Source organism: Dipodomys merriami, unplaced genomic scaffold (assembly GCF_024711535.1).
Source record: "Dipodomys merriami isolate MVZ:Mamm:240054 unplaced genomic scaffold, mDipMer1.0.p SCAF_1, whole genome shotgun sequence".
Lineage (NCBI taxonomy): Eukaryota > Metazoa > Chordata > Mammalia > Rodentia > Heteromyidae > Dipodomys > Dipodomys merriami.
The window spans coordinates 132,102,676-132,244,715 of NW_027202270.1; the positions used below are offsets into that span (position 1 = coordinate 132,102,676).

The 142,040-nt window shown below is 48.6% G+C and overlaps 1 protein-coding gene across 3 annotated transcripts; it reads left to right on the plus strand.

The window, feature by feature from the left end:
• The first annotated feature begins 431 nt into the window (after window positions 1-431).
• On the plus strand, window positions 432-103,645 carry Actn1 (actinin alpha 1). Of its 3 annotated transcripts, XM_070031419.1 has the most exons (22): window positions 432-838; window positions 54,920-55,034; window positions 61,317-61,436; window positions 68,850-68,936; window positions 70,706-70,793; window positions 71,333-71,411; window positions 74,697-74,778; window positions 77,505-77,590; window positions 84,727-84,819; window positions 86,281-86,511; window positions 88,519-88,666; window positions 92,698-92,848; window positions 93,417-93,525; window positions 94,013-94,153; window positions 95,092-95,274; window positions 95,559-95,693; window positions 97,104-97,283; window positions 98,161-98,307; window positions 99,157-99,237; window positions 99,611-99,676; window positions 100,856-101,014; window positions 102,936-103,645. In XM_070031419.1, exons 1-22 carry the CDS (start codon window positions 734-736, stop codon window positions 103,092-103,094), a joined length of 2,745 nt encoding a protein of 914 aa, XP_069887520.1. In that variant the 5' UTR covers window positions 432-733; the 3' UTR covers window positions 103,095-103,645. The 3 variants fall into 3 exon arrangements, with proteins under 3 accessions (XP_069887520.1, XP_069887539.1, XP_069887528.1); XM_070031438.1 differs by lacking the exon at window positions 99,157-99,237; XM_070031427.1 differs by lacking the exon at window positions 99,611-99,676 and having other exon boundaries at window positions 433-838.
• Window positions 103,646-142,040: the final 38,395 nt, after the last annotated feature.

Genomic DNA, 142,040 nt, shown 5'->3' on the forward strand with positions numbered 1-142,040 from the left:
CAGCCGGGCCCTGGGTGTGGGGCGCACGTCGGAACGCAGCCACGCCGGTGGCACCCGAGTTCGGGGCCTTCCCGCCGGTCAGGAGTAGGTCCAATCCCCGGCGAGCGCGCTGCGGCTCGGTCCCCAAGCTCTGGGAGGCGTCCCCCGTCTTTGGTCCCCGTTCAGCTTAAGCCGGTGTCACATGAGCGGCGGGGGAGTGGGAACCCGGGGAGCGGGCGGGGGCGTGCGCACCGGGGAGGGGTCCCGCCCCCCGTCCACCTCGGTGCACCGCGGCCCGCCTGACGGATGCCAGGAATTCCCAATGAGAGGCGAAGGGGGGGAAGTTTGGGCAACTCGGCCTGGCCAATGGAGAACCTCGGGAGGGCTCTGCCCCTTCCCCCGCCCCGCCCGCCCGCCTGCCCGCCCGCCTCGGCTCCCGCAGCGCCGCGCGCGAGTGGGTCCTCCTCAGTCGCTCCGTGTGCGTGGAGATTAGGTCGGAGCGCCCGCCCCGAGACCGGCAGCCGTCCCCGAGCTCCCGCCGTCCCCGTCGCCGCCTGCAGCGGCCTCGGCGAGCAGCAGCAGCAGCAGCAGCGGCAACAGCACCGCGGCGGAACCGGGCGCGGGGGAGCCAGCCCGGCGCCGCCAGCCCAGCCCTGCCCGGCCGACTCCCTGCGCACGCCTGGGCAGCCGCCGCCTCTATCGCCCGGAAAGAAGGTGGAGGAGGAAATCCAGTCCCCGGCACGCCAGCACCATCATGGACCATTATGATTCTCAGCAAACCAACGACTACATGCAGCCCGAAGAGGACTGGGACCGGGATCTGCTCCTGGACCCGGCCTGGGAGAAGCAGCAGAGAAAGGTTAGCCGGCGGCTCCCCCTCGGCGCCCGAGCCCCCAGCCGGCTCCCGCGTCGCCCGCTTCACCCTGGGGCTCTGGGCTCTGAACGGGTTCGGGGCGCGCACGGGCGGAGGCGGGGACGGCGAGGCCACCGAGAGGTGGGGTGTTGGGTTACCGGCGCGGGGAGGAAGGGGAGGGGGCGCCCCAGCCCGCGAACTGCGAGCCCGCGGGGAGGTGGCGCTGCCGGCGGGCAGGTTGCCTGGGTGTGTGTGGGGGGAGCGGGGGGCGCCCCACAGGCCGCCCCGGGGTTGCCGCCACCATCCCGGCGCGGGCCGGGATCGGAGGTGGTGCTCTGGAGACCCCCCCCCCCTCCGGCCTGGTGGCTGCTAGGGATCTATTTCCCCTCCCTTCCCCGCCCCCCTGGCCGCCTCCAGATGGCACACGGCACGGCTGTGCGCTTCCGGGGCCGCCCCGGGCTCTACCTGAGGGGCAGCCACCGGGGATTCTGCCCAGCAGCCCGGATCCCCGGGTGTCCAGAGATCGGGTGTTGGAGGGATTGGCTCCTGCCCGTGGGTCTGCCTGAGTGTGGCCGGGGCCCAGAAAGCTAAGGGGGAGGGGGGCCATGGGGGCGGGGTCAGGACAGTGAACCGTTTCTTATTGCTTAATTCAGTGGGTTGCTCGCCGGGAGCTTTGAGTCTGCGTCCCGCTCCACCGACCCCCCTCGCTCTTTTCCTGGAGAATAGCGAGTTTGGGCAGCTTGATTGGAGTTGAGGGGCTCTGGAGTGAGGGACGGACTCTGGAGCTCTTCGGGGTCCGTCGCTGGGGATATCTGCTTAGCCACAGAGCTGTGCCCCGGCTCTGTGCGCAGGGTTGGCGCTTCACTACCGGGGCTGGGCTGGGGACCTTGGCGTAGTGGACTGGGCATAGTGGCTAGTGGCAGGAAGAGGCCAGAAACCATCTGATTGGGGAGGGAGGTTGCCCCAATCTTGCCGCGGCTTCCTGCCTGCCTGCTCAGCGAGCCCTTGCCCCAGGCAGCCACGTACCCCGAACCCACCCCCCTCGCTCCCATCCGGTTCCTCCCCGTTTCATTACCCCCCCCTTCATTTGGAAATGGGGGGGACAGGATGGCGCGTCCCTCTGGATAGTGCGGTTAGGGCTGGGCTTGAGGGAGAATGCTCATGTCCAAAAATGGTAACATTCATTCCCCTTTTTAAACTTAAAAGGGGGGGAGTTTGAGAGCCGACTGAAGTTGTTTTTTTTTTTTTCCCCATCCTGTATTAGCTCACTCAGGAATCCTAAGCCCTGAAACGGTGCCCTTTTTACTCACTTCATCAGACTAGCCTAGGTAATTTAAAACATACGGACAATGGGCTTCCTTAAAGTGGCGACCCAGACCCCTCGACTTCTGCTGTGCCCAGAGGAACACAGCCACATCTACATCTTCAAAGAACTGAATAATTCGTAATGTGGCACTTGTTTAAGCTCACCTCTTTCTTTTGACCCAGTCTGGTAGAACTAGGGGGACCCTATTGCCACCAGCCCCTCACTGGCTGAATTTATTTCCTAGACCCATTGGACTGTTGGAGAAACTAAAAACTGAGCAATTGGGAGATTCCCAGGGAAGACAAGCAGGAGCTCTTTTATTATGATGATTATGATTATTATTCATTTTTAATTTTAAGGTGAAAATAGCTTTTAAATTAGGTAGGAGGAGTTGGATTAGAATCTGGAAGTCTCCAGATCTTTCACTGGGAGTAGAAGAGACATGCGGGCGGAGAGCCTGACTGTGCCCAGGAAGGCAGGACTGATGAAGTTGCCCAAGAAGCAAACCCCAGGAAAGGCAGTGAGATTCAGTTCCTGGGAGATAGACCTGAGTCCCAGCCTACAAGTAGTTCCCAGCATTACAGAATGAATGAATACACACATGCACTAAATGTATTTGGGAGAACTCTGACTTGGTGGAAACAGGTCATATGGGAAACTTGGCCATCTAGGGGGCAAAATCTAACCGTGAAAAGAGCTGACCATGTCTGAAGTGTGTCAGGCTCTGTTCTGATCATGTCTCCTTGATTGTCGCAGTTGTTACTCCCACGGCTCTGTGAGCCAGGCACAGCAAGAAGATGAGGAAACCAGGGCCAGAGAGGGGAAAGTAGCCACCCCTGAGTCCCTGGCTGTGTGTAGTTAGGCTGGTATGAAGCTAGGGGTAGGTGACTTCCACTCACTTGGCCCTCCTTGGTAAAGGAGGCAGCGAGGCTTGGGCCTGCTATCCTAAGCCAGAGCTTCTTGGGATTGGAGCAGCCTACAACTGGTTTTGATAGCAAAGATTGATGTCAACCCCTACAGCAGGCTTGACAGCAGAGGGACTGGCAGGCGGCCCTGTGGTTCTGAATTGGAAAATATGATCCAGTTTTTCCCCCTGTTATTCTCTGTTACTTTTTGTGGGCCTCAATTTCTTCATCTCCAGAATTTCTGCCTTTCCTTATTATGTAAGACTTAAAGCAACTTGTAATTTTGGGCATTCTCCCTACTGACCAGAAGAGGTGAGTGGACTGAATGGGACCAGGGCAGGAAAGTGGGCAGAGCTGGTCATTTCCAAGGGCAGGGGGAACAGGGGAGAAATGAGGGAGATGGGGAGAAGGACACAGTGTAGCCTATTTCATGGGGGGGGGGTGGGGAGGAGAAGACCTCACTTTTAACTCTGGAATAACCATGGCTATTTATGGGACTTGGAGCAAGTCATTTACTTCTCTGAGCTTTTAAAAATTACATGATTTCACAAATGCTTTGTGAGCCAGGACTGAGCCAGGTCCACGTTGGAGGTGTTGGAAGAAGGGCACTGAGCAAGATAGACCCTATTCTTAGGTCACTTCCCTTAATTTTCCTTATCTATAAGTGGAATGCATTTCTGCCTTGCCAGTCCCCTAGGGCACTTCCAGGTTCCAATCAAATGATGCAGTAGGAAATGCTTCTTTGGTGGAGATAGAGCCTGATGCAGATACAGGTAGAAGTCTGAGCAGGCAGGAGGCATGACTCAAGATGCTGTGTGGGGGTGGCCATGGCTTGTCCCTCCTCAGAGAATGCTTCAGTGCAGAGTTCTTGGAGCTGGTTCCCATGCCTCTAAAGGCAGATGCAGTTATCAGGTGGGTGGGGCATGTGGAGTAAAGGAGACACCTGTTCTTTGCCAGTGTTCACAGGTCAGCTGCTCTTTCCAGGATGATCATAGCTGCCGTTTCATTCCCTCACATAGATCTCACCCACACCTTTACCTATATGTGTATGGATATGAAGGCATCAGGCAGGCTGGAAAGAACATTGACTTGGAGTAGGATCCTGCCTCTATACTTTTTTTTCCCCAGACATGTGATCTCTTTGAGCCACAAATCCTTAGCTATGAAAATGAGCTGATGCAAGTTGACCTGAGATGTGTAAAATGGTGCTTCTGATGTCGAGTTGTATTTTCTGTCTTTTCCTGGACATTCTGATTGAATGTGTATTCCCACAGGTGTCAGTCCTTAGACTTTTTTTTTTTTTAAACATGGAGAAGCTTAATCAATATTTGTTCAGTGAATGGCTGCGGACACAGAGAGCAGCCTTGGCGGGTGAATGAAGGTGGCTGTGGATAAGTTCCAGATCCTAATTCTGTACCTTTGTCAGACTATGTCCCATGAAGATACCCTGCCTTGTTTATACTCCATTGAGGACGGTGAAACAATTGCTGGAGTTAACCAAGGACCCTGGGCAAGGCGGAGGACTGTAATGTGAGGAGGGCCCACCATGGAAAGCTTATCTGGAAAGGATGCTTTTAAAGCCAGAATGATGAAACTGGAAGGAGGAAAGAATTGGCTCTCCTTTTCTCAGACCCCTCTCTATTCTAGACTCCTGCCTGCCTTATCTCAGGCCAAGTGTCAACAGAACTAGGGACCCATTATATCCTGTTTTCTCTCCTGAATTCTTGGTGCCTAGCACACAGCAGGACTGTTGTAGGTGGCCTGGCTAAGAAGTGTCACTGAAAATGGGGTGAATGGCATCATGCATAGTTTGATCCCAACTCCAGGCTGTGGGAAGGAATAGAGGTGATATGCTTAATGCTCCAGATAAGGCACCTGGTCTAGGGGCTGGCTATATCCTGGCTCCAGCTTCTGTAGCTAAACATGCCCAGGCACACAAGGGATCAAATCTTGGCTTCCCTGTTGACTAGCTGTGGTGTTTTGGGCAAATCACATTCCCTCTCTGTGCCTGATGATAGCATCAGGAAAATGGGGAGAGTGTTTCTTGCTTGGTATAGGTATGTGCTGTAAATGAAGTACTGTATGAAAAGATACTAGCACATGTTTAATGTTCAATAAATGTCAACTGTTTTGGAAGAGTTGGAGTTTCTGTGGCATTTACCCAGTAGGCTTTCAGACAAGACATAATGAGTATGTCAACCCATCTTGGAACAAGCCAGGGTTGTCTAGGGGGTTAGGGGAATTGTGTTGTCCTTGGCCTGTGATTCTGAGTTCATTTCTGGTTCAATCTGTCATTAACCTCGGATTGTTCAGTCTCTGCCTATGCAATGATGTGGACTCCATCATCTACCCTTTCTCTACTTCCTCACTCTCTGGGACCAAAGGAGAGATGTTAAAAGTGCTTAAAAAATGGGTCAGCTTGAGCCAGGCACCGGAGGCTGACACCTGTAATCCTAGCTACTCAGGAGGCTGAGATCTGAGGATTATGGTTTCAAATCAGGGCTGGAAAGTCCGTGAGACTCTTTATCTTCAGGAAACTGGAAGTTGTGCTGTGGCTTAAAGTGGTAGAGTGCTAGCCTTGAACAAAAAAGCCCAGGCACAGTGCCCAGGCCCTGAGTTCAAGCCCTAGAACAAGCACCACCCCCCAAAAAAAGAAAAAGAAAAAGAAAAAAAAGGGTCTGCTTGTTATGGTCCAGGGAAAGTATTTATGCATTGTGAATGCTCCAAGAGCCAGTTACTTCAGGAGTGTCTTCAGCCCCTGATGTTTAGCTGCCCACACTTCCATCAGCTTCCCTCGCCCCACTATCCTTGAAACAGCTCCTTCCTCTTAAAACCCTGCGCCATGTGGGGGTGTTAAGAACAGGTGCCCACCGCTTGATAAGTGATTGGCCAAGCCTGAGTGAGAAATTGACAGGGAGGGGGAATGCTGAGGCCTTCAGACTGCATGCAGAGACCAGCTGACTCCCGACTAGGCAGGTCTGAGAAGCCTGCCTTGAGATGTGAAACAGATTTTCCAGTTTTGAGGAATGTATAGGATCGCCAGGGGCTGCCACTGTCCTCAACTGGAGGTGGGTTTGTGGGAGGAAGGGGCTGGCAGGCTCCTGCCTGCTGTGAAGTCACCTTCCTCCTCAAGGTTTGCTGCAGGCTGTTTTCAGGGAGCTGCTGCAAGGCTGCTTCTCCTCCATCTTTTCAAGGAAGGCCTGGGGCTGGGTCCCGGGCCATTGGGCCACAAACCATCCATGTGGCTTGAGGACTTGTCACATAAGCCTTGGTGCTTCCTGTGGGTTTGGACCTAGGCTGGGGCAGCTGGAGCCTGAGGCACGAGCTGGCCTGGGAAAGCTGCTGGGCAGTTCTAGGAGAGAAGGCTGCTTTTGAGAGTGTAGGAATGTTGAGATGCCCACTGTGAAGCCAGTTGGGCTGTTAAATGAATCCCCTCTTCACCACCACATGCTCTGTTCTCAGTGGGGTCTTGATTACAGGAAGAGTAGATGGATTGAAGACCAGAGTCATACCAGGCTGGATGAGCAATGATCAGGACAATGAGCAAACAGCCAAGGCGGATGCATGCTATAGCTTGTGTAAGGGCAGCAGCAAGCATATGGCCTTGGTAGAGAAGGTGATGCTCCTTCAGTTTGAGCAGAATCTGAAAGGACATTGGGAGGCAGCTCTGCCCAGTGAGGGCAAGACACAGGAGGGAGAGGGGAGAAGCGGGCGGGGAGGTGGGGGGCAGAGGGGGGACAGGACAAGGCCACTGTGAGTCATCGGCTGGGGATGTCCATTGTTCTCAGTCATCATGCTTTTTTCTCCTTCATTTGGCTTCTACTCCTTCTGCATTATTTATTTATTTTGTCAGTCGTGGGGCCTGAACTTTGGGCTTGGGCGCTGTCCCTCTTCTCTTCAGCTCAAGGCTAGGGCTCTACCACATGAGCCACAGCACCACTTCTGGCTTTTTCTGCTTATGTGGTGTTGAGGAATTGAACCCAGTGCCTCATGTATGAGAGGCAAGCACTCTACCATGAGCCACCTTCCCAGCCCCTATTATTATTATTATTATTATTATTACCATTATACTCATAATGGGGCTTGAACTCAGGGCCTGGGCACTGTCCCATAACTTTTTTGCTCAAGGATGGCTCTTTACCACTACTTCCAGCTCTTTGGTGGTTAGAGATAAGAGTCTTATGGACTCTTTTCTCCAGTCTGGCTTCAAATTGTGATCCTCAGATCTCAGCCTCCTAAGTAGCTAGGATGAACAAATTAACCACCAGTGCCCAGCTTGGCTTCTTCACCCCTTTCTGAGAGGGATGGTCCATTTATGAGGCAGGTCAGATTCTCAAGGCCCACACCTCTACAGGTATTGTTGGTGTCATCCTAGCTAGTTAGCCCCTCTGAGCTGCCCCCTGGACCCATCAGCCCTGCTTTTGTCACCTTTTGAGAATGGCCAGTGGCCAGACTTCTCTGCAGGAGAGTTATTCATCAGGGGTCCTGCAGCCCACCAGCTGGTGGTGCTTTGGAGAATTCTAACATATAGTTAGTTTCCCACAGAAGTCACAGGCAAAGGCAGCAGGCAGAGGAAAACCCCTTTAACCTGATTCCCTGGTACTGTTTAGATGGGTCAACTCTAATCTGACTCACTGTTCAGCCCAGGTTTCTGTGTCTACTACCTAAGAGCCAGCACCTATTGCTCTAAGTGCTTCACCACACCTGGCCCTGGGAGCTGGGCAAGAGCATGAGCGTTGGAGGAGGGACCCAGTGTACCATCGAGACTTCCCACCTCTTCCTAGCATAGATATCAAGTCCAAGCTCCCCTAATCCTTCTTTCCCACCAGGTGAGATTGAGCAGTTAGAGGGCTGCTCAGGCCCACTCTCCTCTGCCTTCTATCACGTCCTGCCCTGCCTGGGGCTTATATGGTAAGCTGACTATGAGTTCAGCCTAGTAATGTGTAGGCCCTCTGGGCCATGTGTGGCAACTTTATGACCCTAACCTGCCCTCACATGTGCTCTATTCATTTAACCCCAGGTGGCTGTAGAGGGGATGGACCAGTGTGTGTACTCAATACTCTCCCAGAAAACTGGCTGTCTTGGTTGTGTGTGTATGTATGTGTGTATGTGTATGTGTGTATGTATGTGTGTATGTGTGTGTGTGTGTGCGCACACGTGTCCTGGGACTTGAACTCAGTGCTTGGGTGCTGTCCCTGAGCTTCTTGGCTCAAGACTAGTATTCTATTACTTGAACTCTATTCCTTTTTCTTTTTTTTTTGTCATGATGGGGCCTGAACTCTGGGCCTGGAAGCTGCCCCTCAGCTCTTCAGCTCAAGGCTAGTGCCCTACCACTCGAGCCACAGAGCTACTTCTGGCTTTTTCTGCTTATGTGGTGCTGAGGGATCGAATCCAGGGCCTCATGTAAGCGAGGTAAGCGCTCTACCACGGAGCTACCTTCCTAGCCCCTCCATTCCTTTTTTTTGGGGGGGGGGGAGAGTAATTAACTGGGTATAAGAGACTCATGGACTTTCCTGCTGGCTTTGAACTGGTTTTGAAATTCTCAGATCTCAGCTTCCTGAGTAGCTAGGATTATAGCTATGAGCCCCTGGTATCCGGCCTATTTTTAAGTTTATAAGAAAAAAAATTCCTCTTCTAATTAAGACGACTCACCCTTTGTGAGCATGTTCTGAGTGCCAGGGGCTGTCCTGAGCGTGGGGATTGGGTGCATGAGCATAGCTGACACACTGAGGTGGACACCAGCGCAGGTCCAGTGCCTGGCAGGACAGGAGGTTTCTAGGATCACACAGCCAACATGTTGTGGTGCTGGGATCTGAAGCCAGGCCGTCTGGCTCTGACATTTGCACTTCTCACAACTTTTGCTCTGCTGCTTATAAAAACAAATGCCTGTGTGGGTAGGAACATTGAACCAAAGACACATGTATACAAACAAAACTCCAGCGATGGAGACGTTCTGGAATGAGATAGTGGAGATGATTGCACAACCTTGCAAATATAGTCACAAACCACTGGATTGTGTACTTTAAAATGGTGACACTGATGGTATAAGAACTGGAGCACAATTTTGAAAAATCTAAGGTAAGCGTACATCATATAAAGAAGGTGACAATTGCCTGTCATCCCACCTGCCACGCATGAATACTGCTCAGGTGATTTGATGGCACCTGCCATTCCTGCCCTTATTAAGTGTTTTCCCCCTTGTTCCTCTTGCTCACTGTTTAAAGCTAGGGGCCTGGGGTCACTGTGACAGAGGAAAGCTGAGAAGGAAAGTCATTAGGAAGGCAGCTTTCATGAAAATCATGGTGTCTGATGTGGCCCTTTTCTTGGAAGCTGACTAAGAATAGATGACAGATAAGCACAGGGAACAGAAGGCTGGGGAGGGCGGGGGAGGCGCGCATGGCTTTCTTCATCTCCCCAAGTCTCAGTTCCTAGGGGAAAGTCCTGGTGACCAAACAGCTAAACTCTGTGGTCTGGGATTGCTTCCCTTCCTGTTCTCCTCAAGGATGGCATTCTTTAGGGTCCAAGGCAGGCGTCCAGTGGGGAGGCAGTGGCACCTCTCCCAGGAGGTTGCCTAGCAATAGCAAGAAGGTAACTTAGCCTACTACAGAGGCGGGAGGAGAATAAAAGGCAGCGAGGATGGCAACTGGGTGTAGATACGGAGGATGCTGTTCCCCTGGAAACTGCTGAAACAACCCGCTTGGTCCTTGGCTACCACGGACCACTTCTGGAGCTGGGATCTGCTCTGCACTGAGAGGGAGTCGGGTCAGGGTGGTGGATGCACAGTGTGTCAGCCATGTTCTGGTAGTGACCTCAGTTGACATCACAGCACTCTGGTGAGGGATGTGGGATGATGAACCTTCTTCATAGATCAGAGATACGGATAACCTCTTCACAGCAGCACTGAGAAAGAGCTGGAAATGAAGGTAGCTGGTGTACTCCTTTTTTTTTTTTTTGCCAGTCCTGGGGCTTGAACTTAGGGCCTAGGCACGTCCCTGAGCTGCTTTTGCTCAAGGCTAGTACTCGAGCACTTGAGCCACAGTGCTACTTCTGGCTTTTTCTGTTTATGTGGTTCTGAGGAATGGAACCCAGGGCTTCATGTATGCTAGGCAAGCACTACTACTAAGCCACATTCCCAGCCCAGGTGTATTCCTTCCTTAAAAGGAAATGTTGGTTTTAGTTGAGAGCATTTCTAAACTAAGTTACCAAGAGGTAAAGGTAAATGTTTATCTCTGGGAAGGGAAGAGATAAGTCAAGGCAGGCTGGCCAGGAGAGAGATCTATTTTCTATCAACCAATCAGTATTTATTAACAATATCTTGGTTTTTCAAATAAGTAAAAATACTAATCATTTCCACACTGATTGGAGGTTAATTGGTTTGGATTACTTTTGTCTGTCCAGTGACTTTATGTGGAAGGTACCTTTTAGTTTTTTGTTATTAGATAGGGAAATTAATACCCAGAGATGTTAAGCAACTTACCTGGGAGTGACCAGCTAGTACACCTGAATTATGAATGAAATTAGTCAGATTGACTTCAGAATCCTATTTTTAACCAGAAGTACAAACACAATCATTAAGGAGTTATGATTTTTTTTCTTGACAGTTTAAAATTCTTATTTGCCAACTTTGTGTTTTTCACCAACTCAGAGAGCAGAAACTGCCAAAGGTTTTACAGTCTTTTGCTCTGGTGCTGTCATAGCAGCCAATGTTGGCTCTGTGTGTGTGTGTGTGCGTGTGTGTATGTGTGTATGCACGCGTGTGCGTACATGTGTGTGTGCACACACATACATGTATGCATGTCTGTCGGTACTAGGGGCTTGAACTCAGGGCCTCATGTTCTTGTTTGGCCTTTGTTTTTATTTTTTGTTTGTTTGTTTTTTTTGGGGGCGGGAGTCTGGTCATGGGGCATGAACTCTGGGCCTGGGCACTGTCCCTCAGCTCTTCAGCTCAAAGCTAGTGCTCTACCACTTGAGCCACAGCGCCATTTCCGGCTTTTTTCTTTTTGCTTATGTGGTGCTGAGGAATTGAACCCAGGGCCTCAGGCATGCAAGGCAAGCGCTCTACCACTGAGCCAACTTCCCAGCCTGTTTTTGTTTTTTGTTTGCTGGTCTTAAGCAAACTCTGAGCCTGGGAACTGTCCCTAAGCTCCTTTTGCTCAAGGCTAGCTAGCACTTTCTCACTTGAGCCCTAGCTCCACTTTTGGCTTTTTCTGTGATTTAGTCTGGCTTCGAACTGCTATCCTTAGATCTTAGCCTCCTGAGTAGTTAGAATTATAGGCATGAGCCAGCAGCACCCAACTCCTTGTTTGGCTTTTTTACTCAAAGTTGGTGATCTACTACTTGAACCATATCTCCACTTCTGGCATTTTGTTGGTTAAGTAGAAATAAGAGTCTCTTGGATTTGTCTCCCTAGCCTGGCTTAGAACTGCAATCCTCAGTGTAGCTAGGATAACAGGTATGAGCCCCAGAAGATGCCTCTGTGTGTGTGTGTGTGTGTGTGTGTGTGTGTGTGTGTGTGTGTGTGTGTGTGTGTGTGTGTATGTGTGTGTGTGTGTGTGTGTGTGTGTGTGTGGTGTATGTGTACAGGGACTGGGGCTTAAACTTAGGGCTTCATGTTCATGCTCAGCTTTTCACTCAAGGCTGTCGCTCTACCACTTGAGCCATACCTCTGGTTCCCCCTTTTTGTCTTGTTAGATACTCACTCAGTCCTCTGTGCTTTCCTAGCAGTCCTGATAGCTTACTGTCACTGAAGCTTTCCAACTTCTGGTTTTTGAATACTCTTGCTCTTATATTGGCTGGACACACAACATGAGATCTTGTTTCATGTTGACTTTTAAATTTCTTATGTCTGCCAGGTGCCAGTAGCTTGTGCCTGTAATCCTAGCTACTCAGGAGGCTGAGATCTGAGGATCACCGTGTGAAGTCAGTCTGGGCAGAAAAGTCCATGAGACTCTTTTCTCCAATAAACTACTTAGAAAAAGCCAGAAGTGGTGCTGTGGCTCAAGTGATAGAGTGCTAGCCTTGAGTACAAAGAGGCTTAGGGACAGCGCTCAGGCCCTGAGTTCAAGCCCCAGAACAGGAAAAACAAAAACAACAAACACAATTTTTTTCTGTCACTTTAATTTTTTTTTTTTTTTGTCGGTCGTGGGGCTTGAACTCTGGGCCTGAGTGCTGTCCCTGCGCTCTTCAGCTCAAGGCTAGCGCTCTACCACTTGAGCTACAGTGCCACTTTCTTTCTGTCACTTAAAAAAAAAATTGGGATAAAACTTGTACCTGCTAAAACTGCCTGCCCAGCTCTACCATCATGGCAGTGGCTGGCTTCTGGGGGAGAGGAAAAATGGAGAGAGTTTAACTGAACGACAAGTCTTAAATATAAGTGAAGCAATAAGAACAACTCAAGATGGTGTATAATCAAGTACTCATTTTGTGATTCATGGTTTTTAGCATTTATGATTTCACATTGATCATTATGTGATTTCTCTCCATTACTCATAATGAGCAAACCTGAGAAGTGGTATGTAAGGTTCAGAAAGGAGACTTGTCAGGGTCTTGGCCACAGTAGAATGGCTTGGAGTTGGTTTGGGCCCATGCCTTTGACTGGGACTGGAGGAGTGGGGGGGTCTGGAGGCTAAGCCTTTCCAAAGCCACCTTTCTTGCTTGAAAAATGTGGGGAATGGCAATTAGGTTTCTCAGCATTTTTCAATTTGAGGCATAACTGTCAGGAATAGACTTGGATCCCCTGTACCTGGAAGAGTCCCTTTGCCCCTAGTGGCTTCTTCCTGGAGGACTCTGCTGCTTCCTTATTCTCACGTTACTTGCTTCATCCACTGCCTGGAGAGCCTTCCTTTGTGGTCATCAGGGGAACCAAATAGGCTTTGAACCCGGCAGCTGGGCTCAGGTTTATTTGGATTTTAAAATCCTGTGCACATGAAAACCACCAAGCTCGTGATTAAGCCTCGAGACTCTTAAGAATGAAAGTAGTGGGGGACAATGGGGCTTTGCTTGGCTTTTTGACACTGTGGGGCTAGTCATTTGGGGGCGTACCTGGAGAATAGCCCAGGATGGTCTTGTGAGAGGACGTTCTTGTGTCTTGTCCCCCAACGTTGTGCCAAATGCCAAAGGAAGCAAGCGGCAGGGTGTGAAACCCAAAGACCTCAAAGGTCAGCTGTGGGTAGGAAAGCAGTCAGGTGGGGGAAGGGAGCCTTCTTGTCTCTGCTACCTTGTTGTTCCTGTTTCTTGATGATTGGAAGTTATGGGGCTGTTTGGAGCTTGGCCACAGGTCACAGGATTGTCGTTGGAATCCAGGCTAGGACTTGGGAGAGGAACATTTTTATGGGTCTAAAGATTTATTTTTTAAAAGCCATCTGCGAAGCTGGTTATAGTGGATGGGAGTAAGATGGACTGGTGCTTGAGCTCTATTTTCAAGTCGTCTGTAGATGAAATGACAGGAGAGGAGGGAACTTCGAGGTGGGTGGCCTCCCTCAGGCGGGTCTCTTGCTGGAACCTGGCTTTCTGTGTTAGACAAGGCACCTCAGGGAGCCTGGCTTGTGGGTGGGAGGGGGTGTGGAAGTCAGGCTCTGCCTCTTCTTCTTCAATCCCACGTGGAGATGTCCACGCATAACAGCTTGTGGTTAGGGGGTAGATAGAGAACTAGACCTTTTAGTTCTTCTCAGTCCAGGCCCAGCCTGGATAAACAGGATCCCTGCCTCCCCTGTCAGCATGACTGCAGCCCTGCCTGTGTGCCTGCTGCTCCCAGAAGCCCCTCTATTGTTTTTGGCTATGGCCTTAACTTTGGCAGAGGAGCAGTTCCCTTTAAACACTGCAGACGTCCTCCAGATAATACATAATGGCACTTTCCAGTCAAGTTCCCGATATTTCGGAAGGGCCTTTCTTTCCAGGAACCCAAAGTGCTTTTCCAGACTCCTCACTGGGAGTTGGGACGTGGGGGAGGCGGCTTATGAATATGTTTTCCGGGAGGCCGGGAACTGGGGCCAGACCCTGGTTTCCTGCCCTTCATCTGGGTTGCTACTAGCCAGGACTGTTTGGAGGTATCTTTATGCATATAAGGCCCTGAGGCCTCTTTGAGAAATTTAGATTGTTTTTTTCCAGACATAGGTCCAAACCAAAGACCTATCTTCTCTTTTCTCCTTATCTTTTCCTTTCTTCACCCCCCCACCCCGCTACCTCTCTCTCTTTCTTTCTTTTATATTATGATGCTGAAGATACAATCTAGGACCCTATATGTACTAGACAAGGGAATGACCACTGAACTCTACTTTAGCCGTCTTCTTGCTTTTTTTTTTTTTAAGTTAAGCAAACATAAATTTAGAGATTAATCATACATAGTACCCCCAGCCTCCCCCCACAAATAAAGAATTCTGTTGGGGACTGAGTTTGAGTCTGTCACCTATCCTGACAAACTGTTTGTCATAGACAGGGAGACCATGTTGGCATCTGAGGATGCCCAGCTGGGGATCTACCCCTGAGCCTCTTTCCATGGAAGCTACAATTGGGAAGAAGGCTTAGCTTAGGCCTATCTTGCTAGACCAGGAGCCCTGGCCAGGAATGTGCCAGGGAATTTGCACTGAGCATCCTTTCTTCCCCTGTGCAGCTCCGGTACTGTGCTAGGTCAGGCATACTTTACAGATAGTCCTTCATTCAGTGATCACATCTGTCTGAGACAGCTGGCAAGAGCTGAAGGGCATTTAAGGATGTTTGGAAAGACCTCGAAGGCTCAGGTGGTTACAGCAGGTATCTCTAGACTTTCTGATTTATTTATTTATTTAGTCAGAATCCAGTTACAGCCCAGGCTGGCCTTGAACTCATGTTCCTTCCTGAGGCTGCCATAACAGGTATGCATCACCACCACCACCACCCACTCTTTTCTTCTCTCTTAGCCTTTTTTTGTTTGTTTGTTTGGTTTTTTTTTTTGGTCAGTTGTGGGGCCTGGGCACTGTCCCTGAGTTTTTTGCTCAAGGCTGGTACTCTACCACTTGAGCCATACCTCTGCTTCCAGCTATTTGGTGGCTAATTGGAGATAGGAGTCTCATGGACTTTTCTGCCTGGGCTAGCTTTGAAGTGTGATCTTCAGATTTCATCCTCCTGAATAGCTTGGATTAGAGGTGTGAGTCTCTAGTGCCCAATTTTATGACTTCTTGAAGAAGCAACTATGTAATGACAGCACTACTGTGAGTTTGGGAATGCTTTTGAGTGAATTTATAGTTTATATTTCACAGTGGGTTCTTGGAACATTTTGGGAGCTACTGGTAGTCTGCAGGACAGAAGCTGTGCTCTGGCTGTAGGTAGAGTTTAGATGACGTCAGAGGTGAGAGCCATGGTAAGCCCTCTTGGCCAGTCCCATTCCCAGCAAGGGAGCCAGTGGGGTCACAGCCTTGTCACCCTTGGCCCAGCCTGCTTTCCTTACTCCTGCCTCTTCTTCTCCTGGCTCTCTGCCACTCAGCCATTGCTATTGCCAAATTAGTGCCTGAGCCAGAGGATTGCTGGCGAGAGAGCTGCAAAGGACAGCTGTGTTGGCAAGGCTGCTGGCAGGCCTGGTACAGCCTCTGGGGCACCTCCATGAAGCGCTGAGCACATTTGGAGGAGTCTCAGGGGGCTGTCACTGACCAGTGACCTGAGGCCGCTTGGATGATGTAAGGTGGGCTTTGCGTCCACTGGGCTCCTGACCTATTCAGTCCAGCTTCCTGGAGACCAGGCCTACTCAGTGGGTATATCCAGCCACAAGTATAGGCAGTTACAGGTCAGCAGGAGGGGCTTGGCAGGAGCAGTGGAGCTAGGTATCAGTGGTCTGAGTCCTCAAGGGCCTCTCTGGAGTGTTCCCAGGCAGAAGTACGGCTGGCTTCATAGATTCAGGAAGGAGGCCAGAGGCAGGGATGAGGTAGACCTCCTCTGATGACCTCAGGCCCTACCACACTGTGTGGCACCCTTTCCTTGGATATGTGATGTGCAGTGGAGGGAGCCAGCTCTCTTGTAGACAGTCCTGTTTTCTCCTGGCCAGCCCCCTCCTTCAGAGCCCTCTGTTGGGGGGCTGGACATACTGGCCTGTCCCTTATACCCTGAACCTTCTCTCCCTGCACAGTGAGATCTTTGCATTTGGTTGGGATCCCTGCTTCAAAGAACCTTGTAGATTTGGGGATTTCAAAGGAAGTGAAGCCTAGATCTCAGTTTTCCTTCCTCCTCTAGTCTCCCGGCAAGAAATGAGGTTCTCTCCTGAGGGTGGACATTTTTAAATTTTTATTATTGTTATAAAGGTGATGTACAGAGGGATTACAGTTACATACATCAGGTAAAGAGTATATTTAATTTTGGATTGTGTCACCCCTTCCCTTCCTCTCTCCCAGTTTTTCCCTCCCACTCCCATGCACAAGTTGTGTAGTTCATTTTCATTGTATAGAGTCCAGTGATTACCATTGAAGAAATGTCTCTTTAATTCACAAATTGAGCCAGCATAGTGCATTGTGCATATTGCTGTAAAAACAGCCTAAGCGAAACAAGGGATTCCAGTGAACAGCTCTCCTTTTAGGATGCTCTTCCATGACAGGGATATTTCAAAACCTATTTACTACTGGGTACCGGTGGCTCACTGCTGTAATTCTAGCTACTCAGGAGGCTGATATCTGAGGACCACAGCTCAAAGCCAACCTGGGCAGGTAAGTCCAGATTCTTTATCTCTAATAAACTACTGAGAAAGCTAGAAGTGGAGCTGGGTTCATGATAGCTCATGCCTGTAATCCTACCTACTCAAGAGGCTGAGATCTGAGGATCATTGTTCAAAGCCAGATGAGGCAGGAAAGTAAATGAGACTCTTATCTCCAATTAATCACACACACAAAAACCAGAAGTGGTACTGTAACTCAAGTGGTAGAGTGCTAATTTTGAGCAAAAGGAACTTAGGAACAATGCTCAGGCCCAGAGTTCTAGGCCCAGGACCTGAAAAAAAAAATACAAAACTGGAAGTGGAGACGTGGCTTAAGTGATAGAGCACTAGCCTTAAGCAAAAGAAGCTTAGGAACAGTGCCTAGTCCTTGAGTTCAAACCCCAGGACTGGACCCTCTGCCAAAAAAAATAAAACAACAACAAAAAAAACCACATCAACTTTCCTATCACCCTAGAGATGAACAAAACCTTCAGCATTTCAAATGATAAAAACCCATAAATACCTTCAAAATGCACTTAGTATATATCTTTAGCTCCCTGCCATGTTAAATATTCTAGAGATGGCATTTCCACGCTTCTCATGAGAGTGGCTCTCCTTTAGCCATCTCATCCTGGGTCGTGTACATCTAGTCAATCATGGTGTCTCTAGCAGGGCCTTAGTTTATCTGCCTCCTCCTCTCTTTCTCTTGGTACACTGGGGTTGGCATTTGGGAGAAGAGTGGCAAGGCTACCCCTTTTAAATGATTAGGGCAGATAGCTGCTTGGCAGGAAATGGTTCTGCTCTCTGGAAACAGTAACTGGTCCTAGATGATGTACTAGGGCCTCAGGAGACCCCCAGCTCTAGTGTGAGTGCTGTCTATGGTTGCTGTGTTGGTGGATAATTCATATCTTAAGCTTCATTGGTATACCAAAGGGCTGGATCATAGGATGGTAGCAGGATGGTGAAGGGTGACAGGATGATTCTGTCAAGGAGATCGTCTCCAAGGTCGAGTGGGGCCAGTGCTCTAAAGACCAGCAGAAAAAAAAAAAAAAAACAGAAAAAAAAAAAAAAAAAGACCAGCAGACCCAGACACATTTCCAGGTGACCTTGAGGTTGACCTCTGGGCTTCCCAGCCTGCTTCTGAAGCTAAGTCTTATGTAGGGAGTCTGCAGTATCCTCAGCTTTCAGGAATTTGCTCCCACTCTCTAGGGTGGGCGTGGGTAGGGCCAGGTGAGTGTACTTCCCTTCTAGTGTCTTTGGCCTTGCCTTTTCTGACTCTGGAAATGCCAGCCTCGGGTGTGGCTCTGAGTGGGAAGGCAGGTGTCCCAGGAGGGCAGCACTAGGGAGGCCTTATTTGGAGTTTGAGAGGCTGCCTAGCTCCACCCCTAAGCCTGGGTGCTCCAGGTGTGGTCTGGGGTGGCTCAGGAAGAGTGGGAGAATATCCTTTTCCCCTGCAAAGTGGATTGCTCATAATTGGCCCTTTGTGTTGGTTTGGCTGACACCCTAACACTCCCCCTAACCCCTCCCACACTGGCTAGGGAATGAAGGTGGCCACCTGCCCTGTGGGCTCAGTAGGTCTGGGGAACTGTGGCCAGAGTCCTGGAGCAACTTTAATCCTGGAATTTGCCTAAGGGTCTGGTGTCAATAAGCGGCCTGTTTACTTTCAGGGGCCAGCTCTTGTACTTCTCTCCTTTGCACCTATTTGAAACCATCAGATCATAGTATTCCAAGCCACAAGGAACGTCCACCATCATCTAACCCCTACTCCTCCAATGGAGGGACTGAGGTGTATAGTGACACTTGGAGTTGGCTGAGGACACTGCTCCAAGTTCCTTCTTTGTGAGGCTGACTTTGTAAGGGTCTTTACTCTGCATACACAAAATCCCATTTTTTGAAGTCATTCTGCAGGTGAGTTCTGAAACACCTTTGTGTAGACACATACCTGGCCACTGTGCTGTGAGGGCAGATAAAACCACATGGCTTCTGGCCAGTGTGTGGGTAGTCCATTTCAGGTGACTTTCCCAGGTGGAAAGTAATGATGGGCAGGTAGACCTCAACACTCTCACCTGCCCTGGGCTGGTTCCCGAGCTTTCTATTGGGGAGGGCAGCAGGGATAGGTAGAAGCAGTGTAGTGCTGAGGCTGTTTGTACACTCTGTTCGTGAATCATAGGAACAACCCTTTGAAGAAAACACTACTTTTGATAATTTTACCTTCACTATACAAAAGCAGTTGAAGCGTAGCGTGATGAAGTAACTCGCCCCCAAGTCACACAGCTCTTGGTAGGAGCTGGGTGTGGTTCCCAGGGCTGCCCTGCCCAAGTCCGCATAGCTGCCCGCTACCCTGACTGCCTCCCTCTACCAGCTTCTTCCAGCTGGCACTGATCACCAGCTGTCAGCCCTAGCTGGAGCAGGCTCCATTACCCATAGAAGCAAGTTTCCACCCTCCCTGGGCGCCACATACTTCTCTCCTGACTTGCACATTCCAGCACATTCCTGAGGAACCAGGAAGTGGCCTTCTCTGGTTATGGAGACTTAAGTCCCAGCACTGTGTCAGTGGTGGAAGGGTGACTCAGGAGCAGCTTAGGGCTTTTTAATTTATCTTTCTGGACTAGAGTCCAGTCTGTTGTTCCAGTGGCAGCCCAACACCCCATCCCCAAGTGTGGTCTGGGAAGTGAGGCTCTGCTGAGCCCTCCCTCTAAGCAAGAACAGCTTTCTTTTTTTCTTCCTGGGAGCTCGGGACTGGCACTGTATTCATTGGCTGTCCTGAGCTGGGCACTTTCCTGGCTGATCCTGGGTCTGTAGGAGTCCCAGGCCTCCACCTTCTGAAACAGCTGTGGTCTTGTTGCAGGCTGTGCTAGTTGCTACTCTACCTTACTCATTTCATCCCACCGTGAGCCAGGGGATTCACCCTGTTCACAGGTGCAGGAATCAAAACCTTGAGAAGTTAAATAGATCACGGAAGTCATGGGGGACACCAAGGTCAAGTGCCATACTCCATGACATCCAGAGTGATTGGAAAGCAGCAGCTGGCTCAAAAACCAAAACCCAACTTGCCAGACACCACCATCAATATCCAACATACTTCTCAGCCTCGCCATAGCGTCCTGGAGCTGGGAGGGCTGGCTGGTGTCTCTTTGATGAAGGTGCCTCACTGGCTTTTTTGAGAAGAGGTCAGATGGAAAATGTTCACCAGGCTTTCGGGACCTCTTACATGTGACAGCATGGCTGGGGTTGGAGCTGGGTCAGAAAAGCTCAGGCAGGTGGACACCGTGATGTAAAAAGGAGAGACAGAAGCCAGCCAGCCCTCTGGGGTATCCAGCCTTACTTCTGTGATTCCTTCAAGTGAGGTTCCAATCCCTGTCATCACTGGACTTGACAGGGACTGGATCTGCTATAGATTACTAACTGGTACTACGCAGTCATGTGCTGCTGCATGTTTATGTTAATGGTCCAATTGGATTATAATGGAACCAAGAAAATTCCTATTGCCTAGTATGTGTGTGTGTGTGTGTGTGTGTGTGTGTGTGTGTGTGTGTGTGTGTGTATGTGTGTGTGATTTGTATGTGTGCACATGTACGCCAGTCCTGGAGCTTGAACTTGGCTTACACTTGCTGTCCCTCAACATTGGAGCTAAAGCTCCAGTTTGGGCTGTTTGGTGGTTAATTGGACATAAGAGTCTCATGGACATTCTTGCCCAGGCTGACACTGAACCAGATCCTCAGATCTCAGCTTCCTGAGTAGCTAGGATTACAGGCGTGAGCCACTGGTGCCTGGCTTTGCCTAGTATTTATACTGTACCTTTTCTGTACACGAATACTTACTGATGTATTCCAGTTGCCTACAGTATTCAGTACAGTAATGTGTGATACAGGTTTGTTACCTGGGAGCAATAATCTTGTACCATCTAGATTTGTGTATGTACACTCTATGAGCCATCTGACAATGCAGGGATCAGAATATATCTCCACTGAGATATAGTATAGCTATAGTATGTACATATAGATATAGTATGTATGTATAGTAGGTATGTATATACATATGGTATATGTTATATAAAGTATGTATATGTAGCTGTGTATGTTATAGATATAGTACATATATGAGATATAGTATATATATAGGAGATATAGATAATGGATATTTTGATATCTATATATTTGTATATCTGTTTATAGATACATTTATATATGCATCTTTCTATGTTTATATATCTATAAATGTAGATATACATCAGTCTCCACTGCCTGACTATTACTACTACTACTACTACTACTACTACTACTACTACTACTACTACTACTAATGATTCTACTAGCATTCTGGTGCTGTGTGCCTGGTATTGTTCTTAGCCTTTTACAGATAAGCACAGGGGCACGTGCTTTTCACTTAGGAACCCATATAACCCTCACAGCAACTCTAGGAAGTGGAAACTTGTCTTTGTGGAACATTGTGGGGAATTAAAAGCGCAGAGAGGTTTAGTTAGTATCTTGCCTAAGATCTTGCAGGTAGTAAGTGACAGGGCTAGGATTTGAATCCATGGTCAATAGGACCATGATTCTCATGAAGACAAGGATCTCAGCCCTAGTCTTCTATTTCTGTCCCCAATGCTGGCATGGTACTGGGTACCTAGTGGACTCTTAGAACAGGGTCTTGGATCCTGCTTCTTGAAGGGAAGTGGTCTGTAAGTTGGAGGGATCCCATCATGGTTCCTGGTGGAGTATGAGGTCCCTTGGGGTAAAGTTCCTTCCTTGTCTTCCTGTAGTTACTTCCTATTTGAAGGGGGAACAGCATGGCTAGTTTGGGGGCTGGGTCATTGCTCAGAAAAGCTCAAGCAGGTGGCTGTCCCAGGAGTGCGGCCTTATCTTGGGATGTCTTCAAGTGAAGTTTCAGTCCCGTCATCACCTGGACTGTGAGGGAAGATATCAAGGGGGAGTGGAGTAGGCAGGGCTGGGGAGACTCCCTACTTTCTGCAGCCAGGAAGGGCTGTGTTGGAAGCCCCTCATTGGGAGATCAGCATGGCCTTTATGATACACATATCATTAGATGTTTTAATTCCTAGGAAGGGATAAGGTAGCAGGTAATTTAGAATTTAATAAAGGCATCATTTCATGGAGGAGGTAGATACTTATTTCTCTCTCTATCCACAATGCACATTAGTTTCATGCATGAATGAAATTAAAAACAACCTAACAGGAAATTCATACACAGGAATAGAGCAGATAGTATTGCGAATTCTTATCTGCCACCCAGCTTTCACAATTAGTAAAAGTTGCTTGTAACGTTTAATCCCCTGGGCTATTACATTGACACTAAGATCAGTGTGCTCATCAGACATGCTAGGAACTTCTCAAGTGAAAAAGGGTAAAGACAGAAGTGGAATTACAGTATGAGTGAAAATTCAGCCTTGTGCTATGCCAGTTGACTTGCTGGTGTTCACGTGATGGTTTGAACTAACTGCATGTGGCCCGCTGGCCAGCTAGCACTACATCCTACAGGCCCAGGGTGACAGGATGGCATCTGACATAGACATGCAGTTCTCATTCCTGCACTTGTTCCTCCACTCAACTCCTGTTTTATTGTGGCCTGCCTTTTTTTGTCAGATGATATCTCGAGCATACAAGAAAGTAAAACCTTACATGCTTACCGCCTACATATAACAAATACCAGTGTCCACCAAGGGAAACAAGTGCTGGGAAATGTATTGTTAGGTGATCATGTCATTGTGCAAACAGCACAGAGTGTACTTATATAAGCCAAGATGGCTACAGTGTTACTAGGCAATAGGAAATTTTCAACTGTATTGTAATTTTATGGGACCATCATTGTTTATGAGGCCTGTTGTCCCATACATGATAATGAAGTAGAAGGCAGTATTTAGTAACAGCCTGGAGCTGTGTCTTCACTTCCAAGTGGGCCAGTGGGTGAGGGACCTATGGGCTGGCACTTTTCCTGTCATTTACAAACATATCATAGTGAAGGGAGCCCACAGGGAGGCCCCAACCAAGCCTGAGGGATACAAATAAGAGTTCTAAAGGGTGAGCTAAAATCAAATACAGAGGGCTGGGGGCAGGGTATAGCTCAGTGGTAGAGCAATTGGCTAATATGCCTCTGGGTTAGGTCCCCAGCATTGGGGGTGGGGGTGGGGGAATCAAATCTAGAAATAAGTTAGGCCTGATAATGTGTGTCTGTAATCCTAGCACTCAGAGGCCAGGAGAATTGAAGCCAGCCTGGGCTACATAGAGAGAGGAGGGAGGGAAGAGAAGAGACAGGTAAAGGGGTGGTAGCAAAGGGTGCCTGGAAATGGGCCTGGCATAGTGTTACCAATGGCAGGAGAAAGGGAGTACGTGCAGCTCTGGGGAGGGGAGGCACTCAAACAGCTGTAGTGGAAGATGTCCAGGGGGAGGCCAATGCACATTGGCTGCTGAAAAGCAGAGGGACCAACTCTGGTCATTGTCAGAGCAGTAGCAGATGTCAGGAAGGTCCTGAAATTTGTGTAGCACTTGGCTCTCTGACTTGTACACCTCCTGTTGGAACCAATAGAATCTATGTACATAAACCCATGCTTTGGGAGGTGATGGGTGGAGACAGCAGGAAAGGGGTATTTGAAATCAGCTAGGCTAGTTAGAGGCAGCCACAGCCTGTCATTTGGAAGAGGGGCGAAATGGAAGATAATAGAACCGTGGAAGCTGTGTGGAGATGGGATCTAGTTCAGAATAGAGGTTCTTTTATTTATTTATTTACTTTGGATGTTGGTGGTTCTGGGGCTTCAGGGCCTGGGTACTATCCCTTTTTTCTACTTCCATGTTTTTGGTGGTTAATTTGATATAAGAGTCTGATGGACTTCTGCATGGGCTGGTTTTGGACTGAGAGCCTCAGATCTCAGTCTCTTGAGTAGATAGGGTTACATGTATAAGCCACCAGTGCCCAGCTGGAATAGAAATGTGTGTGTGTGTGTGTGTGTGTGTGTGTGTGTGTGTGTGTGTGTGTGTGTGTGTGTGTGTGTGTGTGTGTCAGTCCTGGGGCTTGAACTCAGGGCCTGGGCACTGTCCCTGAGCTCCTTTTCCTCAAGGCTTGCACTTTACCACTTGGGCCACAGCGCTACTTCTAGTTTTTTTTTGTGATTAATTGGAGAGAAGAGTCTCACAGACTTTCCTGCCTAGACTGGCTTCGAACCATAATCCTCATGTCTCAGTCTCCTGAGTAGCTAGGATTACAGATGTAAGTCACCAGTGCTGGGCTTAGAATAGGAATTCTAATAGTGAACTTTCCAAAGCAAGAGTGAACCAGTAAGGGCAGAGTGGTATGATCTTGAACATGTTACCTAGATACAGGTCCCAAAACTGGGGTGACATGTGTGCAGGGAAGAGGTTATTTCATGGCCTTCCAAGCCTCTCTTGACTCTGCTTTAAGGGTTTTTTGTTTTGTTTTGTTTTTTTGCCAGTCCTGGGGCTTGAACTCAGGGCCTGGGTGCTGTCCCTGAACCTTTTTGTGCTCAGGACTAGCGCTCTACTACTTGCGCTACAGCGCCACTTCTGTTGACTCTGTTTTAAGCAGTAGTCTGGCAAGGGCATGTTGAGAGACTGTGGGCACAGGCTCCAAGGAAGGCTGTGGAGGAGGCGCTGGGTGGTTGCCATGGGAACCTTCTCTGCTGTGGGTTTCCATTTGTTAGGATGCTCTGGAATGTAGTGAGCTCATTCCACCTGCAAGGTGATGAGTCAGCCCCTGCTGTCCTGCCAGCTTTCCAAGCCAGGGAACTTGAATGACAGATCTTGCCCCTACCACCCAACTGCCCCATGCTGGATATGAGCTGTTGTCACCAGAGCAGAGACTAAGCAATAAAAAGGGGCTGCTATCCATTCTGGCAGTACCAGGATTCTAGTTCTAGGGGGCCTCCATCCTGTAGGCCAAACTGTAATCCACATAGAGGGGAAGCCTCTGGTGCCTGCCTCTCAGCTCCTGTAGACTGTACTAGCCACAGCTGTGCTGGCCCCGGGTACAGTCAGGGACTATACAGCTGCTGAGAGGGTGAGTTCAGGGATACCTGGCTCAGGCTTTGAAAGAAGAGCAGGCCGTGTGAGTGTATTTTGGCTGTCTGGGAGTTGTTGGGTAGTTTCTGGAGGTGGGTAACTAAGATTGCAAGAGTGGAAAGCATTTGATCTGCTACAGGACAGCTGAGAATAGCTGGTTGGCTGACAAGGTCCTAGGCATCTAGAAGTCAGGGGTCAGGGCCCATGGCTCCTCCTTTAGGACCCCTGTTTTCTAAAGGGGAGTGCTCAGAACATGTCAGCTGACTAACCAAATCTCAGAGACTGTAACTCTAGCACTAAGCACCTTACCATTGCCACAGGGGCAGACCCTGGGAATCCAAATGGGCCTTCCCAAGCCAGGAGCCAGGGGCTCACACCTGTAATCCTGGCTACTCAAGAGGCTGAGTTCTGAGTATCATGGTTCAATGCCAGCCTAGACAGGAAAGTCCACGAGACTTTTATCTCCAATTAACTACCAAAAAGCTGGAAGTGGAGCTGTGGCTTAAGTGGTAGAGTGTTAGCCTTGTCCACAAACGCTAAGGGACAGCACCCAGGACCTGAGTTCAAGACTTAGGATCAGCACACAAAGAAAAGACTAAGCGTCTTTCCTCCACCCCCCTCCAAGCCTTTTCAGTGTCCTGGGAAAAGCCTGGCTCCTTCTGCTCCCTGGGAGTGCTGCTGTCCTGGCTCCTGTACTTTCTGGCTTTGCCCATGTGTCCTCCCTTTCTGTTTGAGAAGATAAATGACTTCAGTGGAAAAATCACTATCAAACCCCTTTCACCTAAGCAAAACAGCTTCTATTTTTAGAAACTTATTTCTGTTTTTATTGTTAGTCCCTGCGTTATTCTGATAGCGGTAATCATAGTATATATAAATTTCACTTGGCTTTTTAAAAAGTTCCCCACACTTGGCATTGTACCAAAAAATACTTTTCTAATATAGCTTTGTAGCCTTTAATGTGCCTTCCCTAGAGAAAGGGAGATCCAAGTGTAGAGGTTGTCTCATGAATATATATTTATTTGTGCTTTTGCTGCCTCTTTCCCAAAAGCATTTGAGGCAGACACATAAAAAGTTTCCTGCAGAGCTGTCTTTAAGTTACGAGGCCAGGGTGGGTGAGGCAGTTCAGAAAACAGCTTAACTGCCATCCTGGCACTCTGAAGGCGAAGGCAGGAAGGATATGGAGTTCAAGGCCAGCCTGAACTATACAGTGACACTGTCCCCTAAAACAAAAATGAGGTGAGTTTGAAAAATAATGTGGCTCAGTGGTGGAGTGTTTGCCTTGCACGCATGAGGCCCTGGTTTCAATTCCTCAGCACCACATAAGCAGAAAAAGCCAGAAGTGGCACTGTGGCTCAAGTGGTAGAGTGCTAGCCTTGAGCTGAAGAGCTGAGGGACAACGCCCAGGCCCAGAGTTCAGGCCCCACAACCAACCAAAAAAAGAAAAAAAAGAAAAAGAAAAAGAAAAAAAGAAAAAAAAAGAGTATGCTTAAAAAAAACATAATAAATTTTTCTTCTCTGCTTTCTCCTTTCCTTTCTTTTCCTCCCTCCCTCCCTCCCTTCCTCCCTCCCTCCTTCTCTCTCTTTCTCTCTTTCTCTCTTTCTCCCTGCCTCCCTCCCTGCCTCCCTCCCTGCCTCCCTCCCTCCCTGCCTGCCAGCCTTCCTTCCTTCCTTCCTTCCTTCCTTCCTTCCTTCCTTCCTTCCTTCCTTCCTTCCTTCCTTCCTTCCTTCCTTCCTTCCTTCCTTCCTTCCTTCCTTCCTTCTTCCCTTCCCTGGGGCTTGAACTCAGGGCCTCAGCACTGTCCCTGAGCTGCTTCTACTCAAGGCTAGCACTCTACCACTTGAGCCACAGCACCACTTCTGTTTTTTTTTTTTTTCTGTTTATGTGGTTTTTCTGTTTATGTGGTACTGAGGAATCAAACCCAGGGCTTCATGCATGCTAGGAAGCACTTTACCACTGAGCCACATTCCCAGCTTCTTTCTTTTTTCTTTCTGTGGTACTAGAAATTAAACCTAGTCTCACATTTGCTATGCCAATGCCCTACCACTTGCTAGGAGGTAATGCCTTCTGCTCCAATCTTCTTGCTTTATTTGTTTTTTTAGACAGGATCTTAAGATTAATTTTGCTTAAGTTGGTCTTCAGCTCAATCTTCCTCCTTCTGCATCCTGTATAGCTGGGATTACAGGAATGTACTGCCACTCCTGGTTCTTCCCCTTAGCTTTCTTGAGGTATAATTGGTATTTGAAAATGGTGTGTGTGTGTGCACGCGTGCACGCTAGGTGAGATGTTACTTGGGTGGTAGTGATAGGAAGATCATAGTCTAAAGGTAGGCTACCTGAAAAATTAGCTAAAAGCTAAAGGACTGAGGACATGGCTCAAGTGGTAGAGCATCTGCCTAGCAAATGAGAGACTCCAGCACTGCCAAAAAAGAAGAAAAAGAAAAGAAATATATATTTAAAGTGTACAGTATACTGATTTCATGAACATAATCAAGGTAATACATCCATCATTTCACAAAGTTATCTTTGTGTATGTAATAAGAACATTAAGCAGTTTGTTCCCAGCAAATTCCAAGTAAACAACCATGGTCACTACTGTGCAATAGACCTCTAGAACATCTTCATTATCTTTTATATATTGATTGATTGTGCCATTCCTGGGTCTTGAACTCAGGATCTGGGCACTGTCCCTGAGCGTTTTTGCTTATGGCTAGTCCTCTACACTTGAGCCACAGCTCTACTTCTAGATTTTTATTTATTTTTGTTAATTAGAGATAGATATCTCAAGGACTTTCCTGCCCAGTCTGGTCTTGAACTGTGATCCTCAGATCTCAGCCTCTTCCTGAGCAGGATTACAGGTGTGAGCCACTGCTTATCAGCCTTAGTTATCTTATAATGAACATTTGTACCCTTTGCCTAATACCTCCATCTCCCCTACTTCCTCGCCCTCATAAGTGCTCTTTTGCTGTATTTCTATTTCAGCTTTCAATGCCATGTAGAAGTAAGACCATGCAATATTTGTCCCTTTGTGTCTGACTTATTTCACTTAGTACAATGTTAAAAATGCTTAATTTTTGCCAGTCAGTGCTGACCCTAGTTCTGAGTTTCCTGGCTGTCCAAACAAAAAGGGAAATTGGAAACCAACAGTGTTTATTTCCTAGTATAAGGAAGTATGCCAGTTCAGGGGAATGACACTTTGTGAGCCCTAACCACTCAGGAGTTGACCATTTTAGGAGAGTATTTCAGTGGATATACTGTCAACTATTTCCTGGGACACACCGAAACCTTTTCTCTCTATTCTTGGTTCTTAAAATGACTCCCATAAAAGCCAGCGATACGGTGTTAAATCAGGCTTGGCTGAAGGCATTTCCGTGGGGAGCTGGAAGCTGTGAAACCCAGTGCTGCTGTTTCTTGGAGCTGCTTCACATGGTTTTTGTTTGATTGGCCTCTGGCTCTCATTTCCCAAGTTTTCTGAGGCCTTTACTGAGTAGGTGCTGGACATGGGAGAGCCATAGCTGCTGTTTTGCTATGGAAATGAGAACTTGGTTATCCTACCTCTTCAACAGGATGTCTGGGTGCGCCAAAGTTGCCTTCTAGCAGCAGTATGTATGGCCACAGACTCAGCCAGAGAGTTGTCTCTGTGATGGTGTATTTTGTGTTTGCCAGCTTGTGGCTATTGGAGGTAATGCCTCTGTTCCTTTCATGTAGGCATTTCCCTGCATTAAAGGGATCCTCAGGAGCTGGGTTAATTGATGGAAGGAAATAGTCTCTTCTATTTGTTTTTTGACAGGCTGGCCTAGGTTACCCTGAAGTGTCCATCCTCCTGCCACAGCCTCCCCATTGCTAAGATTACAGGCGTGTACCACTATATGTAGCTTAGGAGAGGATAATTTCTGTGTTCCTTTTACATATTAATCATTTGCTTCTGAAAGACTGACCAGCGTATTGTGCCACCAGCTATACGTGCCTATTTTCCTAATTGAAAAGGAAAGTAATATTTATGGTAGGAAGTCAGGAAACCACAGCGAAGGATAAAGAAGAAAAGGAGGATTAGCAGAATTTCCACCAGCCTGAGAGTAAGGTAGGAGGTTGGCTACTGAAGTGAACTGGCTATTCCTTGTCAGCCCCATGTGGTGGAGCTTGGGACAGGCCTCGTAGTGGATCCTGGGGTTGGATGAGAGCTAAATTTCCTCCATCCCAAACCATCTTCCCAGCCACTGGGCTATCTGGCCCTAAGCTTAATATTCTGAGCCCTGTTAACTTTGACCCTGGTATCACATAGTAGATGGTTTAGAAAATCTTAAAGCTGAAAAGGGAAGTGTTAGGTCACTGTTACCTTAGCAGTTCCTTCAATGGCTGCCACAGCCTGGAGAGATCCAGGGGGGTGCAGGGGCAGGAGAAGAGGTCAGGAAGGGTAATGTGTGTCTGATGCCATTTTGCCCAGCACTGGCTCTTGACCACATCCCCCAAGTTCCCATCTCTGTATGTGGTTTGCCTTGAGTCAGAGTATTTGGTACAACTGAAGGGACATGGGAGAAGTCATAAATGAGAACTGGACTCTGCTGTCTTATTCTTCTCCCTTCTTGGAGCTCGCCGTGATCTGGGTACACGCTGCCAATCACCCTGCTGAAATCTTGACCCACACTCAGAGCACCATTGCTGGGTTTGCCACTGTCTCCCGTGCCACCTCAGGTCTGACTGCTTTCCTCAGAAGCTGGGGCAAGAAGCAAAACAAACAAAAAAAGTAGCCAGGTGGCTCACAACTCACACCTGTAATCCTAGCTATTCTGGAGGCTGAGATCTGAGGATGGCGGTTCAAAGCCAGCCCAGGCAGCAAAGTCTGTGAGACTTATCTCCAGTGAACCACCAGGACATCAGAAAAATGGTGCTGTGGCTCAAGTGATAGAGCGCTAGCCTTGAGCTGGAGAGCTCGGGGACAGCGTCCAGGCCCAGAGTTCAAGCCCCACGACCAACAACCAATAAACGAACAACAATGAAAAAGGTGGTCTGTGCAATTTCTTGTCCTCCAAAGAAGAGTGAAGCCTTGGTTCTTAGGAACTCTGTCAACATCTAAGTGAGCCACTGCAAGGACTTAGCTGCATGGCTGAAGCTTGCTTAGTGCATCGGAGCACCTGCAAGCTCTGGCCATTACATGCATTTGAATGGGTCCTGGACAGACACTCTCACTGAAAGGCCACCAGTCTCCTCTGGGAGAAGAGATGAAGACTTGAATGATGGCATCTTAGCATTGTCCAAAGCCCTGTGTCACATGTGAAGCTCAGCTTTCCCAAAGGTTTGGTCTCTAGAGAATGCTCCATGTCCTTAGGTTGTGTACCCTTGGCCTGCCTGTCAGACACATTTGGGAGCTGCTTTCCAATTTCCAGGGGCTCTGGATGATTAGGAGTTTATTTACGGGGGGTGGGGGAGAGAAGCCTGGTTTGGGAATGTATCCTGGAGGGGGGGAGGCAGCAAAAAGGGAAGCCACTGGAATGTCTTGGCAGCTGTTGGGGTGGTTTGGGGAAAGAGCTCCCTACAGGGGCCTCGTCCTGCCTCCAGCTTGTGGCCATGTGCAGGGGCTGGCTTTGATTCATCCTGTCTGCTTTGTTAGACCCCGTGCCTTCTTTTTCCCCTCCCCACCCAGAAAACCACAGTGAATGGTACAAGCGGATCCAGTGAGGATCATTGTGATTGAGAGGCAGAGCGGCCTCTTTGGGAGATGCAGCCTTTGTGTTGTAGTCATTGGAAAGGTTTCCTTGCAGTGAGGACTTGGGGTAGTTCACAAAATGTCAACCCTCCTGCTTCAGGCTATCAGTCTCCTATTCTAGGGACTTCACCTTCCCTGGTATGATGGTACCAATGGGTGTGTTCATTTCTGCCTCCTAGATGGGGTGTTTTACTCCAGGGCTCTGTGCTGTATCCAGATCCACCGATCAGCCCTGAAATCTGCATTTCAGGCAAACCCCTTACTTGATTCTTAGATAAAGCTGGAGAAGTCTAAGGAGGACTCGTCCCTTCCATATGAATGGGGTGAGCAGAACTTCCACTGGATAAACTTAAATCCTTCACTTTTGCCTGTTCCTCCTCCAGAACATTCTAATTAAGCTTTGTTTTCTTGTGACTTAGACTCTACATTTACTAGCTGCCCCTAAATGGGAATCAGATATTTCTTTGGCACCTCAAATCCCAATTAGTAAGAGGGAAAAATGAGGAAAGAAGAGGAAATTGTGAGTTTCTTTTGGCTTAGGGGCCAGTGGGCTGGTGGGAATCTGCAAGGCTGCTTTAAAGCAATGTCGCAGTGCTAGCAGTGACTATCTTGATGAGTTTTATTCATCTGGGAGTATGAGGGGCTGTCTATACCTGCCTATTAAGCCCACCCTGCCCACTGCTCTCCCAGCCTGGCAGTGAACACAAACATCTGTGTTCTTTGTGACCTGCCCTGCTCTGTTATTTGGCTTCCTCTAGAGAGAAGGCTTTTCCACTCCCCATATCCTGGCCCTGCCCTGTTTCCCTCCCTATCCTACCTTAGTGACCTCTGAACTCCTGGTTCCCACTGAGCCAAATTCTGACTGACCATTGTCTGTGTTCTGGCTTCCATCCCTGTGGCCTGACAGCAGGAGTCAGGTTTTGTCTTAGATTCTGAGCCCCGTTTCATCATCATGAGACTGGGTTACTTCAGTTTGGAGGTCTGTCAGCACAACAAACTCATCCTGTCCCCTTAGCCCAGCTCAGGCAATAGAAGCCTAGAAGACCTGGAGGACTCAGTTTCTCAGATAATCCCTTCATGAGGTCACACTACCACAATTCCAATTTGGGAACTGTAGGTAAAACAACCCTCTAGCTACTTCTGTGCTGAAGTTCACCTTGGGGGGTAATTACAGGAAGGGGGCACAGAGGAGAACAGGGCTGAAGATGCTTAGAGAAGGAGGCTGTTGAGGATGGGAGGGTGTGGAGAGAGAAAGTGGACATCGGGGAGTCCCACAGGTCCACTGGGAACAGAGTGCACTAGGAATGTGAGACTTGGCCAAGGGGACATAGAACTTGGAGCTAAGAAAATGTTGGCTGGGTATCGGTAGCTCATGCCTGTAATCCTAGCTACTCAGGAGGCTGAGTTCTGAGGATTGTGTTTCAAAATCAGCCCAGGTAGGAAAGTCCATAAGACTCTTATGTACAGTAAACAATTGGAAGTGGTGCTATGGCTCAAGTGGTAGAGCGCTAGCCTTGAGCTGAAGAGCTGAGGGACAGTGCCCAGGCCAGAATTCAACCACAACTGACAAGCTCCCAGGGTCCTAAATCTGGTGATCCAGAGAAGGGAAAATCTTTATTTTTTTTTGGGTCTCGTCATGGGGCCTGAACTCTGGGTCTGGGCGCTGTCCCTCAGCTCTTCAGCTCAAGGCTAGCGCTCTACCACTTGAGCCCCAGCACCACTTCCGGCTTTTTTCTTTTTGCTTATGTGGTGCTGAGGAATCGAACCCAGGGCCTCATGCATGCAAAGCCAGCGCTCTACCACTGAGCCACCTTCCCAGCCCCGAGAAGGGAAAATCTTTAATCAAAGCAACTTAGCTGAGAATCTGCTTTACAAGGGAGAAACTGCTAGTACCAGTGGATGCACTTATATCTAAGGTGCCATGGATTGGAGCAACCTCTGTTTGCACAGTGGCTCTTCTTGTAGCCATCCCTTCAATCCCAACATTCTAATGCAGGACCGAAGCCCAAGGAAACCGTTCATTGCTAAGAAATAATCTGTGCTATCTATAAGAACAAATTAGGATGGGTGCCAGTGGCTCATGCCTGTAATCCTAGCCCCTCAGAAGACTGAGATCTGAGGAACTCGGTTTGAAGCCAGCTCAAGCAGACAAATTGGAGACTTTTATCTCCATTGTGTGTGTGTGTGTATGTGTGTGTGTGTGTGTGTGTGTGTGTGTGTGTGTGTGTTGCTGTTGGTCATAGGGCTTGAACTTAGGGCCTGGGTACTGTTAATAATACTCTACCACTTTTAGCCATGTTAAGCAGTCTTTAGAAAAGATAATTAGGGAATTTATACCAGTACAAAATATTCAACAGACTTAAAAATAATTTTAAAGTTGGTGGTAACTGTAAAGCTAGTGTAAATATGCTAGTACAATATGAAAATGGCAGTGTGAAAGGTGTAGAATTAAATGCTGTTGTTTTTTTGTTTTGTTTTGTTTTTTGTTTTGGCTGGTCCTGGGGCTTGAACTTAGGGCCTGGGCACTGTCCCTGAGCCTCTTTGTGCTCAAGGCTAGCACTCTACCACTTGAGCCACAGCTTAACTTCTGGCTTTTTCTGGGTAGTTTATTGGAGATAACAGTCTCTTGGACTTTGCTGCCTGGGCTGGCTTTGAACTGTGATCCTCAGATCTCAGCCTCCTGAGTAGCTAGGGTTACAGGTATGAGCTACCAGCTCCTGGTGACTAAATGCCTTTTGAAAAATAGATTTAACATTTTATAGCAAGTATGGAATTTCTGTCCGAAGCATCACCCCTTTTCAAATAGTTTTCTGCTATTGCCTGTTCCTTCACTTGAGTAGTGGCAGCTGGTGAAATTTCAGCATGCATTCTGAGCCCCTCAGCATGGGTTTGAAGGAATACGAAGAATAGAACCTGTGGGCAGGAGGTCCAGATGTCCAGATGTCCCTGTGCTGGGCAAACTGACTAGTGCTAGGTACTAAGACATGGCCCTGGTGCTGGTGGAGGACACAAGGGCTGCCCCAGAGGGTGGGAGTGGGCAGAGTCTGGACCTTCATCCTGGGTCAGAACAGTTTTTGGGACCAGGAGAGCTTTCCAGACCAGGGCTATAATCATCTCAGCATTGACCAGCAGAGCAGTTATGATACCTTTTGTTCATAGCCTGAGCTCAGAGTTAAGTAAGATGTCTGATGTTTTACCCTGGCTTCTAGACCCTGGAAATAGGTACCGCCCCAGGGGCAAAATCCCCCAAACCACCCCCAGGGTTGCCCTTTCCTTTGGCCACCTCCCCTTTCAGAGCTGTTCCTGTGGACCTGGGTGTCAGACGCTGCTGGTTGCCACCTTTCCCACTTGCCATCTGGGGGACTTTGACATTTTGTTTAAGTGGGGATGTGATTGAGGGTGTGCGAGGGTGAGAACCGAAGGCTCTGGCTCTTTAAGGCTGGACCTTCCAGTGAATTTTGGCAGAGGAGATACTGAGCGTTTAATTTCAGGGCCAAAGAGTGGAGTGGGGGTTGTGGGGGGGAGTGCCCAAGCATCTGGTTTGTGTTAAGCCCTTTCCTTAGGAAAGCGCTATGTTTATGGTTAAAACCAGCCGAGATGGGGGGGGGTGCGGCCTCCCCCTGCCAGGCCGTCAGGCACAGGGGCCATACGTGTAGCTGCCTTCTTGTTTTCTGACCCCAGCTGCAGCCTGAGTTAAAGCAGGATGTTTGCTTTCAAACAGTCCTACAGCAGCTGGACTTTGCCAGGCTGAAGCTGTGTCCCTCACGGCTCCGAACTCCCTGGAGTTGGCTGCCTGTCAGCTCATTTGTCTGTGGTCTGCAGGTCCTTAGTGGATCAGGGTGCCGTTGGGTCTAGGCGGGGGCTACAGGAAGCTGCTCCAGCAGGCCTCCCTCTCATGGTCCCCTCCAGGGACTGTGAAAGCTAGAGGGTCCTATGGAGACCAAAGCCAAGCCCCCTCTGCTGGAGACAAAAAGGAGGCGCCGAGAGCTGAATGAGTTGCTCCAAGGCCATGGTCAGTGGCATACAACTTTCCCCAACTCTCAGTTTGGTTTACTGTAGTTGGTGGTTTCTTTCATAGGCTCCTCTTCTGCCTTGATGTTTGGATTACCCTTCCTGAAGGCTAGCCATGGGGATGTAGATGGAGAGCAGACCTTGAAGGCCTTGCTTGGCCTGGGAGTGGGGGTGGGATGATACAAGTGTTCCAGTGAGAACCGTGACCCCCCCCCCCCCAGGAGGCATGCCAGACTGTTTCTGTTCCCTAAGCTCCTCTCATTTTGAGGCCATGTCTGGTCTTCCTGTGTTCTTTCTCAGTCCCATCCAACTCTGATAGAAGCCTAGAGTTTCAGAGCTGTAAGGGGCCTGAGACAGAGTATCTGCCCCTTCAAGACCAGGGAAGTCAGTGGCAATTGCTACACCAGAGCTCAAGTATGCAGGGTGGGTGGGTGGGGAGCGGGGAGACTGAGCTTCTCAGCTCCCTCCATGTTGGGACCTGAGGATGGAGAGCGGGGAAGCTCCTGTTGCTATCACTTCCTCTCTGCCTGGCCTGGAGGAGGCTGAGGAGTGTGGCAGAGCAGGCTGAGTAAAAAGACTAGGCCTCTGGGATTGGACCGAGTCATTCTCTTGTGCCTTCCTAGAAAGGGAAAAAGGCCCACCGGCTCCCTTCCTTCCGGGGAAACTGAAGCCTGAGTCACCCTGGAGTCAGGGCCCAGGAAGGGAGCCACTAGTCACCTTTTCTGGCCACGGGGACAGGAATTTCCCTTCTGCCTCACTATTAGGAAAGGCTTGAGTGGTGCTGGGCCCCCGCCTCAAGTGTCCCTCTGTGGTTACTGGGGTGTATTTTTGTCCTCTGGGGTAGGTTGGTGTTCATGGGCAAGGCAAGGAGTCAGAGTACCTCACCCTCCTCCAACCCAGCGTCCTTAAGCCCATTTATTTGAAATGTTTGGTTTATAGACCCTTCATGTCTGTTTTTTGTTTTTTTTCCTCATCAAAGTTTTTCATGCAGCCTGGGCGCCAATCCCTCATGCCTGTAATCCTAGCCTACTCAGGAAGCTGAGATCTGAAGATATACATATGAAAGCCAGCTGGGGCAGGAAAGTCTATGAGATTCTTACCTCCAATTAACCTGCAAAAAGCCAGAAGTGAAGCCATGTGGCTCAAGTGGTAGAGCTCCAGCCTTGGGGGAAAAAGCTAAGGGACAGCACCCAGGCTCTGAGTTCAAGTCCCACAGAAAACACACACACATACACACACACACACACACAGACAGACAGACAGACACACACACACACACAGAGACAGACAGACACACACACACACATACACACAGAGACAGACACACACACAGAGACAGACAGACAGACAGACAGACACACGCACGTTTTTCATGCTTACATTATAAGAGAAACCAGGTAGTACTTATTTGTCTCTGCCACATATAAAAATTTTGGTGCTAAAAGTATTTAACAGAATTTTCCATTGAGCCAGCTTTTTTTTTTTTTGTCGGTCATGGGGCTTGAACTCGGCCTGGGCACTGTCCCTCAGCTCTTCAGCTCAAGGCTAGCGCTCTATCACTTGAGCCACAGTGCCACTTCCAGTTTTCTGGTGGTTAATTGGAGATAAGAGTCTCATGGATTTTTCTGCCCGTGCTGGCTTTGAACCGTGACCCTCAGATCTCAGCCTCCTGATTAGCTAGGATTACAGGCGTAAGTCATCAGCACCTGGCCTGCGCCTGGGTAATTGAACCAGTTTTTTGTTTTTGTTTTTGCTTTTGCTTTTTTTGGTCCAGTCATGGGCCTGAACTCTGGGCCTGGACGCTGTCCCTCAGCTCTTCAGCTCAAGGCTAGCGCTCTACCACTTGAGCCACAGCGCCACTTCCGGCTTTTTTCTTTTTGCTTATGTGGTGCTGAGGAATCGAACTCAGGGCCTCAGGCATGCAAGGCAAGCGCTCTACCACTGAGCCACCTTCCCAGCCCCGATTGAACCAGTTTTTAAGTGTGCAGTTCAGTGACATTGATGTGCGACTGTCGCCATTTTCTATCTTCAAAACATTCTTCATCTTGCAGTACTGAAACTCTACATATGAAATAGCTTTTATTCCTTTTTGTCCCTATCCTTGTAGACATAAAGACTTTGTCTAAATTTAACTACTCTAGGTACCTCACATAAGTGAAATCATACATTATTTGCTCTTTTGTGACTGGCTTTTTCCACTTAGCATGATTTCTTTCAGGTTTGTCCAACCTGTAACATGTGTCAGCATTTCCTTCCTGTTGAAGGTTGAATAATATTCCATTGTATGCATGACCAATTTTGTTTATGCATTCATGTGTTGACAGCCATTTGGGTTGCTTCCATGTTTTGGGTATGGTGAATAATACTGCTATGAAGTAGGGTATGTAAGTATTGGTGCCTCTGCATCTGTGTGTGTGTGTGTGTGTGTGTGTGTGTGTGTGTGTGTGTGTGTGTGTGTGTGTGTGTGTGTGTGTGTGTGTGTGTGTGTGTGTGTGTGTGTACTAGCTGTTATATTGACTGGTTGTGCCTCTTGGGTATTTTGAACCTCACAGAAGAAGGCTTTAGATACCATACCTTTCTCCTTCCCTGCTGGCCCTGCCACAGGGCTATCTGTCTGCAGAGGCAAACAGGCTAGTCATCTGGGTCCCCAAGAATATACTGTGTTGGGCAATGGCTGCCACACAGCTCTGGGGAAATCTGGAGCTGCAGAGCTAATGAGATGTTCAGAAAGATGCTGGTAGAGAGGAGCAGCCTCCCTCCCCTATCCTTTCTGCTTCAGATTTAGGAAAAAGGGGTGCTGCCTCCTAGGCATTGTAGGGAAGGAGTGGGGACCCGGAGCTTGCTGCTGCATTTCCTTCCCCCAATTCTTTCTGCCCTTGGGCTGTTTCTCTCTCAGAGACTCTCCTAGAGGTTAGTGTTTGACACATTTTTGGCCAGTGAGTTACAGACACTAATGCAAAACTTCCTAGCTTCCTTTGGAGCAGAGTTCCATCTGTTCTTTACTAACAGCAGGATCCCCTGTCTTGATTCCAGCTCTCACGGAGTCTGCTGAACCCAGCAGACTGCCCCTGAATCAAGCTGGCCCTAAATACAGGCCACCCAGACCCCAAGCAAGTCAGTGTGGTCTTTGCATGCTTAGGGTATGAGTTCTACCCAGAGCCACATTCCTGATCCCTCCCCCTACAAGCATTTGCATGTGGTCCCCTCTTGGGTGCTCTGTGCTATTTATGAGATGTACAGCTCATTGACTGTGTGTGTGTGTGTGTGTGTGTGTGTGTGTGTGTGTGTGTGTGTGTGTGTGTGTGTGTGTGTGTGTGTGTGTGTGTGTGTGTGTGTGTTTAAAGCTCCCCAAGGGCTGGGAAGGTGGCTCAGTGATAGAGTGCTTGCCTTGCATGCATGAGGCCCTGGGTTCGATTCCTCAGCACCACATAAGCAAAAAGAAAAAAAAGCCGGAAGTGGTGCTGTGGCTCAAGTGGTAGAGTGCTAACCTTGAGCTGAAGAGCTGAGGGACAGCGCCTAGGCCCAGAGTTCAGGCATCACGACCGGACCCCCCCCACCCAAAAAAAAAGCTCCCCAAGAGTGGGGATAGTTCTTGTTCTTTCTTGTGGCCTGGTAGTGAGCTGGACTGGTGTTCTTTGACTGGAGATGTAAACTCATGGTGCATTGAACCACAAACTTACTGAACGCCCTAGCTTAGTATCATAGCACACTGAGGAGCAAAGGTTGTTCCCCTTGTGACCATGTGGCTGTCTTCGCCTCTGTCCTAGTGATAGAAGATAGTGAGAAGAATTGGGATTTGGTGTGAGGGAAGTCCTCATACAATTGTAGAGTCAGCAATGTGGAATGGAGGAAAGCCCTTCCATCTTACTGCATCTGAGCCTCACTTTCTTCACTTGTAAAAAGAAAGCAGTCTGCCTTGCAGGGTGGTGCCTAGGACTAAATGAAAAGATGGATGTAAAACATTCAGGTTAGTGTTCTGTGCCTGGGGGTTAAGTGGTGGGCAGGTGTGGGTATTTACGTGTGGGTGCACCAAGGATGCTTTTAGCAAACTCTTCTTTCACACAGGTGAGGGGACAGAGACTTCCTGTACATTTCCCTAGCCCATGGTTTGCCCCTGCTGCCTGGTCTCAAGACTCACCTGGAGTCCTTGCTCTGGCATCAGTTTATGGGCTTTTTCCCCAGACTCCTGAACCAGAATGAAAGTTGTCAGGGTGGGATCTACATGTTCAACATTTGTGAGCCAGTTTGGGAACCATAGTGGTTGTATCATCTGCGCTTCATGGGAACCCATTGGAATGACACAAGGATGGCCCCCTGAAAGTGAGGAGCCCTATTGATAAGAACCTGGAAGGGACTGGCTGGAGCTGCTCAGCTTCCTGATGATGGAACCTGAATTAGAACTTAGATCTCCCAGTGCTGAGTTCATTGTACCTACAGTGATTCCACTGGAGCATGGATAAGGTGGGGGGTGGAGAGAGGTGGGACTCCAGGAAGGAGGTGAGTGTGCAACACCAAACGCAGAGACAGCCTGAGGGCCCTACACCAGCTGAAGGACAGATGGCGAGTTGAACCCTGACCTCCACTGGGACATGTCCCCAGGTGTACCTTCTGCAATCCAAGTCCTAGGTAACATGCTGGCTGCTTTCCAGAGCACTTGGGCAGGTATTGTTGGGCTGTGATACAAGTTAGGAAGGCCTGGTTTTAGATGGTTCAGGCCAGGTGGATAGAGCTAGCACACTTTCCTAGGGCTGTTAGTGAAAGTCTGTGGGTAGATAGTGTCCATTCCCCCCCTCTCCATTTTGATTGGTTTGAGGATCCTTCTAGAAATGTGAGCACATTAAAAGAAAGAAAGAAAGAAAGCTGGGTGCTGGTGGCTTACAACTGTAATCCTACCTACTCAGGAGGCTGAGATCTGAGGATTGCAGTTCAAAGCCAGCCCAAGCAGGAAACTCTGTGAGATTCTTATCTCCAATTAACCACCAGAAAACTGGAAGTGGTGCTGTGGCTTAAGTGGTAGAGTGCTTGCCTTGAGCTGAAGAGCTCATGGACAGTGCCCAGGCCCAGAGTTCAAGCCCTATGTATGACTAACAAAAAGAAAGAAAGAGGGGGGGGGGAAGGAAGGAAGGAAGGAAGGAAAGAAAGAAAGAAAGAAAGAAAGAAAGAAAGAAAGAAAGAAAGAAAGAGAAAGAAGGAAGGAACCAAACTGTGTAAGACACATGGCTCAGGTGATAGAATGCCAGCCAATGAGTGAAAGTGTCAGATATTGAGTTTGAGTCCTGGTCTTGGACCGCCCCACCCCCACCCCCCAAAAAAAGAAAAAAGAAAAGAAAAAAAAAAAGAAAAAGAAAGAAAGAAATGTAGTCAAGCTTGCCCTGTTCAGATAGGTAACTGAAGAATGAACATTTGCCTAGGCCGTGGCTGAGCCGGGTTCACTGCCTTGTCTATTTGTTCAATCCTGAGTTGTTTCAGGGTCTCGGAGAAAAACCCTGGTTAGGCCTTCTACAGCACCCACCCCTTTTTCTAGTGGTTCTGGAGAATGGCCCACCCTCTGCCAGCCTCAGCCTGCAATTTGGGCTGTAGGACAGCCAGGATGTGGAGGGTGGCGGAGCTCTGCCAGGGCTGTAACCCACGGAGGGAACAGGGAAGTCAACACTGCCCAAGGGTATGGTGTTGGGACGATGGGCTTTGTGGACTGGGTACAGCTTGTGGTGAGCTTTCCTCCACTCCTCATCTGTAAAGGGCACTTCTTTCATGGGTGGATTGGGAGGACCGAGTTAACATAAAGGAGAGCCCTTGAGGGCTGGGAATGTGGCTTAGTGGTAGAGTGCTTGCCTAGCATGCATGAAGCCCTGGGTTTGATTCCTCAGTACCACATAAACACAAAAGGCTGGAAGTGGTGCTGTGGCTCAAGTGGTAGAGTGCTAGCTCTGCCAGTGCTTGAGCAAAGAGAAGCTCATGGACAGTGCCCAGGCCCTGAATTCAAGCCCCAGGACTGGTGGGGGGGGGGGAGGAGAGAGAGAGAGAGAGCATGCCCTTGAAATTGGGGTCTGGGTACCTAATTCTGAATGCTCCAGCCTCCCAACCACACTGTCAGGTTGGAGCTTTGATGTCTTTCTTTAGCCAGGGTGAGTGGCTGGAGGTGTTTGGGCTGGATGAAGAGTGTGGAGTGAACAGTTGTCTGTCAGCAGCTGGCATCTTCCTGTTGAGTCCTCTGTTGACTCAGGTCTGACATCAGGGCGTGGCCCCTGATTTCTGCCTCTCTCCCTGAGCATCTCTGTGGTCCACCCATCTCTCTGCCCATACTCCATCTGAGCTAACCTTTGTCTCCACCTAGTTTCTTGGCTGCCTCTGTCCACCCCTGCCTTGCTCTTCCTAAGGCAATCAGAGGTCTCTTTCTTTTCAAGATGCAGGCGTCATTGTGTCCAGTGGCACCTGACTCCCATACCCTCCTCACCACCCCGCCCCTCTTTCATTTTGTCAGCTGAAATCAAACCAAACATCTCCGGTGGCCTCAACTTTCTCAGGGGAAATACTCTTAACATCTTGCAGGCATCCCGATGCCTGGCATCTGGCCCTGTTCCTCTCCTTCCAGCTCCAAAGGCAGACCTCTGTCCTCCCTAGGGCTTTGGGCCACACAGTCCTACTGACCACTCCCTGCACCCGCACAGGCTACCATATAGCTCTGTTTCACCTGGTATCCTGATGTCATTAGTAACAGTCTACCTTCCCTCCCTCCCTCCCCCCTTCCCTCCCTCCCTCCCTCCCTCCTTCCCTCCTTTCCTTCCTTCCTTCCTTCCTTCCTTCCTTCCTTCCTTCCTTCCTTCCTTCCTTCCTTCTTTCCCTCCCTCCCTCCCTCCCTCCCTCCTTCCTTCCTTCCTTCCTTCCTTCCTTCCTTCCTTCCTTCCTTCCTCTGTGTGTGTGTGTGTGTGTGTGTGTGTGTGTGTGTGTGTGTGTGTGTGTGCAGTAGTGAGGCTTGAACTCTGGGCCTTGCACTCTCGCTTGGCTTTTTCACTCATGGATGGCACTCCACCACTTGAGCCATACATCCACTTTCAGCTTTTTGCTGGTTAACTGGAGATAAAGAGTCTCATAGATTCATCTGCCCAGGTTGGCTTCAAACTGGGATCTCAAATCTCAGTCTTCTGAATAGCTAGGATTATAGGTGTGAGCCACTGGTGCCTGGCTTATTAGTGTGTGTGTTTCTTTTTCCAAGACATTACACTGGCTAAGCAAGTACTTTGCCACTGAGCTACATCCCAGCCTATTAGTTTTTATTTTCAAGACTATATGGCCCTTGTTCATTTTCATCATGCTGTTATTTCTCAGACTTGGGAATTCACTGATGTCCTAAGAGCAGAGTAGAGTTAGACACTTCAGAACTAGGTCAGGGCTGGTTTGAGCCTCTTTTCTGGGACTTTCTTCTGTGTGCATTTGAGTTCATTGATGGCTTTTGGTTGCCATTTGGCTCTCAGTCACACTCCAGGCTCCATGACCTAGGACCATGCTCTTTGCCTACCTAGTCACCAGGGAGCCTGGCACAGAATCAGCACTCAGTAGGAATTAACTGAATGAATGATTTCTGCCCCAGTTTCCTGCCCAGAGCTTGGAGTCTGGGCAGGGCAGGAGGATCGGTGATGACCTGCTGTGAAGGAGACTGCTGACTAGGAGCCAACCCAAGCCCAAACAAGCCCCTTGCTCACACCCTGGCATGCACACCACTGGCTTGGCTGCCCCTTTAATTATTCATTGTCTTTCTCAATAGGCTTTGTGTTCAGAAGCCAAAAGACACAGGAATTCAAACCCTCTTTTCCCCTTTCCAAAGCTGAGACTTAGAAACCTGGCCTGCCCATTCTGTATCCCCGGGGAGCCAGAGGGTCCACAGCCCTCTCCTGATGCTGTGAGTGCTAGAGGTGGTGCTCAGCCCTGTGTCCCCGGTTGCCCTTTGCCAGCTGTCCCCAGGCCTGGCCTAGGGAGTAGCTGAACAGGTCCTCGTGTGGCCTTACACAGGAGTGCATCCGGTGGGTAGAGGGTTCAGGCAGGGCTGGAGATCCAGCTGAGTCTTTATTAGGCTGATGGCTTACTTGGAAGAGCTGGAGCTTCAGCCAAAGGATTCAGGCTTTGATGTCCTATAGACCCTACTTCAAACCTCAGTTCTACATGTTGGGTGGCCCTGGGTTGGATCTCCAGCACTGCACGCACACACAAAATAACATGAAAACTCAAGCTTCTTTATGAAAGAGTAAGAGGCTGCTTGTTGAGCAGCTTAGCTGAGTAGTGATAATAATAAGTGAATGGTTATCATTTGAGCAACTGCCAGATCTTACTCCTCTTTCCTCCCTTGGGGCTCCCAAGGTCCTCTTCTCATTCAGAGTCCCTCTGTGCCCCCCTCTCCCATCTTGTTTTTGTACCAGTACTAGGCTTGAACTCAGAGCTTGGGTGCTGTCCCTTAGCTTTGTCTGCTCAAGGTTAGCATTTTACCTCTTGAGCCACAGCTCCACTTCCAGCATTAAGGATCTCACGGACTTTCCTGTCTAGGCTGGCTTTAAGCCACAATTCCTCAGATCTCAGCCTCCTGAGTAGCTAGGATTGTAGGTGTGAGGCACCAGTGCCCAGCCTCCTCTTTAAAGTGAGGCCTTACTGCACCCTGTTTCCCTCTCAGTTTGGGGGAGGAAGCAGGTACCCCTGAGGAGGGTGTAACCACTCAAGCCTTGCCTTGAGCCCCCTGCCCTGCCCTAACCTGCCCTGCTTGGAGATTCTTGGGCTTCCCAGCAGAGCTAAAGGGGCCCAGCCAGATCTGTCTATAACTGTCCTGTGCTCTGAGACCTGCCACACGCATGTTCTCACTCCTCTTCTATGGACCCCCTGGCTGCCCTGCCCCTCCAGCCAGCTGGTCATAACTGAGGTCTTAGCTGTCTGCCTAGTATGCAGGCCTGTTGTGCTGGCTCCTAATATCCCTGACCATTGAAGGGTATTGTGGACAGGCTTAGAGGGCAGTGAGGCTGTTATAAGGATTCAGCCCCAGGGCCTTGCATGCGCTTTTTGAGCATTCTATCACCCAGCTTCACCTCCAGCCCTGTGGGCTTTTTAACTACAGATAAGTGTTGTGAGAATGGAAGTAAGGTAACTGCCCACCAACTCTCCCAGCTCATGGCCTGTGTGCAGGGCTGCTGTGCACCTCATATTTAACCTGCAGTCTTCCCACACTGGACATGCAGACAGTCTCCACTCCTTTCCTCACAACACAAGCATTGTCGCATCTCAGTGAAGACACTATTCCAACACCCACCTGACACTGTGAGAAGGTCCCAGGCTGTGGGTTGCTGGGGTATAGGTATGTACACAGTGAATTGCCTGATAAAGTGTAGGGTCATTGTCTAGGAGAACTGTCATAATCCACTTGTCCCCCCAAGCGGAGCATGAGGGCTTTTGGCTCCCTTCATCCCACTTGGCATTTCTAAGAGTTGGCCAGTCTGCCAGCTGTAAAAGAATAAATGACTGTTTCATACACAGCACAGGATGAGCTCTTGAAATGCCTTCCTCTGTTTAGCTCTTCTGAAACCAGAAACTTATTGTTAGGTGTAAGGTAGTCAGTGTAGAATCATGGCAATCTTCTGCAGAAGGTCTCTGCTCCCCAGGGAGTGGCGGCCCCAGGGAGTGGTGGCTTGTGGATATAATCTGTCCGTGCCTCTGTCCCCTTAGGATGTCTGATCTCACCCTGCGATTATGTCACTGGTGTGGTTAGGATGTTCCATTTGTGCCTCAACCTCCTACTTTCTGCTTGAGGTGACTTTGGGGTTCTCTGGAGCTTTGAGCTTTCCCTTGGGAGATCATGTGGTGGCGATCCCTTGGGAAGGAGGTGGGTGGCATTTTGGCATTGACTTGGAATCTCTGCTGAGGTTTTATACATTGTGTCTCTTCGATTGGGTCAGGGAGGCTGGGCAAGTTGCCTGCTGGACCCTGCTGACCTTCCTACATTCCCATATAGAATCAGGCTGGGCACGAGGGCACCTGTACCTCAAGATGCCCCTCCCCCCATTCCCTTGCTGTGGTGCTGGGGACATTTAGTAAACCAGAGCAACTCTACAGACCCTGGAGTAGTTCCTGTTGACTCTCTCTCCTTCCCATACAAACCCTTCCTCTTCTCCTTTCGTAATGAACTGTAAAATAAACCACATGGGCTAATTAATTGAGGGGTTAGGAATTTTTGCACAGATGTACTCACTGAACATAAGAAAGTTATCATTCCCATTTTACTAGTGAGGAAACTGAGGCTCAAAGGGTTTGTGCAGGTCCTGGGATTAGTAAAGCAGAAGTGCCCATCCTATCATCTTAGCCTAAGTTCAAAGCACTAAGGCCAGATCTTCAGGCCCTTCTGGACACTGTTAGAAATATAGCTTTTCTACTTGCCTAGTTCTGTTTTTCCAGTTCCACTCTTTGGTCATTGGGCTGATTAGTGTGAACCTGGATTTCGGGCTCTGGCTAAAGTTCAGGGGCTTCCTGTCCATTACAGAAGTGCCGTGGTCTCTCCCCATTGAGTCTGAGCCCTCCAGGGACCCCTTCCTCCCAGGTCCCGAACAGCTGATGGTAGAACTGTTGAGGCATTGCCTCTAGCTATGGCCATTGAGGTTGGAGTTTTCTGGCACTGTGCCCAAAGGGTCTCGGTGACCTTGTGTGAAGACTGGGACAGGCCAGAGCAGGTGCTCCCATCTTGGAGGCATTTTGCAGCCCAGAGGAGACCAGGACCATTCCTTCACCTGAGCAATAACTTTTTTTTTCTTGCAAATTTATAACAAGTGGTTTGATCCATAGAGAGGAGCTTCCACACAGAGGGTTGAAATCTACGTAACGTTCTCCTCGGTGGTCCGCATAGCACTGTTTGTAAAAGTGACCCTGGACCAAGGATAAGAAACGAACTGAACTTTAATTTTGTTTTGTTTTTCTGAGCTCCTACCACAAGCTGAGTACCATGCAATTTAGTTCTTTCCACAACCACTGGAGTGGCTTTGACCAGTCCCATTTCACAGATGAGACTATTGAAGCCTTGACATCATACTTGGAGGAATCAAGTTAGGGGCCAGAGGCTGCCAGACCACAGATTACATCATGTGTGATTAGCAGGCTGGACCTTGTCATCTGGAGAAGTTCTCTGTGGAGTTGGGGACCTGAAGCTCTTAACATCTGTGCCAGAAAAACCAAATGAGCTCACTTTTGTGCGGCTTTTCCTTCTTTGGAGAAGGAATGTACAGGCTGCTCCTGTGAGCCCTAACTCTCCAAGGTCTGTGAGCTGTCAAGTCTGTAGCCAGAATCAGACTCCGGACGCAGGGGGCCAAGCTTGGGGACAGGAGTGGGGAAAAGCCAGCCCTGCACTGGCCTCCTGGGGCCCGAGCCACTCTTCCTTGAGAAGGTCAGCATCTCCCACCTTGTGGTCCTCATCGGACTTGTGTTAGCTCATCCACTTTACCCCCAGAGGCTGAGGGTCCAGACCTGCCTTTCAGACTGCTTTCCTCTAATGGGACAAATGGATGGGAGTGGTAGGAGTAAGTCTTGATATAAAGGACTGAGTGAGGTTCTGGGACATTTTAGATTAGACTTTAAAAAATATATGGATAGGGCTGGGAAGGTGGCTCAGTGGTAGAGCGCATGCCTTGCATGCATGAGGCCCTGGGTTCAATTCCTTAGCACCACATAAGCAAAAAGAAAAAAGCCGGAAGTGGCGCTGTGGCTCAAGTGGTAGAGCACTAGCCTTGAGCTGAAGAGCTGAGGGACAGCACCAAGGCCCAGAGTTCAGGCCCCACGACCGGACCCCAAAAGAAAAAAAAATATGTATATATGGATGGATAGCAGAGCACGCCTGTAATCCTAGCTACTCAGGAGGCTGAGATCTGAGGATCACGGTTCAAAGCCAGCCCAGGCAAGAAAGTTTGTGAGACTTATCTCCAATTAACCGCCAGAAAACCAGAAGTGGAGCTGTAGCTCCAAGTGGTAGAATGTTAGCCTTGAGCACAAAAGTTCAGGGACAGTGCTCAGGCCTTGAGTTCAAGCCCTATGACTGACAAAAGCAAAAACAATATAGCAACAACAACAATAATAAAAACTATCTATCTATCTATCTATCTATCTATCTATCTATCTATCTATCTATCTATCTATCTATCTATCTATCTATCTATCTATCTACCTATCTGTCTGTCTGTCTGTCTATCTATCTATCTATCTATCTATCTATCTATCTATCTAAAGCGCTAAGAGGACAGACTTGGTTTCTTCTTTGGAATTATTTATCCATCTCACTTTAAAACTGGCTCTGAATTATCCTAAGGCCCACAGATTTCACCTGCATAGGGCAGGAAAGCTGTGCCAGGGTTTTGTGGAGGGTCTGTGAGCCTTCTCCATGCATGGTTATGCCAGTCTCCATGGCCCCTGGCTACCCTCTGGGTAGTTGGCATGGTGTGTCTGAAGATGGGCGCTTGGTGACTGGAGGCTGGTCTCAGGGTTTCCTTATCCATGAGAAGGAAATAAGAGGGCTTCTTTCTGGCCAATACTTGGAGCTCTGTGAATGATTAACTTTGATTAAATAGAAAAGGATGGGAAGTGACAGCAACATTTATTGGGTGCCTGCTGTGACCAGGACTTCCTGATGTTTTGCATCCAGTATCCTCATCTTGACAACAGCCTTGCAAAGTAGTGGTTTTGTTCACCCTATTTGCCCCATTAGGCCTTTGAGTCCTGGACAGGTTAACCAGGATCTCATGGTCAGTGATTCTGGCTGGGTTAACTTTTGGTGGTATCTACAGTAGATGTCACATTGGACAGTCTAGGTACAATTTGTTTCTGTCTCATTCTGTGCTGGTATAGGTCTTGTTGCCCCGGCCCCTCCCACCTCTCTTTTACAGATGAGGATCCTGAGACTAGAGTACTGTCCAAGAAGGCAGACCTAGGCTGGAGTGAAGCCTGGGTCTGTCTATCTGGTGCTCAGCCCCTTTGGGCAAGCCTGACACCTGCACTTAGAGCTTTTGGACCCCGGCCTTTGAGGGTGGGGACAGACTGTGGGAGCACACAGCTTCTTTAGCGATGGCTCTCAGGTGGGTGGAAGGTACACAGATCTGGGTGGAGATGTTCCGGAGAACTCAGCTTTTCATCTGCGGGGAGCCAGCTGACAGCTTGCTCTCAAAGGCTGGCAGTGGGCCTGGGATAGTTAACCAGATACTGCTGTTTATGTTACCAGCACACTAGGCACCTGAGATCATTTCTGGCCAGGTCTTTGCTTAGACAAACCATGCAGGGACCACACCCTGACCCTCAGTGGGTGGGGCTCCCAAGGACTTCAAGGTGGCCTGAGAGACAGCTCATGCTCCCTGGTTGCTCTGTAGTGACCTTCCTGTGTCAGCCACTGGATGTGGCAGGGAAGCTGACCCTGCGCACACATGCTGGCCTGAAGCCTGAATACTATGGCAGTGGTCTGGCTCTGACCAGAAGTCCAAGGAATCTGAAGCTCAATCTGATAGATTGAGGGGTGGGGTGGGGGGTACATGCACACACACCAGTACTGGGGCTTACACTCAGGGCCTAGGAACTGTCCCTTCATGCTCAAGGCTAGTGCTCTAGCACTTGAACCACAGCTCCACTTGAGCTTTTAGGTAGCTAATTGGAGATAAGAGTTTTATGGACTTTCCTGCCTGGGCTACCTTTAAACCTCCATCCTCAGATCTCAGCTTCCTGAGTAGCTAGGATTACAGGTGTGAGCCATTAGCACCTGGCTGGGTTGTGTTTTTCACTCAATAACTCGAAGAGAAAGCCCTGTACCACTTTGAAGAGGTTCAGAAGCTTCTTTGGCAAGCAGAGGGGGAGGGTTCTGGGACCATGTAGGAGCATGCTGTTCTTTCTGCAATTAACTATTGACCTCTTGGCTACTTGACTGTCTGTGCCTGATCACTGGTGTGTCCTCTGTCCTGGCCCCTAGTTAGAACTTTCTTCATAATGGCACTAGAAAGTTCTAAGCCCTTTCTCTGTATCTCATAAACATACCATTTACATATGGTATAAAATTAAAAAGAAAAGGGATTTTATGAAAAGCATATTCTTTTTTTTTTGGTACTGGGCATCGAACCCAGGATGTTGTACTTGGCTAGGCAAGTGCTTTGCCACTGAGCTACATCCCAGTCCGAAAAGCATATTCTCTCCCCCACCCCACTAATTTGGCCTCCCTCACTGGAGGCAACCATGGTTCCCAGGTCCTCCTGGGTTGTTCAGGCACACGCTAATATCACACTTCTAAGTACTATCCTGTGAATTAATATTTGGTGTTTGCTATCTTGGGACGGCCCTGAGCTGGCTAAGACTGAGATAATGGGGCTGCTTTGAGTTTGCTGGAGATATGACTGTCTCTGAGGAACTTACCGGCTTTCTGTGACAAGAATCGGAGTCCACTGATTGAAAGAAATTATACAAGCACACCAAGTTTCCCTGTTTGGTGGTGTGTAGGCACATTGTGAGGGCAACGGGTCCATACTCTACCTGCAAGTCAGAGGGACTGGTTTGGGATAACAGCCTGGAAGGAGTTAACTCACGTGAATTCATAGGCCTACCTGAGCCAGGGCAGTGTCCAGGTTTCCTGACCCATGTCCTTTGAACAATAGGTTACCTGGAAAGACCCAGGGCTGGTGGCCTTGATTCCATCAGAGATGTCCGCGTACGATGTGTCCCATCCTTTGGCTGCTAGAGGGTCGTTGGCTCACACCTTTGTCACTGGGGGCTTTTCTGGACAGAATCGTGGAGAATCTGGGTTATACCTAGGAGAGTAAACATTCAACAGGAGAAGCCTAGCAAGGAGAAGGGCAGACATACCAGCTACAGGGACAGAGACTGGGAGAGGGAACTAGCAGAGGGTCCTGGATAACTTAGTTCCCGCTGTACACCCATGTGTGCATTGTGATACATTTGGTTTTAGTTACTTTGTCATTTTTGTGTGATTGCTTCAAGTTTTAAATCTGTAGCATGTACAATTGTGTTCCTGATTTTCTTGTTAATTATATGTAAGCTTTCTCCCATAACATAGGTTCAGAACCCATCATTTTGACCTTGAACTATTCCATTAGGTGAATGAACCATAATTTACTTAGCTGATACCTTATTAATATAATTTGGGGGTATTTCTAATTTTTTTCTCTTAAGTAAGGCTGGAAAAAATATTCTCATATTTACCTAGCCTTTCCTGTGTTTGTGTTTCTGTGTGTGTGTGTGTGTGTGTGTGTGTGTGTGTGTGTGTGTGTGTATGCACTTGTACTAGGGATTGAACTCAAGCTCTTCCTTCCTTACAGCTGGTACTACTGTACCACTTGACCCATACTTCCAGTCCAGCATTTTTGAGTCTTGAGGACTTTTCTGCCTGTGCTGACTTCAAACCTCAGTGTACAGCTCTCAGCCTCCTGATTAGCTAAGATTATAGGTGTGTGCTACCATGCCCACCATTATTTACCCAGGATAGAGCCCCAGAGTTGGAGGCCGGAGTTTCCACCCATTCCAATTCACTGTGGCAAGTTGCTTTCTTCTAGTCTTAGGGCAGATCAACTACACATTAGGAATTGTAGGCTTTGTTTCTGTACCCACTCTAACAGCAGGAATTAGCAGACACTTATTTGCATATGTAATCAATGACATCTTCTTGTTTTAATTCACAAGCCATGGTGCTTTGTGTGTGGCACATGTAATTGCAGTCCCTTGTGGAGTGTACTGGCTGTTTGTTGATCAAGCTCAGATGAGAGGAGTCTCCCCTCCATTCACTACCAGATTCCCAAGATAGCCAGTGTCATCAGTGGCCTGCTTAGGAGTCAGTATGGGTGTCTGTGAGGTGACTTTTTAGGGCACAAGTTATTATTTGTGTAACCCCTTTTGTGAAGGGACTTAGGAAGATTTCATGTTTTCTTGCCATGGAATCAGATATCAGTGAGTCTGACCTCTTTTTTTTCTTTTTTGGGGGCGATGGTGGTGGCAGTTATCTATAGCATGTTTTCTTTAAAATTGTAGCAGCACTTAAAGACCAAACGATTTCACTTCGAAGTCCAGATTTCTGGCCTTTCTCCATTGTAAGTGAGGGCCTGTGTCCATGTGTGCAGGCCAGAAAGGATGCTTCTATCCCCCGGCTACCCCCCACCCTCCTAGTCTTGCTCTCTTTGCTCTTTGTTCTCTCCCATGCACACTGGTAAACTTGCAAGTGGGCAGCTTCTCATGTGGGTGGGAAACCAAAGGATTGCCCCAGAGGGCCACTGTTTCAGGAAAAATGAGGAGGAGCAATGGGCTTTTTTACTGTTAAATGAGCAGATTGGTATGTCCCTGTAGTGTCATGGATATACAAATGTGTATAAATAGGAATCAGAGCATACATGAGGGTCTGTCCAAAGTAAGTGCTCAGGAAACATGATTGATGATTATAGCCTGTGGTATGTGTTGCTTGTCTCAGCAGGAGATGACTTTGGGGTGTCTCAGCTTGGGGTAGGGGTGTTAGTGACATCCTGTGCGGCTTGCTAAATCTAATGCATAAGACAATCCTGTTTTGTTGTTGTTGGTTTTGGTCTGCCATGGCCTTGAACTCAGGGTCTGAATGCTGCCCTGAGCTTTTTCACCCAAGGCTAGTATTCTACCACTTTGAGCCACAGCATTACTTTTGGTTTTCTGGTGGTAAATTGGAGATGAAAGTCTCATGGATTTTCCTGCCTGAGCTGGCTTTGAATCGTGATCCTCAGATCTCAGCTTCCTGAACAGCTAGGATTACAGGCGTGAGGCTAGCTTCAAGCAGTTTTTTGATCCCCAGTTCCCTAGGTACAGAGGTGGAGATTGCCCTGCTTTGACACAGGTGTGTGTATCTTATTCTGGCTGAACTCCACACAACCTTCATTCATATTTTCAGGTGTGGCCTGGGATCTTGGAGAATCAGCATCACAGGGGACCTTTCTCATCAGCTCAGCCCTTGGGCTGCTGAACTCCTTCCTCAGCCTTCCCACTTGCTCCTCCCTTAGCACAGCAAACACACTATGTCTGGCTTGGGGAGAGGGGGTCAACTCAGGCAAAAATGTAATGAGACCCCTCATCTCAACCAATACACCATTCATGATGTTTCATGTCTATCATCCAGCTACAGGAGACCAGCAGGAGGTTTAGGTTGAATGATTGTAGTCTGAGGCTGACTGCTGGGCAAAAATAACATAAGATCTTATTTGAAAAATAAAGCTAAAAGGGCTAGGGGTATGGCTCAAGTGGTAAGTGACTTCCTAGTAAGTACAAGGCCCTGAGTTCAAACCCTAGTATTGCTCCTTGTGCCCTCCCCTCCCCCCCAAAAAAAAGGTGAAGAAGCAGGGAAGTCAGTGCATCTGTCCCAGCATGGTCCTGGCGTTTGCTGAGCCCTTTCCTGCAGCAAAGCATGTCCACGGAACACAGCCTCTCTCCTGTCTCCTTGTCAGGCCTGTTGTGAGCCTGGGGGGGGGGCAGGGGGGGGAAGGCAGAAGGGACAGAAGATTCCTGGAGCTAGGGGGAGCCAGAGGGGGGCCTGGTTGGGGTCAAGAGGTCAGATGTCCCCTCGGTGTTCATGTGAACGAGGCTGGACCCTCAGCCTTCTGGCATAGCACTGCCCACTAGGCTGGGTATTCTAGCAGAGGCTGTGAGGCCAGAGCAGAGTTTAGGCTGTTGGTTCTTTCTGCCTACTGGACCCCTGGAGGGCTACTAAGGAGCAGGCATGCTCATCTGCTGTCTTCCTCTGCTGGGGCCACTGTCAAAATCCCTTTTCTGCACCAGCCACAATTTAGCTTCTGTAGTCACCCTTGAGCACTTGGGGTGGTGGTCCTGGGGGTGGGGTTTGGTGAGTGGAGGCCAAGAAAGGATGTGGGGTACAGAGAATGGAGCCTTTCCAGGCCCAGCTGCAGGTGTGTGTGTGTGTGTGTGTGTGTGTGTGTGTGTGTGTGTGTGTGTGTGTGTCCTGTTGGTTGGACACTTAGTAAACAGCAGGTTCCTTGTGGATAGTTCTTGGTGAATCCTCTTGACTTTTAGGGAGTGCTGTCTTACTGCTAAGGGAACTGAAGGTTAGGGAGGTTCTTTGGAAGCTCACACAGTAAGCAGTGGTACCGAGATCGGGGTCCGTCCCAGAGTCCATCCCAGAGTGCACGCTCAGACCTGTGGGCTAGCTCCACCATTTCCTCCCCATGCCTTGGCTTTACTTAAATACATAGGAGTTACACAGAGCCATGAACTGCAGGGGGTGGGGGGAAGGGCAGAGGGTTGAGCAAAGCCCATGGCTTTGTCCAGGAGACCTGAGCAAACACAGGTGTGGTTTTGGCTGCCTGCTCCACAGCTTCCCCAGGAAATGGGGCTGGTTGCTTTCGACAGTGCTCTGCCCCTTTCACAAGCCCTGTCTTACAAAACAGCTCTTCCTCCTCCTCCCTCCCACCCCCCTCTTTAAGACCATGTCTATAAACAGGGACATTTCTTAGTCCCTGCTGGACTCTCCCCAGGAGCCTGGCCCGTGGCGCTGAGCAATTTCCTTCAAGACAGTAGGAAGCCTGCAGCACTCTCTGCCCCTGCCTGGCTCCTGGGCCCAACACCAGGAGCCATAGAACACGAGCCACCCTGCCCCAGTCCCTCTGCTGGGGGCTGTCTCCCCTGCACACAGCGTCCCCAGAACACCATGTGTCCCCCCCTCCCCCCCAGTCATTCAGTGTCACCTGCAAGGGGCCCCCAGCTCTGCCCAAACTCTCACACCCACTAGAATGTTCACTGCCCAGGGGCTGTGACTTACGCTGCTTTGCTCACTACTGTAGCCCTGGGACTCTGAGATATGAGTCCTTACCTTCAGAAATGCCCAAGTTTGGGGTTATGGAGCCGACCATAGGCCAGGCAGTGATGAAGTGAAAGTGTGGTGCTGTGTAGTCTGCACCCAACCCCGGCAGTCCTCCTGGAGGAGGTGATGGCATCACTCATTATCCTGAAAGACGAATGTGAGGTCACCAGCAAAATAATCTTGGCTGAGGAATCGGCATATGACCTGCCTACCTGATCAGTGTGCTTCCCAAAGGATTGGGCTGGCACATAAAGGCGAGGCCCCCAAGTAGGGAGGTGTTATAAAATACCGTCCTTTCCTCCTCCTCCCATCTCTCCATCCTCCTCCCTCCTGCTCACAGGAGGCTCTTTGCCTTTGCCTATGCATCTAGGCAGCCATTTCTCCCCTCTTAATAAACACTGGGGTACTGCTACCCACTCCCGCTCATGACCACTTGACTTTGGACTTCTCCAGACCAAGAGGCAAGAGGTATGGGTTAGGTGATCTTTCCTAGGAGGAGAGTATTTCTAGATATATCTGCTGGAGGTGGCTTCGAACCTTGATTCTCAGATAATGAGTAGCTGGGATTATCGTTGTGAGCCACTAGCAATGGGCGCACTGCTGCCTTTTTGATAATATGCCACCCATCATTGGACCTTGGCAGGGCAGGTGGAAAGGGCTCTGAACAGCCCTGCTGTGGGTAAGCTGGAGGCTGGCTTGTAGATAGGTTGTTGGTGCCATCAGGTGCAAAGAAGTCTGGAGCAGTCACAGAAGAGACGAGTACAGCAAAAAAGCCCCCTTTCCTCTGATTGCTGTGTGCTATGCCAGTTAAAGATAGGATTGGCACAAGTGGAATTAAGCACACACTTTCGTTCGTTCCTGTTCTGCATGGAGTCCTTCAAGGCGATAGGAAGCCTGCAGCCCTTCCTAGTATGAGCCACCAGGTGGTGCTGCTGACACAGGGCAGCTTGGTTGCTATCCCATCTGATCACCATCTGCTCTGTAGAGAAGGGGAGGGAGTTGATGGTCTGTGTATTTAATTTCCTTCCATTCCCTTTCTGGAATTCTTCCTCATACTTTTGCAACCCACATCCACACATTGGCCACTTGCATTTCTTTCTCTTTTCCTGACACCATGCATCTGAGCTCCATTCCCCCCAAAAAGCCAAATCTTTCCTCTTAGGTAGCTGCCAAGTGCAAGAGGGTTGCATAATCAAATCTACCCAGAAGTATTATTGGGACTTAACATGTCACCTCTGACTCACTCCACCATAACTCTGTGAAGACTAACCTCATTCACCACAGGGGGGGATTGCCAAGGATGGAATTGTGGTACTTCCAGACAGGAATGATGCTTCGGCAAGAGGGCTGGGAGGGGGCTGCATTAGCAGAGGCTGCTGGGCTTTTCCTCCCCTGGTACCCATGTGTGGTTAGCCTGGGAACCTGAGTGTGGGAACCTGGGCTGCAGTTCTGATGATGAGGTGAAGGAGACTGGAACAGCCATGCTGGGTGGGTGTCAACCCTCCCTGGTGATGGCAGGGAGACTGCCTAGCACCTCTATAGAACACCTGGAAAGATTCAGGAGGAGGTGATCTTGGGGAGGCATTGAAGGCCCTGGTGAGGGCCTTGGAGACCATGTGACTTGACAGGAGACTGACTACTCGCTCATCTTCCCTCTGCCCAGACATTCACAGCATGGTGCAACTCCCACCTCCGGAAGGCCGGGACCCAGATCGAGAATATAGAGGAGGACTTCCGGGATGGCCTGAAACTCATGCTGCTGTTGGAGGTCATCTCAGGTGAGGTGGTCCTGGTCCCAGGGTACAATGATGTGCTCTGGGCTCTGTCCTGGCCCTTCCATTTCTCACTGTCCATGGTCATAACCCGCTTTGGGTATCTTGAACCAAGTGGAGTGAGGTGGGACTAGAAGGCCTTGGTTTCGTTGTGGACCCTGTGAGTGTCTTGCTCATAGCTGGCACTCTTCCACTTGAGCCATACCTTCAGTTCCACAGGTGTGTGAGTGTCTTGGCCCAGCCATTTTGCCTTTCTGTCTCCACATCCAAGATTACAACGAGAGGTTTGGAAGAGTGGTATCTGAGATTCCTTTTCTTCAAAATGGCAGGAATTGTGGGCAAGAGGGTAACCCTGGGGGCCTAGCTTGAAACCTGGCTCCACTACAACCTAGCTGCCAGCCCCTAGGTTGTCCAGATGTCTGCAGGCACAACTCCACCTGAATGTGTATCTTGACTTTCCTGTGGGTGCCTCTCCTTTGCCATCCTTTAAATATTGGTGGTCCCCAAGAGTCTAGCCTTGGTATATATACGGGGCTACTTTTCAGCCACCCAGCCTTAATACTAGTGAGTCCTAGACCAGATCTCAGCCAGAGGTCTCGTGTTTCTCTTGAGTCCCCTCTCTTTTGTTTTTTGGCGTGTGTGTGTGTGTGTGTATGTGTGTGTGTGTGTGTGTGTGTATGTGTGTGTGTGTGTGTGTGTGTGTATGTGTATGTGTTTTTTCAATCCTGGGGTTTGAACTCAGGGCCTGGGCACTGTCCCTGAGTTTCTGCTCAAGGCTAGCACTCTATCACTTGAGCCACAGCATCACTTCTGGCTTTTTCTGTTTATGTGGTACTGAGGAATCGAACCCAGGGCTTCATGCATGTTAGGCAAGCACTCTACCACTCAGCCACATTCCTAGCCTTTGAGTACCCTCTTAGATAATGAACCTAGTATTAGTCCTTTTTCAGTTGCTATAATGAAATACAAGAGGCTGGGTACTTGGGTACTTTTTTCCTCCCTAAGTCGTGCATTTAGGTCATAGTTTTGTTTTTGTTGTTGTTGTTTTGGTAGGCTGTGAGGCTTGAACTTGGCCTGGGTGCTGTCCCTAAGCCTCTTTGTGCTCAAGGCTGGGCTCTACCACAGCACCACTTCTGGTTTTTGAGTCGTTTATTGAAAAGAAGAGTCTTACGGGGACTTTTCTGCCCAGGCAGGCTTCAAACCATGATCCTCAGATCTCAGCCTCCTAAGTAGCTAGTATTATAGGTATGAGCCATCAGCGTTCTGCTGTAGCTCATAATTTTGAAGGTTGAAATTCCAAGGACAAGTGTCTTCATTCGTCTGGGCTCCTTGGCTACCTCATAACATGGAGGGCGGTAGAGACCCTGTGCTAGATAGGAAACTAGAGAGCAAAGAGAGTCTAGGCTGTCTGTTTTATAGCCATTCATTCATAAGAACTATGCTATTAAGTGCTTTTGAACACACTGCACCGCCCCCCAATGACCTCACTGGGCCCTCCCCTTAAAAGCCCCTGCCACCTCAACATCACTTCACTGGGTTCAAGCTTCTACCACCCAAACCACCGAGGACAAAACTGCATCCAGGTCTTAGCACTGGGCATGTCCTACCATGTTCTCAGCACCCTGTAGCTGAGTCCTGGCCCTCACAAACCTCTCTTCCTCTTGAAGCCTTTGCTGTGACCTTGTGACCCTCACTTGAGACCCACAGCTGCCCCTGTCCGTTTTGCCGCTGGACATTTGTGTTCTTTTCATTCTGTGTCCTTCACAACCTGACTTTGAGCCTTGGGCACTGTAGTGTCAGCCAGATGCTGGGTCACAGCCCTATATGCTACCCTCCAAAGGCCTGAGACTCTGTCCCCTCCACCCTGCATTCATCCCCTCAGGGATCGGCCGTCTGCCAACCCAAATATGGTCACACTGTTCCCTGCTCAGCAGCCTGCTGTCCCTCCCCAGGGCTTTCAGCCCCAGTCCGCATTCCTTCGCAGAGCAGCCTGAGGGAGCTGGCACCTGTTTCATTTTGAACCAACTATTCCCAAAAAGGTAGTAGACCTGAGGCCCTCTGCTACAGTGGTGAGCGCACCCAGATGACATGGACTCTGCTTTCTGGGCCTTTGCACATGCTCAGTCCTCTTAAAATAATAGTCCTCCATGCTTCCTTTTCAGGTAAAACCTCTGTGTGTGATGGTTGTGGTTGTGTGTGTGTGTGTGTGTATACACATCATGTGACACTGACCATTTTAGTCAGTTGCAAGTACTTACTGTTCACTGGCACTACAGTCATTCACATTGTTGGGCAGCTGCCTACATCATCCATCTCTGGAACTTTCTGACCTCCCCAGCTGACGCTCTGTCCCTGTTAATGCAAACTCTCCCTTCCCTGGTCCCAGTCCCTGCTGTTGTGATTTCTCTCTCTGATGAAAGATGATGATTTCTCTCTCATGTAAGCAGGTTCATGCAGTGTCTTATTTGACTTAGTGTAACCATGTTGGGGATCATCCATGTCGTAATATGTGTCAGAGTTCTTGTTTCAGGCTGAATAGTATTCTGTCGGGTGCATGCCCCATTTGATTTACCCATTCATCTGCAAAATGATACTTGGGTCACTTCTATCTTTGGAAATTTGAATGTGTAAATAAATAAATTTGAAGGGTTCCTGGAATATGATTCTTTTGGGTATATACCCAGAAGTGGGGTTTTTGGATCATTTGGCAATTCTGATTTTAAGTTTTAAGGAATTACTATACTATTCTATTCTGCTTTTTAGATTTTTTTTTCTACTTCCTCCTCCAACCTTCCCCAGCTGAAAACCAGCTAATCAACTAACCTTCCAGTAACTCTTTTTTTTTTTTTTTTAAGTCATGGGGCTTGAACTCAGGGCCTGGAGCACTGTCCCTGAACTGTTTTTGCTCAAGGCTAGCACTCTACCACTTTGAGCCATTTCTGGTTTTCTGGTGGTTAATTGGAGGTAAGAGTTTGACAGACTTTCCTGCCCAGTCTGGGTTTGAACTGTGGTCCTCGGATCTCAGCCTCCTGAGTAGCTAGGATTACAGGTGTGAGCCACTAGCACCCAGTGTCATTTACTCTTTCATTCTTTACAGCTCAGCTTGGGGGTTCCCTCAGCTTGGGAAGTCTCCCTGATGTTTCTTCCCAAATCTGATTTGGCTGCCACCTCCCTCCCCCGCCACCTCCCCTCACCCCAGCAGCATCTGCTTTTTCCTTTCTTGTGTCTTTTACTGCATAGTGCTACAATCTGCAGCTCATTGTCTTCCCATTCCTTGCTGAGCTCGCAGTAGAACTTAGAACTTAGATGACTTAGAACTGGGCATGGCAAGCAAGTGTCAGTCACACCTAGAATATTAGGATGCTTGCATGCCCAGGAGCTGGGCTGCTCTACCGGGTCCCACAGGGTAGCCTGCTGAGCTGTCCAGCCTATACGCACAGGGAGCTCAGCCAGGCCTTTCTGTGAGCGGCACACATCTTTCCCAGAACTGGTCGAGATGGGGTCAGAGAGACCACTGTGCCTCTTCCTCCTTTATCTTGGGAGGTGGCCTGGCTACCAAGGGGTGTGAAGAGGGAAGAAAATGCTGCTGACAAGGCTCTTAAAAGTGTGATCTGGGGCCACTGACCCCAGAATCAGTAGGACTGCTTGTTCCACACAGACCCTCTCCATCGGAGTTAGATGGGCTGGACATCAGGGCAGCATGTTCTCCAGGTGATTCTGGGCTGACACAAGCTTGCAAACTGCTAGTCTAGGCCCAGGAAAAATTTCCAACCTCTGGTCGCCTAGAAGTCTGGTTTCTACTGTGTGTATAGCTGCCGAGGGGGGTGGGGCTCAGGTTTGCAGGAACCCTGGGCTCTTGGGCAAGAGTTCTGCAGTCAGGAAACAGCAAGGTCTGTGTTGAGGAGCGACTCCGCGAAAGTCTTGGTTTAATGAGAAAGCAGCTGTGTCTTTCTGGAGCGGAAGGCTGGCCCACCTGCAGCAGGCAGTCTGCTGTCTCCCGGAAGCCGGTGGCTGCCCCTGAGGAGGGCGGCCTGACCCATGGCCCAGCTGCCATCCCTGACTCTTCACTGGTCAGCGGTTGCCAGGCTGGGCTGGGGATCACAGCAGGCTCAGGAGGCCTGGGGCTCAGCACCTAGGGTTCTTGACTCCTAAGGGACTCTGAAGTGTTCCCCTCTCCCAGGTGTGACTCTCAAGCCAAGTTGACAGGCCTTTTCCCCTGGACACTTGGTTTTTAATGGGGGATTTGGAAGATGAACTCTTGCCCTACTCCCTTAGCTTCTGCTCTGAAGCTTGAGCAGCAGAAGCCCACCCCACCCACTTTGTGATAGGAATGTGTGTGTAGGGACTGACTTTGGCTGAGCCCTGGGTACTCACTGGAGACAATATAACAGGGCAGCCCACAGCAGTGGTTCTCAAATAGGGAAGGAGCACTACAGACATTTCAACACAAAGGAACTTTTTCAAAATACTCTAGAGTGACCTATACTCCCTTCCTGAGTGAAATAGTCTAGGAGTTCAGGGCCTTTGCACATGCTCTTCCTTCTGCTTTGGCCATCAGTCCCTGCACTCTTCCTGGCTTTGCACTTTGGGGCTTCCCTAACCATTCCTCAGTTCATTCTTCCCTCCCTTCTTCCTTTCCTTTCTGTTCCCTCTCTCTTCCTACCTCCCCCCATCCTTTGTTTTTTAGTTTCTGTAATTAAACCCACTTAGATAAGACCTCACATATTTAATACGGTGCATTTACCCCTGTACAAATGGAAAAAAAAAAGTAACATTTCTAGACCCATATGGCTATTAATTTCTTTACAATGCCAACTTAACACGGTGAATGGGATGCTTTTTCCAAAGTTGACAGCACAGCTAAAGTTTTCAAAAATTCAAATTATATATATATATGTATATATATATATATATATATACATATATATATATATATATATGACCAATAATAGTAGTATGTTATACATCAATAGCAGCAACGGCTTTTCCAGGTTCTGTAGTCATCTGAACAAAATTAGACATACAGCACACTCCATGAATAAAAAGGGGAAAAAAGATTTTTTTTAAAAAACCTAGAAAAATGAGAAGTTTTGTTACTGATGTGGTACCTGGCAGCATTTTTTAAAATTAGCTTCTCAATCATCATCTGGAAAGAAAGCATTCTTGAGTAACATCATTAAGAACAGCTCTGATAAAGCACAGTCACTACTACATATCATCAAGCAGGTATGATATGGTACTAGAGGATACAATTTTAAAAAGCATTATTTTATTTATTTATTTATTTATTTTTGTCGGTCATGGGGCCTGAACTCTGGGCTGGGCACTCACTGTCTGTCCCTCAGCTCTTGAGCTCAAGGCTAGCACTCTACCACTTGAGCCACAGCACCACTTCTGGATTTTTCTGCTTATGTGGTGCTGAGGAATTGAACCCAGGGCCTCATGTATGGTGAGGCAAACACTGTACCACTGAGCCACCTTTCCAGCCCTAGAAAGCATTATTGAGACTCAATTCTACTTTTCCAGGAGAGGGCCCAAAGGATGGTATGACACAGCTCTGTAAAGAAATGTGCTTTCTTAGATAGGATTTCCTTCCATCACAGTCCTTTTATCTTTCCTTCCCTCCCTCCTTTCTTCCTTACCTTCCTCCTCCTTTCCCTCTCTCCTTCTCCCCTTCTTCCTTTCCTCCCTCCTTCTCTTCTTCCTCCCTCTTCTCTTCCTCCCTCCCTCCTCCCCTCTCCCCTCCCTCTCCTTCTTCTCACTGGTCCCTTTTGTCTTCATCGTTTACACTGACTTGTACATTTCCTTATCTAAGGCCAGTCTCTTCCACTGGACTTTCATGACATAAAGACAAGAAATGGTTTCAATCACTCTCACATTCCCTCCCAGCTAATCCTTGACTTTTGTTAGGGGCTTCATGAATAAGTGTTAAGATGGGAGGGGTGGGTTGTGAGAGATGGGTGGGCTTGTGAGCATGATGGAGGAGTGACAGTGATGGTGATGCATTGTCCTTATAAACTGACGTGTTGAATGGTAACCCCTTTGTACAACTACTTTGAAAAATTAGGAATAAACAAATAAGCATTGAGTGAATGTGTGTGTAGCTTTGGACCTGACCCATGGACAGGAAGAGATGGGGTGGTCTCTGCCTCGCTCACTTTCCTTGACAGCGTGACAACACACAAGCACACACATGTCCAAGGTGTGCCTTGGGTGGGATGGATCGAGAGTGGCCTGGCATCTGCAGGGTTGCATCTCACCTCCTTTTCTTCCCTTTGATCCGATCAGGTGAGCGCTTGGCCAAGCCAGAAAGAGGCAAGATGCGGGTCCACAAGATCTCTAATGTCAACAAGGCCCTAGATTTCATCGCCAGCAAAGGGGTCAAGCTGGTGTCCATCGGAGCCGAAGGTGAGCAAGGCCTTCTGCTGTCCTCGATGTCCTGGCGTCCTGCCCTGACTCCTGGACCTGCACATCTCTGCAGCACATCTCTGCACATCTCTGTCTGGTCAGCCTGTATGCGATTCTTCCCATAACAGCATTTTCTTTCTTTCTAGTACCTTGCACAACAGAGTCTTGCACTCTGGAGGGCCACCCTCCTCACCTGCCATGTCACTGCCCTTTCCTACCTGTAGGGGTGCTGAGTGGAAGCCAGTGAGGTCCCCCAAAGCTCCACAGGCCCTGGGATACTGCTGTTCTCACATGACTAGGGTTTAAACTCGGGTGTTCGACTCCTTGACCACACCCCCAGATCTTTCTGCTTTAGTTATTTTCCAATGAGGTCTTAAGCTTCTTGCCTGAGCTGGCGTCAGACATCCATTCTCTTACCTCTATCCCCTTGTAGCTAGGATTACACACCACTATGCCTAGCTTGTTGGTTGAGATATAAGGATCTTACTAATGTTTTTGCATGTCTGGCCTTAAACTATGATTCTCAAACCTAGTGTCAGCATGCTTAACAATAGAAAGAAGGCACCAGGCACTGGTGGCTCCTGCCTGTAATCCTAGCTACTCAGGAGGCTGACATCTGAGGATCATGATTCAAAAGCCAGCCAGAACAGTCTGTGAGACTCTTATTTCCAGGTAACAACAAAAAACCGGTAGTAGAACTATGGCAAGTTTAGGAGCAGCAGCCATGCCCAGTGTTCAAGCATCAGGACCAGCAAAAAAAGGAAAGAAAGAAAGAAAAAGAGCCAGAAGTAGAGCTGTAGTTTAAGTGGTACGAATGCCAGCCTTGAGTGAAAAAGCCAAGTGAGAGTGTGAGGTCCTGAATTTAAGCCCCACCGCCAGCATGCATGGACACACACACACACACACACACACACACACACACACACACACAAATGAAGGTAGTGTGCATAATCTTTATTAATGAAGAATCACATATATTGTGGTGTGTCTAGAAGGTTAATACTTGAAACAGACCTCTTTATTAATGTGAGCTGTAGACTTAACATGTATTTATTGGATACCTATTGTTTGATATCAGAGATGGAAAGATGGATACAGCACACTTCCATTCGTTCATTCATTCATGATAGAACACTGAGTATTGAGCTTGCTTGCTCACTGTGGGAAATAGATGCTATGATCCTCTAGCCCATGATCTCCCTTCATCAGAGATTACATCTGTTCCTTAAATGGCAGCACAGAGGCCATAGCAGCAGATCTCTTCTGGATGATGTTTAGAGTCCCCTCCTGCCTAGTGACTGGAGTTGATGCCAATCATTTACATTGAGAAACTGGAATCAAAAGTTCTGCAAAGTACAGCGTATGAAGTGGAGGCCAGCTCACGTAGCTTTTTGTAAGCATTGGAACATGGCCACACCCAGTCATTTACATAGCATCTGTGGCTGCTTCTAGGTCATGGTGGCTGAGTTCAGTAGGTCTTGCAGAGACCATCAGGCTCTGAGAGCCAAAAGCCTTTCCTTGGAAAATAAGTTGGCGGACCCTAGTACTTGAGGAGGCCATGAGCTGTGCCTTAAACTCCTCCCTTTCCCTCTCAGAGTTGCGCGCTGCTTTGGGGCACATATCTTGCAGGCTGTGGCCCCAACTCCTTACACATGCTTTGTGACTGGGAAAATATTCTTTGTCTCTTAAGAAGAAAAGGACAATATGTTCTGTTAGGGAGGAATAAAGACTTGGCAGGCATTTTTAGGCAGGAGATGCCAAGGAAAATCCCACTGGGATCTGGTGCCAATTCACATGCCCACCAGGGCAGGAGGAAGAGAAGGGGTGTTGCGTGGACTTGGTGGGGACTCTGGAGAGCTCAGGGAGGCTTGTCCTGTAGAGGGGACCATGCTATCTGAGACCAGCTGGTCCGATGCTGTACCATCTTCCAGCTTTTCCAAAGAAGTCGGGAATCCAGAATTGTAGAAAAGACAAAATGAGCAATTAAAATAAACAAGTCCTTTTATTTATTTATTTTGCCCATCCTGGGGCTTGAACTCAGGACCTGAGCGTTGTTCCTGAGCTTCTTTGCTCAAGACTAGACAGCTCCATTTCCAGCTTTTTTTGTGTGTGATTAATTGAAACTAGGAGTCCTGGATTTCCTGCATGTGCTGAGATTCTCGGATCTCTGCCTCCTGAGTAGCTAGGATTACAGGTATGTGCCACCAGAGCCCAGTGAATTGTCAGTCTTTTCATCAGACAGAGCTAGCTCTAATGCCCACGCTTAGGCTGCCGGCTGAACTTCTTTCCACACTGCTGGTCTCTGCTGCCTCCCATGAGATCCCCAGCCAGACCTGCATAGGTATAGGTAATTCACCTCATAGTGGATGCAGGTCAGGTCTGTGGCTTCCTCTCTGAGTATCAGATGCCAATGTACTTGATGGGAGAGTTGACCCCCATCTCTGCCATGCAGGACACTGAATCTTTGGGGCTCAGCACCGTATCTTGTGTTCTGCTCTGCTGCTCTGTCCTGATCCTCCGTACCCAGACCCAGACCTGACTTATGACGTTCCCTTCCTTCCCTGGTAGCCAGTATGTCTGAGGCTTCCTGATGGTGGAAAATCTATCCTGCAAGTAGCCTCCTAGGATGGCTGCTCTGCTGGGCAGGGAGCTAGTTTTAAAAAAAAAATGGAATTTACTGCACCAGACACTAAGTAAAAGATACTAGGTTGGTGCCAGGCACTGGTCGCTCACAATTGTAATTCTAGCTACTCAAGAGGCTGAGATCTGAGGATCATGGTTTGAAGCCAGCTGGGGCCAGAAAGTCCCATGAGACTATTATCTCCATTAAACTACAAAACAAAACAAAACAAAACAAAAAACAGAAGTAGAGCTATGGCTCAAGTGATAGAGTGTTAGCCTTGAACATGAAAGCTCAGGGACAGTGCCCAGACCTGGAGATCAAGCCCCAGGAGCAGGGGGGGAAAAAAAGATACTAGGTTGGGTCATTGGAATGAGCTCTTCTGGTGATGAGCAGGCCATGTTGCCTGCAGTCCTGATGGAGTTATATCTGGGGCTGCTGAAGGTCCCCACCCCCAGGAGCCGCTCTTCCCTCCTCCAGCATTAGAATTATCATGTGATGCGAGGGTGGACTCTAGATGACCCTAAAGGACAGAACTAGGCTTAAAGGGAGACCGTATAGGCCAGCTAGACAACATCTTGAGCCTTAGGGAATAGAACTGGTGTTCCAGGAAGGTGATACCAGCCCTGTCCCTGAAGGTGTCCAGGTAGAGGATGGAGCCTGGGCACTTACAAACATATAGAGGTTGAATGCATCCCTGAGATTTCTCCAGTGATACTTGGTTCTAGAATGTTTAGACTTGGGGGCTTGGGGGCTTGAGTGATCGATGGTTAGGAACACAAGAGAACTTTTGAATATCTGTAGGCAGGAAAACCTTTGTGTCTGGGTGCCAAGAGACTAGAGGTAGTGTCAGTCATTTAGCATCTGGGTGGGAGCAGATGGGGGTGCAGTAGCCCATGCAGAGGTATAGGAGGTGGTGGTTTCTGGGTTCCTGTTTCCATCATGTGACCTCTGTGCACATCATGCAGTCTACTCTGAACCTGGGCAGATGAGGGGAGTGAGGGGAAGCAGTCCCCACTGTGTAGCTCCTCTACATTGCAGTGGATGGCAGCTGTTTATTCCCACACCTGTGGCAGACCTTGTTAACTTCCCTGTGGCTTAGTCCAAGGCGCCCAGTTGTGGGCTTTGGAATCTTCGGTGTGGGCCCAACCTTCTGAGCAGTCCCCTGACAGAACTGCCTGTAAGCGGGGTGTCTGTGCTGTAATCATAGTGATCTTTATAAAACATCTCCTGTTTTCTTAGGGGGGCCCTCTTTAGGAGGGTTCCCTCCCTTCCCCCAGGGTGGGATGGGAGTCAGGTAAAATGGGAGCTCTTGGAAAGCATTTCATTTGTTTGTTCTTAGTGCTTCTCTTTCCTGTACTAAAACTGCTTCTTTGTTGTACCTTAGAACTTAGGAAGACATCACTGGGGAGGAGAGGTTCTCTGGAAAAGTAACTAGGACCCCCAAAAGAAGCTTTTGGGGTGAGCAGATTTGCAGGCCCTGAGCTTCCTTGGCCATAGGGAATTTGAGGTGTTTGGCCTTCACCAAGGAGTGAGGCACAGGGGGAGCAATACATAGCCCCTCAGAAAGGCTGAGCCGCAGTCACCACATGCTCTAAGCTTGCTTGCTTTACCTTTCTTTTCCCTTTCTTTCTTTCTTTCTTTCTTTCTTTCTTTCTTTCTTTCTTTCTTTCTTTCTTTCTCTCTCTTTCTTTCTTTCTTTCTTTCTCTCCTTCCTTCCTTCCTTCCTTTCTTCCTCCCTTTCTTTCTCCCTCCCTCCCTCCCTCTCTCTCTTTTCTTCCTTCCTTCCCTCCTTCCTTCCTCCTTTCTTTCTTTCTTTCTTTCTTTCTTTCTTTCTTTCTTTCTTTCTTTCTTTCTTTCTTTCTTTCTTTCTTTCTCTCTCTCTCTCTCCCTCTCCCTCCCTCTCTTTCTCTCTCTCCCTTCCTTTCTTTTTTCTTTCTTTCTTCCTTTTTCTTTCTCTCTCTTTCTTTCTTTTCTTTTCTTTTCTTTTGTCGGTTGTGGGGCTTGAACTTTGGGCCTGGGCACTGTCCCTGAGCTCTTCAGCTGAAGGCTAGTACTCTACCACTTGAGCTACAGCACCATTTCTGGTTTTCTGGTGGTTAATTGGAGATAAGAGTCTCACAGACTTTTCTGCCCAGACTGGCTTTGAACCGTGGTCCTCAGATCTCAGTAACTAGGATTACGGGTGTGAGCTACCGGTGCCCAGCTTTTTTTTTTTTTATTGTGAGATTTCTCTTAGAGTTGAAATGCTGTCCATAAAATGTCATTATCAAGATTTTTTTTAAGTCATTAAAAACTCATGAACGCAGTCTTTGCTGGATGTTTTCTGTCTGAGCACATCCATGCTCTGCCCCATGCCTGGGCCTGCTCTGGGAAAGCCCGCTGTGTTCCTAGAGGCCTCTGAACATGCATTCATTATATTAGTGCCTGCCAAGGTTAATTCATTCATTCATTCATTCACTCATTCACTCACTCACTCACTCAGCAAATACTAGTGGAGAATGTCCTCAGTGCCAGGTACTGCACCAGATGCAGTGATACAAACCAGGAAAAAGTCCTGACCTTGTGGAGCTGGTATCCTAGAAGGGAACAGAATGCACAGTTTCAGCAACAAAGTCCATGAGACTCTTATCTCCAATTAACCACCAAAAAGCTAGAAGTGGAGCCATGGCTCCACTAGCCTTGAGCACAAAAGCTCAGGGATAGTGCCCAGCCCCTGAATTCAAGCACTTGGATGCGTGCGCGCGTGCACGCGCGCGCGCACGCGCACACACACACACACACACACACACACACACACAGCCAGTTTATACTTCTAGCTGTAAATCTTGAAAGCACTGAGATGTATGCCTGTTTTAGTTTTTTAACTTTGCAAACTTAATCACTGGAAAAATAATCTTATTTCTTTGATTTCCAGCAAGATTAAACATGCTTATGAATTGTTTATTTATATTTCATGTTTTGTGATATGGTGATATGTCTGTTTGTGCCTGTTGCCTATTTACCTACTGAGAACTTAGACTTTTTCTTATCACTTTAAACTCTTTAAGTGTTAGGGATATCAAAGCATTGGAAGCTATAGATAAAATGATCATCACTTTATGAGCTGATTTTCTTTTGGTGGGTAGGGGTGGGGTTAGAGTTCTGTGTGTTGAACTCAAGGCCTCCTGCTCACTAGGCAGATGCTCTCAGTCCTTTGCCTTTTAGTTTTTTACAGGTAGAGTCTTGCACTTTTTTTTTTTTTGGCTGGGGCCAACCTCAGACTGTGATCCTCCTACATCTGCCTCCTACATAGCTAGAATTACAGATGTGAATCACTGCGTTTGACTGAAAATAGTTTTATGCTGGATGTGGCTGTCTATATCTTTGTTGTTGTTGTTGTTGTTTGTGGGGCTTGAACTCTGGGCCTGGGCACTGTCCCTGAGCTCTTCAGTTCAAGGCTAGCACTCTACCATTTGAGCTATAGCGCCCCTTCTGGTTTTCAGGTGGTTAATTGGAGATAAGAGTTACACAGACTTCCCTGCCCAGTCTGGCTTTGAACCGCAGTCCTCAGATCTCAGCTTCCTGAGTAGTTAGGATTACCGGAGTGAGCCACGGGCACCCAGCTTGTGTGTATCTTTATAACCCAAGTCTCCAGCATGGGCTAGTGCTCCCCTGGAGCCTGGGGCTCTGTTAGTGGGAAGCACTCTGTCCTATCTGGTGTCCCAAGTGGATACCAGTCTTCCTTTGCCAGTTACCCACACGCAGACTCAGTGGAGCTGCTGCTTGAGGGAAGTAGCTCTCTGCTTTGAAACTTGTCGGCTCTAGCGCTGTGTGCAGTTCTGCCCTAGCTTTTGAAGAAGGGGCAAAGATCCTAGAGCAAGGCTTGCCTCACTGGAATCACCATGGTTAGGGGTGTGTGGGTATAGACCCTCATGCATGTGGAAGTGATCCCTCTCATGGATCTCCTGCATCTCCCCTAAAAAGGGGAAAATAAGACATTCCTTGGTTTCTTACTCTCAACTGAGCGCACCTTGTAATAGGTCAGCCTTCCCTGGTCTGCTAAGGAATCTCACTGTCCAACCACCAAGACCATAAAGAGCCCTGTGACTTAGGCTCCTTAAAAACACAACTGATTTATGTTTGTATTTGTGCTTCTAGGCCTGGTATTTTTTTTTTAAATAGAATTTACAGCATTTAAGAGTTTAAAAAATTGCTGCAGGTTTCTGAGTGAAGAACTTGATGTATAATTAAAAAATAAAATTCTATGTGAGTACCTTAGGAATGGCCTAAGAGAGTTGATTGGGGAGTCCGAGGACCATTCAAGGTGTATTTTAAAGAACTGTCAAGTCTGCAGCTCTCTGTGTGGACTGCCATTCTGAGCATAGTGATTATAGAGGACGCAGCTCATGGAGTGGTCCAAAACTGTGGGATGACTTAGAAATCCAGCCCCTCTCATCTGTCAGGCTGGTGACACAGCTCAGAGCTTAAGGCACCTCTTCTCTGTGGCCCAAGATAGACTTCTCTCCTAGCATCTAACTGTTGGTTGATAGCACTGACTTAAAAACTTTCTCTTAGGGATTGAGAGGTAGGATGGCTCACAGGTAGAGTGTATACTTAGTATGTTCAAGGCCCTGAGCTCCATCCTCAGCACAAAAATAAAAATAAAAATCTACTCTTTTCCTCTACAAGCTGGAAGGAGCTCTGTAGGTTTGGAGGCCTAGGTGTGTGGACCTATGTGGGAATTCTGGGGATGGTAATTCTGGCCTCCTGTCATCAGTCCTCACTCACGTAGCCTGCTGTTCTTTCTGTAGAAATCGTGGACGGGAACGTGAAAATGACCTTGGGTATGATCTGGACCATCATCCTTCGCTTTGCCATCCAAGACATCTCTGTGGAAGGTAGGTCTCTGCTGTCTTCCATTCCTCAAGCTTGTTACCATTCCCTGGCCTTCTTCATCTTTCTTCCTCTCTGGGCTCAGCCAGGGAAATTCCTTCTCCTGGGGCAACCATACTGGATCACAGGTCATTTCTGTCCCTAGGCCTCTTGTTCTGGTGTAGGGAAAGAGCTTTTTTCTTTTTTCTTTTCTTTCTTTCTTTTTTTTATGGAGCTTTTTCCTGTGGTTATGTTGGATCAAAACTTAAAGGATACAGGGAAAATAGCCTTGAGGGGAAAGTTAATAGCAGTAAGCATCAGCATCATCCAGTAAACAACCTACAGATGTATTATGGCTCCTCCCACTTTGAGGAAGCCCAGAGCTGTGGTGGGAAGTTTATTAGAAACCCCACCACAGTCTTGGTGAGAAAAACAAAGTAGAGATCAGAGACCCGGAGCTGGCCCCAAGTCTGTCACTTTGCTCCCACAGCACCCTCTAGTGGCAATTTTGTGGATCTGCGGGGGGGGGCACAATGATTGGGACAATCAGTGGTCCTTCTGTACAGCAGTTTTTGAGGCTGTTTGATGTGCATGTATATATTTTATGATATTGTATATTGTTGTGAACATGCTAAAACACATGTACAAGAACAAATATTTAAAATATGAAATGGAAATCATGTTTTAAAAATATTTTTGGTTTAGTTTAGTTTTTGTCAGTCATGGGGTTTGAACTATTTGGTTCATTTTAGTGGCATAGAAATCACAAGCAGTTTTATCCAAAGGCATGTCTTGATGTGAACAATGTGAGTCATTTATTTTGTTATGCAAATTTTAGGTTTTCGATACTTTATAATTCAACACTGAAGTCTAAAGTCTGAAGTTTGAAGTATGGCCCATAATACTCTCTTAAAGTGTGCTTCTTGTTAGTGATAGTGGATATAAATTAATTTTTCAAATAGTTGTCTTGCTTTTCTTTATTCTTTTGGGTGGAGTTCTTGTTGACTCAAATTATCCATTTTGTTGTGTGTTTTTTTAACATGGGAGCTTGAACTCAGTAGCAACACTAGCTGAGACCATTTTTGTATGCTCCTGCCTGAGGTGTTATAATCTTTGTAGGCATATTTTAACATTTTAAAGTCCACTTTGTGAAAATAAATGAGATCAACCATGAACCCACTCCACTGGGTACCATAACCTGCAATTCATAGACATGACCCAGGGGGCAGTGCAGTTTGCAGCCTATTGATGCTGAGAGCAACCTGCGTCCCCTGTCATCGGACACCTGACTGCTGCGTACACACAGCGGTTAGTAAATATAGGCAGCCATTATTTATTTAAGTAAACATAAAAACCTGGGTCAGAATCATCACGCTCTTCTCCTGTGCTCTTTGCGCTTTGTAGGCTGTATAATACCATCCTGAGGCTTCTCTGGACCTGTAGAGTTTCAAGACTGTTCAGAGTTCTCCCCAGAGCTACCACTTGTTAGAGGTTGCTAACTTTTCTTGTCTTGCTACCACTTCTTTGAATGAAAAGGAGCCTGGACGATGCTCCAAAAGTCTGAAAAGCAACTCCTGTCTCTGATTTTCAGTGTCTGATGTGGCTAGCTTGCCTTTCTGTTCTCAAATAACTTCTGAAACTACCAAACAGCCAGGGAGAATAGCCTGGGCTTCTTCTCTCCTTAGCAGCAGGGTTGGGCTCTAGACATCACGGTGGGGCCCTTCGTTAGCCAACCCCCCCCCCCCCGGCTTCCCCTGGGTCAGGCATTGACCTCTACCCATCCCCTTCCCCACAGAGACCTCAGCCAAGGAAGGGCTGCTCCTGTGGTGTCAGAGGAAGACGGCCCCTTACAAAAATGTCAACATCCAGAACTTCCACATCAGGTGAGTGTAGGGGCCAGGACTTCTGCAGCCTCCTTCAGCAACTCCAGGCCCCTTGGCTGGATGATCTCCATTCCAGAACACCATTGGGCCCTCACAGGGAGGAAGTGGCCTTTTGGGGGAAGAGGTGTTGCTGTGCCTTTGGACCTCTTCACCCTCCCCACAGTACCGTGGCTACATCCACTGCCTGACACCCCTCTGGTTGAGGGGTATGGTACTGGAAGAGCTGGAAGGAGAAGGTACTGAGAAATTACAGACTAGCAAGACCAGGGCTGTAAGCTTGGCGTGGGGAAAGCTGGATGTTCCCAGTTCATCTTAACTGGCCAACCCCATCCCAAGCTTGACCTCAGTGCCTAGGAGTGTGGCAAGCAGAATCTCCATCCTGTCTTCTAAATCCTGCTCCGTGGAGTTAGGGAATCATCCATGGAGCATCAGAGGTCCCAGCTTGCAACGGTGCCCTTGGTTGGTGCTGGGCTACCTCCTCCACCCCCAGGGGGCTCACTCACTAGCGTACCTTGTTCTTTCTCCCTCTTCTCCGGCAGCTGGAAGGATGGCCTTGGCTTCTGTGCCTTGATTCATCGACACCGGCCAGAACTGATTGACTATGGGAAGCTGCGGAAGGTATGTGGGCCTCCACCTCCCGGCCCTCTGGTCTCTGGTGGGTGGGGTAGACTGGGAGAGCGGGCAGGACAGTCTGTCTGGGAAAGTCCAGGCTGAGGGGTTTTGAACCTATACACTAGCCAGTCAAAGCCCTATCTAGAAGTGATAAGAAACACACCTTCCCTGTGAGGGTTGCCTCTTTACCCAGCATGCATGACATGGTACCCCACACATACAGCCCACCAGATAACTGCCACTACCAGAGCCGTGGTGGCTGTGTCCTTAGTGTGATGCAGGCTGCATGGTACTTCTCTCTTCTATTATTCCTGGCTTTCTATGGTGGAGATTTTAGTCCCATGATTTCAATCATTGCATCTCCTAGGAGACACTAATCCCAGGCTTGTCCCTGCCCTGCTGTGCAGTTTCAGGCAGGGTATCCCATCCGTAGGTTTGATTCTCTTGGTTGCTGCTGGGTTACATTTGTGCTCTTGCCATGCTGCTGGCTACATAGCCCACACTGGTCTTTGGGCTCTGGAGCTCAAGGGATTATCCTGCCACAGCTCCTGAGGAGCCTGGGACTGCAGGTGTACACCATCTCGGTAACTTCATTTGTGCAGCTGGCATGGCACTGCTAGGTGGTTTTCTTGCGCAAGTATGTAATGGTGTGTGTGTGTGTGTGTGTGTGTGTGTGTGTGTGTGTGTGTGTGTGTGTGTGTGTGAGATAAGGAGTCAGGAGCTGTTTCGAGCTTAGCAGTTCTTGGCATCCACACTGGTTAAAAGACATTGGCCTGTCCTCTTATCCATCCCAGGGCCAAGAGACCAATGGGCATCTATGGGAAGAGCACTTGAGCCCTCCTAAACCCCTAATTGGTGATCTGGAATAAAATAAAAATGTCACCTGTCCATGATCAGATCTTGTAGCGAGAGGACTTCTAGGAATGAGGGTCTTGCATTGCTGCACTGCCTTTTGATAGCTGGAAGGCAGTGTGCTCAGGACAGTCCCTGCCTGCCTGTGTCCTGGGAAGGGTCTCTAGCCAACCAGTGCCTGAGCAAGGTATACATTATCCATGCTGAGCACCCTCCATTTGGGGGAGTGTAGTTCACAAGCTGCCACCAAGGACCTGTGAGGAAGAAAGGGACACCTGAAGCTTGGGGCTGGGACCTCTGCCCACCTACAAGGGTCCATCTGCTGAAGGAGAAGAGTTGGTGGCCTGGCTCAGTATGTGGCTTAGTCTAGTCCTCAAGCTAACCTAGGGACAGGGGAGATCCCAGCCTACTAGCTTAGCTGTTTTGCAAAGGAAAACACACACGCGCGCGTGCACATACACACACACACACACACACACACACAGATTGAGAAGCTATAGGAGACACACACACACACACACACACACACACACACACACACACACAGATTGAGAAGCTATAGGAGATCCCAGCCTACTAGCTTAGCTGTTTTGCAAAGGAAAACACACACACACACACACACACACACACACACACACACACACACACACACACACACACACACACACACACAGATTGAGAAGCCATAGCATCCTGAGAGTTGTGTGGCCAAAGCAAGCTTTCCAGGTGGCAGCCTTACATGCCTTCCTGTTGAGCGGCTGGGCTGGGCTGGGCTGGGCTGGCAGGTGTGTCACACCCCTGTGCACAGCAATTTCCCACCTTCCACAGAAAGTGACACCTATGCTGGCTGAGCCTCTGAAGTCACTTGTCCACTCTGGAGGCTGCAGAAGCTACAAGCCTTTGGAGACAGGAGTCCAGGAGTGTCTGGCACCCTGCTAGGGTCCCCCCTCAGCCTCTGTTCCTCTCTGCCCATTTTGCCTGTTAGGTGTTCACTCCTTCTCTTCAGCTCAGCACCGTCCATGATGCACAGCCCGGTCCCCGCACAGACTTGAACCTGGAGAGCTGGGAAAACTTCCCAGAGCCAACTGCAGAGCCAACTGGTGCTTGAGAGTAGGGGGCTTCCACGGGGAAGTTCCTTCTTCTGGTCCTGGCTTTGGATGGAGGGGAGGGGGAGAATACACTTGGAGCCTGCACACTAACCTCAGTAGTACCAGGCCCTCGATGGAAATGACCTTCACTGCTGGGTGCTATTTTTTATCAACCTGGCTACTGTCAAGTTCCCAGAAGGACCCCTATCTTGCTCTATTTTGAATAATTTCCTCTGAAAACTGCCAAATGTGTGCATTTAGTCCTCTGTTGCTTTGTATTGAGCATACAGGAAAACTGATTTCTGAGCTGTCAAACAAAACTTCTTTGCTGGCTGGGCGCTGGTGGTTCACACGTGTAATCCCTGCTACTCAGGAGGCTGAGATCTGAGGATTGTGGTTCAAAGCCAGCTGGGGCAGGAGACTCTTCGCTCCAATGAGCCACCAAAAAGCTGGAAGTAAAGCTGCAGCTTAAGTGGTAGAACACCAGCTTTGAGCAAACAAAAACTAAAGGACTCCCAGGTCCTGCTGGCTCCAAATTGTGATCCTACTGACCTCTGTCTTCTGAGTGACTGCAGGCTTGAGCTCCTGTGCCTGGCCTGTGTTTAGGTCTTTGAGGATCGGCCATAATGGTCTCCACAGCAGCTGCACTGTTTTATATCCCCACCAGTGTCTGCATTATATCCCAATGTGCAGGAATCCCCATTTTCCCACAACCTCATCATTCCCAAGAAGGTGGCAGAGGCACAGGGATATCAGGTAATCAGGGAATCAGAAGGCTCTGGCTACTTGAAAGAGCTCAGAAACTTCATGGAGCCGGGCACTAGTGGCTCACACCTGTAATCCTAGCTACTACATCCTAGCTACTCAGGAGGCTGAGATCTGAGGATCGTGGTTCAAAGTCAGCCAAGGCAGGAAAGTCCATGAGACTCTTACCTCCAATAAACCACCAGAAAACCAGAAGTGGAGCTGTAGCTCAAATGGTAGAGCTCTAGCCTTGAGCTGAAGAGCTGAGGGACAGCGCCCAGGCCCAGAGTTCAAGCCCCATGACTGACAAAAAATAAAATAAAATAAACTTCATGTAGCATAGGCTCCTGATTCAGAGCTTGTAACTCAACTCTTGAGTTATGGATGGGGAAACTGAGTCCCACTGGCTGGTGGCAGCATGAATGGTTGCCCTGCTCCCAGCATGCATTTCTTAGCAATCCTAGCATCAGGCCAGTGTTGCTCACTCTGTATGGAAGTTCAAGGAGGAACGTGATGGGTAGAAGTACCCCAGCCACCCCAACCAGTTTTGGTGACCACAGCTGAGTGTCATGCTCTTTGTCATGGCTTTCTCCTCTTCTCCCTCCAGGACGATCCACTCACAAACCTGAATACAGCCTTCGACGTGGCAGAGAAGTACCTGGATATCCCCAAGATGCTGGATGCTGAAGGTAAAGCACTGTCCTTCCGTGCCCCCTGGCTCTTCCCCGGGGCAGAAGGGGGAGGGCCTGGTCTGTCTGCTAAACCCCATTTGAAGCTGGGTGCCAGTGGCTCACACCTGTAATCCTAGCTACTCTGTAGGCTGAGGTCTGAGGATCACAGTTCGAAGACAGCCTGCGCAGGAAAGTCCGTGAGACTCTTACCTCCAGTGAACCACCAGAAAACCAGAAGTGGCGCTGTGGCTCAAAGTGGTAGAGTACTAGCCTTAGGTGAAAAAGTTCAGGGACAGCACCCAGGGTTCAAACCCCATGCCCCCCTCCCCCCAGTTAAACCCCATTTGACGAGCCTGGGGTTCCTTGTATGCCAGGATTCTGCAGCTCCCTGTGGTTTGGAGGAGGAGCTAGCTGGTACGACACCGGGCCTTGGGCTGAGCAGGTACCCGTGGCCTAAGGAAGCTCTCATCTTTGGGGGTCAGGGGAGTGGGTGTGGGGGTGAGTGGGATGGAGTGTTCCCTTTTGACTCAGCTCCTGCCCACCATTTGGGGTGGTAGGGATGGGGTCCTCGGGCTGAGAGGCGCCCTGCAGAGCCTATCATCCTAACCCATTGTACTCTGGGGTAGTTGGCAGACCGTAGAACTCAGAACCCTCACCTCCTCTTGCTATGCTGCCTGTTCCTGCCTCCTTCTAAGTCCTTGTGGTCCTGGGGGCACACCCTTCCCCCCGCTTCTGAGGAGAGAGCCAGAAAGCTCTGGCATGGACTGCCCTGGTGCCCAGCTCCAGCCGGAGGAGGCGGCTCCCATGCTGGGTAGAAGAGGAAGGGACCCCATCAGTGAAGGCTTTTCTGCTCTGTAGGCCTCCTGTACAGTGTGTCTGCTCCACCCCCGGGGGCTAGGAGAGGAATGGAAGTAGTCTGAGGCTGCCTCCTTCCCCTCTGCTTCCTGCCCCACCCTGGTGGCTCTTCTCTTCTTTTTCCTATGTTGATTGAACCATGGACATGCCAGGCGAGGGCTGTACTACCTGAGCTGTATCCCCAGCCCTTTGATTTGATTTCAGTTTTCAAAATAGAATCTTGTGCTAACATTGCCCAGCTTGGCTTTGAACTCTATCCTCCTGCCTCCACCTACCACTTAGCTAGGATTACAGGTGTATGCCACCATGCCCAACCCTACTGACATCTTAAAGTTGAAAATACTACTAAAAATTTCTTTAGCCAAGTGCCAGTGGCTCACCCCTATAATCCTAGCTACTCAGGAGGCTGAGATCTGAGGATTGCAGTTCAAAGCCAGCTCAGGCAGGAAAGACCATGAGTCTCCTATCTCCAATAAACCACTAGAAAACCGGAAGTGGCGCTGTAGCTCAAGTGGTAGAGCACTCGCCTTGAGCTGAAGAGCTAAGGGACAGTGCCCAGGCCCAGAGTTCAAGCCCCATGACTGGCAAAAAAAAAAAAAGAAAAGTTCCCATGAGATTCTTATCTCCAATTAACCACTCAAAAAGCAGAAGTGGCCAGGTGCTGGTGGCTCACGCCTCTAATCCTAGCTACTGAGGAGGCTGAGATCTGAGGATCACGGTTCAAAGCCAGCCTGGGCAGGAAAGACTATGAGACTCCTATATCCAATAAACCACCAGAAAAACGGAATTGGCGCTGTAGCTCAAGTGGTAGAGCGCTCGCCTTGAGCTGAAGAGCTGAAGGACAGCGCCCAGGCCCAGAGTTCAGGCCCCACGACCGACAAAAAAAAAAAAAAAAGCAGAATGACACTGTGGATCAAGTGGTAGAACACTAGCCTTGAGCACAAAGAGGCTCAGGGACAGCACCCAGGCCTTGAGTTCAAGCCCCACAGCCAACAAAACAATTAAAAAAAAAAAAGTGAGCAGAAGTATGAGAATAGCATAATGAGCTCATATATGGATCATCTAGATAAGATAATTGGGATTTTTTTCTTTATTGAAATAATCAGAGTGGCTCACTTCTGTAATCCTAGCTATGCAGGAGGCTGAGGTCTGAGGATCTGTTTGAAGTCAGCCCAGGCAGAAAAGTCTGTGAGACTCTTATCTCCAGTTAACCACCAGAAAACTCGATGTAGCTCTGTGGCTCAAATGGTAGGGAGCTAGCATTTAGCAGAAAAGCTCAGGGACAGCGCCCAGGCCCTGAGCTCAAGCCCCATAACAAGCAAAAAATAAAAAATGAAAATAAAAAAATGTGTATCTTGAAATCAGTTTTCACATCTAACAAAATGACAGTCATCCCTTGATTACCTCCAGTTCATAATCAGATCTCCCCCTTGACCTAAAAAGGTGTTTTTTTTAAATGTGTATGTGTGAGTGTGTGTATGTGTGTTTGTGCACGCACACGCATGCATGCATGCACGTGCCAGTACGGAGGCATTTGTGGCAGCACTCAGGGCCTGTCTCTTAGCTGGTACGGGCTGTCCTGCCTGGGCTGGCTTTGAACTGAGATCCTCAGATCTCAGCCATCTGAGGCACTAGGATTACAGGCACAAGCCACCAGTACTTACACAACCTTCCTATTCCCTCTGACCCCTTCACTCCTGCCATTGAATGCTTCCCAGCAGAGCATCCCCTATTTCCCCGTCCCTCTACATCCCATGTTCCTGTTGGCAGCCTGGCTCGCTTGGCATTTTTGGTGAGACGAACTCCCAATGTGCAGGACTCTTTCCATCTGTGTATAGGAGGTACCGGGTACTCACCTGCAGGCTCTAACCACAGATCTTTCTTGGCAGACATTGTCGGAACTGCCCGGCCAGATGAGAAAGCCATCATGACTTACGTGTCCAGCTTCTACCATGCCTTCTCGGGAGCGCAGAAGGTACCCGGGGCCCCTGCTCCTTCCAGGCCCAGCATACCTCATGTGGGACCCCACCCATGCCCTCCTGCCCCCCACCTTGCCCCTTTGCAGGCATCTGGACAGTCTGTTCTGATGGGTAGCATTAGCTCTGGTTCTGGAGTGTTCTTGCTCGGCCCTTTTCTCCTGCCTCACCTCTGCTGTCTCTCTCATCTTCTCCTGTTACTGAGATGATGGAAGATGAGCTCACCTCCGGACCAGCTGACTGGGCTAGATAGTGAAGGCTGGGTGCAAGGGCCGTGTGGGCTGCAGCCTGCCAGGCCTACCTCTGTGGACGCGATGGGTTTCCCTGGGCTTCCTCCAGAGGCAGGTCTGAGCATCATCCCCACTCTTCACTTTCCCATTTGTGCAAAGGCATTATAAACCTCCTGTGGGCCACATGATCATTGCACCACTGGTGTTCTGGGATGTAAGCCAGCACAAGCCCAGGGTGGCGGGGGTGGAGAGAGAGAGGTGGGTAGCTGTGAGTCCTACACGTGTCCTGGTCCAGGTTTGCTCAGGGAGGGCTGAGGCTAAACGTCCAGTTGTGCAGGTTGTGTATTGTACAAGGGTCCCATTCACACTACACGCCTTGAAGACTAGAACACGTTCATTCCCAAGCTCAGCTTGGGCAGCAGATGTCCATCCTGCAGTGTCGCTCTGACCACAGAACATTCACAGCTTTAGTCCACAGGCCTTCATGTGCTCTGCATGGTGTCTGAGTGACCATCTACCCTGTCTGATTGATCATCTTGAAGTGCATGATGGGGAGCTCACCTGCCCTTGGCCCCGCCCCCACCCCATCTCCCTCCCTGATCTCCCTCCCTTCCCCCATGCGGTCCCCCTCTCTCTGCTCCCTCCCTTCTCTGCTGTCTGTTTTGCCTCTTTGTCCATTCCACCATTACAGCTGTTCGGGTTTGTGCTGTGCTGTGCTGTGCTGCTACTTTCTCCTCTCAACCTCTTCTCCTTCTCTGTGCAGATATGTAGGCCCGCTAAGGCCGGAGGGGAGGCCATGTGATCTCATGTTTCATGTCACTGCCGCGCCTTCTCGGTGCGCAGAAGGTGAGCTCACCCTTGGCCTCGCCCACTCTCCCTGCCACACTCTGGCTGATCTCTTCCATCCTCGCTGGGCACTCCAGCCCTAGGCCCTGGGTGCTAGGAAGGATGGCAAAGCCCTTCTACCTCCATCAGGGGATAGGGTGCTCTCTGAGCCCTGGCCAGGACACTTAAAGATGCCAGAAAAGCCCAGCCTCAGACTGGCCTCCTGTGCCTCTGTGTTTATGCACTGGGCACAGCAGATCTCATGACACGAAGGGTGACGTGGTCCAAGCCTCTTCCCAGGACCCTGCACAGAATCCCATATCCCAAGGTGCACAATTTTTGACCTTGCTTCCTGGCTGTTCCCTTAACTATCCAGGGCCCCTACCCCTCTGTCTTTTCCTCCTCCTACCTGAGTTAGGCCAGGTCCTTAAATTCAACTTGCAGCCAGGGCAAGGAGAAGGCTTCCGATTCCTCCCTAGTGTCCAGGCCAGATCCCTGCCTGATGCTACTCAGCCAGGGCAACTGTGGATCATTGTACAGGTTGCATACTGTGTGAGTGCCATGTGTACCACAGTTCAGTGCAGCTTCAAATACTACTAAAATGCCTGCTAAAAATAAACAAAGCAATACTGCTGGCGCTGGTAGCTAATGCCTTTGAGCCTAGCTGCTTAGGAAGCTGAGATCTGAGGATCACAATTCAGAGTCAGCCTGGGCAGGAAAGTCCGTGAGACTCTTATTTCCAGTTAACCAACAAAAGGCTGGAAGTGGAACTGTGACTTAAGTGGTAGAAAGCTAGCCTTGAGCACAATAGCTCAGCGACAGCTGGGTTCAAGACCCAGGACTGGCACAACCACACACAAAAAAGCAGTGCAGTGTTTTCTCAGATGAAGTCCCTTTAGGAATAGGTACCTTTAAAAAATAACACAGAGACCCCCAGATGGGCCAGTTGTAGCCCCATTCCTTGCTGGAAAGGTACCTCAGACCCTTTGGCCACTGATGACAGCCGGAGATAAACCCAGCCTGGAGGCCTCCAGCTGCCCGGGCCCCTTCCAGCCCTTCCTGGCCTGCCTCCTGCTTTGTCTGTCCCCTATATGTGCTGCTCTCTCACTGGCTTCCTCAGACCCACCCCCACCCAGGGGCTGAGCAGCATGTGTGCTTGCCCTGGTAGGGCCCCCAGCCTGGTGGCCACCCAGAGTGCACTTGCCCACAGCTCCAGCCAGGCTGGCTCTGCTATGGCCTTTCCTCTCTGTCTGACTCTCACCCCTCCTCTTTGTCCCCCTTTCCTTCAGGGGTTCTATCCTGGCTGACGACATTGCTCAGAAGGGGTGTGTTGAGTATACTGGGGAAAGTGCATGCATGTGTGTGGTGTGGTGGGGGGGGGTGTGGCGATGGTGGCGTTAGGGGTGCGTGTGGCAGCTTTCTCTCCCTCCAAAATCCGCCCCCCCCCGCCCTCTTCCCTCTTACTCATCCCTGCTGCAACCATTTCATGCTTTTGTCCGCATCTCAGGACAGGGTCACCGTCTGGGTACGATAGGGGTGTTGGTGGGGGAGGGGCTCCTCCCCAGCCCTTTGGGTGGTGGGTCGGGAGCCTTCTCCAGAGCTACCTGGCCACCTCTGAGGTGGCTGCTTAGAGCGAGCAGGCTGGGGAAGAGCTAGGGAGGAGCTCTTCTGCCCTAGTCTCTTCTTGACTCTTCTTGTCTTGACCATCCCCGGGAAAGGCACCAAAACTCACTCACAGCCCTCCTCCCTCCACACCTGTTGCTGTTCACATGGGACAGTGGCACCAGCTAGGCTTCAGCTGGCACACCCAGGCACATGTATACAAGCACGTGGGGCACATGTTTGTTGATGGCCTGGCCTCTTCTCAGCTGCTTTTATTTCTCATTCTCTGACAGTCTCCCCCCCCCCCCCATAGAGGTTTAGAATGAGGAGAGAGCAATAGGTTTTGTTCCTGTGGTTTGTGCTTTGAAATTCCTGATCTCTTGGGAACAGCTTCTGAGCTGTCTTGACCAAACTCTGCTATGGTTGTCCCTGCCTACTTTAGGGTTCAATGGGGCTGCACACATATCCATCCAGTGAACCCCTAAGTCATTACTCAATCTACTTCCATGGTCCTTCTGTTGCTGCCCTGGGAATTCAGGTCCACCTAGAAGAGCCCCAGAGACATGGAAGCAGCAGATATGAACAGAGCTGCTCTCTGAGGCTGTGCACAATGCCAGGGGGCTTTTGCTGGGCTGCAGTCTTGAGCTCTGGGGGGATATTGAGGCAGAGAAATGCTCGGAGAGGGCTAAACAGTGGGTGTCAACAAAGGAGCTACATGCAGAAATCAAGAGATGAAGCCTGTGACATGAGAGCAAGTCATTGTTGCCAGGCTGCTATGTTGCAGGGAGTCGTGAGAAACTGAGGCACAGCTAGAGAGGATGCTGTGGATCTACTTGTCAGTTCCTCCTGCCCACTCATCTTAAGAAAGCACTGCAGCCGGGATTCTTGCCAACCGGAGGCCAACCTGGGCTCATGGCAGCTGGGGCACTGGGTTTAGTTGCCAGTCCAAGATAAGAGGCGAGACTAGGTAGCGAGGGGCTATGGGAAGAAGGAAATTTTTGGCTAAAACTGTCAGCAGTGAGATCCTTGTGGCGTTCATATGAATCTGTGGGTTGTGTGGGGTAGAGCATAGTACCTTGATGTCACCTTAATGCGTGCCAGCCCTGTCTGCACCATACCTATTCTAAGTAATGTGGTTCTGGTCTTAAGGATAGCAGTTTGGCCTGGGACAATGGATTAAGTACTTCAGGGATAATAAACCATAACTTATAAAAATAACAACAGAAACAAAAATTGCACGTTCCACTGTGTAATGCAATTGAAAGTAGGTCACCAAGGCACATGAAAATAGAAAAATCATGGAACATGAAACTCACATTTCTCATGGTCATTTCCTTTGACACCTGGAAATAAAGCACCTTGGCCTGTTTCTAAAGACTATTTTCTTAGCCCCTTGACGCAGCTATGCTTAGGTCACGTGGTCTCATGCCACTTTTGTCCACATCCGAAAGGCCTGGGCGTCTGGCTCTCCTTAGGTCCCAGCATGGCCCATCTCTTTTGGCAAGAACCTGGGGCTGGGGTTGGGGCTTGCCTGAGTTTTCTTTTGAGGTTCTTTGTAGTTCTGTCTTTCTGGGCCAAGTCTCTAAACTACAGTCTTTCTGTGGTCTCATGTGGACTTGTGGTTCTGGTGCTGGCTCCTCATTCTCCTGCAGGGTCTAGCATTCTCAGTTGTGAGAGGACAAAGCTAGAAAGCCAAACACCTGGATTTCCTGGGTGGAGTGGCTTTCCCCTCCCCTTCCTCTAGTATCTGTAAATTGGTCCAGTTGCTTCTTCCTGAGCTGACTTGTCTCACCACTTGGGCTGAGGGTTGGGGGTGACTAGGCCCCTCTTCTTAAAGTGGCCACAGAGAAATCTGTTTACCCATCCCCCCAGCAGGCTTTCTCAGGGGTGTGCCCTATGGGAGGGAGTTGAGAGGGAGCGTATGGGAGGGACAGAGTTCTAGGGAATCTGCCCCTTGTTTGTCTTTAAGCAGCAAGTCTGCCTTGCAGTTAGTTACCTGCTGCCCCCTGAGGCACTCCAGCCTGGCGGTGCACTTGCAGCAAACCCTTTATTTAAAAAGCACCCTTTGGTGACTTGTTATTCCCAATAGCAGATCTGGGGTTACACTGGCTAAGTCTTTGTGGCCTGCTGAGGCCAGCCCAGGAGAGGCAGGCAGAGATGCGGACTTGGAAACAAGTAGATGTCCCACAGGAAATCTCCTCAAGACACCCTCAGGATCCTTGATCCTAAACAGTCAACAGTCAGCGGGGAGGGGTGGAGGCAGCTGGGCCCTTAAGCCCACAGGACACACCTAGTCTACCAGTTTGAATCCATTCACACATCAAAGTTTATGGCCCAGGGTCTTAGGAATGAGGTCAAGGTGAGCCTTACCCATAGAAATCACAGCAGCCTGTAGAATGCTGCATGGAGGCTCACGCCTATAATCCTAGCTACCCAGGAGGCTGAGAGATCTGAGGATCACAGTTCAAAACCAGCCTGAGCAGGAAAGTCCATGAGACTCTTATCTCTAATTTACCACCTAAAAGCCAGAGGCAGAGCTGTGACTCAACTGGTAGAGCACTAGCCTTGAGCAAAAAATCTCAGGGATAGGAAGTAGCGCTGTAGCTCAAGTAGTAGAGTGCTAGCCTTGAGCTGAAGAGCTGAGGGACAGCGCCCAGGGCCCAGAGTTCAAGCCCCACCACCGACAAAAAAAAAATTAAAAAGCTCAGAAACAGCACTCAGGTTTTGAGTTCAAGCCCAAGGACCAGCACCAATAAATAAATACATATTAAAAAATAATAATAAAATCACAGCAGCAGCTGCTGCTTCCTGCTTATAGTAAAGGTCACCCCATGGTTCTTTGCTGCTTATAAGCATGTTGGTTCCCCGGGGTCTGTGGCATCTCCTGCTTCTCACATAAATGCCATCCCAGTAGAGAACACATTTTCTCTCCATGGCTCCCTGTTTGAACCTGCAGTGGATGTAATCTGAGTGATTTCTGGCAGATTGTCAGCCTCTTGGGGGCACATCTGCTTGGTTTCGCATGATGTCAATTTCCAGCTGGGTGCACCAGGCTCTGAGGAAGGAATTTGGTTACCCTGTGGTTACTCAGAGGTCCTCCAGAGTGTCAATCAGTTAGGAGTTGTGTGTGCAAGTCTGGAGGCCATGGCATCTCCAGGGCAGAGCTGAGTTGGGAGCAGGGGATGAGGGCCTGTAGATGTGTTCCTTGCCTCTGTTTCTTGAGACCTGGAACTTGAAATTCCCACCCCCTTCTTAGGTTCTCTGGGAGGCCCATCCTGATGGGATGCCCTGTGGGGTACATTCTTCTTGACTTTGCAGTTCAAGGGATTTTTAGAATGATCTCATTCTGCCCCAAAACAGTCACCCAGAAGGCATGTGATTTGGTGGGCATGTATCTTCTTTGAAAAGTTCTTGGGAAAAAAAAATGAAAACGTTTAAATCTACTTAGTCATCCCTTCCAATTCTCAGGAAGTTCTTTCTCATCCGTGACCTCAGTTGGTCTTGTTCCAGTTGAAACCCATTTTGTCTTGTTCACCTAGAGGTTGTCTTCCTCTGCCTAAACCAGATATTCTTTATTGTCTGCAAGTTGCCTATCTGTATTGCAGATTATATCCTTTCTACCCTGTGGTCTCCAAAGGAGTCCTTATTTACTTCCCCTTGGCAGAGGGTTAGAATATGTACAAAGACCCATCTGACCTTCAGAGCAAGGTGGATTTGAGAGTGTTAGTCCACTAGGCTCTGCCCAGTCAGGGAAGACTGTGCCCTTGGCTCTGTAGGCATTTGTTGGCTGGTTGCATTCCTCCATGTCTTCTTTTCTCTCACTGCTGGGGCTATCCATCTCTGGCCTCTGCTTGCCCAGCATTTGGTACCCAGCGTGAGCTTGGCTGTCCCCGTGGTGGTGCCCAGGGGATGCTGAGCTTCCTGGGCTTCTGGCCCACGAGAGTGTGATCCTTAAGTTGTGTCCCCAGTACACTGCACCATCCCTTGCTTTCTCTAAAGGCTCTAGGCTTTGAGCTAGGGACACAGAATGGTTCTGCAGGTAGCCTCCGAGACTCTGACAGACTCCCAGCTTTGAATTCCCACATCTTGAAAGATTCTAACCAATCCAGCCTGAGGTCCTGAGCCTTGAGATTCTAGGAATTCCAGGATGGCCATGGGTTTCCATTCCTCTCCCCCCCAGCAGAGCATTTGGATGGCAATCAGTTATTGGATTTGTTTCTCCTTGACAGGCATGTTGGGAAGTCAAGACCCTTCTTCTCTAGGCCTTTAGTGAGACTCATTTGGCCCATGAGACCCAGCCAGGGACTAGCAAAGGAGTTGGTGAGGAGAGGGAGGAGAGAGATGGCTTCAGAGTCTTGAGAGTGCCTTCTAACCATGGAGAGCTGCAGGGTGTGGGAGGGGCTCTGTCAGCACTGGTGTGTTCAGGTGCCCCTGCTGCTGGGGTACATGGGTTGTAACTGTCTCTGTCTTGTTGCCAGGCGGAAACCGCAGCCAATCGCATCTGCAAAGTGTTGGCCGTCAACCAGGAGAATGAACAGCTTATGGAAGACTATGAGAAGCTGGCCAGCGATGTGAGTACCCCTGGGTTTTTCTTGTCTGGTTCCCGCAAGATCTTGCACCCCATCCTGAGACAAATAGCCCAGGCAGTACTTCCATACCCCTCTGGACACAGAATTATGGCTAGGTGTAGTTAACACTCCCACTGCATTTAATGTGGGGCAGCTTAGGTTCTGCTCTGCCTCTCCTAGAAATAGGGAGATGGAAGGCAGAGGGCCCTGTCTGGGCTACCCTGAGCCTGGGAAATCCCTTTACTTTTCTCTCTCTCTCTTTTTGTCAGTCATGGATCTTGAACCCAGGGCCTGGGTACTGCCCTTGAGCTCCTTTGAGCCACAGCTCCATTTCCGGTTGTTAGGTGGTTAATTGGAGATAAGAGTCTCACAGATTTTCCTGCCAGGGCTGGCTTTGAACTGCAGTCCTCAGGTCTCAGCCTCCTGAGTAAATAGGATTACAGATGTGAGCCACCAGCACCCAGCTTAGCTTCCCTTCACTTTTCTAACTCTTGTCATTTTATTTTTTACTTATCAAATGAGATCTGAGCCAGGGAATCTCAAAAGCTTTCCCCTGGTATACTGCTGCTGTATGAGTATTGCTGTGTCTGGTATGGAGATGGTGTAGGCTGTGGCTCAGCTTGGTGTAATAGTCAGACTGCTGGGGTCAGGATGGGACAGGGCTGAGTTTGCTATTCTGCCATTGGCTTTGTTTGGGTTATGATTCCACTTGAGTCTTTTTTAAAGAAAATTCAGTTTCTTAAACTACAGATAGAGCCTGGTGCCCAGGCTTAAATCCCTGCTAGGTCATGGCAGCAAGACACATGACCTGACAGATCACAACACCTAAACCCTATGGGATTCCTGTGGTTATTGGGAAGTTAATTCACAGGACAGGCCTGGCACCACACAGGTGCTGCATGTTCCTTTGATTCACCTTTGCTGCAGGCAAACAATCCAGGCACTTTCCTGCTCTGGGCTCCAGGCAGCTCTGTTCCAAAATTCAACCTGTATTCCTTTTGGCCTAGAACCCACATTTCTAGAAAACATGAGGAAACCAAGGCCCACCCAGTTAGTAGGACCTAGGCTACAGCTCAGGGCTTCTGCCTCTTGGTGGACAATGGCTCTATGTTCCTTCCTCTGGGAGGGTAGAGAGGCTTAGTGATGTTGGCTCTGAGTTGAGTTGTCATACACTGGTAACTAAGCATCATGGAGCGTGTGGCTTTTGGAGGCTTAGTGATAGTCACTCTAAGTTCCATACTCTGGGAGCTAGGCATCATAGAGCCATGGCTTTCGGAAAAAGCACCTTGGAGCCAGCCTGTCAGTAGTTGTCTAGGGATGTCCCTGGATAGTAGTGGGTAGGGAGTGTGCTTTCAGGGGACCCTGTGCAGGAAGGGCATGCTGGGGTGGGACGGGGAGGAAATGCCCTTGCACACTTCCCCCTTGGGCACCCTTACCGCTCTGCCTCTGCCTACCCCACCCTAGCTGTTAGAGTGGATCCGCCGCACCATCCCGTGGCTAGAAAACCGTGTGCCGGAGAATACCATGCATGCCATGCAGCAGAAGCTGGAGGACTTCCGTGACTACCGGCGCCTGCACAAGCCACCCAAAGTGCAGGAGAAATGTCAGCTGGAGATCAACTTCAACACGCTGCAGACCAAGCTGCGCCTCAGCAACCGACCTGCCTTCATGCCCTCTGAGGGCAGGATGGTCTCGGTGAGTGCTACATGGGGTCTAGGCTCCTAGCTCGGCCTGGCTTGCCTTCATCCCTGAGTGTCTCCTGACCAGACCAAATGCAGCCTCATGGGCGTGGGTCGGGGAGTGAGACAAGTGCTCCGCCCACCCAGGCTGCTCCAAAATCATTTCTTCCTGCCACATATCACCCAGCTTGGCCTCAGCAGCTCTCCTGAATGAGTGCGGCTCATTCACCCAGGTTAACTCATAGAACCCAGAACCCACTTACCTTGTTCATCCTTGTTCTGGTTTCCTGGATGGTTCTGTGGCCTCTGCCACACCTGTGGTCCCTGTCACCCCTGACCATTCTGGGTCTGGCTTTCTCTTCCAACTCGAAGACATCCTAGCCACCAGCCCAGCTTTCTTTTTACTTTTTTTTTTCCCCTTTCCACCCCCCTCCCATGGGGCTTGAACTCTGGGCCTGGCAGCTGTCCCTGAGTTCTTCAGCTCAAGGCTAGTGCTCTATCACTTGGAGCCACAGTGCCATTTTCTGGTTTTTTGGTAGATTATTGGAGATAAGATAAGCCCGGGCTGGCTTTGAGCCATGATCCTCAGATCTCAGCCTCCTGAGTAGCTAGGATTATAGGTCTAAGCAACTAGTGCCCTGCCTGCCAATGTCTTAAAACTTTTTGAAAAAGCTTTTTAGTTTTTCTGCATAAATGTAATTTTAAGAGAATTTTTTTTAATTCTTAAATTTTTACTGTAAAGTTGATGTACAGAGGGGTTACAGTTATAGATAAGGTCATGAGAACATCTCTTTTTGACCAGTGTTTTCCCCTCCCTTATTTTCACCCATTCTCTCACCTCACCCCCCACCCCCAGGTAAGGGAATCTTAAGGTACGTTTTATTTAATTGACTTAATACAATAATTTTTTTTTGCCTATCTTAACAATTTATTTTTAGCTTTTTAAATTGTTATAAAGGTGATACACAGAGGGGTTACAGTTACATAAGTCAGATAAAGAGTATAGTTCTTTTTGGATAATGTCACCCCTTCCCTGGCAACAGTATTTGTAAAACCCTAATATTTTGTTGTAGCCAGCTTTCTATTTCATGAGCTATCCTTGTGTCCCTTTTTACATCCTTGGGACTTGGGGAAATTTTTAGAAGCCAGAAAGAAACATACAGAAGGAAATGGAACGAATTCACTGTGGCAGAAGTTTTTATCCTTTCACAGGAAGAATCACGAGAATGTTCAGGCGTCTTGTGTGACACTAGAGACAAGCAAAAACCCAGGCAGGAGCAAAAAACCAGGCAGGAGCAGTATCTGGGAAGCTTGAAGGGAAAGAAAGGCCTTTGGTATCATGTGTGGATTGAAAAACTAGTCCTCAGGTTCTCAGGCTGAGATGGTAGATTTTATGCAACCAGAACCACTGTTAGCCAGAGAGTGCTTTTGAGGAAGAGAAGTACCCTGCCATGGGACCAGGTGCAGTCTGGGCCCATAGAGGGCTAGATGGCATGCAGGTTTTCTTCTCCAGTTGCGCCACAAGATTATACTAACTGCAAGGATGACCTTGCCCGGTATGTGTGCTTATCTGTCCTGTCACAATCATAGCTCCCTCACCCAGGCTACTTCACACAACCCAGAGGCCTGAAACCAGTGCCCACTTCCCCTGTCATACTTGCTCTGGCTTCCTGGCTGGCCCTATGGCCTCTGGGATGAACCAGGGGTCTGTCAGAAGCTCTTCCTGTCTGGGCACAGAGGGTCTTGAATTCTTACCCTATAGAGCTTCACAGTCAGATCCTCATAGCTTGGTGGGGCATGCGGATGCAGGCCCTCTCTCTGCCCTTGATGCCTGCCTCCTGAGAGCCCAGGGAAATGCCCAGGGACACAGTAGGAGCTCAGAGGTAGGGTGAAACTTCTGGCTGGGAGCTGAGATTGGGAAGAAATTCTCCCTCAAATCTGAAGCACCTGCAGGGTTCCCAGGGTCAGGTGGCTAGGAGTTAGGCCCAAGCCAGACCCTTACCCTCTACTACCATCACTACAGGACATCAACAATGCTTGGGGCTGCCTGGAACAGGCGGAAAAGGGCTATGAGGAATGGCTTCTGAATGAGATCCGGAGGCTAGAGCGGCTCGACCACCTGGCAGAGAAGTTCCGGCAGAAGGCCTCCATCCACGAGGCTTGGACAGATGGTGAGGCCACCCAGCCCGCACCACCCCAAGGGTTCTGACTGTCTATCTTCCCAACCCCTGGCCACAATTCCTTCTCTGCCCTTCTATTGGTTTCACCTTGCCTCTCAGTAGTTCTTTGGCATCAGGTAGGTTTGTTAGCCATTGCATTATCTCAGTATCCTTATCTTCTACATTTATTACTACACATTTCTTAGACATTTAAGAGAACTGAATCAGTAAGGCCATGGGAAGGGCTGAGACAAGTTCTGGCATCGTGTAGTGCTGGGTAAGGTTAGTCTTTAATTATTCTTGTCTCTGTCAGTTTCCTTCTCCCCAGTCAATGGGGGTGGTGGGTTTGAATCCTGCTACCAAGAAGCAGTGTAAATGTTCACTGGTGAACATTCACTTGGCTTGTTTCCAAATCTATGTATTAGTTATGGCTGCTGTAACAAATGACCACACACTTGGTGGCTTAAAACAACAGAAATTTATCCTCACAGTGCAGGAAGCCAGGCATCTAGACTGAATTCAGCAGGGCTGATTTCTCTAGAGGTTCAGCAGAGAGATGATCCCTGCTTCTTCCTGACTTCGGGTAGAACTGTGGGAACCCAACTACATTATCCAACCCTCTGCCTCCCTTCTTACAAGCCTTATTCTCCTGTCTTTATCTCTCCTCCTGCTAATAAGGACCACTCAAAAGATTTAGCCCCTCCCATTCTGGTTTAACTTCATTTTAACTGATTACCTTAGGAAAAACTATTCCTAATAAGGTTATATTCCATGGTCTAGTTGAAATGAGTTTTATTTGTGGAAGAGGATTGAATCTATTTTTTTGGCCAGTACTACCTCATTACACCATGGTTGGAAGGCTTAAAAATCAGAGAACAAGCCAGGCTCTAGTGGCTCATGCCTGTAAATCCTGGCTAACTCAGGAAAGATTATGGTTTGATGTTCATGAGACCTTACCTCAAAAAGAGCCAGCATCAAACAAGGCTGGACAATTGAAAAAACTGTAGCAGCAAGAAAGACTAAATATATCAAATGTGAGATCTGAGGGAGCACTCATCCTAAGATGAATCTGAACCCAATCCCTAGTCCACTTTTTCACCATAAATACTCATGCCCAGATAGGAGCATTTATTTGTTTATTATTTTGTGCCTGTACTGGTACTTGAATGCAGGACCTGGGCACTGTCCCTTAGTTATTTCACCCAAGAATAGCACTCCACCACTTGTTCAACACTTCCGCTTCCAGGTTTTCTGTGGTTAATTGGACATGTCGTCAGTGTTTAATGCCTGGCAGGTGAAATACACTCAGTATAGGGCAGCCCTTGGCCTTTTTCTCTGCTTCCTGTCTGCTTTCTGGCCTCTAGGTACAGGGAACCAAAGCTTTTCTTTCTTTCTCTCTCTCTTTCTCTCTCTTTCTTTCTTTCTTTCTTCTTTCTCTCTCTCTCTTTTCCTTCCTTCCTTCTCTCTCTTTCTTTCTTCCTTCTCTCTCTCTCTTTCCTTCTTTCTTTCTTTCCTTCTTTCTTTCTTTCTTTCTTTCTTTCTTTCTTTCTTTCTTTCTTTCTTTCTTTCTTTCTCTCTTTCTCTCTTTCTTTCTTTCTTTCTTTCTTTTTCTTTTGTCGGCCATGGGGCTTGAACTCTGGGCCTGGACAGTGTCCCTCAGCTCTTCAGCTCAAGGATAGCACTCTACCACTTGGGCCATAGCGTCACTTCCTGTTTTCTGGTGGCTAATTGAAGAGTCTCACAGACTTTTCTGCCTGGGCTGGCTTTCAAACCACGATCCTCAGATCTCAGCTTCCAGAGTAGCTAGGATTACAGGCGTGAGCCACTGGCGCCCAGTCCAAAGCCTTTCTTTACATTAGAACCTTTGTCTTCTTAATCTGACTTTCAGGCTTTCGGGCTATATATAACGTCTTCTTATTGTCAGCTGGCATTAACTCTGAAGAGAGGCATTCATACTTGGGATGTTCTTGACCTCACAATCTAGGCTAGTAGTAGGGAGGGAGGGCCTTGCTAGCTCTGTCAGCTGGAGGCCAAATTAGCTAATAGAGACCCCTGAGCTTGAGACACGCCGCCCCCCTTCCCTAATTTAGCCCTGTTTTGTGTGTCTGACTTTAGGCTGGAGATAAACAGAAAGGATCTGTAGCTATTTGGGAATGGCCTGGCTTGATATAAGGATTGGCATGCCATTGGCTCTTGACTAAAGGGGTTGGGTATAGCACCCTATTTAAGTGCCTGTGCAGGTGTGGATGAAGAGGGTCCTGGTTTGCCCACTAGGTGCTGTAGGGATTCTCTCCTGGGTTAGGGACAGCTCACAGCCATGTGAGAGCAAAGGATGTTCCCCACTTCTCCCAGTTTGCAAGCCACCAGCAAGAGCTTGAGGAACCCTAGCATTCAGCACAGCCTCAGAGGGGAGCAGTTTGGCTACCCAACTTCATACCTAATGAGTTCATTATATTTGAATGGAAATACTATTTCCTGAGACTAAGGAATTGACCCTAAACATGGAGAAATCATGTGCCAGGAGACATTGGTGCTAAGAAATGTACCATCACGCAAGCCAAGGGTCCTGCGTGTCCTACAGTAAGTCTGTGAGTGGTTCTGTCCTGGAGGTAAAGCCTGGTAAAGTCTTCTCTCCTTATCTGTGGGTTATATATCTCTGGATTCTGCCAACCACAGATCAAAATATTCAGACAAAAGGAATGGCGTCTGTGCTGAATGTATGTGTAGACTTTTTTTTCTTGTCATTATTCTCTAAACAATAATCTTAACATTTTCATTGTATTAGGCATTGTATGTTATCTAGGGATGGTTGAAAGCATATGAGTAGGTTATATGCAAATATTTCAGAGACTTGCATATCTTCAGATTTTTGGCATCCTTGAGAATCCTGAAGTGAATTTCCTAAAGATATACCAATGAAAGACTTTACATAGGAAGACAATGGATCCAAATAGATATTTCAGCTGGTTGCCAGTGGCTCATGCTGGTAATGATAGCTACTCAAGAGGCTGAGATCTGAGGATCATGGCTCAAAGCCAGCCATGGCAGAAAAAGTTCATGAGCCACTTATCAATGGCCAGAAGTGGCAGTATGGTTCAAGTGGTAGAGAGCCAGTGGAGAAGCTAAGGAACCGTGTTCAGGCCCTGAGTTCAAGCCCTGATACTGGCACACACACAAAAATGTACTGCTAAATATTTTTAAACAATTTATGTATATCTAATGTGTTAATATCCATACAGGGAAAAACTAAATAGAAGTAGGTAGACAAGTAAGCTTATTTGTTATCATCTCTTTTATGTAAATATGTCTTACTTATTATGATGATGGGGGAAAGAAAAATGGCTTGAAGCTCAGCAGCTCTTTTCTGGCAGTCTGAGCAACCCCAGGGTTGATGTTGAAAATGGACATGAGAACCAGCTCAGCTAGCTCCTTCCCTGTGCCTGTCATAAAGCAGCTGAGGAGCTTTGATTGTTTCTCATCCCTGCTTTCCTCCTGTAGAAAGAGATCCAAGAAATGCAAGCGTCTTGCTCTAAAGAGAAAGGGTTGTGCATCTAATGGTCAGAGAAGGTTCTAGAAGGTTTAGATGCACCCAACTGTCTGGTCTGCACTGAGAGTTAACTGCGGAGGGGCTCCCTGCAGGGCTGTTTGAAGCCAGCCACATAGTGACTGGAGGAATGCTGGTGTGCTTGGCAAGTTTCTCCCCTAAGTATGTCATGGGGTGTAGCTGGTTGTGCTTCCTGCGAATGCTTGTTTCGCAAATGCTGTGTTCTTTACCTTCCCATGTATTCCTGCCTAGCCTTCATTCATAACTGCTCTAAATGCTCTGGAGATGCTCCATGGAGAGCAGTAATTTCCCCCTCACTTACCATGACTAGATGTCCAGCCACACATCTGCTTTCTCACACTGGGGATCACAGTCTGGAGGATACACCTCTATGGGAAGCAACCCCAGAAGTGGAGTCCTGGGGCCTTGAGGGGTGGGTGGCTAGGTCCAAGAAGATCCTCTGTTTCCTACTCAGCTGTGATCCCATCTCTGCATCCAGGCAAAGAGGCCATGCTGCGGCAGAAGGATTATGAGACGGCCACCCTGTCAGAGATCAAGGCCCTGCTCAAGAAGCACGAGGCCTTCGAGAGTGACCTAGCTGCTCACCAAGATCGTGTGGAACAGATTGCCGCCATCGCACAGGAGCTCAAGTAGGCCCGCCCCAGTGTTCCCCTCCTCCCTCCCCTAACACCCTCCCCCCACCATCCTTTGGTGCCAATTGTGAGGGCCTGGGGCCTGGCTTTGTCAGCTACTGTTGTAGTGGGGATGGGAAATGGTGCCCAAACAGGAAGTGAGTCATGGAAAACAAGGAATGTCCCTTTTAGGGAGAAAGGAGCTAGGACTACGCCATTCCTGTTACAGACCTTGGGTCTTCATCGTCATTAAGGCAGATCAAGCCTTGGTTCTAGGTGCTAGACTTTTTCATAGACCCTAGGATTCCCTGTCATTGAGCATCAGGTCAAGGCCAGCCTCACCTCCAGCGTTGGTTGGAGGCAAGGGGCGTCAGAGAAGAAGAATGGCTGCCTTCAGTCTCCCACCTCTGGTCTCCTCAAGGACAAGGAGGTGGGACTGCAAGTCATGCAGATGGAAGCACCCCTGACTCTTCCAGCACCAGTAGTGATCCCCAGCCCACCCCACCCACGGAAAGGGAGATCAGTCTCCATAATCAGCCTGTGTCATGCATCACCTGACTCCTTGTCTTTCCTTCCCCAACCCCAGTGAGCTGGACTATTACGACTCACCCAGTGTTAATGCTCGTTGTCAAAAGATCTGTGACCAGTGGGACAATCTGGGGGCCCTGACTCAGAAGCGGAGAGAAGCTCTAGAGGTAAGGGCCCTGGAGAGAGCAGGGCTGTGTGCATGGATGCACGCATGTATGTGCACGTGCATCTTCCTCCTCCTTGGTTCTCTGTGCTTTAAAGGTCTGCAAGGTTCCCTGGATCCATCCCCACCCTGGCCTAACTGGGAGACTCACTTTGGCACAGGCCCTCGTGGAGATGCCTCCTTTTGTGCCCTAATGGTGTCTCGTCCTCTTTAGTGTTTGTGGCATCTCAGCACCTAACAGCCCAACCCCAGCTATTTGAGAACTTATCTGGGCTACAAATCAGGCTCTGTGGGGGCCAGGCCAAGTGATTTCATTGTGAGGTGATCCATCACCTGATGCACTGAACCAGTGCCCTTGTGGAACTGGTTCTTTCTGCTTTAGTCCAGTGCTTCCAGACCAGGACCCCTTGGGGTTGGCCTGGAGGCTTATGATGGAGGTGGGAGGTAGCTCTGAATATCACTCTGTTAAACACCTGCTTGGCAACTTCCAGCGGACAGAGAAGCTACTGGAGACCATTGACCAGCTGTACTTGGAGTACGCCAAGCGGGCTGCACCTTTCAACAACTGGATGGAAGGGGCCATGGAAGACCTTCAGGACACTTTCATTGTGCACACCATTGAGGAGATCCAGGTGAGCCAGTCATACCCCCCAAGCCCCTGCGCTGGATCACATTCCTGTAGGATTGCCCTGTAGGGTAGACTGAAGAAGATCATCCGAAACCTTTGATTTGTTAGTTTGACCAAGTAGTTTGACCAAATGGTAAAGACATTTATGGTCCTGTCCCCTGCTACTCTTCATCCCCTCCCCTCCAACTCCCTTCAACAAGTATAAGCCATATGGCCACATAGTCAACATATTTATTTGCACCTTCTTCTCTACACCCTTCTTTTGTTGTTGCTTATAAAAAGTAGTTTGATTATATCCCAGGTCTTTGACTTTTAACATTAATCTCAGAACTCACTAGACACTTTGTTGAAAATCAACTATGCAACTTGTGGGTGGGGATGGAAGGAGAAAACTAGGAGAGGGCCAGGGAAGGGGTGACATTGTCCAAAAAGAAATGTACTCTTTACCTGACTTACGAAACTATAACCCATCTGTATATCACTTTTATAATAACAATTAGAAAACCATGAATCCTGGAGTTCATTTTATATCGAAATGAGCTCCTTCCTTAATCTTTGATGTAACTACAGGGTATTAGATTCAGAAGGTTGTGCAGAGTGCTCCCATGGCCAGTATTGACCCAGAGGTCATCTAGAGCTTCCCTGGTCCCCTGTGGGATGGTGAATATCTCAGGGAGATGGCTGTCAATCTCACCAGCTCCAGGGATGCAGCCATTGTACTGCTAGCCCTGTCTTCTCCTTCCTGTAGCTGCCCTGCCTTAGTTCTCAGCTGGGAGAATCTGAGTTGATGCCTCTGGCTCTCCCATTGGTGTGGGACTTTGCATCCTTTGTCCTGTGATCTTCTACCTGGGACCTCTAGGGCTCCCTTTGCTTATCTTACCCAAGGAAAGCACCAGCCCCACTGAATATCTATCTTTGTCCTATATCTCTATGTCTCTTCAGGGACTGACCACAGCCCATGAGCAGTTCAAGGCCACCCTTCCCGATGCTGACAAGGAACGCCTGGCCATCCTGGGTATCCACAACGAGGTGTCCAAGATTGTCCAGACCTATCATGTCAACATGGCGGGCACCAATCCCTATACAAGCATCGCACCTCAGGAGATCAATGGCAAATGGGACCATGTGAGTGGAAGGACTGGGCGGAAGGGCACAGGCTGAGCCATTGGATATTTGATAAGGACAAAGTGTTTTGTTTCTTTTCATTGATTTTCATGGATTTCATTTACTTCATTATCATGTAGTAAAACATGACCCAAATAATGCATGAATTGCTGGATGAGGTCAGCATCTTTGCTATTGTTCTGGTTTTGACCCACCCCTCCCTTTCATGGCTCTTCATTTCTTCATTGGCCGCATGAGGAGCCGGCTGGCCTATCCCCAAGGTCTCATGATTGTTCCTGCCCCAGGTTCGGCAGCTGGTGCCACGGAGAGACCAGGCTCTGACGGAAGAGCATGCCCGCCAGCAGCACAATGAGAGGCTACGCAAACAGTTTGGAGCCCAGGCCAATGTCATTGGGCCCTGGATCCAGACCAAAATGGAGGTGAGTCCCCTTGTGAGAAGTATTTGCTTTCCCATTTCTCCTTAGTGCCATCTGTGCCAGGCAGGTCAACTGTCTCCCCTGGGGCAGGAACCCCAACTCAGTCACCTGCAGCAGTACAAGATAAGCATTGTCCACTACAAGCCCCTGATTAAGGGATGCCCTCTGGTGGGGTGTGGAGGCTTGTGCAAGGAAAGCTTGATCCTGATGTCTGATTGGGAGCAAAGATAGACAGGAGGGCATTTCTATGGAGCTGCATAAGAAAGTACCACAGGATGACCAGCTCCTGAATGCCTGGGTCAGCTTCATTAACCCTTTGGCTTGCTGCGTTCGCCAGGTATTCCTGCCTCTATTATTGTTCACTGGCAAAGGGCCTAGTCAAAGAGTATGATCTTGCCAGAGAGCCGAGCCATCCCCAGTGAAATGCAGAATTTTTTTGCTTAATTGTTTAGGCTAGATGTTGAGGTTCATAGGGGATTAGCTTGATTGGAATGTGGTTTTGAGATTTTTTTTTTTCGATCATGGGACTTGTACCCTGGTCCTGGGTGCTGTCCCTCAGCTCTTCAGCTAAAAGCTAGTGCTCTACCACTTGAGCCACAGTATCACTTCTGGTTTTCCGGTGGTTTATTGGAGATAAGAGTCTCACAGAGACTGGTCTCTGATCTCTGCATAGGCTGGCTTTGAACCATGATCCTCAGATCTCAGCCTCCTTAGTAGCTAGGATTACAGGCATGAGCTACCAGCGCCCAGCTAAATCTTTGAGATTCTTAAGGCCAGAGACTAGGTCAAATTCCTGGTACTGTATGCACCCCTTCCTTTGCCCCCAAGATACTGTGCTTAGTTGATATTCAATATCAAATCAGGGCTGACTTGAATGGACAGAAATGGTTTTACACACAAGCGCTCCTTACAATGGATGAATGACAGGTGGAAATAGACATTAGGTCGGACCTGTGGGGAGGGATGGAACTTGGGTAGGCATCTTAGGAGTCAAAAGAGCAGAGTGTAGCTTCTGAAGAGGTAAGCCAGGCATTCTGAGGCTGTGGCAATCCTGGTTCAGTGGGCACCAGGAAGGCCCTCATGGGAGGAAATAACTGAGAGCAAGGCTTGGAGTGGGAGTTTGAATGGGAAGCAAGTGAGCCAGCATCTCCTTTCTGAGTCTAACCTAAGGGATGGCAGAGCTCTGACGCAATGATGATGCTTATTATATACTTTTAGGATGCTATTTCCATACCAAGATGCACCCATGCTAGCTGTGTATCCTTCATTCCCGGTGCTGGCCTCCCTAGGGCTGAGATAGAAACCCAGAATCACCAAGTGTGTGGGAGAAAGGTGGGGGTAACTAATGACCTGGAGGGCTTTAATTCTATGGAAGAGAGAGGTCTGACAAGGTGCTGCTTTCTGGACGAGCAGGAGATCGGCAGGATCTCTATCGAGATGCACGGGACCTTGGAGGACCAGCTCAATCACCTGCGGCAGTACGAGAAGAGCATTGTCAACTACAAGCCAAAGATTGACCAGCTGGAGGGCGACCACCAGTTGATCCAGGAGGCGCTCATCTTCGACAACAAGCACACCAACTACACCATGGAGGTGGGTGGGGCTAGCCCCAGTTCTCAGAGGAGAGGCGTGCGTCCCCTTCTGCCCTCCACCCGAGCTAGGGTGAGGGTTGTTACCCGTCTCCCCAAGGAATCTGGTCCTAGCAGGAAGATGAATGCTCACTTCTCTGCATCCCTGAAGCTCTGTGTCTTCAATCTGCAGGGCTTTCTGGGTACCCCAGGAGCTCCTTGAAAAATGAATTCACGCGGGCCCCAGCTACAAAATTTGACTCCCTAATTCTCAATGTTTCACAAACCTCACCAGCAATTCCGATGCTGGTGGACTCCTCCAAGTCTCAGCGGAATGGGCACCTACCTTTCAAAGACTACAGCCATTCATCTCTTACTGATGGTACCTTCTCAGAAATGTGTCCTTAGGTGATTTTCTGACACCCCAGTGACACACTGTTATGGCTACAATGTCACTAGGTGGTCCCTGGGACCACCGTGGTGTATTTGGCCTTTCATTGGCTAGGAGGCCATTATGTGGCACATGGCTGTACTTGTTTTGACTTGTATGTGTAGGTATGCACGTTCATGTGTGGCTGTGGGGTGGGATGTTCAAGGAATCACACGTTTTGTCTTTTGCTCTTTCCCACTATCAGATCTACCTCCCTTTCTTATCAGACCCCCATTGGCAAGTCCTGGTCTCAATGTTGTTCCAGGCGGAGACCAACACCCAGCCCCCTTTATCCTCCAGGTCCTTCTGACCTGGTAAGGTGTCCTTGCTCCTTACCCTGCTGATACTATGGCTCCAGACAGAAGGCTGAGTTTGATTGCTTTGACTGCTCATAACAGTCAAAAGAAAGGAATGGGCAGGGACAACTTAGAGCCCAGGCCTGATACCCCATCAACCTCACCCCTACCTCCAGCACATCCGCGTGGGCTGGGAGCAGCTGCTCACCACCATTGCCAGGACCATCAATGAGGTGGAGAACCAGATCCTGACCAGAGATGCCAAGGGCATCAGCCAGGAGCAGATGAATGAGTTCCGGGCCTCCTTCAATCACTTTGACCGGGTGAGAGCCCCACTCCTTTCTCACTTAGAGCAGCTCCCAGCCCCTGACCCAGGGCCCTGGAGGGCACCGCCCAGGGTGTGGGCCACTATGCTGGGCCTAAGTTCTTGGGGCCTGCTCTGACTCAGTGCACCTCAGAGTCAGGCTTTCTGAGCTAGCCTTAGAAAGCCATCCTGGTGTCCCATAAGCCTCCCTGCTTTCCCGGGGAGAGTGCTAATGTCATTGGTGGGAAGAGGGCCTTTGACCCTTAACCCTTCCTCTCCTCCCGTGAGGACTCAACCCTTGGAGAAGAGGCTACCAAAGTCTCAGCTGGAGGCCTCTGCCTCTGGCTGTCCCCATTGCCCCAAGACAGAGAAGCAGAGGCCTGTGTCCCATCTCAATTCTGGGGGATGGGGCTGTCCTTTCCCAGTTCCCTGGGATGTAGGGCAGCCGTAAGGGTGGGGAGCATGGGGTCAGGTGCTGCGTCCCACCTGCCTGCTTCACTGCCCTCCAGGCACCTGGGTGGGTGGAGCCCTTGGGGACACTGGGGTGGCCTAGGACCCCTCTGGGGGAGCTTCTCACCCTCTTGGTTCATTGTGCACCCCTGTGGCCCTGCTTCCCGAAGCAGGGCTGTGTGTGCCAGGGACAGGGTCCCCTTGTGGAAGCTCGTCCGTGTGTCTAACCGTGTACACTTTTATTTCCCTCCTCCCCCATCCTCCACCCTCCACCCTCTCCACCCGCATGCCTTGTTCCTGTGTCTCCTCCACACACACCACTCTCCCCCTGGGGCATGGCCCACCCCGTCCCCCACCCCTCACGGCCTCCACCTCCCTGGCACCGCATGGCTCGCTGCCTGGCGCACCACGGCCCCAGGATCACTCCGGCACGCTGGGTCCCGAGGAGTTCAAAGCCTGCCTCATCAGCTTGGGTTATGATATTGGCAACGACCCCCAGGTACTCACCTCCTGCATGGAGCACGCTCAGAGGTGGCCTCTGGGGCGAGAAATAACGCGTTTCTTCTTTTTCTCTTTTCTCCCTGTCTGGATCTTCCTGTCCCTCCTTCCTGTGGGCCATGGGGCTCGTCTTCTGCTGTCCCTGCCTCCTCTGTGTCGGGCTCCTCCGTCCTCTGCTCCAACCTTTGACATCTCCCGCTCCGCTTCCTCCTTTCTGTGGCCATGTTTCTCCTACATTCCTCTGCCCTTCCTGACCTCCAATCATAACCTTCCTTTTCCTTTCCATCTGTGCCCTGTCCTCCTGGTCCCGGGATGGCTCTTCCTCTTCCTCCTCCCTGTCTGTTCCTCCTGTGCCTTGTGACACTGGCTCACAGAAGAAGACAGGCATGATGGACACGGATGATTTCCGCGCCTGCCTGATCTCCATGGGTTACAACATGGTAACGTAAACCCCACCCTCCTGGCCTTAACCTGCCCTGGCCAGGAGACAGCCAGCACACAGAAGAGGCCAAGTCTTTAGTAATGGGGGGGCCCAAGCCCTCTGCCTAAGGCTTCCTTCCCCGAGGAGTGTCAAGTGTCCTTCCTTGGGAAAAGCCAGGCCAAGCCAAGGGTCTGTGTAGTCGGATGACGCAGAGTTCTTTGCCTTAGTCTTTGTTCCTGCTCGTCCTCTGTTATTTATTATGGCAACTGGGCTTTGTTATTTTTCGTGTGGGTACCTGGTCTGTGCCTGAGGCAAGCAGGAAGCATTGGTGGATGTTCCCACTATATGCTTGGCTCTACCTCATCTTACATGAGGCATGGAGGTTTAGATTTTTTTCCTTTGCCCTGATGATGACTCCAACCAAGTCTGCCATCACTCTGCCACTATCCCAGGCTCCTCTCTAACCTTCTTCATGTGCCCTCTGTCATCCGGCTTTCTGGGCAGGCAGATAACTCCAGACATGGTGACAAGGGCAGAGCTTACTTGCAGAGTCCTACCTTTTTAGTTTGGATTGTGATATAGGTAACAACCCCAAGTCCTCACCTCCTACATGAAGCACAAGGCAGGGCCAAGGGCTTGTGCTAGGCAATGTCAATTTAGGAATTAGCAACACACTGCCATCGCCAGCTTGTGACCTCAGATACAAAGTGAGAAGAGCCCTGAAGGACCATTTTAAGGATTAAACAAAGGACCTTAACACAGTACTGTGCACGTGTCTGGCACTTAGAAAATACAGAGTTGTAGAGAGAATCTACAGATTCTGGAGCCAGACTGCCTGAGGTCAAATTCTGCTTACTTAGCCTGAATAGGCCTCGGACTTCCTATCCGTGCACAGAAATGATAAGATTTTATATGGTAGTGGTAAGGATTAAATATATAAAATATGTAGCATACTATCTATGCTGTGTGGATGTTAGCCTTTGTTATTATAATTAGTAGCAGTGTTCTTTTTTCTAAGGAGAATCCAGATACCTATAATGGATGGGAAGCCCTGAGTTGGGCTTAACCCAAAGCCAGGTTAGGTCATTGGCTATTGTATGTTTCTCTTCTAAACAACATGCTACCCAGGGGTTTGAGGTCCACCTGAGATTCTCAGCAGGCCATGGACTGACAGGCCTGGCTTGGCTGTTCCCTCTAGGGAGAGGCAGAATTTGCCCGCATCATGAGCATTGTGGACCCCAACCGACTGGGGGTAGTGACATTCCAAGCCTTCATTGACTTCATGTCCCGAGAGACTGCCGACACAGATACTGCAGATCAAGTCATGGCTTCCTTCAAGATCCTGGCTGGGGACAAGGTGAGCACTGCGCTGGGGGTGACAGGCACTGACTAGACTTTGATCTGGAGGAGACAAGGCCAGAGTGTGAGCACTTCAACCATCCTTTCTTCCCAGACCCCATTGGGTCTCCCATGGCTATGAGCCTCTACCTATTTACTTATTTCTATAAGGCCTTGGGCTCAGCTAAGGAGTTAGGACATAGTATTAGCTTAAGGGGGCTCCTACAAGTTGGCAAGCTGCAAGTCAGAGAGGGGCCCTTGTGATGGTTTGGGGGCAATGGAGTGGGTTGGGGGGGTAGAGCTGGATAATGGAAAAGTCCATCTGAAGACATCTAAGTCTTGGCCATTAAATCCTCCTGGGGCACAGGCGTAGAATGCTGGTGATTAGCAGGACGAAGATGGAGAGAAGTAGGGAACGTCTCATTTTTCTATCCCAAGAGTAGACTGCTTCAGCTTCCCAAACCTTCCAGATACCCTCTGACTCCATGCCTGGCAGTAGGAAAATAGGCAGGGTACAGAGGGGCTGTCTCCATGGAGGCCAGAAGCTCAGTCCAGGCCTTGACATCGGTGGACCTGGATGTCACTCAGACCCACTGCCATTTTTAGTCCTGGGGTTTGGAGGGATTTTCAGGAGCCACAGATTCCCCCTAAATATTAAGAAAAGATTCAAGGAGGATCCAGAGAATATTTACAGTGGAAGGGAATGCCTGAGGGCTGGGTTTCCTTTCTGTAAAATTCGCAGGGGAACCTTTATGTCATCTCTGCTTCAAAACTGAAATGAAAAGGCAAAACCCAGTAGGGAGCATAACTTCTGAAATATCTCAATCTATAAAGGAGTAAAGATAAAGCGATGAAGGGGGTTCTCTGAAATTCTAACTTAAGTACAAGGACCCTCTCATTAGAGCGAGGGCACCTTGGAGCTGGTAAGATCTTCAGAAAACATCTGACTAATTTTGTAGGAGGGGAACATAAGCCCAGAAAGGCCTAACTTTCAGGTGACAAGAAGGCAGCCCTATTCTTCCTCACACCCATTTTCAGGGAACTCGGGGATAGTCTGTGGAACTACCCTGTGGTGCAGAGCTGGGTGAAGGCTCTTGGACCCTTGAGCTCCTGTATGAAGCAGCTTCCACACACACCTCTCAAGTAGAGGGAGCAGGGAAGGCAGGAACAACCCAGGCTGGGAGCTTAGTGAGTTAGAACAAGGTTGACATTTTGGCTGCTAGCCAAGGTGCAGTGTGTAGTAGTGATTCTCATACTGGACACCCATCTTAACCTTGTTGGCACTCCTTAAAGATAGTGTTGTAGGCCTCCACAGAGTCCAATGAGTGGGTCTGGAAAACGCCAGGAATCTATATGTCCCTTTATTGTGCCTGTTGAAAATGCATGTTTAGTGCAGATGAGTGAGGAGCAGGACAAATATAGAATATAGGAGGCCAGGTGTGGGTGGCTAACACCTGTAATCCTAGCTACTCAGGAGGCTGAGATCTGAAGATCACGATTTTGAAGCCAGCCCAGGCAGGAAAGGCTGTGAGCCTCTTATCTCCTATTAACCACCAGAAAAACAGAAGTGGCGCTATGGCTCCAAGTAGTAGGGCGCTAGCTTTGAGTTGAAGAGCTCAGGGACAGCACCCAAGCCCAGAGTTCAAGCCCCCAAACAAAACAAAACAAAACTAGAGTAATCTTGTGAAATTATTTTGTGAAGGCTGTAAAATAGGTGTCAATTAAAAGAAATTATTTTTAAAAATACATTTGTGTGTGTGCGCATGCGTGCCTGGGTGCATGCATAGCTCCAAAGGCCCCGCAGGGAGGGAAGAAGCGGACACCCTGGGTCCCTAACGTGCAGAGCAAGTTTAGCTTGGCCGGGTTTTGCGGCACTGCCGCACAGTGTCGCTTTACAGCCGCTGCTGGCTTTGCGACCGGTGGCCATGCTGTCTCCACAGAACTACATCACAGAGGATGAGCTACGCCGGGAGCTGCCGCCGGACCAGGCTGAATACTGCATCGCACGAATGGCGCCTTATGCAGGTCCTGACTCCGTGCCCGGTGCTCTGGATTACATGTCCTTCTCCACGGCGCTGTACGGCGAGAGTGATCTCTAACCTGCCCCTCGCGCTTGCGCACTCGCGCCCCGCTGCCTCGGCCGTCGCGTCTGCCGCCCAGGTTCGGGGTTTCCCACGGGGTTTCCCACAGGGCCTCCCGTGGAACGCGCATGCGCAGGGACCCACGCGGCCTCCAGCCACCTTACCCGCCAAGGGACAGTTTACAAAAATATTTTCTGCAAAAAAAAAGAAAAAAAACTACATTAAAAAAGTACAAAAAAACCACACCAAAAAAAAAAAAACCTACATATTTTATTATAGAAAAAAAGTATTTTTTTTCTCTACCAGACTTACACGGAAAAGAGGAAAAATTATTTGCACCGAGATGTCGTTTTGTCGTGACAGTAGGAAAATAACCAAGCACAAAGTTATATTCCATTCTTTCTGCTGATTTTTCTTCTGTTCCATCTGCTGTATTCATCTTTCTGATCTCATGTCCACTAGGTGGGGGATGGGGGTGGGTCCTGTCGGAAGGCACATGGGTGCATGTGTGTTTGCTAGCTCACTTGTCCATGGAAATATTTTATGATATTAAAGGAAATCTTTTGAAATGGCTGTTTTATAAGGAAGTTAATTTGTGTGGCTTAGTTTTAAATCTCAGAGGGGTGACTAGCCTTATCAGAACATACTTAAATCTTAGCCAGGCACTTTTAGCCAGGTGCAGTAGCTCATGCCTGTAATCCTAAAAGCTACACAGGAAGTTGAAATGTGAGGATCACAGTTGGAAGCCAGCCTGGGCAGGAAGTCTATGAGACACATCTCCAGTTAAGCACCAAAAAGCCAAACGTGGAGGTGTGGCTCAAGTGGTAGAGGGCTAGCCTTGAGTAGAAAAAGCTAAGGGACAATTCCCTTGAACTGTGTCCTTGATCCTGAGATCAAGCTCTAGTATTGGCACACTATATATAGCCTATTAAAAAGACACTCTCATGTAATCCTAGCTACTGAGAAGGCTGAAATATAAGGCTAGCCCTTCAAGTCCAAGTGAGACTCTGAATCTCCAGTTAACCACTGGAAAGCTGGAAGTGAAGCTGTCACTAGCCTTAAAAAAAGAGCTTAGGGGCAGCAACCAGGCCCTGAGTTTAAGCCCCACTACTGCCCCCCCCCCAAAAAAAAGGACACATTTGGAGCTCTCGGATACCTTTGATGTTGCGTGGCACTGATTGTGTAAAACCACTGCTCTCATTGCAACTCTGCTCCTTGCTTGCTCTTTTCCTAGTCATGGGAGTGTGGTTTTTTGAGCCTGATGGGTTCAGTACTCTTACACCTGTTTCTCCATTGTAAAAAGGAAAAGGTGGCTTGCTCACAGGACTTAAGTTCATAATGAAGTCATGAATGTGTAGGAGACTCCTGTGATGAGAGGCTCTGCCTTCGTTTGTCCTTGGTGGCTTCGAATGACTCTCTGTGACTTCTGGATGTAGCCTAGTCCTTTTGTTTTTTGCTGCAGCAGCTGCTTGAGTTGCCTGTCACCTTACCCCTTCCTCTTTACAATGTCCCACAGGGGCTGGGGGTGTGGCTCCATGGTAGGGTGTGTGACCATCATGTGTGAGGTTGAGGCCCAGAGCCCAGTCTCACAGCGAGCAGCTGTCCAGCATCGCCTGCTTGTTGGAAATGCAGAGTTTCAGGTCCTGTCCCAGCCATATGGAATCAGTCCAAGTGCTTTGAAAGATTCCCCAGGTGATTTGTGCTTTCCCCATTTTCTTTTCCTTTTCTGTCCCCTCCCTGAGGCCTCCATGAAAAGTAGAGGGCAGTGAAGAGAGTCATGAGAACTACAGACTGTGGTACAGAACTATTACTTTAGCATTGGTGGTGGGGGGTGGGGGTGTCCTGGAATCTAGGTAGAGTTTAAGCCCATGATCGCCTTTTAAAAGTATGGTAAACTAGCAGCATTAGTGGTTTATGCTTGTAACCCTAACTACTCAGGAGGCCAGCCTGGGCAGGAGGATCCACGAGACTTTTCTCTAATTAATCACCAAAAAGCCAGAAGTGGAGCTGTGGCTCAAGTGGTAGAGGGCTAGCCTTGAGAAAAAAAATTTGTACTCAGGGACAGTGTCCAGGCCATGAATTCAAGCCCCAGGACCCGTACCAAATAAACTAGCTGGGTGCTGATGGCTCATTCCTGTAATCATAGCTACTGTGGACGCTGAGATCTGAGGATTGAGGTTTGAAGCTCTCTCAGGCAGACAAATCTGAGATATTCATATCTCCATCTAACCAGCAAAATGGCAGAAGTGGAGGTATGGCTCAAATGGTAGAGCACCAATCTTGAGCAGAAAAAGCCAAGTGACAGCTCAAGGCCCTGAGTTCAAGCCACAGTATCAACATACACGCACATTAGAAGCAACAACAAATGATATGCTGTGCTCTGCAGTTTCTTTTCTAACTGGGGCTGGTCATGATAATATAACATAGTGATCAGAGAACACTAGTGCATAGGTGTTAGCTATGACCAGTCCAATTTTAGCTTTGTGGGGATCCAGTCTTAAAAATAGAATTCCTAATAAGATCTGCCCCCTCAATTATGAGGACTAAGACTAAGAACTTCCATGGCTGGGATGAAGAGTGACAAACTTCATTTTGAGGTCCTCTTATTTAGAGATGAGTTCAGTGAGTTTCTGGGATGCTATCAGCCCTGGGAATGAAGATCTGGACAGAAGGGCTTTAGTGAGGAAGGGCTCAATAGTGAGGAATAGAACCCACAGTGTGATGCATGCTAGGCAAGCACCCTGCCACTGAGCTACACTTCAGCCCTTAAAACCTAGATTAGGGGCCAGACACTGGTAGCTCTCGCCTGTAATCCCAGCTACTCAGGAGGCTGAGATCTGAGGATCACAGTTCAAATCCAACCCAGGCAGGAAAGCCCACGAGACTCATCTCCAGTTAACCACCAGAAAACTGGAAGTGGCCGTGTGGCTAAAACAGTAGAGCTCTCGCCTTGAGCTGAAGAGCTGAGGGACAGCACTCAAGCCCAGAGTTCAAGCCCCACAACTGAAAAAACAAACAAAAAAAACCTAGATTAGGGTTGTCAAGCACATGTTGTATAATAGTACAATTTTTTTCTGTAAAAATCAAAACAAGTTCACAGACTGTTCCCCCAGAGCAATTAACCCCATTTTCAAACTTCATTAAATTCCTTTAAACATGGTAAACTGTATTTACAAGCCTTCCTAATTCTCTCTAGGACATGGAATTCACAACTCAGGCATTTTCAAATCCAAGCAGTGGCATCTGGCTCAGCACAAAGCAATTGCAAATGTCCATGTGGTAAACCAAGGCCCGCAGAGCAATCTTCTTTTAAAAATTATTATTACCACAGAACATTCTAATGCAATTTACCAACCAGCAATTCCCTTCCACCTCCGAAATTAAAGTCACGTGTCTGATCTCAGTGACACATTTCAGACCAAAACCACAAAGCTAATATAGGCGAGATTCCCTTAGGTGTTCATTCTCTTAAATTAATCTATAGATTGCCACAATGGGTATTCAACTGAACATTGGTAATGTATTAGTACCGAGTTTATCTGCTTATTTTTTTAAACAGATTTTTAAACCCTTCACTACTTGCTGCTGACTTTGGGGAATCGGGCTGTCAGAACTGGGATTATATAGTAACAGGGGTTGTGACGCACAGTGAGGAGCCTTCTCCCTTCCAACGCCATTCCACGCAAGTTCACTCAAGGGCAACTCAGTGTCACCTCTCATAGATTCCGCTCTGGCACCAGGGGCCCAGAGTCTGTGCCTACCATCAGTCCAGCATCACCTGTCACTAAGTGCTGGTGTAGATGCGTTCCCTACCTGACCCAGCGGCCAGAGGGTTGTCCTTGCAGCAGTGGAGTGAGTTCTTCCTACCTGTGTGGACCATGCACTTCTTTTGTATTTTAATCTACCTCCTTCCTGATACTCTAGAGCTGGTTGACAGACTCATGAAGGGGCATCTATGTAAGCAGCATCTCCCACCACCACTGCCGCCCTGTTAATCCTTCCCTAAACTTTCATCATTCTTCTGAGTACCCAGCTCCATCTCTGAACTAGCTCAGACCCGGCTCCTGGACCTTGATTAATGCCCACACAGTGCAGTCACGTGGCTAGAGAGTTGCTAGGTGGGCTAGATTTCCATTGATGCAGAGATCCCAGTTAATAAAGTAGACAGATTTGGTCCATGGCTTCAGAGATTGTGGGTCACAGTCACTTGGCCTTGTTTTCTTTGGACCTGTGTGGCGAGGCGGGACATTCTGGGGAGCAAGTAGCACAGGGCTGGCTGGTCCCCCTCATGGCTGCTGGGTGGCAAAGGTGAAGGGGCACACCCAGCTGGGTGGGGGCAGCACCCCACTTTCCCCTCCACTCAAGGCGCACTGTGGTTTTGAAAGACACTGGAACTCTTCACTGCTTTCCTTATATCAGATCATTTGGGGAGCCTGAGTTGTGGCTGTCATTGCTACTTCCTGTATTTCAGCGAAATCAAGTTCAAAAGCTGGCTCACACTGGGGCACAGGAATCCGAACCACCGGCATCACTGTGGGGTCCCCTGGGAATACAAACAAATAGCTAGCTGGGCTTTGGTGACTTACACCTATGATCCTAACTACTCAGGGAGCTGAGATCGGAGGATCATGGTTCGAATCCAGCCCCAGTGGGAAAGTCTGTGAGACTCATCTCCAGTGAACCATCAAAAAGCTGAAAGAGCTGTGGCTAAGTGGTAGAGTGCCAGTCTTCAGGGGCCTAGGCCCTGAGTTCAAGACCTAGTACCAGCAAAACAAAACAAAAAACAAAAAAAAAACCCAAAAACCAACTCTGCCTCCAGTATGGTGGCAGCCATTTGTTCCTCGTTTTGATGTTAACCTACATAGGGGCCAATCTCTGTTATCTGTGGAATACCAAATACAGTAAGAAGTCCATATTGAAAGTAACATTTACAATACAATAGAACTCCTTATGCTACTACGCAGCACCCTTTGAGAAGACATTTCAACAAACATTTCTATTTTAGCAATAGATTGTGGGAAATTGTGCTTTTATTTCAATATGCATTTTTTTTTTGGTCCAGTCTTGGGGCCTGAACTCTGGGCTTGGGCACTGTCCCTCAGCTCTTCCACTAGTGCTAGTGGTCTAGTGCTCTACCGCTTGAGCCACAGTGCCACTTCTGGCTTTTTCTGCTTATGTGGTGCTGGAGAATCGAACTCAGGGCCTCATGCATGCAAGGCAAGCGCTCTACCACTGAGCCATCAAATTTAATATGAAGTGATCCTGCCAGATGGTTTGAGTATTTTCTGCACACTGGATACTCATATGGAACTTCTTCCATCCTGTGATAAAGGTCAGAAAAAAAAATAGAAAAGCTGCAAATGGAGAGGAAAGTATATGATTTCCAGAGTCATAAGTCCCAAGGCTTAGGGGATGCTGGTTTTCCTTTCCAACATGATCTCCATTTCCTTCTTACAACTCACAAAATTGTAAGGGGTTGTTTGTAGGGACTTTCCTTTTTCTCTAAGCTGAAGTCCTTTCTCTCCTGAGTTTACTTTTCTATGAAGGATTTTATTGGCTCACTTCCTACCATATGCCATCAATGAACTTCTCTATTGGCCTTGTTCTTTTTGCATTTCAGCTATAATATCCTGCTTCAATCTGCCATTGTCCAAACTTCTCCCAAGTACAGGGGAAAATGTAGATGGGTGGATGCTGCCCTCCAGTGGTCAAATGTGCCATTACAGCATTTTATAAGTGGGGCCTGTTGGGAAGAGGGGGAAGGGGGGGCGGGGTGGGGGCAGGCAGGGGAGGGATGGTGAGGGACTTACATTGTGGTGTAGAGGTACAGAAGAAGCAACTAAGCACATTTGGTTGGGAAAAAACAATGGCTAACATTTGTCAAGCATTAACTTCAGTCAGCCTAACTCTTAATCGATGTACGTGCCTCTAATCTTTGTTCATACTATTAGTACCACCATTTTATTTCTGTAAAACAGTGTTTGTATATAAGTTCACTAGCAGTTATTACATCAAAAGTCACTTACATGGATCCAAAGGACTGTTTCCGAAAATTCAAAGGCTTGCTGAGAATGTGGCTTGGTGGTAGAGTGTGTGTCTAGCATGCATAAAGCCCTGGGTTTGATTCCTCAGTACCACATACATAGAAAAAGCCGGAAGTGGCGCTGTGGCTCAAGTGGTAGAGTGCTAGCCTTGAGCAAAAGAGGCTCAGAGACAGTGCCCAAGCCCTGAGTTTAAGGCCCAGGACTGGAAAAAAAGAAAAAAGCATTTGTAATTAGATTTTTAACAGTAAGATAAAACTAATTGCCACAGCTTTCAAAGTCGTGTAGTTCTAACAAGAGCTAGAAATGACCCCTGTATGCATAATGTCACTTAAAACAAAGTTCACGAAAATACAACACACTTATATGAACATATCAGTGGCAAACATCATTGGCTTCCAAATAACTGACACTTAAAGGAATTTCCAGTCAAAACACAATCACAGAGGCTTTCATTCAATATAGAGGGATAAGTCTATAAAGAGACCCTGAATCCTTAAGTACTTGTAATATGATGTCAGTATCACCATTTTAAAAAGAAACAGTATGGCAAAGCTTTGAGTGAATTGGTCTTAAAAGGCCAAAGACAACTGTCCCTTGGATATTCTGAGTGAGACACAGGAAGCACTGTAAACTCAACTTTGAGAAGCATTGAAGTCTCATCACTACTAAGAAAGAGAATTTGTCAGGCTTCAAAGAAGAACTTTTGGATAAACACATACTCTGATTTAATTAATTCCACATGTAAGCTTTTTTTTTTTCCAGTTCATTATGAGGCCTTGAATGGCCTTGTGTTCTCACCCAGCTATCTTGCTCACAGCTGATATTCTACCTACCACTTGACCCGTGCCTCTGGTTTGGGCTTTTTGCTGGTTGGAGATGAGTCCCAGGGACTTTCCTGTATGAGCTGGCTTAGAAGTGAGATCTTCTAGATCTCAGCCTCCTGAGTAGTTAGGATTACAGGTGGGAGCCACCGGTGCCCGGCCATATACAAACATTTTAATAGGTTTCTCACATGCACATACTCACTTCCTTCCCTTGGTGGCTCTTTGAAGTGGGGCGTCCCCAATTTGTAGGTGTGGTACCTGGGTCTGATCTCTCCTTTTTTTCTTTTAACGTGTGGTCCTGTACCCACTTGTGTTCCCCATTCCATTGTGAATTCCCATGGGTCTCCCGTGGGAATCCACACCTCCATGACAGCAGGGAGCTTTGTGCTGCCTGGCCAGGGTCACAGTCTGTGCACACCAGTGTCTGTGGAGCTGAAATACCTCTCTTCTGTGAATAGGCTGGGGTGAGAAAGGCCCGCTGCCCAGGTGTTGCTGGGGTAGCAGCAATCCAGGTATCCGGAGCAGCTGACTCCTGGGGAATCCGAAAGGGCAGGTGCGGTACTGAATGGGTTGTTGGGAGCTGAGTCCTGGCCACCATGGACTGTTTTCCTAGGGACTCACAGGAGTCTATCAATCAGTACACATCCTTTACAGGGAAGGGGTTCCATAAAGGTAAGCCCAGCGTCCTGCCAGCGCCCCAGGATCCAGGGTCCTGCAAAGACTCTGAGGAGGGCTGGTGGGGAGACCACCCACAATCAGGCCCCCAACTGCCTTGCACACAGGGAACTTTTGGCCAGCCTTCCAGCTGATCGGTGGCACTGAGGGAAGATGGGAAAACTCCTGGCCAGGGGCCACAAGACTGCTGATTTCCCAGACTCCAAGGCTTTGAGGTCTTCGAGGCTTCTGTTTGCACCTTCAGGGATTTGGAGGGGAAAAGACATGGGAGAGTTGTTCAACCATGCTTGAGGAACAATGGCTGAGCCCTCTCAGCCGTGAGGGGAAGAGGTTGTTGGCTCTATGGTGGAGCCCTCAGTGGCAGAGGGAAGAATGTGCTGTCTACCCTTGTCCTTAGCTCTAGGAGCTCTGGGCCTTTAACCTTCATGACCACAGGTGAGGTTTCCGTGAAGTTTTTTGTGTTGCTGGAAGGAAGGGCAGTTTGGTCAGGGACACCTTGCTGTTGTTTGGGGAAGCCAAGCAGGAGCACCAACCGTGTGTTTTCAATCTGTGTGTGTGTGTGTGTGTGTGTGTGTGTGTGTGTGTGTGTGTGTGTGTGTGTGTGTGTGTGTGTGTGTGTGTGTGTGTGTGTGTGTGTGTGTGTGTGTGTTGGGGGGGGGGGTATCTTTGGCAATTGCCAGGCTGTATAAGTTTTACTTCCATCCTTGGAAGCTGAGGATGAATTCTGGGGGCTGGGGCCCAAGGAGAGCAGGGGCCAGGGTCAGAGGTCAGCTGCAGTGGGTTTAAGGTTTGCTTTGAAACAAGGGTAGGCCCCTCACTTTCCTCACAGTCACTAGGTAGGGCCTCTTCACTGCCCACCCCAAAACCCAGGAGGCCCTTTTCCCAAGCATGCTCCCATCGTTCCCAAGATCCCCTTGGTACTATTTTGTATGGGAATTTTTTTTTTGTTTGCTTGAAGCAAGGTTTACTTTTATGATAATATATTCTCTTTTTCTTTTCTTTTAAGAAGATAACAACTTGGATAAATCTCAGAAAACCAGGTTTGAAGGAAGAAAAAGTATCCGTTACACACCCTTCGTAGGCTCATGGCTAAGACCTTATAGCAAAAGACAGACTAACAAGGGATTTTCTAAACAAACTTTCCCAGAATTGACTTTGGGAAATTCTAAGTTGGACCTTTAGCCTAGTTTTAGTCTATTAAAATCTCTTTTTTTTTTTTTTTTTTTTTTTGAGGCAAGGTCTCACTATGTAGCTGAGGCTGTTTGTCTCCTACATTCTGAGAGTACAGGCCTGTACTACCACACACAGCTCCAAGCTGATTCTGAGAGGAGTGACATGTAGGGATGAGAAGAAGCAAAGCCTTACCATGTCAAGGCCACGGCTTATACTCCACCATAAAAGACAGATTAGCAGGAGAACAGCATGAACAGTTTATTGAATCAGTTTCGTTTTGTTTTTTTTGGTCCGTCGTGGGGCTTGAACTCTGGGCTTGGGTGCTGTCCCTGCGCTCTTCAGCCCAAGATGAGTGCTCTACCGCTTGAGCCACGGTGCCATTTCTGGTTTTCTAGTAGTTTTTTTGGAGATAAGAGTCTCACAGACTTTCCTGCCTGGGCTGGCTTTGAACCACGATCCTTAGATCTCAGCCTCCTAAGTAGCTAGGATTACAGGCGTGAGCCACCAGCACCTGGCTCTTGAATCAGTTGGGTTTTTTTTTGGGGGGGGGGTCTGGTCGTGGGGCCTGAACTCTGGGCCTGGGCACTGTCCCTCAGCTCTTTAGCTCAAGACTAGTGCTCTACCACTTGAGCCACAGCACCACTTCCTGCTTTTTTCTTTTTGCTTATGTGGTGCTGAGGAATCGAACCCAGGGCCTCATGCATGCAAGGCAAGCGCTCTGCCACTGAGCCACCTTCCCAGCCCCATCTTGAATCAGTTTTATATGACATGAGAACCTTCAGAAATGAAGATGCATAGACCCCTGGGAAGCTGTGTATTTCTATGCCTAGGTTTGATTAAGTGGGTACTCATGCTGGAGAATGCCTGGATAAAAAACGGATATGACTTTAGGGTATTGTGGTAGTCAGTGTCCTATCACTGTGACAAAAGATGTGAGCTAAGCAACTTACAAAGAGGAAGGATTTATTTGGAACTTAGTGTTAGCACTTTCACTCCATGATTGTTTGTCCCTGCTGTTTTGGGCCTGCAGTAGCAGCATAGCACATCATACAGAGGCCACATGGAAGACAATCTGCTCACTTCACAGAGGCGGGGAAGCAATGTGAGAGTGGAAGGGATTGGGTCCCTACGGACCTAACTTCCTCCCCCTAAGCTCCACCTCCTAAAGGTTCCACCCCAGGCTGGTGACCAAGTCTTTAACAAGGTCCAAACTAAAGTCACACACTGGGGAGACTTAGCAAGGCCCACATGTCCTAGACAGGTCAGGGAGGGGTCAAATGACGGGAGCTTCTGTAGCTCCCTGCGCTCCAGAAGAGTGGAGATTGAGACTTCTGCGGGGTGATGGGAACACAAGTCACAGGGAGGAGGGAGAGAGGGAGTCAAGGCATCTTTGTTATGCAGACAACTTCTCTAAGGAAGTAAAAGTGTCTGCAGCAGCACCATCCTTGATACTCCATTCTTGGGGTTCCCAAGGAGCAGACGCTGTTCTCTCCATAGGATGGGTTTGCCTGTGTCATCCTGTTTACCTGTGTGCAGCTTTCCCCTTCTTGTTTGTAGTGGTGATGTGTTTGGTGATGCCAGCCCCCTCTGAGATTTTGTTCATCAGTGGGAGAAGGATCTTAGAGCTGGGGAAATGACTGGCTGACAACTCTGTGGTGGGGTGGAGGCCTTGGTACATGTCCTCCTTAGGGAAGCAGCCCTGGCTGAGGTAGACCCTTCTGCTGCTGGTGGTCCAGCATGGATGTGACCACCATGCCTGAGGCTCATCCAGAGTTTGAGTGAGTACTGTGGGCTCAGGCCATCTGCCTAGGCCCAGCTCCCAAGGGTGCTCACCCTTGACAAATTATTTCAGTGCTTCTTCTTTTTTAATCTGTCATGGAGCTTCCACTCAGAGCTTGTGAACTGTCCCTCAGCATTTTTTGCTCAAGACTGCTCTACCACTTTGGGCCGCAGCACCACTTCCGATTCCCTGGTGGTTAGGTGGAGAAAAGGATCTCATGGACTTTCCTGCCTGAGCTGGCTTTGAACTGCCAGCCTCCTGAGTAGCTGGGATTTACATCTGGCTTAGTTCTCTAACTTTTAATTTGCTTATTGGTTGAGTGGCTGGTGGAAGAGGACAGAATGCCATGTGCATCTCAGTAAATGCTCCTCATCCCCAAACCCCAGGCCAGCATCCTTCCACAGCATCTCCACTTGGCATCTGAGGCAAACCCCTGTATCAGTTCTCAAACTTTTTTTTTGATTCTGTGGAGTTTCTGAATTATGGTTAAATATATGACTAGATACAACATCAAGTTTCTATTTTAATCATTTTGGGGGTGTACAGTGGGTGGGTGTTAAGTAGTCCTTTAAGACAGAATGATGTGAAGATAATATGTACCTTCATATTATACAACCATCACCACCATCTTCTCCAGAAGGTTTGCATCGTCCCAATCTGAAGCACCAACTGCCCCGGTTCTCATCACAGGTCCACTCTTCAGAGGCTCACATCTTTGTTGAGTACCGGAGACTGAGAGAGGCACCGTGGTACTGTGAGGCCAGCCATCAGGGAAGTGTTCCCTGGGCACAGGCCAGGGCTACAGAGCCTGGGAACACTGACGGCTGCCTGGAGGTGGCCTCTCAGCAGAGGCTCAAGACCCCAAACATAAACTTATGCCACAAGACTTGGCAGGGAGAAATTGAACTCACATAGATCTACCAGAACAAAGCCAGGGCATGGGGTGAGGAGAAGGAGAAAGAAATGCCCCTCTGCCTCTTTAAGGTACAGAAACTCTGATTTAACCTGTTGTCCCCCCAGGCTGGAACCCAAATAGGCCTTCCCAGTTGCTTCTGTTGTTGCTGCTTTGAAATTGGGAGGCTACTGTGCCAGCCAGTTCCAGTCTGCTGAGAGACCTTGCAATTACTGTCTTTCCCCCAAACTACCACCTTGGGGAAAAGCTTCAGCCTCCCTTACCCCAGGGCCTGGGGTGGGCGGAGGAACAGGCTTGGCCAGTAAAAACCTCAGTAGGCCTGGAAAGGCAACAGGAAACCACAGCTAGGGCTGGGGAGGGACAGAGGGAGGGAGGGAGAGATCCTGGAGGCCAAGTTTACTGAGCTGCTATGGGGCCAGGTGGGCTGTAGCTGAGAACTGAGGCTTTTTAGAAGTGGAATAGTTATGTTGTCCACAAAGACAGAATATAACAGAGTGCTGCAGACTGGGTGGATTATAAATAACAGATTTTCCTGCTCACAGTTCTGGAAGCTGGAAGTCCAAGGTCAAGACACTGGCTGTTTTGGTGTGCAGTGAAGGTTCATAGATGGAGCCTTCTTTCTCTGTGTTCTTCTTACCAGACAAAAGGAATGGGGGTGGTCTCTACAGCCTCTTTTATATTATATTGTATTATTTGTTACATATATATTATTGTAAAGATACTGTACAGAGGGGTTATAGTTACAGGAGCAAGGTAATGAGTCCATTTCCTATCAAGCATTGTTAACCCCTCCTTGTTCCTACCATTTCTTTTCTCCCCACCTCCCCAACTCCTCCCTCCCCCGCCAAAGTTGTAAAGTTCATTTTTCAACATAGTGTCATTATTTTGTTTTTGCTGTGCTTCCAACCACACCCTGAAAAGCCCCACCTCTAAATTGTTAACGTATATTAATTGAACGAAGGAATTCTATTGTGATATTTTGATACATGCATATATTTCGATCAAATGTACCTCCTCTATTACTCTTTCTTAATTTAAATTTTATTGTAAAGGTGATGTACAGAGGGGTTATGACAGGTAATGAGTACATTTCTTTTTGGACAGTATCACCTCCTCCCTCATTTTTTCCCCTCCTAACCCGCCTTCCCCCCAAGTTGCATAGTTCATTTCCAAAATAGTGTCTAGTGAGTATCATTGCTGAATTGGTTCACCCTTTGTCCCACTGTTTCTGTGCTTCCCCTTCCCCTCCCCAAATCAGATAAACTTATATACAAGACAAAGGGTACAGAAATCAAAAACAGTGACAGAGGGAATAAACTGAAGGGGAAAACAAAAGAAGAAAAAACAACTGCAAACAGTACAATTAAAAGAAAACTTGTTTCCATTTCTTGGAGTTCATTTCGCTAAGTATCATTTTATATGGTCATATGCACATACCTATTGAGTCCTTGTGATCCTCTCCTAAGAATAACCTCCGTTGTTGTTGTTGTTGTTGTTGTTAGTCATAGGGCCTGAACTCTAGGCCTGGGCACTGTCCCTCAGCTCTTCAGCTCAAGGCTAGCGCTCTACCACTTGAGCCACAATGCCACTTCTGGCTTTTTCTGCTTATGTGGTGCTGAAGAATCAAACCCAGGGCCTCATGCATGCAAAGCAAACACTACCACTAAGCCACCTTCCCAGCCCCTAAGAATAACCTCCTTTATTCTCACTGTGTGAATGTTTATAGTGCTGTTTAATCATGTCCAAGTGGAGCATCTGGGTTGATTCCAGATCTTAGCTATGTAAACAATGCTTAACTATGGTAAACATGGTTGTGCTGGTGGTTTTGGTGCAGGCTGGTTTGTGGTCATTTGAGTAAATGCCCAGGAGTGGGAATGCTGGGTCATAGAGAAACTCTATGTTAAGCTTTTGAGGAACCTCCATACTGCTTTCCAGCATGGATGAACAAATTTACATTCCCACCAAAGTGTGGTAGCATTCCCTTTTGGCCACATCCTTGCTGGCATCTGTTATTATTAGTTTTCTTGATAATGGCTATTCTAACTGGAGTGAAGTAGAATCACAGTGTCATCTTGATTCACATTTCTTGTATGGCCAAAGATGTTGAACATCTCTTCATGTGTTTATTGGCCACTCTTATTTCTTCTTAGGAGAAGTCTCTCTTTAAGTCTTTAGCCCACTTATTAATAGAGTTACAGTTTCTTTGAGGATTTGTTTTTGGAGGGTTTAATTTTTTGAGTTCTAAGTATATTTTAGATATGAGGCCCTTATCTGATGCCTAGCTAGTAAAGACCTTCTCCTATTCTGTGGACTTCTATTTATCTTGCTAACTACGACTTTTGCCATGCAGAAATTCGTCAGTTTGATGCAATCCCATTTATCCAGTCTTTCTTTGGTTTGTTGTGAGTCTGAATCTTTACTTGAGAAGTTTCCAAATGTGCCAAGGCCTTAGTGTTTCCCCTATCTCTTCCTATAATATTTTCTGGTCTTGCCTTGCGGTCTTTGATCCTTTTGAAATTGATTCTGGTGCAGGGTGATATATAAGGAGCTAACTTCAGTTGTTGCATGTGTATAAGACAGCACCAAGCTGTCTTTCTTCCATCCTGTGTTTTTGGCTTCTTTATCAAAGATTAGGTATATGTCTGTGGGCTCATTTCGAGGCATTTATGTTCTTTTTAATTTCATTAATCATTCTTATAATTAAAAAATTACTTGAGATCTCTTCCAATGTTGCTCTAATTAGTACTTCTTACTGAGGAGTTGTTGAGTTTTGGAACAATCATGTTGCCTTGCTTTTTCATAGTTCTAGTGTTTTTGCATTGGGAATTGTACATCTGAAGACAAGTCATTGGTTGGAAGTTTTAATCACCTGCCTTTCGGTCGAAATAGTCTCAGGCAGGATACTGTAATGGCCATGTTAAGGTGCCCTACTTTTCACTTCCAGCCTGGAATCATGGCTAAGCATCCAAGCATTTCTATATATGTTAGCACTCCTCAGTTTGAGATGAACCAGCTGGAGTGTCTTATAGGAGCATTATTTTTTCTGCTTCTGGGCTATTTTCACTATAGAAGCTTCCCTTCTTGGTGTACAGGGAGCTGCTGCTAGCCACAGGCAGCTTTTTAGCCTATGTATGGGCCAGATAGGTTCCCACTTGCCTTATCAGCTCATCCAAGACAATGGCTGGCCCCCCAAGTGTATTTGAGAATGGGATGGATAAATAGCATATTGAGTTCTGCTAGCAAGGGGGAGAACTAAGGGACCTAGGCACTCAGCTTGGTGGTTTTGGTGCTTCTACACCTCCATCTACAAGTTCACCTTCCTGTTGTAAAGAGGAGTCTGTGGAAATCATGTGATTCATGAAGACTGAAGTCTGAAGGCATAGGGCTTCAGACCCACTTGGCTGGGATGTAGCTTCTGTGCTTCCAGACCCTGCCTAGCAGTTCACCTCCATGAGTGGGGCTGGGGGTGTGACATGATTCAGAAAGTCTGGATTAGACTCACCTGGAAGCTATCATATATAGCTAGGACACAGTACTTGGCAGCCTAATACAGAGCTACAGGCTCAAGGTCCCATTTTTGTCTGAACCCTCAGGTGGAGAGAGTGTGGGGCCTCTGACAACCACATCTTTCACTGCTGGAGCTCCCTGATGCTTGAACATTTGTGATGTGGAGAATGTTACTTAGCCTCTTCCCTCATTTGTAATATAGGGATATTGCAGTTGCATGATGATATGTGTTAATTGGCCAACATAGTGCCTGAAGTTTAGGTAAGGCTCATTAAAGAGTATTGTATTTTGTTGAACCTAATATGACATTAATTCTGTTTTCTGTTTATTGGGACCAGGTCTCATTATGTAGTTCAGGTTGGCCTTGAGTTCACTATCCAGGCTATCCTTAAACACATGATCTTTTGTCTCAACCTCCCAAATGCTGGGATTCTAACTGTGCACCACCATGTTCAGCTTCATGTCACAAACTGTAAGACACATCGTTATGTTTTTTTCACATTTTGAAAGACAGAGAAAGAGAGAGAAAAAGGAAGAACAAAAGAAGAGAGAGAGAAAAAAAGGAAAGAGAATGTAAAGAAAGCCAGGCTCTAGTGGCTCACACCTGTAATTCTAGCTATTCAGGAGGCTGAGATTTGAGGACTGCAGTTTGAGCCAGCCCAGGCAGGAAAATCTATGAAACGCTTATCTCCAATTAATCACAGAAAAAGCCAGAAGTGGTGCTTAAGTAGTAGAGTTCTAGCCTTGAGCAAAAGGAGCTTAGAGACAGTGCTCAGGCCCAGAGTTCAAGGCCCAGGACTGGGAAGGAAGGAAAAGAAGAAATAAAGAAAGAAGAAAGAGAAAGGAAGGAAGGAAGGAAGGGGTGAGCCAAGGCCTGTGCTACTCTGTCCAATAGCCACCAGCCATATGCTGGTGAGCTACATGCAGACAGCACTGGAAATGTGATGAATCCAAGTTAAGCTGCGTTATAGTACCTGCAAAACAGGCCAGATTTCAAGGACTTAGAATGAAAAAAAGTTCAATATCTCAATAAATGTATTAAAAATTACCTTAGGACCAGCCACCAATGGCTCATGCTTGTAATCCTCACTATTTGAATGGCTGAGAGCTGGAAGATCAAAGTTCAAAACAGCCTGGGCAGAAAACTCCTCAAGACTCCATCTCTAAAATAATCAGCAAAAAGCCAAGTTAGAGGCATGGCTCAAGTGGTAGAACAACAAGCAAGCTGAGCGAGTGCAAGGCCCTGAGTTTAAACCACTAAAGCAAAAAAAATTTTTTTTAATCTTAGTACTTTTTAATGTCATGCTGGAATGTCAATATTTTGAATATACTGGGTTCAATAAAACATGTTAAAATTAATTTTACCTGATTCCTTCCTCATGTTGAAGATTCTGTAAGAAAATTTAGAAAAATATCTGTTCCTCCATCATGATGTAGCTGCAGGACAAACCATTCATGCCCTACTGGCAGTTGAAGGTATGAGTGCTCATATGTTTCCTTTCCTCTTGTCCCCTCCCCTCATCCTGTACCAGGCTCTTGAACTCTTACTTGGCATTCTTGCTCAAGGGTAATGTTCTACTACTTGAGCCATACCACCATTTCTGGGGGTTTGTTGATTAATTGGAGATAGTCCCAGATACTTTCCTGCCTGGGCTGGAAGAAAGGAAGGAAAGAAGGAAGGAAAGAAAGATCTCAGCCTCCTGAGTAGCTAAGAACACTGGGAAAACCATTAGCAAGCAGCAAGGGGCAACTGTCTGGTTCTCTTTCATATTTTTTCATATTCTTTTTCCATTATTTTTTCTTACATGGGGAGATCAGGACCTGTTTGAGATTTCTGGTTTTTTTTTTTCTTGTATTAACTAGGCTACAGAGGAAATCCTTGTGCATCTGCTGTTATAGACATGAACATCATTGTGATGGCAGAGTACATGACCAGTAATGAGGTTGCTACACTAATGAGTATAACTTCAGAGTCTTAAAATGACTCTGAACTTAGGTAGGTGTCTACCTCTATGATAGAGAAGTTCTATTTGGTGAAGGATGAGTCTTAGGTAATCTGAAAGGATGAAAGCTGAACCACCTAATTTAACCTGACTATGTGTATATATGTGTGTGTGAGAGAGAGAGTGAGTAGAGAAGGGTAAAAACTTTGCTCACCCACCATAAGGATTGCAATGTACATTGCCCTATAACAAACAGTTATGTTATCAAGAGGAAAGCATGGCATGTTGGCTTAATCCAAGTTCTTACATGACACTGGGGCCTCCAGGAACAAAGCTGGAAGGCCCCAGGTATCTGCTCATCTTTGAGCTTAGGTTTCATGAAGAATGGATGGTTTGCTGAAATGTGACTGGACAAAAGGTGTGATGGGACCCGTGTGGCCTGTTTGTCCAGATTCTTCGCCTCTCTCTGCAGTATTCCTTGTGCCTGGGAGGAAGCCTTTGGGGGAGAAAAAGGGGTGGGACCCAGGAGGGTAGAAGTGCAGAGACACCTGGCTTTGAAGGCCTTTCAATCTCCTGTAGTTGAAAGTGCACAACATGCCAGGATGCTGTATTTGGTGTCACTTTCCCAGCCCCAACATGTGTACACAGAAACTCCACTGAATTTTTCCCTTGTTTGTAAAATGTGCCTGGTACACTCCACCCTGGACATCACACAATTTATATACATGGAAGTTGGTACCTTGGACACGACTGTTGTCATGGGGACTTTTAAGTGAGAAATGCAGACTTTGAGTGGGAGACAGAACACTTGATCTAGACCTTGCTTCTGCCCTAAGTGTGCAGTACAGGGGCCCACCTCCCTCCCTGATGTTGCTGCTGTACACCAGGAGGTGGCGCTGGGGCTCTCCAGTGCCCCCAGCCATGACACTGGACTACATATAGTAACCCAGATGGGACCCTGAACATATAATTTTCAAACCTCTTGTTCCACCACACGGGAAACCTCTGAGGATTTGCTTCTGGGAAGAGCAATTAGCCTAACCTCTTAGGAAGATAAATGGCAATGCTGAGCTTGTCTGGGAAAATAAAATATCTTCCCAAGAGCCATCTTAGCGAGGTTGGAGAAAAACCACCAAAGAGCTTGTGGGAGGAAGGTGTGTGTGTGTGTGTGTGTGTGTGTGTGTGTGTGTGTGTGTGTGTGTGTGTGTATGTGTGTGTGTGTGTGTGTGAGAGAGAGAGAGAGAGAGAGAGAGAGAGAGAGAGAGAGAGAGAGAGAGAGAGAGAGAGAGAGAGAGAGAGTGTCACTGAAGATGGAGCTATGACAAGACAGGCCTCATCCTGCAGGGCAGGAGGCAGCGGTGACTTAGCTCTGAGGGGCTTTGGTTTGGGGGGGGGGGGAGTGAAGCTTTGATGGAGGTCTCTTCCAGGCTAGGGGGCCCAGAATGTTCCTGGAGATACTGGTTCTTCTAGGCTGGGGGCAGGAATAAGCCGGAGCAGAGGACATGACCTGGTGAAAACAGGCGACAGACATGGTTTGTAGGGGTCACGAGAGGGGGTGGGGTGGGAGGCTAGATACCTATGTGAAATGGAATGAGGCATTGCACCCCATTTACAGATGAAGCTGGAGGTGCTCAGGTGCAGGGCTGTGCTGGGAGAAGGAAAGGAAAAATGGAGTGGGGGAGAAGCAATGCTAAGGTGGGGTGTGCATGGCCCCAGAAGAGAGGAGTGCACAGCATGAGGCCAGTCATCCAAGCTGGCAAGGGGAGAAATGGCGGGAAGGAAGTCAAAGAGGTGAGGTAAAAGAGTCTAAGTCCTTACCATGCCAGGCGGGGCCCCAAACCAGAGCAGCCACACCTGGAAACTTGTGAGCAATGTGGAATTTCTGGTCCACACGGGGAATCTGCATCTTGTCACACTGACCTGTTCTCATGTGAAAGTTTGAGACACGCGGTTCTGAGCCTTCACTCAAGGGAGAAAAACCACACTGGTGCAGCCAGCGGGGCAGCAACAGAAGCTGTGAGGGGCCTTCAGTCCCCCAAGACCTCCACATGCAACTTTCCAACTGGCATTTCCTATCTGTTCACCCTTTCCCCCCTTTGAAGTACAACTCACAGTGAAATATACATAGGAATGGTACCTTCTAGTTTTAACAACTGCACCTACCAACGCTCATACAGCATTCAGTGTATAAAATACCCCCCAGCAACTCAGAAAGCTCCCTCCGGCCTTTTCCAGGCCGACCTCACCCCCGTCTCCAGCAGCAACTGCTCTGCTGATCTCCCACCATAGATTAGTTGGATACGTTTAGAACTCTAGATAAATGGAGTCATACAATAGAGGCCAGCGTCTAACTCAGCAGTGTTTTGCAGTACATCCATAGGGTGTGCATCACTCATCTGTCTCTTTTATCACTGGCTAGTATTCCATTGTGTAGGCATACCCCCATTGCTTACCCAGTTGGCTGTTTCTGATTTTTGTCATTGTGAGTAAGGCTGTTTTGAGTAATCCTGTGTAATTCCTTTTGTGAACGTATGTTTACATTTGCCTTAGGTGCAGATCTAGAAGTGGAATTGTTAGATCGTAAGATGGTTGTATGGTTAACTTTAAAAGAAAATATTCCTCTAGGCTGAGCTCAGCAGCTCATGCTTATAATCTTAGCTGTACACAAAGTAGAGATTGAAAGGATTATAGTTCAAAGCCAGCCTGAATGAAACGTTTGAAAAACCTTATGTCAACCAATAAAAGTTGGATCTAGTGATAATGTGCCTGTCATCCCAGCTACATGCGGGTAATAAATAGGAGGATCACAAGCCAGGCTGGCCCAGACATAAACTTGACCCCCTATGTGGAAAACAACGTAGGAAGGACTGTCAGTGTGGTTCAAGTGGTAGATCATGTGCCAACCAAGTATGAGTGAGACCCAGAGTTTAAGCCCAATTTAACACTAAAAATTAAAAAAGAAAAAAAAAACACATTTCCAGAGTGGTTGTACCATTTTGTACTTTTACCAACAGTATTAGTTAGCTGTGACTGCCAAAACAAGTCCAGAACAGAGAAGGGGCGGGTACGGGGCGGGGCGGTCTGCGTGCGAGGAAGATGGAGACAGAGCCAGACAGAGAGCAAATCTTCAGTTTCTCCTCTTCGTCATTGTCTTCGTTGGTGGTGATGGGTCTTGAACTCTGGGTCTGGGCGCTATCCCTCAGCTCCTCAGCTCAAAGTGAGTGCTCTACCACTTGAGCCACAGTACCACTTCTGGTTTTCTGAGTGGTTTATTGGAGATAAGACTTTGAACCACGATCCTCAGATCTCAGCCTCCTGAGTAGCTAGGATTACAGGTGTGAGCCACCAATGCCTGGCCAGTTTCTCTTCTTTTAAGCCTTCTCTTCTTTCAAGTCCACCATTTCTATCAGATTAGACCAGCAATTATGACTTCAGCTGCCTTTAACTTAAATAATTTCATCTTAATACCACCTACTTGGGGGCTGGGCTCCAACACAGGAGTTGGGAGAATTGAGGAACACAAACATTTACTCCATAACTCCAACAATATCTGGAAATTCCAGCCAATAGCTTTGCTAAGATTTTATTTTATCAAGTCTTTTTGTTGTTGGTGGTGGTGGTCGTGGGGCTTGAACTCAGGGCCTAGACACTGTCCCTGAGCTTCTTTTGCTCAAGCTAACACTCTACCCCTTGAGCCACAGCGACACTTCTGGCTTATTCTGTTTATGTGGTATTAAGGAATTGAACCCAGGACTTCATGCATGCTAGGCAAATATTCTACTAATAAGCCACATTCTTAGTCCTCAAGTTATCAAGTCTTTTAATTTTACTTATTATTATTAGTTTTTGGTTGGTTGTAGGGCTTAAACTCTGGACCTGGGCACTGTTCCTCAGCTCTTCAGCTCAAGGTTAGCGCTCTACCACTTGAGCCACAGCACCACTTCAGGTTTTCTGAGTGGTTTATTGGAGATAAGAGTCTCATGACCTTTCCTGCCCAGGTTGGCTTTGAACCACCATCCTCAGATCTCAGCCTCCTGAGTAACTCAGAATACAGGAGTGAATCACCATACTCGGCTTTAATTTTACTTATTCTTATGGATCTATCATGATATCTCATTGTGCTTTTATTTTGTATTCCAATGACTGATAATATTGCTGATTTTTTTCAAGTTGTGATAAACACATAACATTTGTGATCCTCCCATTTTAGTGTTCAGTTCTGGTGGATTGCTGGTGGCTCACATCTGCAGTCCTAGCTACTCAGGAGACTGAGATTGAAGGATCACGGTTCAAAGCCAGCCCAGGCAGGAAAGTCCGTGAGACTCATCTTCAATAAACCACTAGAAAACCAGAAGTGGAGCTGTGGCTCAAGTGGTAGAGTATTCGCATGAGCTGAAGAGCCTCAAGTTCAGCACCTAGGCCCCACGACCTACAAAAAACAAAAACAAAAACAAATAATAGCCATTGTATACCAAGTGTTTTTCAGGAATTCCATAAATACTTTATTAGTTCCTAGAACTTTGACTTGCAAATGTTGTCTCCCATATGTATGTTGCCTTTTTATTCTGGTGCTGGTCCTGGGGCTTGAACTCAGAGCCTGAGCACTGTCCCTGAGCTTTGAGCTTTTTTTTTTTTTTTTTCCTCTCAATAATAGTGCTCTACCACTTGAGCCACAGCTCTATTTCTTCCTTTTTATTTTTTGGTAGTTAATTGAAGATAAGAGTCTCATGGACTCTGCTGTCCTGGCTGGCTTTGAACCGTGATCCTCAGATCTCAGCCTCCTGAGTAGCTAGAATTATAGGCATGAGCCACCAGCACCTGGCTTCAGTGTTGTTGTTGTTGTTGTTTTTCAGTATTAGAATTTGAACTCAGGGATTTTATTTGCTTGGCAAATTGCTCTACCACTTGAGTCTATCTCCAGTCCTTCTATTTAGTATTGGCAGAATTTATTCATTTTATCTGGGTGTTGATTTATTGGTATATAATTATTCCTAGTACTCTCTTTAAAATCCTTTTTATATGCATGGAATTTGTAGTAAAATCATTGACGTTCATTTCTGATTTCAGTGATCTACTTTTTCCTCTTTTTTTTTCTTAACTCTGCAATAAATTTTGTTGATCTTTTCAAGGACCACCTTTTGTTTTCACTCGTTTTTCTTTTTTTTTTATTCTCTATTTCCATTATCTCTAATCTTTATTATTTCTTTTCTTTTTCTTTCTGTTGGGTTTAGTTTGTTCTCTTTTTAATAACTTAAGTTGTAAAGTTAGGTTGTTGATTTAAGATCTTGTTTTTTACTTCTTACATTTTTTACTGTCACCCCCGAATATGGAACCTAATATTCTTTTCAAACAAAGTAATAGGGAGCAGCAGATGCTGGCATGCTGCTTTCCTCTGATAGTTCCCTGTCTCTGTAAAGGCCAAATAAGAAAATAATAGTTACCTGTTGGCTTTTTCCTAAGTTTCAAGGAGCTAACCTCATTGCAGGAAGAGAGGCTGACATCTGTCAACACATCTCCACAGTCTTTGATTACCCGCCATTGTCTTTTACTTGGCTCCATTCCACAGAGAATCATTTATAAGCCATTATCCATGTTCCCAGGCCATTGTATGCTCTTCCTGCCCACCACCTTCCTCTGAAATTATTTTCATCTCAAAGTCATCTACACTGCCCCCCCTACCATTTTTCATCTTCCCTTTAGAAACAGGGGTCAATATAATAAGTATCTAAATCATATCAGGATGTGGCCTCCATAGGAGTAATATATTTAAATGCCTTTTCTCCATTTTAATCTGTCTTCGTCAGTTTCTTCTGACAGAGGGGAAGTCTCCCTTTAATCCTACCCTATCATGCCCTCCTTTCTATCTCACAACTTTTGCTGGATTGTGTTTTCCTTTTCTCCAGTCTATAGGTATCTCCCCATTTTCCTTGTGATTTCTTCTCGTATCTGCCGGTAAGTTAAGAGCACGTTGTTGAATTGCCACAAATGTATGAACTTTCCAGCAACACTCTTGTCCACGGATTGCTAACATCAACAGTTTTGTGGTTGACAGATGATAGTTATCATTTTAAATGTATCTACAAGTATTTTTCTGATCTCCTGTATCTTTTGTATGGGAGTACACTTGTATGATATGGATTTAAAGTGAGCCTTATCTTGGTGTTGGTTTTAGTTGGGGTTGAAGGTGATGATGCAAGGCTGTAGATAAGTCACATGGGCCGATGCCCACACGGGGCAGGTGTGATTGCAAATGCAGCAAGGGCAAAAGTCCTTTGCAAAGTATAACAAGATAAGGAAAGTTTTATCTATATAAACTTAATAAAGTTTTATCAAGATAAGGACCCTTTTATTATGGAGGGGAGGTCCTTCCCCTCCTTCTTCCCTGTAGGGCAGTTTCTGGTAGGAGCAGGGGACAGGAGAGAAAAGACTGCCCCTTTGATTAGAGACAGCCTCTCTTGTTAAAATCTGAGTCCTTGAAGTGTTGTGCTGAGAAAATAGCACCAGTCTGAGCTGGGTGCCAGTGGCTCATGCCTGTAATCCTAGCTACTCAGGAGGCTGAGATCTGAGGATCGTGGTTCAAAGCCAGCCAGGCAGGAAAGGCCACGAGACTCTTCTCTCCAATTAACCTCCAGAAAACCAGAAATGGCGCTGTGGCTCAAGTGGTAGAGCTCTCACCTTGAGCTGAAGAGCTGAGGGACAGCACCCTGGCCCAGAATTCAAGCACCATGACCAACCAAAAACAAAAGCACCAGTCTGGCATTGCATTTGAGTTGAGATCCAAGTTCTACTCATCACTCTTTCCACTTCAGTAAGCTCTCCTTTCATCTGTAAATTAGAAATAATAACACTGTGAGGATTAAAAAAATAACCCTTATTCTTGATGTACATTAACGTGATTTGCAGAAAGCTATGCAGAGAGCGCTGTCCTGGTTGTGCAGTCTTTGGGTAACCTTTTGATCCAAATCCTACCTTCCCTCCCTCCCTTTATGTTGTATTTCCTCTCTCCTCTTTTTCATCTCCTCTTCTTCCTTTCTCTACTCCTATCCTTCCTCCTTTTCCTTCGTTTTGGAGATTGAAGATCTCTTACAGATGTAGAGCTCCTAGAACTTATAGGTTGTTGGAGTTGACCTGATGCTCTGCTCTTGGAAGTTTTGGTTTGTGGGGAAGATGGCTCTACTTGGCCTATACCAAGGGCAATCACTAGAGGGAAGGGCATCCAGCCTGAAGTATTCTACCTCATAGTTGGCATAATCTCAGCTAACTTCTTGAACATTTCCCTGGATGGATGGCAAACTCCCAAAGGTCCCTATTTGGGAACAGGAGATAATAAGCATAGTTTGTCTTAGAGCAAGGTGGTAAGAGCATTTGTCCTTGCCTGGGTTGCAGCAATCTTGTTCAGGAAGGTCAAAGAAGACAGTGTTGTTCTGTCCTTCTGGCCTCTTGGGTTTCCCCTGAGTTGACACCTCACCACTTACTAGTAGATTTCTATGCACTCCACTGGCTCAAAGAGGTCCTTCAGGCCCTCATTTACTTCCTTGGACCATGTGATGCAGTCCCGCCCCTAACAACTCATCCTGAGGAGGAGCTGTGACCAGTTGAGTCACAGAGCCACATCTGACTCTGAGGTGTTGGGGCTCAGGACACAAAACCCCTAATGTAAGTCAGGAAGACTAGAATATGCTATCCCCAAATATTTTCTGGCATGTACAATTTTGTTGATCTTTTCAAAGAACCAACTTTTGTTTTCACTCGTTTTTCTTGGGTATTTTGAGCCAATTATTTGGATAGGCTATAGGCAATGAAGTAGCTCCATCTTTCTGTACAAAAACAAAAACATAATTACAACTGTAAAGTAAATATATTAGTAAGTTACCTGTATCTGGAAGGGACCAGCCAGACAACTTCAATACTTGAGAGGCTTTCTGGGAATAAGACAATCTTTATTCTCCAGGAAATCTCCCTACATTCTCTGTCACTTATGTCCCTTTTGCCCAATCTCCATTAGCCCCTGAGCTCAGAACGCTAGGTGAACTCCAATCTTCTGACCTTTCTTAAGTCTTATATTTTATGAGACTGTATACTTATGTAATTCATTATGACATTTCTACTGGTTGTCTTCTGTCAGTTTAATCTATGGCCTAGCTAAAGAACCTAGAAGGGTGGAAGGGAGCCATGTTTATTCCTGTACAAGAATTCTCTTGCCTTTCTCTGTCCCAAAGTGGAATGGAATCTGGGACTTGTTCTCCAGTGCCACATTGGCAAGTGCTTGCTCATTTCTTGTCTCAGCTGGGTGGGGGATGCCTGGAGTTTCTCAGTGTACCCTTCCTTCATCTCACAGAATTGCTTCTGACTTGGTCCAGTTATTTTCCCATTGAGCCTCATGGAAGGTGTAATAGTGGGCCCACAGGCCTGTCAGTGTCTCTGTCATTAAGATACCAAGACTCACGGGCCCGTAGGAAAACAACAGCCTCATTCTCACCCCTTTTTTGTCCTATTAGCCCCACTCCTCAGTCCAGAAACCAATGAGCCCTCCCTGGCAGTGGCAATGACCCTCTGGGGAGCCACTCCATGCTACCATTCTCTTAGGTAAACAGGGCCTGGGCACTGACCCTCTGGGGCTCAGCGGCTAGTGTACAGGGGTACGCTGCTGGCCAGGCCTCCCTGCCTTCACAGGTCAGCTGTTGGGACCTCTTGGCCACCCCACTCCCACCTCAGGTATAGCCAATGGTTCTCTTTCTCCACTTTTCCTCCCAGTGGGGGTCAGCTGGTCAATACCAGGTTCCTCTTAAGCAATGTAGCTCTCAAAAGTCTACCAATGATTGACTAGGCCCTAGTCCAGAGCCTGCAAGGACTTTGGGGCCTCAGATCTCTTCTTCTGAAGGATTCCTTCCAGGGAGAAGACAGCTTCCTAAAAGGGATACCCAACTTCTGAAAGACCATATTCTGCCTTCCATCCAGAGGCCATTTGCCAGAGACACTGCGTATCTTTCCAGTTGAGCTCTTTTGTTATCCTAGTTCACTAGTTTGTTATACAAGTTCACTAGTTTGCGTATGCGTATGCTGATCCACTCACAGATCCACTCACTGATTCCCCAGGGATCCACTCTCTGATCCATTCCTGTGATCTACTCACTGATCCATCCCTTCATCCGCTCACGGATCCACTCACCCAGTCCCTCATGGAGTGAGTCACCTACTTGCAGTTCACTGATCTACTCACTTGCTCACTCACAGATCACTCCTCTTGCTGAACCACTAATTGGTTCAATCCTTTGCTTGGCCCCTGTGGGGAAGTGGATGTACTTTACTACCTTCCTGCACACAATGAAGCTTTAAGTAGGTAGCAAGGGCAAAGACTTTGAAATTACTACCTTTCCATCATTCTGGGACAAAGTGACTTTTTTCTAAGTTTACTTCGTGTTAGGTCTGCCCAAGAAAAGGGCCACTTTTCTCCATATAAGTCTGCACATAGACTCCCCACCCCCACTTTGCTTTTCATGCAGGCTCCCTAGAAGCCCTCCCTCTCCCCCCACCCACAGGTAACTGGCCAGTGGGCCAGTTACCTCTCCTTTCTCTGAGGTCACATCCTGGACTGCTCCATAACACCTCCTTTGGACCTTGGGAGGTTCTGAGATTCTGAGGTCATGTCCACAGCAGCTGTGGCCACGCCTCCTCCTTGTCCTTTTCCTACATTACCCCAGTCTCTGCAGAAGTCTCCCCTTCTCCCCTTCTCTATCTACATGCCTCCATCTCCTGCTGTTAGGCAGTTTACTCTCCCTTCCCCCCTATAAATCTATTCTCATGTGGTGATTTCCTTTGGGCTAAACTTACACCTCCTTTCTGTTAATCTTGTGAGAATTGTTTTTCTGAAAAGTTCCTGCTTTGGTCAGGTGGCTTGGCCCTTGCTAATTACATTTTAGTTACATAGAGCACTTTAATTACAAACATCCTGTCAGAAGCTCCTTGAATTTTAGTTTCATCCCATTAATGAAGGCACATCCTCGTGCAGATTGTGAATCTGAGCTTAGCCAATAGGAGCAGAGGGGCGGGGCCTGCTGGGTTGGGGCTAAAAAGGGAGCAGCCTGCCTGCTTTGTGTGCTTGCTTGCCAGGTTTTTGGCTGATGGTGCGGTCTTCTGCAGAAGTAAACCTTGCCTTGTCGAATTTCCTTATTCCTATACAACATCCTGAGCTATTTCTAACAACTCCAAGTCAGAATAGGACATATTTAATCAACCCCTCACTTCCTGGCCACAGCATCCAATTACATTTTATCAGAAAGTTTAGGGCAGCTAAACAGCCTTAGTCCTTACATCTGGAAAGAGGAGAATTCAGAAAAGACACACAAAGAAACTTTTTTTTTTTAGAGTGAGCTTGTGGCATAGATATGCCATGAGAAGACAAGACTTCAGCCCATATGTACCATCTGGTGCCATCTTCCCCACAGTAGAGATTAACCTCAGGTTACAGAGGGGGGAATTGGAGTTCTTGAAGGCTGCTTTCTGATTGGTGGGTCTCCTTGGTGCTTCCCAAGTGGCCTGGATGCTAATGACTTGACTGTTCCTCATTTCCTCATTCTTTGTTCTCACTTCTTCATTCTTTTGTAGGTTCCTGCCTCTATTTTCTTGTTAGGCAGATTTGGGTTTATCAGCTTATCCTGGCCATCTGAAAGTTGTATAAGCCTTACTTTCCTCTGCCTGCTTCTGTTCTTGCCAAATAAGAGGGACCAGATATGAATCCTGAAGGAACTATTTTCTGGTCACCTGGCTATGGGCATATGTCTCTATAGTCTTTGTGAGCCTTAGTTCCTCTCCTGTGAAGCAGGGAGTCCATGTTTGTTCCTCTAGAGTGGTTATCACGCTGGCTTCAGAGTGAGTGCAGGTGAAGTGCTCCAGCCAGAGCTGTGTACATGGGGCTTTCAGCAACTATGCCCCAGCTGTGGAGATGATACTTGGCCTCGTTTTTCACAGCTACCTTATCTGACCCACAGCTGGCCTGGGCTAGGCAGAGGCTCATTCCTGCCTCTCAACTAGGTTATGTCTCCCACATCTACACATGAAATGGAGAAGATAATCAGCTACCTTCCCACACAGCCCTTCCTTCTGCCTGCTTCCTGGCAGGGCAACCTGGGGTCTCCTTAGGTCAGCCTAGACATCCGGAACAGGACCCAGCTTGCTGCCCTGCCTGCCAGGGCAGATCTCCATGACAATCATAGGGGTAGGAACAGGCCTAGAGGGGGTCTCTTCCACGTTGGTCAGAACCTAGTCAGTTATGGTCCTACCCACTAGGGCTGCATTGGGGATTGTTCTCTCCACACCAGGGAGCCCCCTGGGGCAGGAAGTGCTTCTTCACATTGGAAAGGCTGAGCTGGGCAGGGGAGGGTGAGGCTACAACATGGCTGGATGGGAGCTGTGAGTTGAGGATCTTGCACACTACAGAGCTTCAGGGGGTCTTGCAGGAACACAAATGCTAGCCTTCTTGGAGGAAGGGGGTGCAGTTGGGGGAGGGGGTCTGTAGAACTGATGGTGTGGACCAGGCCAGAATGCACATTCTCTCAGCAGCCACTTGGGAGACTGTCACCAGCGCAATCCCAGTGGTTAAAAAAAGTGCACATTGGGCTAGGTGCCAGTGGCTCACAGTTGTCATCCTAACTACTCAGGAGGCTGAGATCTGAGGATCACAGTTCAAACCCAGCGCGGGCAGGAAAGTCAGTGAGACTTATCTCCAATTAACCACTAGAAAACCAGAAATGGAGTTGTGGCTCAACTGGTAGAGCACTTGCCTTGAGCTGAAGAGTTCAGGGACAGTGCCCAGGCCCAGAGTTCAAACCCCATGACCCACCCCCAAAAAAATGCACATTGGAACTGGAGGAATAGGAGTCTTGAGCTGCAAAAGTCAAGTAAGAATATAGTGCAAGGCCATCCATGAGTTCAAGCCTCAGTTCTGGCACAAAAAAAAAAGAAAAAGAAAGGAAAAGATAGCTACTCAGGAGGCTGACGTCTGAGGATCGCGGTTCAAAGCTAGCCCTGGCAGGAAAGTCTGTGAGACTCTTTATCTCCAATAAACCACTAGAAAACCGGAAGTGGTGCTGTGGCTCAAGAGGTAGAGCGCTCGCCTTGAGCTGAAGAGAGCAGGGACAGCGCCCAGGCCCAGAGTTCAAGCCCCATAACTGACAAAGAAAAAAAAAAGGATAAAGAAACACACATCACCTAGTCAGCAGGTGCATAGGAAGTACTCTGGCATGGGGGGGTGGAGGGATTGCTGGGGGGGGCGGGGAATGGCACTGTGGTGTGGCCTAGTGGGTTTGTGTGGCCCCTTACCCTCCCTGTGTCCTGGCTGATGATGCCTCCTGCATCCTGGCTAGGGGTACAGGGGTGTGTGTGTGTTTGCCCCCTCCTCCATACTCACATGGGCCTGATTCACTGAGACGTGCTTCGGTGGAGAGGGAATGCTATAAGCTGGAGGTGAGCTCCGTGGTAGGTTGCCTGCGAACACCCACATCTAAGTGCACAAGAGAGAATAGAGGAAAGGGACCATGTTTCTCCAGGTTGATCTAACAATTGTATTTAGCCATACTGGAATTTGAACTTGGGGCCTCCTGCTTACTAGGCAGGTGTTCTACCATTTGGACCATGCCTCCAGCTCTTTCTGCTTTGATTATATTTCAGCAAGAGTCTGAACTGGGGCCATTCTTAGACTAAGATCCTCCTACCTAAGTCCTTCCAAGTAGCTGGAATCACAGGCATATAACACCATACTCCCAACTTGTTGGTGGGGATAGGGTCTTGCTGAGTTTTTACCCAGGCTACCCTTGAACTTTGACTCCTAATCTCCACCTCCCCTCCGTAGCTGAGATCCTAGGCATGAGCCACCACGTCCAGCTCAATATGTAGTTATTTTAAAAATAGGGTCTGAAACTGGTAAATAAATAAATAAACAAATAAAAAAAAAAAAAAAAAAAAAAAAAATAGGGTCTGAGTGTGTAAGCCCAAGTTGGCCACCAACTTGAGAGCCAACTGCCTCAGCCTCCTGAGAGTGCTGGGATTACAGGTATGTCCAACCACACTTGGGTTGTCTCCCTTTTTTGTCTCTGGGCCTCTGCCTGTGCTGAGGCTGGGGTATAGAAGAGCTTCTCCTGCCTCGGCCACCTTGACATGATACCCCTGTTCCCCAGAGCTCAGGCTGGGTGCTGACTCTAGCCTGTTCCCTGGCCCAGCACCCACGGTCTGCCTGGGGGTGGCTCTTCCTGTCAGAGGTGGGGCTCTGAGGTAGAGGCTGTATGTGGCCTGGCATGGTGAGGGGTCCGGATGCCTGTCTACTGATGGCCTCTGCTGGTGGGTTTGGCTGCTCTTCTCAGGACAGCTGTCTGGGGTCAGCACTTCTGACCTGACCACCCAGTTCTCATGAAGATTCCACTGAGGAGGGGACTCTGCACCCACCCTCTGGCCCTGCCTGTGTCAGGGTGACTGGAAGGCTACTCTGGCCACACCTGGGAGCTTGTGCTGAGAAATGACCCTGGGAGACAGTAGATCAGTGCTTGGAGAGCCAGCATCCGCTCCAGTGGCCTCCTCCTCCTGGACAGCTGTGGGGCGCAGGTTTGCACACTGATGGCTCCACACTGCGGGCTCAGCCTGGGATCAGGTCTTGGCTCTGTCGTAGATTAGCCTCGACCTTTGGATGTTGTCTGTTGGCCTTGAGTCTTTGTCCTCATCTGTGACATGGGTGTGCTTACGTACAATGGAACATTACTCAGCTGTAAAAAAGCAAGTCAATAAGGAGGGGTGAAACCACATAGGCAACCTTAAAAATGTTCTGCCAGGCACTGCTGGCTCACACCTGTAATCCTAGTTACTCAGGAGGCTGAGATCTGAGGATCGAGGTTTAAACCCAGTCTCATCAGGAAAGTCCATGAGACTCTTATCTTCAGAAAACTGGAAGTGGCACTGTAGCTCAAGTGGTAAAGGGCTAGCCTTGAGCTGAATTGTTGAGGGACAGCGCCCAGCCCAGAGTTCAAACCCCATGACTGACCAAAAAAAAAAAAAAAAAAAAGCAGACACAAACAGTCTGGGTCCATGAAGTATGTAAAACAGCTAAACTCATGAAGACTGGAAGTAGATGGGAATTCCCAGGGTCTGGAGGAGGAGACAAGGGAGCATGGGGTTCCTTCTGAAGAGATAACAATGTTTGGGATTTGATAGAAATGGGGGAGGGCTCCCTAACACTGAGAAAAGGCCACTGAATTATTCACTTTGGGATGATTCATTTTATGTTCCATGACTCTCCCCTCAGAACAACAAAAGAGGGTTGCTACTGAGAGAGGAGGTGAGTGGAAGAGAAGGCTGGGAGGGCACCCGCCATGTGGACAGGAACATGATGGCGGGCATGGAAGCAGGAAGGCCGTGGTGGCTGGCCAGCTCTCCATCTCACCGGGCCTCAGACTACAGAAGTCAAAACCGAAGCTAGGAGCCCAGTAGAGATGGGGTGCTGAGGCTGGGCACATCCCTTAACCAGAAGAGACTTTAGTGGCTGCTTCACTGTCATGGGTCAAGATTCCTGGGTACAGACAGGGGCCTGTAGCCCTGTTCTGTTTCTTTAGGAGAGGTGGTGTGAGGGGGAAGTCCTAGGGTTTGAACTCAGGACCTTGTGCTTGCTAGGCTGGCACTCTACCACTGAGCCATACACCTTCAGCTCTTTTCTGTTGGTCATGGGGCTTGAAATCAGGGCCTGGGTGCTATTCCTGAGCTTTTACCCTCAAGGCTAGCACTCTACCACTTTGAGCCACAGTACCACTTCCTATTTTCTGGTGGTTGATTGGACTTTCCGGCCAGGGCTGACTTTGAACCATGATCCTCAGCTCTCAGCCTACTGAGTAGATAGGATTATAGGCCTAAGATACCAGTGCCTGGCTCTTTAGCTCCTTTTTTTTGGTGGGGGGAGTAGGGACTATTTTTGTTGTTGTTGTTGGTTGTGGGGCCTGAACTCTGGGCCTGGGCTCTGTCCCTCAGCTCTTCAGCTCAAGGCTAGTGCTCTGCCACTTGAGCCACAGGGCCACTTCCGGTTTTTTCTGCTTATGTGGTGCTGAGGAATCAAACCCAGGGCCTCATGCATGCAAAGCAAGCGCTCTACCACTGAGCCACCTTTCCAGCCCCCATAGAGGAGGGAACTCTTTTTGAGATAGGGTCTTCCTGTCCAGGTATGCACTTAGACCTAGAGTCATCTATTTGAAGCTTCTTGTGGTTGCTGAGAAGGACAGGTGTATGACACCACACCCAACTTCTTCCACTGTGATGTAATCTTGTGGACGTTACTGCCCAGGCTGCCTCAGAACCCTGATCCTCCCAATTTCAGCCTCCTACAGAGCTTAAAGTGACAGAGGTATGCTACTGTGCCCAGCTATGGATTGAAAGATTCTTGCAATCATGTCTGCCTGGTCCAGCCTCAAACTTTGATCCACTCCCTCTCAGCCTCCCAAGTCACTAGGATCACAGGCATGACCCACTGGCACCTAGCTTTGCTCTGTTTCTTCATCTTCCCATCCCTGCCTCTGCATGACTCCGCCTGCTCATCTCCCTGCTCAGAGTATTGTGACCACAGTGTGTGTGACATGGGATCCCTGCCACTGTCCCAGGGAGCTGGGAGGGCTGGTGAGCTACTGTTTACAATCAAGCAGTTACTCCATGTGCTGGGTTCCTCGGTGTATTTCTAGCATCCTGGGGCCTGGCACCTGAGAGGCACTTAATAAATATCTACCAAATGAGCAAATATGTGAAGCCTCCTCATTTGCATAGTGGATGCCAGCTTCCGCCATACTAAGCACAGTTATTCTCTATCCCCAGTTAGCAGATGAAGCCTCAGGTCATGGAACACCAACGCAGAGCTGGAATTCTGAGTTGGCCGCCCAGCCTTAGAGCCCCTGCCTTGACCCACTCCACCCTCAGCCCTCTGCAGCCCTGTCTCCTAACAGCCCAGAGCTTTTTCTCAGGCTCCCTTTCCTGAGAACCTTTGTCATAAAGAAGGCGAGGCCTGGCCTGGCCTGCCTCTCTGCCCTTGGGCCTTCCTCACCCAAGGGAGCCTCGGTTATAAATACCAGGTCACACCTTCAGCTCCTATTCAGCACCTTTCATCTAGGGGTGCTCCTGGCTATTGAGAGGCTAATTAGCTGCTCCCTGGGAAGAGTGAGTAAGAGCGGACATCCCAGAAGCTAATGAGGCCTGGGGCTGGTCCTCCTGGGGAGAAAGAAGTGGGTGTACCATCTCCTTGGGCCCCCCACCCTTCCGTGGTCTTTGTCACAGAACCTCCACACAAGACTCCCTGTTCTGTAGCTGATAATGAAGGACAGTATTTCTTGAGAACCAGTAAGCGAGGCTCCACCCATCAATTCTATGTGCCCACATGCACATGCGCAAAGCACTGGGGCTGTGGTGAAATGGTAACCATGAGGGAGTCCTGCTGCTCCCTGGCAGGAGCCAGTGGCCCCGTGTGGCCTCCTGAGAAAGCCCTTGATAAGTAGGAGCTATTGCGCGTCCTCTTCAGTGACCTGGTGAGGCAGGCAAGCTGTCATTCCCATTTTTCAGACGCAGTAACTGAGGTGCAGAGAGGTGAAGTCACTCACTAGAGACTACCCAGTGTCCAAGCAAAGCTTGGCTGGCTTTGATCTAATGCTATCCTTAGTTTTCCAGGGAGTCACTAGGAAGGGACCTCCTTCTTTTTCATCTCCCCCATGGTGCACTGCTAGGCTAGACTTGGGAGGGGGGAATTGTCTATCGCCATCACCCACTTTCCAGTGACACAACTGTGCATGGTGACAGGTCTCAGGGGCAAAGGCCCTTGTGGAGCTGAGGGACAGAGGCAGTGGCAGGTGGCGTTGATACCAGGTCACATCCTCACTATGGACTTCTGGGCTGCCATCTGCCAGCCTGGTCAACCCCTTGGAGATGGCCTAGGGACATTAGGGTGGGGTGGGGGTGAAAGGTCATGGGTGGGTGCTGAGATACACACGGATGGTATATTTTGTCTCCTTACCCGCAGGTACTGGAACAGTAGCAGGGCAGGGGGGAAGCCTGGTTGCGTTGTACTGACATGTCTCACTGGTACTGAGCATATAGGAGGCGCTGTACCAAGACTCATGGAGAAGGGTTGGATCTGAACATCAGGCAAATGGTCAGCTACCCAGGTGGGTAGATGGAAGCACCAGGCCATGTCTTCTCACTGAGACTCATCAGCTTTGATTCTCAGGCTCCTGAGCCAGTCTGACTCAGCCAAGGTCATGGGCCACGAGCACGTGGCTGGGTCTCCTGAAGGTAAGACCTCATTCCTGTGCTCTAAGGAAGTGGCTAAATCTCAGTATCCAAGCTCTCTCCTCCTTCTGAATGTTGCCCTCCTGAAGAAGTGGGTCCCTGGTACCCGATGCCCCGTCCTCACCTGCTTAGACCCTCTGCTGGTCCCCACAGCTCTTGCTTCTTCGTCTCTGTGATTATAACACCTCCATCTTCACACCTGTGCCACCGCCTCCTCCACTCCCTGCTTTTGTTTACCTCAAGATCTCTGCCCCCTCCAAGTTCAAAAATCCAGGTACTGCTTCCCCTGACTGTGCATCCGTCTCATATCATTCTAATTAATTTGTTCATTGATTGAATTTTGTGTCCATAGTGGAGCTGGAATGCACGGTCCCTTAGCTTTTTCCTCTCAAGGCTGGTGCTCTACCTTTGAGCCACATCTCCACTTCCAGAACTTCCAGATTTTTTGCTGGTTAATTTAGAGTCTTATTGACTTTTTGTTTTTGGCCTGGGTTGGATTTGAACTACAATCCTCAGATCTCAGCCTCCTGAGTAGCTAGGATTACAGGTGTGAGCTATCAGTGGTTGGCACTTTTCTTTTTTCTTGTTTTTTGGGTGTTGGCCCTAGGGTTTAAAATCAGGGTCTGGAAGCCTGGCTCCGGTGGCTCACGCCTGTAATCCTAGCTAGTCAGGAGGCTGAGATCTGAGGATCTCCGTTCAAAGCCAGCCCGGGCAGGAAACTCCCAGAGACTCTTATCTCCAATAAATAACTAGAAAACCAGAAGTGGCCCTGAGGCTCAAGCGGTAGAGCACTTGCCTTGAGCTGAAGAGCCCAGGGACAGTACTCAAGCCCAAAGTTCAAGCCCCAGGACCAACAAAAACAAACAAACAAACAAAAAAAATCAGGATCTGGGTGCTGTTTCTGAGCTTTTGTGTTCAAGTTTAGGCCTCTACCACTTTAACCACAGCACCACTTTTGGCTTTTTTTTTTTTTTTTTTGGCAATTAATTGGAGTTAAAATTCTCATGGACTTTCCTGCCTCGGGTGGCTTCCAGCTGTGATGCTCAGATCTCAGCATCCTATATAGCTAGAATTATAGTGTGAGCTACCAGTGCTCTGTGTGTGTGTGTGTGTGTGTGTCTCTGTGTGTGTGTGTGTGTGTCTCTGTGTGTGTGTGTGTGTGTGTGTGTTCGTGTTCCAGGAGCTGAGCTCAGGGTCTGGGCACTGTCCCTTAGCTTTTTCCACTCAAGGCTGGCCCTCTTACCATTTCAGCTTCCACTTCTAGCTTTTTGCTGATTAATTGGAGGAAAGAGCCTCACTCCTTTTTTTCTGCCTGGTTGGCTTTGAACTGCGATCTTCAGAGCTAGGATTACAGGCCCGAGCCACCGGCTCATATTGTTTTCAAGTGGAAGACGCCTAAACTGAACAATGGGAAGTTGGGGACCATCAGTGGTTACAAGAGAGGCTTATCCACGCATTCAAAGGCCACTGGGGCCCATCCGTGCCTGCTGTTTGGCAGGCTGGCCACTGGAGGGCAGTGTGGTCACGCGCAGTGCCCCGCGCGCCTCGCCATTGGCGGGACCCGCCTGGCCCTGGGCAGGATCCTGGACAGACTGACGGGGTGGCCTCAGACTGGAGGAAGTAAAGGGGATCTCAAGCCCCCCGACCTGCCCAGAAGCCCAGCCCACGGGGCCACCACCGGGCCGGCCCGTGCATCTCCGGATGGGCCCGGCTGCAGGGCTGGGTCTGGTACGCGCAGATTTGGGGTCTGGAGGGGTGCAGAGGGGTGCAGGGGTGGAGGCGGTGCACAGCCGACCGCGGCCGGGTGCCAGAGACGGCGGCCGGGACCTTGACTGAGGGCCCTGGAGGCAAAGGGCGGCCCTGCGCGTGATGCCCGGGCCTGCAAAACAAGCGGCCATATCTCCGCCCTTAACCGGGTTAACCCCTGGTGGCCCTTGGGCCCTTGGGCTGCAGGGCAGGGTGCACTGAGAATGGGGGGGGGGGCTGGGAGCTGCCAGGGCACGGGAATGGGGAGCAGTATCAAACAGAGCTCAGGCCCTGGCGGCTTTCCCGGGAAGCGTTTGGAAATGCCCAACCCTGAGCTTTGTGGCTTGGAGTTGGGTTAAATCGCCTTCTTTCCCTGCAGCCCCACAGTCACGGGCTATAAAAGCAGGCCAGAGTGGTCATCGGGAGCTTGTCCCCGTGCCCCCGTGTCAAGGTTCAAGACAAGGCCTGTTGCGTGGTTGCTTAGGCCAGTCCTTCAAAGGTCACGCCAGTCTCCAAGCCAAGGGTCACGGACTGGCCCGTCCAGCAGAGACTTAAGTGGCCAACTCAGCCCCCCTCTGCCATTCTGGATGTCATCCCAGTCGCCATGAGCCTCATTGCTTCTGCGGTCAACTTGGCAACGTGTTCGGGTTCACACATAGATGTTTTCTTTGTCACTGGCTTTTCCTAGGTTCTAGAATGTTCTTCCACCCTGTGCTTCTAGGTCCTGTTACATATCAGTGCCTTCCTCAGTTTCCCTCTTTGTTTCTGGTACAAGCTGTGTCTCCTCTCCTGGGCCCACCTGGTGGATCTCTGGCCTCCCTCGTGGGCCTGTGCTGTTTAATCTTTGTTGCTGCACCTTCCTGGGGTGAATTGTGAGAAGCCAGGAGGGTGGGGAGCTCATGTGAATCTGGGTCTTTGTTGTGTTGCCTGGGGAGACCCTTTGGAAGAGAGCAGTTGCAAGAGAACTCTGAAGTGCTATTGGATGGGGTTTGATGGGATTTGGGTGTCCAAGTTCCCAAATATCTTGAACCCTCGGCAAAGGAATGTGTCATGGTGTTTTCTTAAGCCCTGTAATGGAATCCTTTTGTGTGCTTAATTTCTCTTTGAGTAGAAATGTCAGTGTGTCATAGGAACCAAAACTATAGGTCTGAGCCCAACCAAGCTGACCAACCGCAGAGCCCCACTGTTCAAGGCTTCCTCGGTGAGAGGAAGTGACACTCAGGTCAGGTCCAGGACCAGCGGAGGAGGCCTCTGAACACCCAGACTGGAGGTCTAGGCTGAGATGGAGGGGAGAAGGCAGATACGCGAATGGCAAACGAGGGATCCTTTCCTGTTCCTTTTAAGAAGCCAAAAGTTTCCCCCTGCAAGACTCCCCAAACCTCCTTTCATGCCTCACCCACAGATGATTTGCTGAATGCTCATTAGAGGAAAAACAAAGAGGTGGTTTTGTTTATTTATTTAAGGGGAAAAATAAATGAGCTGTGACAAAACAATTTGAAACCAGGCTCCTCTGAGACCTGGGCTTTCACTTCCTTGATGGGAAGTAAAACAGAGAATCGAATCCCCCTCCAAATAAAAGTGAAGTTAATAATCAGATAGCTCTAGCCCTGGCCACATCCTGTGTCAGCTCCCTCCCTCCCCAGGCTCTCTGTTTATAGCTGCTGAGCCCTCCTTCCCAGCCCAGCGCTCACTTAACCCTTTCCTCCCTGCCCCAAGAAGCCCAAATCTCTGAGGCCAGAGGCCTGTGTCTCACACTCTGGAATAGGCTAGCTTGGGGGTTGGGGAGAGTGGCATTCCTAGGCCTGCCCACCTGAGACTGTCCTACCTGGCAAAAAACCTAGTATCCCCTTCCTTCCTTCCTTCCTTCCTTCTTCCTTCCTTCCTTTCTTTTTTTCTCAGGTCCAACACTGGGACTTGATCTCAGTATCTGACACTTTCGCTCATGGCTAGTGCTGCACCAACTGAGCCATGCCTCCAACCCTTAGTGACCCCTACCTTTTCCACCTCTCCTGGGAAAACCCAGTCCACCCATTGCCATTTCAGATGCCAGCACCCCAGTCCCCTCCAGGAGCTGTGTTGTGATGAACACAGGCACTACCTTTCAAAGGGTTCCCGGGCCTGTGTTGAGAGCAGTTCTCCGGTTACTTTCTGTGAAACTGCCTTCAAATACCTTCCCATGTGGCGGCCCACGTGGATTTCTTCTAGGCTCCGAGAATCTGGCCAGAGACTGCTTCTGACCCTGTGGAGTCAGCAGGAGCACACCCCCTTGGGCTGAAGATAGTCTGTTGTTATGCTTATTTGGCTCTCTGCTGTTCTAAGCAACAACTCTGTTACCCTGATTTACAGAGAAGGAGGCAGTGTTTGAAAACTTTGCCCAGTGTTCCACAGCTAATTAATAGCAGAGCTCGGATTTGAACTGGGGCATTCTGGCTCCACAGCCTGTGCTCTTTCTTACTCAAGGTCTCCCAGCCACAGACTGCTTTCTTCCCTGGAGCCAGGGGCTTAGGGAAGCTTAGAATAACTGCCTGAGTGCATTCAGAGGTTCCAAAGCTCAAGGACCTTTGAGAACATTCCAGTGTTGTCTGGAATCTCCTTCTTCCCGTTTTATCCTGGGGAAGGAGACAGGGAGAACTGTTGGAAGTGGCTGTGGCACTGTCATCCTGTCTGGTCCAGAGAACCTGGATGGTGGTACGGTTGGGGTTGGGATGTGATTGGTTGGAATCCTTTATGCCTTCCTCTGATTGGCTGCAGGACTTAGAGTGAAAATCCAGCTTCTTTGTGTGGCTGCTCTGACAGCAGTCCAGGTGACCTTTTGCTTCTGTTCCTTTGTCCCCTCTAGTCTTGTCACCTGTGGGTGTCTCACCTGAGGCCATAATCACCTTCTTTGGCTTAAGCTTGTGTCACAGGGTGCCACACACCTAGGGACCCATGACAAATGACTTAGGAACTGGTTGTGTAGGCCTCTCTTAGATTTCTCTCTCTGAAAGCCATGGATACTTTGGGAAGTGTATCTCTGGCCAGATCCTGTGGGCCTGCCATTTTGGCACTCTCCAGCCTGAGCAGG

What these genes read in the sequence shown, in the direction of transcription:
- Actn1 (XM_070031419.1), top strand. Translation starts at nt 734, where the DNA reads ATGGACCATTATGATTCTCAGCAAACCAACGACTACATGCAGCCCGAA. An exon ending in ACACCATTGAGGAGATCCAG is followed by an intron (nt 94,154 to 95,091) that starts GTGAGCCAGTCA and finishes ATGTCTCTTCAG; the next exon opens with GGACTGACCACAGCCCATGA. An exon ending in TCTCCATGGGTTACAACATG is followed by an intron (nt 99,677 to 100,855) that starts GTAACGTAAACC and finishes TGTTCCCTCTAG; the next exon opens with GGAGAGGCAGAATTTGCCCG.